The sequence below is a fragment of the Chlorocebus sabaeus genome, chromosome 10 (assembly GCF_047675955.1).
Source record: "Chlorocebus sabaeus isolate Y175 chromosome 10, mChlSab1.0.hap1, whole genome shotgun sequence".
NCBI lineage: Eukaryota > Metazoa > Chordata > Mammalia > Primates > Cercopithecidae > Chlorocebus > Chlorocebus sabaeus.
In genome coordinates, this window is record NC_132913.1 from 68,209,840 (window position 1) to 68,354,018 (window position 144,179).

General features: G+C 36.3%; 2 protein-coding genes across 4 annotated transcripts; one reads left to right on the forward strand and one right to left on the reverse strand.

Moving 5' to 3' along the window:
- Nucleotides 1-10,375: 10,375 nt before the first annotated feature.
- Nucleotides 10,376-14,897, reverse strand: LOC140712647 (uncharacterized). Its single transcript, XM_073020253.1, has 3 exons — nucleotides 14,855-14,897; nucleotides 13,104-14,334; nucleotides 10,376-12,707 (listed from the first exon to the last, which is right to left on the reverse strand). Exons 1-2 carry the CDS (start codon nucleotides 14,895-14,897, stop codon nucleotides 13,163-13,165), a joined length of 1,215 nt encoding a protein of 404 aa, XP_072876354.1. The 3' UTR covers nucleotides 10,376-12,707; nucleotides 13,104-13,162.
- On the forward strand, nucleotides 13,901-96,845 carry UBE2E3 (ubiquitin conjugating enzyme E2 E3). Of its 3 annotated transcripts, none has more exons than XM_007965530.3 (6): nucleotides 13,901-14,009; nucleotides 15,055-15,273; nucleotides 17,074-17,124; nucleotides 91,448-91,580; nucleotides 94,408-94,555; nucleotides 96,209-96,845. In XM_007965530.3, the coding sequence occupies exons 2-6, from the start codon at nucleotides 15,080-15,082 to the stop codon at nucleotides 96,304-96,306; spliced, it is 624 nt and encodes a 207-aa protein (XP_007963721.1). In that variant the 5' UTR covers nucleotides 13,901-14,009; nucleotides 15,055-15,079; the 3' UTR covers nucleotides 96,307-96,845. The 3 variants fall into 3 exon arrangements, with proteins under 3 accessions (XP_007963721.1, XP_007963723.1, XP_007963722.1); XM_007965532.3 differs by lacking the exon at nucleotides 13,901-14,009 and adding an exon at nucleotides 14,097-14,516; XM_007965531.3 differs by lacking the exon at nucleotides 13,901-14,009 and adding an exon at nucleotides 14,220-14,424.
- The last annotated feature ends 47,334 nt before the right edge of the window (nucleotides 96,846-144,179 follow it).

Consider the following 144,179-nt stretch of genomic DNA (forward strand, 5'->3'; position numbering starts at 1 on the left):
TCTATACTTCTGCCTTACTTTTCCATTTTTAAGAACTGTATTATTAAATTAAAATTTTAATTCTGAGTTATTTAACAATCATATTCAACAGTTTGATAAATATGACTAATCTTAAAAATTAGTATGTGCTTTTACTGTATTTCATAAAATTGAAAATTTGATTCTAAAATATGTCATTATTTTATAAACTTCAAGAAAAAGTGTTGTCAATTAAACAATAGCCCACTATTAAATCAAATTAAAAATTTGATTCTATGATGAATCATTATTTTATGTGCTACTGGGGAAGAAAAGTCACTGCCAGTTAAACTACGATTTTTTATTTTTACTACTTAGAATTGTTACTTTGTTTATTGAAAGAATTTTCTTAAGCTTAATTGGATTTATATGGTTATCATACATCATAGCAATATGAAGAGCTATGGCCAAGTTCATGCAGTCACAGGCAATGACAACTACATCACCAATACTGCCTGGCTGAGAGTGATTTAAGACATCATTGATTGGAAGGTATATTTTGATTTCAGAGATGTTAAAATGTGCATGTTAGAATCAATGACATTATATATATTAGGGAGACTGTTAGAGTATGTTGATTCTTGATTCTCACTCTTCAGCAGTAACTGAGATGGTCCGGGATGGGAGGTGGTTTCTGCTTTGCTGGGAAACACACTGCACATGTTTCCTGTCTGGTGCACAGGACAGGGTTCCTCAGTTAGTGAATGAGCCTGAAGGATTATGCACTCAACTCGCACAGCCATGAGTGCACACTCATGCAGAAACAGGCACTCTCCTTGCCATCTGATGCCTAAATTTAAGTATATGCAAAGACTTCCTATAACCCTAATAAATGGCAAAGGTCTACCGTGGGTAGTTATAGAAAATAGGCATATATTCCCAGGGAGAAAAAAAAGCAGGTTTTCAAAAAACCTGTTTGAATAACTAAAAATGGCTACCATTTATTCAGGGCTTACCACATGCCAGGCACTACGGTAAGGATTCTGTCAACATTTCCCCCATTTAATCTCCCACAACTAACAACCTTACACAGAAGATATCAATATAATCCTTTTACAGATGAAAAAAGTGAAACTGTAGACTAGTTAAGTGATGTGCTCCAGGAAACATGCTAGGAGGGGGCAGAGCCAGGTTTTAAGTCCTCGTTTTAGTCTAATCAGTGTACTAGACAGTCTTCTATATTCTACATTGATTATATCTAATCAAATAAATAACTGCTTCCAACTTACTGAAATTACATTAAAGTTGGGGGAATTTTTGTATCTCTACTATAACTAATTTTTCTTACTGGATAACTCTAAGATACCTCAGGAAAACATACTTTATGAAAATGAATATAATTAAGGAATAATAGCACAAAGCATAGATTTATCTTTTTTCCCTAAGTTGAGAATGGCTTAAAAATCAATTTCCCAAGGACACCTGCCACCTCCAATTACCCATTTGAAAATTATTCATTCTGCCTCATGACTACACAATAATGTGTATATTATACTTCAAAACCACTTTTTTCAAAAAGGACTAAACAAATTAAAAATAGTTCTTATATGACTACAGAGGAAATCTATAGGAAAAAATAGTTATCATAGATTAAAATACAGGGGCAAGTGATTTACTGGTGTACTTCAGATCACATTTCTATAATTTATAAATTTATTCTTTCATGCAATAGATGCAACTGAAGTTAGGATATTTTAATGAATCAGAAAAAAACAGTCTAATAATCTCTTTCTATACATCACTGGTCTATGGCAATTTGAACAATCACTAATGTTCATTCTTTAATTTAGCAAGTAGATATTATTTTCGTACATACCGATTCTTCACATCCCTACCATTAAGTTAGGTAAAGCAATGATTCTCAACCTCGACCATACGCTGGAATCACCTAGGAAAGCTTAAAAAAATATTAATGCTTGGGTCTCACCCCAGAGCTTATGATTTAATTGATCGGGAGTATGGCCTGTGCATCAGGATTTTTAAAAGCTCCTCAATCATCCCCAGATGATTCTAATGTGCAGCCAAAGTTGACAACCACTAATATGAAGAGTTAGATAATCAAAAACACATCTGTCAGTTTGAGAAAGAAGGCTGACTCAAATAGCTTAACAGTGATATTTTTGAATTAGCTACAGATTTCTTTGTATATATTATATATGTTCTTATAACACCATAGATAATGGAGACTTAGTTATGTTGCCAAATACTCTAGGCATTTCATGAACCAAAAAATATAACCAGATCCTTATCTCATTATAACTTTGCTCCTAAAATTATCTTATTTGTTTTTAGAATTATGTAACAAATCTGTTTGGATCATAGCACCATAAAATCCAATAGTACTACTGTCTTGGGGGCGTGGGTGGGAGTGTGTAGTAAAAAGGTTTAAAATTTATAACTTGCCATCTTGGGCAGTAATCCTGGCCAAGTTTCTTAAAAGACAATTTGATACACTAATAAAACTTCTGCCAAAATAATCTTTTGCAGAGCCAAAGTAACTTTAGGTATGATAAGCTGGCCCCAGTGCATGAACTTATGAATCAAACAATTGTAACAGGCTATCTGTACTTCTGATATTACTGTTTTCTTGAAAAATATACTTAGAATAAAGTAAGATTTTGTATAACAAGTGGTAGAGATGCAGCGAGGGCCCCAAATAATACTTTCTATTCACATATAACTTTATAATCTGTAAAGTTTCTTTACAATAAAATTCTTTATTTGATTTCTATGGTTATTTAAAGTCGCTTGACTCCTTGGTAATGTTCTCAAATAAATATCTTTCCAGCTCAAGAGGTATACTAATAAGGTAATTTAAAAGAAAATTCATGATTGGTTGATGAGAAGTTGTCATGATGCTGTCAAGAAAGTTAAGGTAAGTCACTATGATGTTTATATCTAGCATTATTGCAGTTTCTAACCAGCACATTTACCTCTAGTTCAGATTATACATCAATACTCCACTTTACCTAGCTCCTTTAATATTATGCCTTCTAAATAGACAATTGGCAACTACAATAGCAAATATTCTGTAAGAGGAAAATATGACCTCTTAAGAGGAAAGTGTCATCTACTGGGACTTAATGTCAGCAAATGAATATTCATTCAAATAAACATCTGTTACTTCCATAAGCCACTGCAGTAAATCAGTTTTAAGAAGCTGTACAGAGATGAATACCGTATCACCTTTCCTCACCCCAAATCAATCTCTTTAAACTGGGATCCCTGTTGTCTGGATTTTCCATTGCACATACCACACTACAACACATTGTAGCTAGGCAATATAGAACCTGTGCATGTTCTCCTGATGTCAGTCCCTGATACTGGTTTTAACTTATTTAATATTTGCAGCACTCAAGTTACATGTGTTTGTCAAGTTATGTGGTTGAGATTGCTGCAATGTTAGTCTCATTTGTAGTGTCTTTAACAAACAAGTGCTTGTTCCTGTAGCAAACTGACCATCTGTGCACACACACTTATATGTATATATGTATGTGTATACATATTATATATATATTTGCACTCTGTTCGATTAGAGTAAGTACACTCAGATTAAGTCATTAGTCCAAACACTATTTGTGCCACAGTAGACACAGATGCCTGGTGATGCTGGGAATTTTCCCCAGACAACTCCTTTAAATAACTAACAATTATGTTTATAGACTCACAGTTAAATGCACAAATACAGCTTATCAGTGATTTAGTGTTCTTTACAGAAATGCAGAGATTTCAGCATTCTATAAACTATCTCTCGGCCTACATTGGCCACACAAGAACTTCTTGTTCTCATTATAAAGTGAAAGTTCTAATCATTGTTCCTAAATCTAAATGTCGGGATTTTTAAAAAAAGTAAAATAAAATGTTAAATTTTAATAGGAAATGCTTTGTACTTAGGATTTGGCCATATCTTCTAATACTGAAGTGACAGAGTACCAAGATTTATTTTTCATAATCTCTTACTTTTTAAAAGTTTAGTCCACCTGGGGACACTATTCTTCTGTTAAGAGTCACTGACCTGCATGTTCCTCACTAATAAGAAATCATTTTTAAGTTACTTCAGTTGTTTTCTTCTAATGGAAGTGGAGAGAGAGAGTGTGATGATATAGACATTTGATTTAATAAATACTTTAAAATTTAGGTCAACATTATAATAGGCTAAATGGGATAGGAGAGGAAAAGGACAAAGAAAGAAAATGTCATAAAGAAAGAGGATGAACTAAAGAAAGTTTGGTAGAAGAAAAATTGCCCAGGAAGACCACAAATGGTTTCTGATTTTTATAGGAGCTTCTTTACACATTTCTTCCTCATCGGACAGTTACTGTCAATCCCACTATCCAAAGACTGTCCAAAAGCAACCTCCTGGGGATGCCTGAAACCACAGCACTTCCCCATTCTTCACTGGCTGTCAACATATCCAGGCTGTCCTAGATATCTCAATCCTTTCATGCCACTGTGGGGCCAACGATGCTGTTAATTTCTTCTCCTCTTTCTCATCTCTTCACTTGGAATGCCACTGTTTTCTTCAGAAATGGCAGAGCATAGCAGCCAAGAGCATATGTTTTGGGGCACAGTCCAACATTTACTAGTCATGTAATGTGACCTCGAGCATGTTGTTTTATTTCTCTGTGCCTCAGTTTCCTCATTTGTATTTATTAACATATAATAATTGGGGTTATTGGGGGTATTACCTGAGGCAATGTACATAAAAGACAGCATAAGTGAGTGAGAGAGTCCAACATCTGAAGTTTCCCAGCTGAAAGGTTGAATTCTGAATTCTATTTTTTTTAAAAAAAAGATAACCTACCACAATGTGAAAATAATTAAGCTGCTGCTATTTAACCACCATATAATTATCCTAAGATAGAACTTGTTTTCTATCTACTCAACTAGTGCCTATTTCTTCAGAGACTGCTCTGTGTGCATGCATGCATGTGCTCATGTGTGTGTTAATGGACATGTCACCTACATTCAAAAATACAGTTTTCTCTGCAGGACTAGGTATTACAAAATACAGTTTTTCATTTGTTGAATAGGTACTCAATATTTGTTGGCTGAGTCAGTATATAAATCTACCTTTCATATCCTCTGGCCTACCCTCTAATGCATTTGAAGGCAGCAAAACAATTCCAAGGGGCTACTTATTACCTAAAGAATAGGTAAAATGAAATTCAGCCATTGCTTTTTTAGGTAGGAAGTCACTGTTTTTAGACCTTGAGGCCATCCCTCTTAAACTATCCTCCTAGATTATAAATCCTTTAGAGCAGAGATGCTGTCCTATCTTGTTTGGCACATTATCCTCTACCACTGTACTTTGTCCTCTAAAAGGACTTTATTATATTTATTATTTGAATAAATAAAGTCTCAGATATGCATGTAATTATATTTCCTACGTTCAGTTTTATGGGACTTTTTGTGTGTATAGCAAGAGTAGCCACACGGTAGTCATAACTTTGTTTTTTAAGAAATTCTTCTAAGAACAAGAAAAAAATTAAGTTTAGAATTAATCTAACCAGAAAGTGGAAAACTCACGCGACAGAAACAACCTTATTAAAAATGAAAAAAGACATCAATTATTTTTTACAAAATTCTAAACAACTTGAATTGCTGTTGTATTTTTTCCCATTTAAATTGACAGCTGGTTTGGATACTCATATGTTCATATAGCCAAAATAATGGGGAAAAGGTGGCGCTGGATATAGTATCCTTTACATAAGACATTCTAATTTTTAAAAGCTAAATTGAATTTTAACAGTTAATTGACTCATGTGGATACATATGGCCTTAAATCATCACTGGCATAAGTGGTGCCTTTAAGCATTGTTAGTTTAGTTGTTGTTGTTGTTTCTGTTTTTAAAGATGCTAACAATCATGTTAGTTAATTCAGTGTGTTCAACATTATTTATTTAAACAAGAGCATAAATCATATGGATTCCAGAATTGGAAAGGACTTTCAGACTCTTCATTTTACTGATAAAGAAACTGGCATCTAGAAGGCTGAAGCATTTTAACCAGGACTTAAACTTAAGATGCTGAGTTTCTGGGTCAGTGACCACAATGTTTTGATAAAGCAGTAGAGAAAGTTGGACCAAATGTGTAACAGTTTATTTCCATCAGTTCTTTTAAATTGCTCTGCCAATGAGTCTGAGATTGATTGAGGTGATTGATTTTAATCTTAACTGCCAGACTTTAGCTTTATAGAACACATAACTTGATTTCTTCTATGCAGACATTTTATTAAACAGGTTAGAAAAACTGTGTTACCCTGCTGTACTTTTAGAAAACAGCATAAGCCTATAGCCCAGTACTCATTCTCTGACCATGATCTTATTAGAAATTGAGTGAGAAAATGTGATCATTGTTCTCCCTGACATTTATCTCAGAGATTAGAGTCATATACCAAACATCTTTAATTTATTTCACTGTATGAAACTATTGTCCTTTAATTTCTCTAAATATCTTTCAATTCCTGTATGCTCGGCCTACGCTGTCTTTAATGAAACTGGTTCCATAAATATATTAGGCAGTGTGAAAAGATAATTTTTCTTGTTGTTATTATTCCGTAACATTTCCTTCAGTTGGCTCTCTTTGACTGTGAATGAAGGTAATGTGGTCTCATTCAAGAATTATTTTACTAAATATTATATGCCAAGTTTGCCAAGATACTGTCCTAGGCACAAAAAATAGATATGGGACCTTCCCTCCTTCTAGTAGGGGGAGAAAAATATTGCAGAAATAATAACACAAAAAAAATTTACTTATAAATTGTGACAAGTCTTATCAAGAATATATAAGATGATTATGTAGAGAATGATTATAACAGGATTACTGAATTTATACTACCATATTAGAGAAGGTCTCTTTCATGTTTATAAACAAAGGTGCAAAAAGACTATTAAAGTTACAAAAACTTTCTGATGACAGTCTTTTGACAATCTCTACAGGAGCTGGTGACTTGGGAGACTGGACTCTTTGCCCTGGTAGATATGATAGCATAGCAGAATGGGCATAGAATTCCAAAGTGCTCGCTACAGTTCTGTCAAGAGCTACCTTTAAGACTTTAGGAAAGTGACTTATTGTCTCTAATCCTTAATTTCACCAGTAGAAAAAGTCTAGTACCTCAACATCCTTTTCTGGATTATTAGTACTAATACTAAGTGGTCATTCCTTTATGAATCTAAGTTGGAGATGTTTCTTACCTCTACCACACAGAATATATATTCTTTTTGAAAATTTTTTACCATTGTTTTTTTAACTCATTCACATTACTCTGGGATATATACTTCGTCTGAGTTATTTTGGGATATTATAATCCAGAGAAGTTAAAATCATATACACCTGACATTTTACTAGGCATAAAAGATTTTTGAGATCTTTATAAATTATAATGAGCCTTTAAAATGGACCTGAAAAAATCTAAAAGTCTTACTCTTGAAACAGAAACATTCTGTAAAAATATTGTTTTACTACTTTAGTTATATAGATGTTCAACTGGCACATAAGCCTGATTATCATATCAAATTAAACTACTTTATTTGTAGCCCCAAAAGAAAGCACACTGCTCCTTATTGAGCCTTTTCTAATTAGATAACCATTTATGCAATATGGAAGAGGTAGCCAGAATCACAAGCAATCAGGCTACTTATTCCAAAATGATAGTTTGCATATTTCTTCCAAATCTCTATTATACATTTTTCAACCATCATGGATACAACTTTGTTTTCTGAAGCAGAAATGATACATTTAACCTGATTTTACAGAAGATGCTATAAGGCATCTCAGAAAAATGTAAGTGATGATGTTAAGTAAAAATATAAGTTAAAAAAATGATGTATGACACTTTTGTTAGTCTTTTTAACTAAGCAGGACATGAGCTGATTTCATAGAAAAGGATTTTCCGACAAGGAGGAATTAATAAACTGTTAGTTATAATACTCACCATTTTATATTCATGTATCATATTCCATCGAGTGAATGAACTGTAATTTACCAAGCATAGTCCTTATGTTGGACAGTTTGAGTGGTTTCCATTTTTATATAGTATAAATTATACTGGGATAAACATTGTCAGGCATATAGCATTTAAAAAATATTTTGGATTATTTCCTTAGGATAGATTCCCAGAAGTAGAATTACTAGGTTAAAAGAGTATGAACATTTTTATGATTCTTGTAGCACATTGCCAAATTGCTTCCCAAAAAGGTTATATCAATTTACAATGCCATCAGCAATATAGGAAAATGCCCTTCTCATGATACTCCTCCAGGTATTTGGCATTACATAGTTTTTAGATTTGCAAATTTTGAAGGCAAGAATGTTGTACCCCATTTTAATATATATATTTCTTACATTTTTAAGGCAAAGATAAATATTTTTACATACAGTTTAATAACTTCAAATTTCTAACATGTTCTTTAACTATGTTTTGATATTTTTATAAGCCTCTTCAGAATTACATGTGATATATACTAATCATTATTCATAGTATTATACAAACCATTTTATCTAGCCTGTTGTTTCAACTTGCTACATGTATATGTACGTGGTTCCTTTAGGAAGGCATATTGAGGCTTCAATTTGTGTACCTGGTCAAATGCGTTGTTTCCTGTAATTTTTTGTGGTGCTGTTGCTTTTTAGCATAGTATATCATAACTCTGTCTCTCTGTATCATGTACTCAAATTATTCTAATTTTCTTAAGTAGTGACTTTTAAAAACGTTAACTCTTGAACTCGCTTGTAACTACGCTGATGTATGAAATAAGGCATGATTTTAAGTGATCTTTTTCCATATTGGTAACTAGTTATCTCAGTCATTTATTGCATAATACTTCTTTTTTGTATGTTTTAGGTAAAATCTCATCTGTTACATAATTAAATGATCTAATTCTTGGTTACATCTTTTTCAGTGATCTATCTGTCCTTGAGCCAGAGCTTGTTTTATTTAATGTGGAGTCTCTTCATATGGCTTTTTTCAGTATTTAAAATTGGTCTTCCCTATTTTTTATCAACTTTAAAATCCTGACAAATTCTAAAATAGTCTGCTTGAACTTTCATCATTTCTTTTAATTTATGTAAGAACTTCTTTTAAAAAACTGTTAAAACAGCATTTATTTTTGCCAAATCTACACCTCTGCATTTATTTACATCTTTTTTTCCCCTCATAAAAGTAGTACCTGCTTATTAAACTAGAAAAACACTGCATATAGTAAAAAGAATATAAAGTTGTTCATATTCATAGTCATTCTAAAATCTAGGTACTGGTCAACCTTTTGTTTTCAGACATTTTTGTTTTGCTTATTGTAAAAATACAATGCATATTAATTCAACAAATATTTATAGAGGATTTACTTTGTGCTCGTACCTTGAGAGGTATTGAGGCAGGCTCTGATTTCAGTGACTAAAATAGACAAACTTACGCCTTAAGTGTATTTTATCATAATCTGTTTTTGTATTTTAGCTTGCTTTGCACAACTGTTATTTTAATAATGGCAAATTTAATTATGTGGGTGAATCAGTATGTGTAATCGTTTGCATATTGTTGGACATTTCCAATTTTTCAATATCATTTTTCTCACTTTTAGAATGTTTCCTTAAAGTACATTTCTTGAAATGGAGAAATCTGGTCAAAGGGTATGGCAACATTTAATGCTCCTGAAAAAAACTTCCAAATTGCTTTTTGAAACATGTACCAATTTTCATTGCTACTAGAAATGGGCAAAGGGATTTTTTTTTTAAAACCAATTTTCCAGGAATTATTATAACAACTAAAAATTGTTTTTGCTATTTTGGTAGATATTTCATTTCAACTTTCCTTTCTGGATAACTAGCAAGGCTAAATTTTTGTTATAATGTTAAATATTTCTTTAAAAATTTTTCTGTAATGCCTTTTGACATACTAAGGTGCTCATGGTTTTGTTTCACGTGTACAGGCTCCTTACCATGACATAAGCCTTTCTGGGTATATACCTTCCCTTAGAGTTATCTCAAAAGAGAAATACAGAAAATAATCACTGAGTTATCTGACGTCAAACCAAGGCTTATGCACCTTTGGAACTCCAGGGCTCAGCACACAGCAGGTTTTCCCCTCAGGATGCAGTGGAAGTGCACCCAGATGTCACTGGGTGCACTTGGATTCTGGGGATCCAAAGACACTGGGACTAACAATGACAAACAAGGCTATGTAAACTAAGGCTGAGCCAAGAAATACCTTCCTAGTAAACCAATGCAGTGTTTATGGGTAGAAAGAGAAAACTGCTTAGCCAGAGGACTGAGGATACAAGTAACTGGAAAGCATCAGAAACAGCCAGTAAAACTGAAGGGACACTCAGAAAAGTTATTGACTGGAAGGAAACAAAGCACCTTAAAATCAACAAAATAAATTCATATGTATTCTACATCTTTTATGTGTGAGGGATGCTGTTGGTCATAGTGGATGAGTTGAGGGCTATACCCCAGCTTACATAATCATTCAATTAAGAAACTTCTCAGGTAACTCAGTGATAGACCCTGTGAAATTCTTAGTTACACATACTCACAATTATGTACACAGATAACAGAGACTCATTGAAAGGAAAAGCATCTCCCAAACTACGGAGGTGCAAAGGATTCTGGGGTCTGACTTATTTGCTCTTAGGCAGGCCTCTTTTTGTCACAACATTTGGTGGATAAGGGGATAAGAGATAATCATTGTAATACTGCAATTGGATTCGGCATCTTCCCTCCTACCACTGCCCTTCTCAGGGCTGTGAGAGAGAGGCTGGCAGGACCCCACACCAACAAGAGAAAAGAAAAGAGACTGAGAGGAAACAATCTTTTTTGTGGTAACTGGTGTCTGCTTGTGGAACTATTCTGAGGGACCTTATGGGAAAAGGGCCCTTTTTATTATATATTTTATGAAATAATTGCATTAGGTCAAATTTATATGCTCCCAAGAGTGCCCGTGAAACATGAACCCTAATTTCAAGGACTGACATAGCAAAAACAAGAGAGAGAGAGAAAATAATTACAAAACAGGTTGTCACGTGAGGAAGAACTAAACATTAGAAGCAATTTGTATCTTACAAGTTACGTCTGGTGGAGGTGATGTCATGTCACCTGGGAGAGGAGCCGTGAGTTGAAATCATTTGAGCAACCCCTTGAGTCAGCTGAATGAAGGCAGCCAGGCACCTCACATTGTGGGGGCAGGGCACTACTGCCCCTAACCTCATGGAACCATTCATTATCTTTATGGTGACTTTAACAATAGGTATTATTTGTTGAACACCCAAGTTCCAGGTATTTTGCCAAGAGTATTACCTATATTATCTACATTATCACTAGCCCTAGTGCTCTCTCCAGGACTAATCTAATGTTTCCTTCTTTGACGTTTACCTCATGCCCCACAACTCCAACCTGAATTAATAGTTCCATTATTAATTAATTGATGATTAAGAATGCTCTATTCTCATTCACTTCTTTAATATAGCACTTCTCATTCTGCAGGCTACGTTTCTGGCTGCCCCACTACACAATCGAGCTTGGTTAAGAGCATGACCCATGTTTCACTCCAGTTTCCCAAGCAGTTAGTAGATCCTGAATATTCTGTTGGGTGAAAGTTAAGTTAAACTCCATGACTTCAAATTCACCAAAAAATCATGGAATCATGGAATGTTTGAGTAGAAGAGGGCTTAGAACCTTTGATACAATCTCCTTTTACATAAGAGTAATTGAAATAACTTAACTTGCCCAAGGTCATATGAACTTAGTAGAATGAGGATTACAATACACTTACCTTGCTTTTCAACCCAATACTATTTCTGAAGATGTTACCAAACACAACTAAATATCTTTCTCCCCTAAGCTCCTCACCCCACTAAATCCTATCAGCAATTGGCCTTTGGGCCTTCAGGCTATTTCTGTGTTCTTAAATTTCCTAAAAGAACCCATGTTTAGCATACAGCTTTCCTTTTATATCTCCCCATTCCAAACAAAGCAAAGCTTGAACTCCAAATTGTCTGGCTTTTGCTGTAACATCACATCGTGTAAAGCTGGGGGAAAATTCTGCATTTATTTTCGCTAACAAGCTTTTCCCACAAGCACTCTTTGACCCAGCCAAATCAAAATGCTCGTCCACAGACAGACCATGCTCTTTTTTGAGGCATGAGTTATTCTATCTCTTCATTCTGAGTGGAATATCCTTACTGCTTATGAATCTAGTGAACTTTAATGAACTGTTCCTTCTGGATGAGGAGCTCTTAGCACAGAGTAGAGACCTGGCTTTAGTCACACAGCAATTGAATGAGTGTGTCCAGCACCTAGCAACATAGAGCCCTCAATAAAGTTAACTGAATGACTGTGTCTTTGGAAAATTACGTAAATGTAACTTATTCTTTAGAGTTGTTATCAAGCTTTTACCAAAAGTTTTCTATTAGGAGAAATAATAAGCAAATAGTTGGCTCACTCAGTCGTTTCGTCTTTCCCTTAACTCTGGTACATGTTTTGCCTCTGCCATTCTCACTCCCTCTGTGAACTGCACATTCTCACAGCACCCCTGCCCCTGGACACTTGTGGGAGAGGAATCCACAAATTCCTTTGAGGCTCCATCACCGGAACAAGTTCTCAGTAGCTGGAGAAGGTCTGGGCGGCAAACAGGAAGTTTTTGTATTCTGGCTACTTTGTGCCGCGGGGTAAAAACCGCACAGTCCACCTGGAGACTGCAAAAAGAATGGTAGAACAAACAAAACTGTCACTATCTCCACCTAAAGCTTTTCTGGGTGGACATTCTGACCCACCATCACTCAGGACTTCTTTCCAGAACTGGCACCTCGTGCAAGACAGAAGAGTACCGCAGAAAAGTGTCATGTATTTAGCTCTCATCGCCACCCCATAACCCCAAACTCTTCTCCTTCACTTTTAAGAATGTTGAGCGGGACATTTTAAACACTGTTTTGGATTTTTAAGGTTTCAAAGCATCCGAAGGACAGTCCCTTTTGGCAGCGACAGTTGCAAGCTGTGAGCCAAAAATAAATAGAGATTGGTCCCCTAATCAACAAATATATTCTACTCTCTTCAATGCCCAGGACCCCAACTTGTCCCTTCCTCCAGCTTACACGAGGGGCAAGTGGCAGCTCTTCTCCGCCTGCGTGCCTGGCCTCGCCAACAACACCCATTAGTCTCCCGTCTCCTGGGGCGGCGGGGGACTCCCAACCACGCGCCCAGGGCCCTTTCCCAGGTACTGGGGCCCCGGGAGCCACGACGTCCCCCACGCAGGCAGACGGGATGGAACTAGCCCTGGGGACGCGGGTAGCCCAATGGGCAGCCTCCGCCCGGAGGCGGGCCCAGGCCGGAAGCCACCCCGCGGCACAGCGGCCCCACGATACGGTGCCCGCGCCCCCGCCTTCTCTGGCACAGGCTCCGCGGCCAAGGGCGGCAGGGGCCAGCCCGCCAGGTCCCCGCCGCGCTCTTTGTCCTGGCCGCGCGCGGGCGGACGCGTGCACCCCCCGGGTGAGGGGAGGTGCGGGGAGCGCGCGCGAGAGCGCGCGGGAACAGCTCGCGCCCGCCGGGCGCCGGCGGCGCGCGCCCCTCCGCCAGGCAAGCAGCGAGCACGCGCGCCGCCGCCGCGCCCGCCCCTCCCCCCGCGTTCGCCTCGGAACTTGCTGACTGCGCGGCCGGGAGGAGCCGAGCCGGGCGGCGGCGGCGGGAGGCCACAGCGCGCGGGGGTCTCCCGCGTCCCCTCCGCCTCGCCGGGAGCTCGCGCCCTCGCCCAGCCGAGCTCCCACCCCTCTTTTTTCCGAAGGCGCTGGGCGGCGCCACCCTCCGGCCGGAGCCCGGCACTGCACAACCCCCTCCGACTTTCAATGTTCCACACTCCCCGGCCAGAGCCTCCTCGGCTTCTTTTTTTCCCTCCCCCCCCTTCCCCCCCCCACAGCTGCCTCCATTTCCTTAAGGAAGGGTTTTTTTCTCTCTCCCTCCCCCACACCGTAGCGGCGCGCGAGCGGGCCGGGCGGGCGGCCGAGGTAAGGCGGAGGGGCCGGGGGGCCGCGTGGGGGGCGGCCGGGGCGGCGGCGGCTGCGGTGGGGGAGGGGGCGGGGGCGGGCAGCTTTGTTCGCGCCGGGCGCCCGCGCCGCCGGTGTCCGCGAGCCGCGGCGGGGCCGGCCGGGCTGCTCGCATCACTTGGCGCCCGGCGCGGCGAGCGCTGCCCGCGGCCCCCGCGCGGCCCTCCCCACAAAGGGCCGCGGAGCTGCGTGGCCGCCGCCGCCGGCCGCGGCTCGCCTCCGCGGGCGCGGAAATTTGTTGCACTTCTTGGGGCTTTGTTTGTTTGTTTGTTTTTCCTCTGGGTTTCTTATTTTTTTCGTTATTTTGGACAAAATGTCGGTCCGTGATGTAAAAATTGAGCGAGGAACCTTGGTGGCATTGGGAGCTTTGCAGAAGGTGCAGTTTGAATTCTGCTTTTCCCAGGGTGGCAGCTAGGTCTTGGCCGGATGAATCTTCGCTGCTGGCGGTGGAAACAGCTAGAGGAGCTCGTTAGTTGATTTTTAAATTTCCAAGTGTTGTGTTTAAAGCCTTTACGTGCACTGAGAAGGAATCGCCACCTTAAATAAGCATATGGGCGATTAACAGGGTGTGTTTTCCTCTCGGAAAGGGAATTTGGTAGCTTTGACCAATGTCAGTGTGTAAATATTTAGACGTTATTAGTGACTTTTAAACATTTTTTCAGCGAGATCTGTTATTTACAGTGTGTCATATGTTATTAATGCTTGTTGCCTAAGTTCTTTGGCAAATCTGTTTCATGCCTTCTGAGAAAGTAGACAATTGATAGATTGTCCAAGAGATGGAAAAAAATGTGAGTGGGTTTTCTAACTTGAGTTCGGCAAATCCCTGAACGCTGGCGTTGTGTGACACATCACCTCCCCTGTAACCCTTGTTGTATGATGAAATAAGTGTGAACACTTTTGAAGCTTTTTCATTACAATACGATATTAGATGAATAGAAGAAAATGCTGTTGGTTTATTTCCTAGATTTAACATTTTCTCTCCATCCTCCCCTGTTCTCTTTAAAAGTTTTCCAAGAGATAACTTCACCAAGATGTCCAGTGATAGGCAAAGGTCCGATGATGAGAGCCCCAGCACCAGCAGTGGCAGTTCAGATGCGGACCAGCGAGACCCAGCCGCTCCAGAGCCTGAAGAACAAGAGGAAAGAAAACCTTCTGCCGCCCAGCAGAAGAAAAACACCAAACTCTCTAGCAAAACCACTGCTAAGTTATCCACTAGTGCTAAAAGGTAATGTGTAAAAGAAGGATCCAGCACACTTTGTCACGTTGTCTTCCAGGTGGTTGGACGCTTTTGTTGGTTTTACATCAATAGCAATAGTTCAGAAATATTTACTTCATTGTCAGTTTATTTGTACTTGAATGAGTTGTCATTCTTTAGGTGGTATGTAAGCAACCTTGCTAGAATTGTGCTTTTAAGCAAACTTATTCTGTACTTCGGTAACTTCAGTTAAGAGTGTCCTTGAGTAGAGATTAGACTAACATTCTGACAGATTGTTTAAGGAGTTGGCAAGGAAAATTTGGTGAACCCAAATTAGATGGTACTTTGGGGATGTTTCCTTTTATGAGTCATAATCTTCTTTAATGAAATTGACACTTCCAGAGATTAGCAGGGCCTCTCTTCATGAAACTTAATGATCAGAAATGATCATATTTGCTAGAAAATTGCAAATTCAGGCCTTTGCTATGTTTGAAAGCAGATTTAAAATCGTGCTGCAAATCTGCTTACAGTTTTACAAAACATGACTTTAAATCATGTATCACAGCTAACTTTCGTGGTTAAATTATGATTATCCCTCCCTGTGCTTGTGAGGGCAAGTCAAACTGAAAAGTAGCCCTTTAAAATTTGAGGTGTCACTGGTGATAGAAAACTTTCATTGTCCTTGGACCTCTTCACTCTGAAACTTGTGGATGTGCTTGACAAGTTAATACTCAACAGCAGGAGAAACATATTTAATTGGATGTAAGTGGAAGATCATTCGTTTCCTATTGATTTATATTTTCTGATAGAGAAGAAAAGATTCTGTCAATGAGACTCTGTCAGTGGTAGTAGTAGTGGAACATCCACAAACTCTAGTAATTAAACATAAAATGTATAATCTCTACAGCATTAGCCAATGTTGACATTTTGTTAATTTTTATTGATCACAACTAAAGGAAAAAATGTAAAAACTGATCAAATACTACATTCTGTGGTGATTCATACTCATATTTTTCTATGGATTTTCACCTTTATTGTCTCAGTAATGATGTATTAATAACTTGAGAATATTTTTGAATGGCAGCAGTCTTTGACATAATTTAAAATCCTTCTCAATTTGGTGTAGTGTTGATGTGGAACATATTAGACACATCTAAAGTTTTGAAAGCATCTTAAATTTGAATCAAATCAGAGAACTGCTTTTCTCCCCCTTAACTCAGGCCTATGTATTTTCTCTTTCTGTCAATATTTACAAAATTTAAGTGCTGTGCCTATGATCAGGGAAAACAGAAATGGGTAAATTAGAATGTCAAGTAGTCTTCGAAAGTTTTTCACCAGTAAAGATATTTGTAAATTTTAAACTTGTTTTTGACAGATAAAATATTGTCAGAACTGTTAATGTGCTCTTGCAGTAGCCTGTTAATTTTTACCTCAGTAAAAGTCACTCGAAGTCCTTGTCAAATATTCCAGTGCTTTCCCTCCTCCCTTTTTGTCTCATTTGCATATAAGCTTGAAAAGAGAATTTCTTTGGTAAAAAGTGTTTTGAAATAGATATTATATTCTTTACTGAGTACTAGTGGATGAGTATTTCTCAAATCAAGTGTAAATGACTTACTTATTTGCAGCAGCAAGTGAGAAAAAAAGCTGCAAAGTTTCTGTTAAGGGATTTGGGTTATGCCTCTGAGAACAAAGAGGAAGCAGCCATGTTAGCATTACTGAAGGCAGAGCCAGCCTTGCATTTAACTGCATGTTGGTAGAGGGCAGTGTAATTCCCTGGTTATTCTGTAGACTATCTCAAATCCTTTTTGTCTCTTCTCATTTCACTAACAGAATTCAGAAGGAGCTAGCTGAAATAACCCTTGATCCTCCTCCTAATTGCAGGTAAGAAATGAATTTTGTTGTTTTGGTTTCAAATTGTGGAAAAATATCAAGAGATTGATGTATTGTCTGGATATGTGTGCAGCAGAGGAGACAACGTTTGCTTCTTTACAGCTTTGCAAGTGCATTAAACAAAAATTGTAGAAGGTGAACTAGATAAAATTGGGAGAAAAAATACTTTTTAGCATAAGTATACTTTGTGGATTTATGAATATACTGATTTTGTGCTTCTGAGATTCTTATGAATGGTGCTGATTTTTGTTCTGATATATTTCTGTAGAGGGTGTTTATTCAGAAGTATACTGAAGAAACTTCTAAAATTTTGCTCAGCTTTAAAGTTACTGCTTGTGTACAATCTGTACTGACCTTCCCTATTTAGAAATTGCTGAATGTGGTGTTACAAAATGTAAATGCAGTAAACAAGCATATAGTTGGTTCTGTTTGATTTATTCAGTTACTAGCCTTAAGGATAAATTTTATGGGCTAAGCTAATGGTTTTAGTCCTCGTTTTCTACAGAATGCATTATTGGAATTATTTATGTTTTAAGCAAACGTCCTGATGGCTTGAGGAAATTTTTAGTAATTTTGGTAGTTGGAATATGTGTATGAAAAGCAGTAAATGAGTTGGAATCGTGGGAATTCATTTCAGTGGAACTCAGGTAGATGAATTTAAGATTATTGGTTGGTATAAGATACATTAAAAGTATCTGGTTGATTATTTTTTCTCCAATAATTTTTTTCATTTCATTTGTATAGCGCTCTATTCTTTTTTAAATGACTATATGGCTTAAAAAATTAAACACACATAGAAAACAATATTGTAGATAATTTGTGAAGAGATATGTGCCCAATAATGCGAACGGCTGCAAGAAATAAGGCAGTTTTATGGTTTGATAGGAAAATGTTTTCGTGTTTAACCTGTATTTCTGTTACAAGTTGTATTCACTTGGGATGATAGACCCTATCTCTGAAGTCTACTTGTGGTATATAATAGGGTATAATCCAATTGCTTCTTACTCTGTATGTTAACTGGATCCTCAGATAAGGTGATTTGATCCTGATTTATCCATTGAATGAACAGTTTGCTTGTATTTGTAATTTCAGTTCAAACAGGAAACATGAATGTAAACTAATTTTAAGGAGATAGTGGTATGTGAGATCTCAAAGTATTACTTAAGAGCTGTGCTGTCCAGTAACGTCACCACTTGCCACATGTGGCTGTTGACCTCTTCGGTTGTGGCTAGTCCAAAATGAGATGTGGTATAAGGGTAAAATTTATACACGTTGGATTTTGAAAACTTAGTACAACAAAAGAATGTATAATATTGCATTGACTTAAAAAATACGTTCATTGCATGTTAAAATAATATTTTGGATGTATTTGGCTATATAAAATGTTATTAAAATGAATTTCAATTTTTTACTATTTTAATATGGTTATTGGAATATTTAAAATTACATATGTGACTTGCATTATATTTCTATTGAACAGTGCTGCTTTAGAGAACAAGCAAATCAAAGTATTTTCCCTCCAGCCTTCTAAATGGTGTGTCAAATCTGTAGCCATTTAGGGAGGTCAAGTTAAATTTGCTCCCTGGAAGAATCACTTAACTTGCAGAGTGTGTTCTGATATTTCCCATTATGAAAAATGTAAAGATCTATCAATTCAGAACTCTTAAATGTTTTAAAATTGCATGTAAGGTCAAACATTTTTAAAGGTTTCTGTTGATTTTCTGCAAATGGAAGAAACTAATGTATATGCATAAATCTAGAAAGCCTAGTAGACATGTGTTGAGTGCCCTCAGAGCAATAGCCTGCTGTTGCAGTTACCAGAGAAATCTGCTTTACATGTTTAACTTGGGAATGTTTCCTCAAGGTCACTGAGGATTATTTTAGAGGGAGTAGAATCTTTCCACGAGATAAGTGGTTTCACTTGTCTTTCTCTTTATTTACCAGATTTCATTTAAGTCCTTGAAATAATGCTTCCTCATTTAGTGATTAGACTAGTGAAACATCAAAACTTTGGGTTTTCTGTGAACAATAACATGGAACACCTCATCCCTGCTTTCCCTTGTCACAACCTGTGATGACTATCACCTATTGCAAATGACATCTTTTAGTTCTCACGTTCTTTTAATAGATGAGTTTATGTATGGCTGTGGTATGTGAAAAACAGACATAAAATATGTCTTAGTAGGGAACCAGGATAAGTTGTTGCTTGTTATTGGAGGCAGTGTTTTTCCGTATGCCTCACATGTAAAATATCCAGATACTTTGTTTGTCTTCAAATTCTTTTGGGTGGAAGAAGACCTACTTTTTGTCCTTGAGTGGGAATTGGAATACTGAGTATTCGGTAAAGGTGTTTTAGAATTTTGACAAGTAAGAAGCCTGAATTTGTATTATATTTTTGCCTTCATGTCAGATCTGTGACAGACTGTGGTGTTATATTCTTTTAATTCACAAGTGCGTAAATGAGAATTTTAGCTTTACGGTGATTGTACAGTTTAAATTTATTAATTTATGCTGTAATTAAAAATGGAATCTATATTCATAAATTCTAGAATATGTGAATTCATATTGCCTGAGATCTATGAAACCTAATACATTTGGCTTTCATGTGTAGTTATTTAATCAGAATTCCATTACAGTCTTGAATACGATTTTTACAAGTTTGTCAAAGTACGTGACAGCTTTAATTCTTCCTTGGGGAAGAAATGTAAAGTATATCTGTGTACATTGAGGAAAAAGTTGAATGAAATACAAGAAAACTCAGCAAAACAAAAATTATTCAGACTGGGACGATTTCTCTAAAATCCTTTCCTATTTTTTAATTAATGAAATATTGTTTAATTAGTATATAGTTACGTCTAGTACATACACACCCAGGGTGATGTTAGTATTGTGTATGGCTTTATACATGTTTTAGTATATTTTGATAGCATTGATATTTCTTTTCCTGATAGTGTAAAAGTTTGATAATGACGTTATTTCCAGTGATTTGATGTTATTTTAGGTTTTAGGTATTTGAGGGCCATGGACCATAGTGTACTAAACATAGGGATATATTATTTATTGGTTTCAGTTTATGCTGTTTACATAGAGTATAAATAATTGATACATCAATGAGAGTCAAGGGAAATTGTGTTATGGGCATTTCCCTATTTGTATTTAGAGAGAATTATTGACTAGAATTGTTTAGTGATGTGTTATTAAGACATTTACTTTCCATCTGTTTCCCAGAGGGTGTCCTTGTCCTCTCCTAGTCACCACTTGTGCGAACAGCAAAAGTTTAGAAAGGTACTTGATTTCCAACTTAACCCTTAATTTCTTTCCATATAGGAAGAAGCATAAATATACACTCTTAAAATACTCATCATTATGTTCAGAGTGAATCTATTCTGAAGATATTTGGGGGTATTTGTATTAATAAATAGTTTATTGATGTGGGAAAGGCCGTATTGGGGGATATGTATTACAGTTTCAAGTTTATAGTGTGAATATACTGACTAGCAAAACCTGAGATGAGGTAATTTCGTTGACTTTCTTCTTTAAAACTAAAAACATAATGAAATCATAAAAGAAGCAGTTGTTTCTAAACCAGTAGTTGGTAATCTCTAGCTTCTTCATTAGTCTAATTGTCTGAGGATAATTTCTACTTTCTTCTGAGGGTTGCTACCACTTTCCATCATTTTCTAGGGTAGACTAGAACTTTGCTACTTAAAAGAGTGACCTGCAGACTGTCAGCATCTGCGTCACAGATGAGTTTGTTAGAAATGCAGACTCTTGCTTCCCCCAACCCCCAACCCAGAATTTGAATTTAACAAGATTCCTGGTGAATTGCATATGTAAGTAGATTTGAAAAGTGCTGGTATTGGAGCAAGACTGTCTGGGTTGAGATCCATGCTCTGCCACTAACTTGCTGTGTTACCTTAGATACATTTTGGAATATTTCTGTTCTTCTCAGTTGTAAAGTGGCGATTAAATTATTACCCCCCTTTATAATAGGGTTATTGTGAGGATTAAACGAATTAATATGTTTAAGTTTTGTAGCAGTGTAAATGGAGTCAGTAAAGTGGCCACAGCAAGATAAAAATGGGAGACACAGTGTAGTGGTGTGCTCTCACTGTTGCTGGCATTTTCTCCAGTGCATTGATGTCTTATATAATTTTATCTTAATTCGTCACCAGATTATTGAGTACAAGTACATAACAAGCAATTTGTTTTTTATTAGCAGTAAAAGTAGTTCCTAGAAACTTGTGTAAAAAAGAAAATAAACCTAAAAGCTTCAGGCATAGATGAACAAATACTGCATCCCTTTTAAAGGAACATACATAAGATCAATGATATTTAATTCAATAGAGAATATTATGATTGTCCAGTAAAGTATAATAAACAATTTTTAGGTAAGAGTAATGATTGTGTTTTCCCCTTTTAAAATATAAGAATTTGTGATTTTACTGTGAATGGGATTATATCAGCAGTTCTAAAATTCACATTCTGGATTGCTGTTACCTGCATTACCTAACCCCATAGCATTCTTTCCTTGTCTGTGAACTAAGGAGAAATTTTGAAAGCTTTTTTCTAATTGGCATATGAAAGCAGGTAATAATTGAAATAACGTGTGATCCCTATATTAGCTTTGTTGGTTACTTGTAGAGTACTTGGTTGTAAACTCTCTCACACATACAGATAGATTGCTTTTTCTTAATACATTTGATTGTTTTTGTTTTGGTGTTTGCTACAAGATTGTATCTGATTGGTTATCTAGTCCTTTTATTTTCAACTCTTCAAAAAAAAAGATCCTGGAAGCCCCTTTTTATAAAAATTAAATCTTAATTGGAAGCTCGACTGTAAAACAGATAAATATAGAACTACTCTGACAAAGTATTTTTCATCCCACTGTGCCATGGTCATCTACAGGTAGTTTATATTATTAGTTTTATTGTTGATAAATTCATTTTGGCATCAGTGTAGACCTCAAAAGTCATGAGGATTTTTCTGAGGACTTGGGCGTTAGTGATAATTTTAAATGATTTATGATCAAAGCAAATTGATGTTTTATTTCTCAATAAGCCAGTAGTTTTTTTCAACACAACTCTAATAAAGCACTTTTTTCGTGCTGTATTATAATACTTGTCTACCTTCTGCAAGAGCAAGTGTTCCCTGAAGGCAGAGATTGTCTTACTCATTTTTGTATCTCTTCCTTCCTTCACATGGTGCTTTGCATGTGAAGATATGTTAATAAATAAATTGAAGTCTCTCAAATTGACATAGAAATAGCAATTCCAGGCAAAACAATGACTTCAGAGAAAATTTATTAAATATCCTATACGTTCTTTACCTTTTTCATAATTATGATATTTAATATTTGATAACCTATTCAAAGTTTATCTAGCTACTGTTTTTGCTTATGAGAGGCAATTGATACTCACAGTAGGCCTAGTTATTTCCTCCATATATGGCAGTGTAGCAAAAATGCTTAGTACCCTGTGTGACTAGAAACATTTTCCAAAGGAGTGACCAAGTGAAAATAATATTCTTCCCTCTAAACTTCACATTTTTATTAAGGATCTATTAAGTTCAATGCAGATAATGTAATTAGAAGGTGAGTAAAACAGTGTGTGCTTTTAGAAAAGTTATGTGTTTACTTTGCAGCTACATGCTGCAAATCATATTCCTCTCATAACCAATTAGTACTTTATTCTTTCCTTAAATGCGTTGCTGTAACAGCAACTATGGCTATGTTTAATTTTCAGGAAAATCAACAAGTCTTGCATAGAGTGTAAGGACATTCAGATTGAGAATGAAGAACTTGACCTTTCAGTCTCTTCTTTCCTATCAATATGAGATGAAAACATAATAAAATCACTTGTAAATCTAGAGAAATAGAAAGTGATTTTTTTTTTTTTCCACATACCAATTTTGACAGGTAAGTATATTTGGGTATTTTAATTGGAATCTGGAAGCTGAAACATCTTCAAACTTTTAATCTTTTTTCTGCCTTTGGATCAGTGGTTCTCAACTGAGGCAATTTTTGTCCTGCCCTTCCCCAGCCCCCAGGCTAGGTGACAATTGGTAATGCCTGGAGATATTTTTTGCTTTTCATAACTGAGGGAGAAGGGGGCTACCACTGACATTAGTAGGTAGAAGTCAGGGATACTGCTGAATACCCTATAATACATAGGACAGACCCCCCACAATAAAGGATTTTCTGGGCCAAAATGTCTAGTGCTGAAGTTGAGAGACCCTCCTATAGATATTTGTTTCTGTACTTTGCCTCTTGAATGTTTGAATAGTTTGCTTTTGACTGTTTTCCTGTCTTATTAGTGATGCCTCCTTAATATATTCACCTACACGCTCCTCAGCTGGTTTTTCACTTCCTGCTACTTCTATGCATAGTTTACACATATCTTACATTATTTGACATTCACGTGTATTATTTTTTATGTGAAACCACAGGAATGGCTACCTTGAGTACCTGCTAAATTATGGTCTTCTGAGGCCAGAAATGCTTACAGCAGTATTTTCATTTCTTTTAGGTCTTGTACCAGTTAATTATATCCCTGCATGATCTAGCTTTAGGCTGGTTATGTCTATTCTACTAGGAGTATTAAAATAACATAATGGAGAAATAACATTGGACAGTCATCAAAATTCAGTTTGACATTGAATTACACGCAGGTTAGAAATTTGTGCTCTTCATTTGGGTTTTATTTTCATCATTACGACAATACACAAGTTACTTCAATTTTTACAAGTTCCCAATCCTTTATTTCAAACCCTTGGGGCCAGATGTGTTTCAGAATGCAGACATATTCATGTTTTAGAAAGGTAATATGATGTGTTTGTGGTACTTTATGTAATCTGTTCCACAGCATTACTGTTTCTCTGCATTACTGTTTCCACACCAAAAATGTATTAATATTCATACAGGTGGGATAAATAGAAGCTACAAATAGTTTCAAGTCAGTTCAGATTTAGGGTTGCTACCAAATTATTTTGTAACAACTTTATTAAAACTTCGTTTTTTGTTTTTTGTTTTTTCCAGAGTTTTGAGATACTAGAATTGTAGATAAGCAGTTAATGGCCCTATACAATAGTTCCCTCTTATCTGTGGGGAATACATTTCAAGACTCCTCTGTGGATGCCTGAAAGTTGACATAGTAGTCATTGTTAAGTAAAATGAGGGTTATTTGAAAATAAGCACTGCAGTAGTCTATAACTAATTCTAATAGTGGAGTCTGATAGCCAAGACCACTACTAAGTGACTAGAGCAAGCTTGTTCCACCTGCAGCTCTTGGGCCACATGGTGGCTAGGAAATCTTTGAAAGTGGTCTGACACAAATTCATAAACTTTCTTAAAACATTATGAGATTTTTTTGTGATTTTCTTTTTTTTTCTTTCTCTCTTTTTTTTTTTTTTTTTTTTTTTTTTAGCTCATCGGCTATTGTTAGTGTATTTTATGTGTGGCCCAAGAGAGTTTTTCTTTTACTGTGGCCCAGGGAAACCAAAAGATTGGACACTTCTGGACTAGAGCATATGCAGTGTGGGTAAACCGGACAAAAGTATGATTCAAGTCCAAGTGGGATGGAACAGGGCAATGTGAGATTTCATCATGCTGCTTAGAATGAGGTGCGATTTAAAACTTAAGAATTATTTCTGGAATTTTTCCATTTAATATTTTTGGATTGTGGTTGACCTAGAGTAACGGGAACTGTGGGAAGTGGAACTGCACGGATAAATAGGGACTGCTTTGCTACTTCTGTTACGTGACCATGAGTGAAATTACTTACTACTCATGATGAAAGGGTGTTTTTATTTGCTTTGCTTTCTTTTTTACCTGTTTCCTAATAGCTGATTTTGGTTTCTCAGTTGTTATTTTTGGTTTATTGGGTTTTTTGTTTTGCAACTTGTATGCTTAAGAGTTCTTTTCTCTTAAGGTGAAACTATCAGTGTCCACTTGTTTTTGAATTGTTCTTTGTATATTGGGTTGTTTTTTCACTTTGCTTTCAAATACTGTCTTTAAATCATTCCATTCATTCTAAATGCACAATATTACACAGAAAGGAAGGTAATCTTTAATACTTAAACACAAGTATCAGGTAATACTTAATACTTATGTATGTATTTTGCCTTGCATTAAGTGCAATTAGACTATAAAAGGAGACATTAAATTTTGCTGGTTGTGTTGTGATTACAAACAAAACTAGAAGGCTCAGTGGCTCAACATATAAAGATTTATTTCTCACTCATGTGAAGTCCACTGTGGGTCCAGAGACTATCTTGGGTAGCTCTTCTCTGTGTTGACTTGTATCTATGTATCTTGTAGCCCTGACATTTGGAACATGTGTCCAGGCAAGACACCTAGAGGGTCATGTGGCAACTTTCAAGTGCTTTGGTCTGGAAGTAAGGCATGAATTAGTCATCCGTGTAGAGTAACTGCAAAGTAGCTGAAAAATGTGTAGAAGTGTACAGATACTCAGTGAGAAATCAATTTCCATGCCACAAAGTAGACACACATTCTCTCTCTTTCTCTCTCTCTCTCTCTCTCTCTCTATGAATAAGTGACTTTCACTCTCACTTCAAAAGCTTAAAGAGGAAGTAATTGAGTACCAGCTTGGCACTGTGCTAGGTTCCACAGTATAGTAACCTAATAATACAATATTTTGTTTTAAATCCTAAAACAACTCTATGAAGTAAATATTATTCCGTTTAAATTTCAAAACTGAATGTGAGTGATGAGAAAATTGCCAAATGTCATGCAGTGTGTATGTATATATGACAGATCCAGGGCAAAAACCTAGTTTTTGACTTGAAATGAAAGCATTTTTGGTTTTGTACAGTGCTGTTTGAAAAATCTTGTAAAAGCAGAGTTGATACAGATCTATAAGTACATGCTTAGTGTAAGTATATCCCTTTCATTTGCTTATTTCTCAAAGGATCCAAAATACTGTTCCTGTCAGGCTTTAGAATCTGGCAAATAAAGTCCAGATGGTGAATTGGAGAAAGAAGAGGGTTTCCTTGTTTGGCTTGGAGATGCCAGGCCCTTCCTACATTTATCTTTTAAAAATTGTCATTCAGAAGCATTTTCTTTTCAGGTAGTATTCCCCAAGTGGTCAGCTGTCTTGTCTTGTTCTCTTTCTTTGTAGGTAGACTGTCAGGGATTGAATATGATCATAATGGAAAAGGTAAATCTGTTTGCAGCCATGTAGTTCTTTATGTGTGGCTTTCTTATAGGCAGAGGAGTAACTTTTAAATCTACCTTTACTTTTTTCTCTGGGGTGTTGTGAAACATTCCATGTTTATGATTTGCTTTGAAATTGGAAAAATTCTCTCTGCAGATAAGAATTTTTGTGTTTTATGAGGAAGAACTCCAATCATGTAGGATTTTAAGGGATTTTTAAAGCTGATATCTCAGTAATGTGAGCATGTATTATCTTTTAATATTGATACCAGCTCTGATTTTTTTTTGCAGAAATTTGGATTTTTTTATTAGGTTCCTCTTAATTTTGTCTTGTTTTATATATTTCATAGTTTATTTAAACTGTTTCTCCTAAACTTATGAATTTGTACTTTTAAATTTATGTAAACTTGTGATCATTAGTATGGGGATTTGCTTTTCTCTTTTCTTTTTTCTTTTTCTTTTTTTTTTTTTGAGACAGGGTCTCACTCTGTCACTCAGGCTGGAGTGCAGCATGATCTTGGCCCAGTGTAACCTCTGCCTCCCAGCCTCAAACTATCTTCCCACCTCAGCCTCCTGAGTAGCTGGGACTACAGGCGCACCCCACCATGCCCGGCTAACTTTTTTTTCTTTTTGGTGACAGAGTCTCGCTCTGTCACCCAGACTGGAGTGAAATGGCACAATGTCAGCTCACTGCAACCTCTGCCTCCCAGGTTCAAGCAGTTCTCCTGCCTCAGCCTCCCGGGTAGCTGGGACTATAGGCATGTGCCACCACACCCGACTAATTGTGTATTTTTTTAGTAGAGACAGAGTTTCACCATGTTGATCAGACTGGGATTTGCTTTTTCCAGTGAGTCTCTTTGGAAGAGTGGCTGGTCCACTTTATAAAACAGAACTAATGTTCTCAGGGTGATCTACCACATTTATATATTTCATTTTAAATTGATGACATTATTGAGTTTTATTAAGCAAATACAGCCTTGCATCTTGTCTAAATGCAGTAGTAAAGTTAAATTCTAAAGCCTTGAGATTTTTCTCTCTGTTGACATTCTATCGGTTTTATAAAGGTGTATAGAGAAATGACAAAAGCTTGTTTATTGCATCTGTTTTGGATGTGCCTGTCGGTAGGTGGTGATAAAGTAATACCAATAGTGAGGATCAGCTTAGGGTCATTCAGTTTTTAAACATCCCAGTTCCTTCTTTTTGGTCCTTGATGTGTATAATAACTGTTTTAATTTTATGGTTATTCACAACAAATGAAGCTTTGAAAGGAACTGCGGTGTAGTCTGTCTTTTTTGGAAGCTTTTGGACTAGTTATTGCCATTCCAAAGTTTTTTGCTGCTTTAATGTTCCAGAGCAAATATACTCAGTCATTCTGTTTAACTTCCAGCTTGTCTGGGGAAAAATAAAGACATCTCTAGTCCAAAATTGCTTTTGGGAGTATAGTTCCACATCTTTTGGTCTGAATGAAAGGCCTAGGGAAACATGAATTTTGTTACCTTTTTATTTTATTTTCCTTCACTTATAAATCATCATCATGATCCTCCCTTTACATCCATGCATCTCACTTTTTATAAACACTGTTTATTCCCTTTCTGAGGGTGGTTATTTGTAGTTAGTTTTGCCATTTACAGTCTTATAGGTCCTTTACAAATGGATCATTTTTTCACATTAAATTTTAGTAGGTCAAGAATCCATTTATTCAGGGTCCCGAAGAGAATCGATCTCAGAAGATTGTGGCTACATATTTTTTATGGCTTCCTATTGCTTTCTGTAGTCTTCTCAATTTAAACAGTAGCAATAACAAAATGTAGAGGGTAGCATAAGGCATTGGCTTTATGATTTATTCTTGCCTCATACTTGTTTCTTAGGGTATTGGTGTTATTTGTTAGATTTGGAATATATATGCTTGTACTAAATTTACCTGGTATCACAATGAGAAGAAACCTGGCATTTGAAGGCTTTGAACACAAACTCAGAGGCATGTCAATCTGTGGAATTCAATGGCAGTTTTAACTAGTGTGCCTTTAATTTTTATTCATTTTATATTTACACCAGTGTCCTTGTTAAATTTTAAAAGACATTTTTCTCATCTTCCCAGATGCTTACTATCCCCATTTCCATTAGAAGATGCCAAATACTCGTTTTGTTCTTTTGAAAACCCTAAAATAAGCATGTTACAATTACCACTTTTCCCTTCTGCCAAGGTTTCTTTATTTTGGAGAACTTGAAACATACACAAAAGTAAACAGGCTGGTATGATGAACCTCCATAAATATAACCTTTATCCAGTTTCAGTAGTTACCTAATCATGGCTAATCTGGCTTCATCTATGCCCCCATCCATTTCACTCTCCCATTATTACATTAAAACAAGTCTCAGACATCATTTCATCTGTATCTTAAAATATGCAAGTATTTCACTATGCACTTTCAAAAGATAAGACTCCTTTTAACTTAACCATTGTGACATCAGCATGCCTACAAATTTTCAGTAGCTCCGTAATCAGTCATTGTTTAGGTTTACAAATGGGTGTTGTCCTTCCTTCCCCACAGTTATTTGAATGAGGATACAAGTAAAGTCCAGTTGACCTTTGAACAACATGGATATGAACGAGTGCATTCATTTATACATAACTTTTTTCAATAAATGTATTGGAAAAATATTTAGAGATTTACAATTTGAAAAAACTTGCAGATGAATGGTGTAGCCTAGAAATAGTGAAAATATTAAGAAAAGGTTAAGCTTGTCATGAATCCACAAAACACATGTGGATACTAGTCTGTTTTATCATTTACTACTGTGAAGTAATACATAAATCTATTATAAAAAGTTAGAATTTATCAAAACTTACATAGACATTTACAGATCATACATGGTGCCATTTGGAGTCAAGAGAAACATAAACAAATGTAAATACTAAATCATAACTGCATAAAATTAACTATAGTACATACTGTATTACCGCAGTAATTTGGTAGCCACCTCCTGTTGCTGTTGCAGTGAGCTCTAGTGTTGCAAGTATCTGCTTAAAACTATGTGATGCTGATCATTTCTGTATAAGCAGTTCATCACTCCAGTAAATTGGGTATTGCAGTAAAAAGTGATTTCTCCTGGTTCTTGTGTGTATTTTACTGTGTTTAGTGCAATACTGTAAACCTTGAATAACACCATGGGACCCATGTGAAGTGGCGCTAGTGATGCTGGAAATGCTTCCAAGAAGCAGAGAAAAGTCATGACTTTACAAGAAAAAGTTGAATTGCTTGTCATGTACTGTAGGTTGAAATCTGCAGCTGTAGGTGTCTGCTGTTTCAGATGAGCTTACAATATTGATAAATACAGTATAGTACTGTAAATGTATTTTATCTGTTATGATTTTCCTTTGCTTATTTTACTGTAAGAGTACAGTATATAATACATGTAACATACAAAATGTTTTTGTTATTGGTAAGGCTTCAGGTCAAGAATAGGCTATTAGTAGTTAAGTTTTTGGGGCATCAGAAGTTATACTCAGGGTTTTTCTTTTTTTATTTTCTAATCTATAAGGTTCTCCTCAGTGTTTTCTTCATTTTTGCAATTTGTTTATTGAAGAAACTGGGCTGAGTTTCTCAGAGTCTGTTTTGCTTATTGGATTTCTGTGGTGTAGTTTAATATCTTCCTTCATCCTTAGTGTTTCTTGTATGTTTGGGAGTTATATCAAGAGGCTTGATCAAATTCAGGCTGAATTTCTTTTTCTTCTAAATACTACTGCTTTTTGTTTGTTTGTTTTGTTTTAACAAAACAAAACTCCTGATGTGCTTTTGTATCAAAAGGCACCTAAGATCTGGTTGTTGTTTTGTGATGTTAGCAGCCATTGGAATACAGTTCTAAACAGAAACTTATTCTCATCTCCTATTTGGTTACCTAGTCATGCAAGTTGCATACTATATGTGCTTAATGTTTTTCCCTTACCAGTTTTTTCTTCTTTTTCAAAATAATGAGTTGGTGTCCTAGTATCCTTTTCAGAATGATTGCCAACTCATAATTGTGTTTCAACCCATTGTAGTACTTCAGTTTATTGCTATCATCTTTATAGAATTTCTTAACTAAAAAAAAAATTCAGCTTAAATTGCTTTGCTCTAGGAAACCTTAGAGGGTAAAAGTCATATGGACCTATTTGGTGTGTAACAATGCAAGTGCATACATTCAACTTAGCCATTGCTCTAGGTATTATTTTGAAAACTGAATACTTATTTAAGCTGTTGTTTCAAACATGACATTCTCCTAGCCACTTCCTTGTCAGTTGTCAGAGATAATTAAGTCTTGGCATTAGGAGAACTGAGATATCTTTATTAAAACTATAGATCTGCTTTAAGTTTTGAATTAAACTGAGGGGGTAGATTAAGGTAGAAGGCAAACCTTTATCAGAATCAAATTAATTTGTCACAATAATTGAACTTAAAAATAAACTCTGTTGTTAATATACGAGAAGCAGCCTCCTTTGTCTGTTTAGTGTTTCTCGTCAGGGACATCTTAGTTATTTTTGACTGGATTGTGCTTTGACTTGGAAGACATTGAACATCCTCGGACTCTACTAACTAAATGCTACGTTCTGGCCACCAAAACCTGCCTCTTCCCCCCATTTCCAGATATCTTGGAGGGGAGGGACTATCACTTGCACTTGCAAATTACTGGTCTAGATTCCACATTGCAGTGATAGCAAATCATAATGCTGTAAGAAACTAATTTTATATAGCATTACTTTGAGTAATATATAATAATTTGTCATAGTTGTGTTTCTTACATAAAATGTATCTCGACTAAGTTTGTGTGATTTTTACTGCGTATGTAATTGTCTAATATGTGAAAAAAAAATTTCTTACTCTAGTTTTTTACTTTTTACACCTCCCCGCAATTCTGAACTCTCATAGTACATTTGAACTTTGTGCATGAGCTTAATGTGTACGTACGCACACATACACGGCTCTTATAAATATGTGACTCTGTGTATCCCTTTGATCTTTTTTTTATTAATGAATTCTTTTTTTTCATTTACAGGAAAACTTTTGTTCTTGAAAGGATTTCTGTTTACCCCATTGCTTCAAACTACACTTTTTTTTAACTCTTATTTCTAATCTCTCTTCAATTATTTAACCTCTTTCTTTTTCTAAGAGTTTTTTTAAGCTCATTTAATTGTTTCATCTTTCTCTGCTTATTATCCCATTTATCTATCTATCTGTATTAATTTTTTTTGTCCAGTTTTGTGTCTTGTATTTCTTTCATCTTTTCGTTATCTGGCTTTTCCTCTTTCATTTTATTTTAGAAAGGTCATTTGGAAATATTAGCTGTTAGTATTATTTTTTCATATGACTTATTCTGTGTCTTTTTTGTTTTATATGCCTATGTTCTCTTTAGTTTCATCTTTTCTGATGTACTTGAAATGTCCCTTCTTTCTCCCATCCTCCTTTAGTATTTAATATTTCTTCATGTATGTGATATATATTCTTTTTTCACCCTTGTGTCGTTTATCCCTTCTCATCTCCCCTAGGCTCTCATGCCACATTGTATCACAGCTGCTTTTTGGTGATGGATTTCCCTCAGAGTCCCAGTGGCTGTCTATCAAAATTACCTGCATTTAGCTCTCTTAATTGATCTTTATTTTTATCTTATCTTTATTTTTTTTCCCATTATGTAGAAAAGTCTTATGTTGTAGCAAAAGTATTGTTTCCTACTACCTGAGTAAAACTTGGGTTTTCTAGATTCTGCATCTTTGTTTACATCTCTTGTTGCCTAGAATGGCTTTCATCCTTCAAGTGGTAGTGATTTTTTAAAGTCTATTTCAAATTTTACATCTTTCCTGCACATGTCTCTTTTGGGAGACATTTGTACTACTAATATTTAATTCACTGGTACTGCCTCTTGTCATGTGCCCTTTCCTCCCAGCTGAACCGGGCGCTAGGACTGGGTATAGCTCTTATGTTTCTTTACATTTTCGTGTCAGTAAAATGCTGTAGCGCTATGAGAATAATTTTAATTAACTTAGTTGAAAGTAGTTCTAAAACTTGCCAGATTCCCAAAGGGTAGAGCGCAACAGCAACAGTGTTTGACCATATGCCTTGGTTTACATCTATTGTCTTGACAAAAATATTAATAGCATTTCCTTCCACTTTTAGAAATACCCGAGTTTGTGTGATAAATTATAGGTTCACCTTACCCTCATGCTATAAATTGGTGGTGCTCCGGTTGGACTTGGTGAATCAGGAGATTCTTATAATCAGCAATTACCCAAAGCAGAGATTCTTATTTAGTGGGCCAAGGGTGGCCTGACAATGTGCATTTTAAGAAGGCACATCTAAGGATTCAGGTAGTAATGTGAGAAGCAGTACTCTGTGTCTGGTACTGAGGCCAGTGGTCTTAGTAGGGATAAGGAGAGTGGGCTTAGTAGGGATAAGGAGAGTTGGGAAGGGGCAGGGGGAGATGATGAAATTCATTTATCCTCTATGAAGCTATGGAAGAACAATTACGATCATGTTTCCTACTTGATTTTAATGGCTAGTCATTTCTTAATCTAAGCACCCCGTGTAGTTTACCTACGTCATAATGCAAAATAACCGTTGGTAATAACGTTGGGGGGAGGAGTCTATACAAGAATATTAAGGCCCTGTGTGTAAGCGTGTCTGTAGTTACAAAGACTTACTGAGAAAGCATCAAATTGTAGTGCAAACAGCTGAAAGTAGAAGTAAATCGGAACATAGTAAGATACAACTTTGGAGGAACTGAAAGCAACAGATATGTTTTTATCCGAAAAGGAGTAAAGCAAAAAAATCTTCAACAGCAGTTCCTTCAGATAACTAACAGATGATTCATTTAAAAACATTAATTAACTAGGTTGTTTGTAAAATAACTTTTTTCAATTTATACTTTTAATGTTTATTAAATTTTCTCTATAAGATATTTTAAATGTGTAAGTGGTATAAATGTCTCATGTGTCTTATTCTAGAGCATAAGACAAGACGGGAGGCTACCTCAAACTTGTTTTGAAGCAAATGTCATAAGCATCCCCAAGCGTGACACCAGTACTGCTGAATGATAGTTATCTAATCTTACTGATGAACAAAAATATTAAAATTATAAAAGGTGAAATTTATTTATTATGATAAGAATAATACCCGTCCATGAAGGGTATTACAAGATCGTGAAGAATGGCAGTTCCCAGTACTCTGACACACCACAGTAGGCTAAAGAAGAAAAACTGAACATTTCAAGAAATACCACAATACCCAAAAAAGGATTTGGTAAATTTTGTCTCCTCAGCAGTTGTGAGCCTTTGGGTTGTTTCCACCTTTTGGGTGCTGTGAATAGTGTTGCTATGAAGGATTCACGAACACACATTTGTTCGAATACGTGTTTTTATTTCTTCACTGTATATTCCTAGGAGTGGAATTGCTGTGTCATATGATAATTTCTCTGTCTTTGTGAGGAAACATTGAACTGCTTTTCACAAAAGCTGTACTATTTTACTTTCCCAACGGCATATTAGGGTTCCAATTTGTCCACATCCTTGCCATACTTATTTTCTGTTTTTTTCTTTATAGGCACCCTCCCTGCCGCCCCGCTCCCCCCCAAAAAAAGAAAAAGCCAAAATAAAAAACAGATCTTATACATCCAGGACATCCACATGACGCAGATAAAGGGCTTTGGAGTTAGACAAATGGAAGTTCAAGTCCTGGCTTTACAATTGAGTAACTGTAAAAGCTTGAGCAAGTTATCGCCTCTGATTCTCAGAAATGTGAATAATCCTGTTTCATTGTTCTTAAGAGTTTTAGATATTATGTAACTGGTATATGTTACATATAATGATATAAAAAGCAGTTGTTATATGGACAAATAAACAGGCATGTTTATGAAAGAACATTTTGAAAAATGAAGTATTAGAACCAATTATAATACAAAGATATATTTTTGAAAGTGGTTCTGGCCCACAAATAGCACTGACCAGTGATACAGAATAAAGTACTAATACAGTTTGATAATCGTTTTGTGTTTTCAGCAGCCTTTTGCAATTTTTGTTCTTGGCATTTAACCCAATTTCTAGACATATTAGATATATACATATACATAGTTTTGAAGTTTTGTTCACTAGATGTTCAGAATAAGACTCAGTATATTATAAAACAAACACCTCTTAAAAAATCTATTAAAATTGCTTTCTAAAACACGGGGTTAAGATTATTAAGTGACAGGAATATGTGAATAGTGATTTTAAAAATTGTTAATCACAACTTTTATAATATAAGCTCTAGATGGATGAAAATCTTATATGTTGTAAAGGATTAAGCTATTGAAAAACTTTGCAAATAGGCATATATATTACTGGTTGAATCTAAAATGTTAATGCTGTACAACTCCAGGATGTACCATTCACACTGTACTCTGTATTCAGCATAACACAGCACAGAGTAAGTATAGTATAAATGGTATCCGTGGAGTTGTATAGTGTCGTGGCCAGGATTAGACCTTAAAGAAAAACTTTTTTTTTTTTTTTGAGACGGAGTCTTGCTGTGTTGCCCAAGCTGGAGTACAGTGGCTCAATCTCAGCTCACTGCAAGCTCTGCCTCCCGGGTCCATGCCGTTCTCCTGCCTCAGCCTCCTGAGTAGCTGGGACTACAGGTGCTCACCACCATGCCCAGCTAATTTTTTGTATTTTTAGTCGAGACGGAGTTTCACCGTCTTAGCCAAGATGGTCTCCATCTCCTGACCTCGTGATCCACCGACCTCGGCCTTCCAAAGTGAGAATAACTTTTTAAATTCATAAGCAAAATCATGAAGGCGTTGATTGAAACTCTGTTGTGTAAAGTAAGAATTCTTGTGCTTTGAAAAAGAACAAAATTTAAAACACATTAGTATTTCATGTGTTTAAAATATTTGCATCAGCATTACAAAGAATATATGTTATGCATCATTAACTCATATCAGTAATAAAAACATTAAGATTTACAATGATGGGATGGAGAATATGACACACTCTTAAAGAGGCAAAAATTGGAAACAACTTGGGACGATTGCATTACTTGGACTCTTTCAAAAACCTGTTGGAAGTTTTGAACCACCACTTCAGAAGAATGCTTAAGAATTTTTGGTTTTCTGGACTCCAGAGTTCCTTTCAAGCTCTAGTGTTTTATAAACATGAATTACTAAATTTAATGTAAATTAGAGTGAAGAAATGAAATGAGGTAAAAATATGTCACTTATTCAGGAAAGAGAGGTGGGAGAGAAATACACAGTAGCCTCCAGAAAGTTGAGAGCTGGGATTTCCAAAGTAGAATTTTCTAGCTTCTTAAACGGCTGGGGAAAAGAAACATACAATTATGTTTTACCTTGAGTCCCAGAAGTCCTCCACCCCCGACCCCCCCAACTGTGAATGTAGAGGGTGGGACATCAAGACATGAAGATACAACAAAAGAGACAATTTGGAAAAGGAGTCGATTGATACAGCACCAGATAAGTAGGTTTGCTTAAGCACAAGAGAAGGAATAGGCAGAAAGGTGAAGAAAAAAAAATAAAGGAGATTAGGAGCCTGAAATGACCTAAGAGGCCTGTCAAAACCGAAGATAAGGATTCTGACGTGTAAAGGCCATAGGAAATCTTTACAGGGTATTGAAATCTTTACAGGAGCTGGGATTTAGAAGGTGACAGATTAGCATATAACTTGAGATGTGGTGGTTAAAGAGACTTGGGTAACTAACAAACTGGGGAGGGCGGAGAGAAAGAAAACAGGCTGAATGCAATTCAGCTTTCATATCTGTTAATATACTGTTTTCAAGTATGGATGAGGGGATTTTAAATTTTTTTATTTTATCCTCTAAAATGGCAAGACTGTCTTTACTATTAAATACTTGTTGATGAAAAGAAATGTATTTTTACATGTCTTTGCTTTAATAATAGAAATTTGCAAAGAAGTTGTAGTTTTCCACCTGTTGCATATGGAGATTGAAGGGCTTGAATATCCCAAGCAGCAGACAGTACAGTATCATAGAAGCCTAGTTGGCATTAGCTAGAAATACATACGGCCTTCCACACCTAGCATTTGCTGGCAAATGAAATAGTAGGGATGAGGTTGACTTAATGGGTGGCCTACCGATCACATCTTGGAATGAATTTGTTTTAATGGATTTCTATTTTACTGAAAATCATATCGCTTGTTGTCTGCATGATAAAAGTACTAGTACACAATTAATATAATGCCTTTTGATCTAGTTTCATGTTTAATTTATATTATCCATTAATATGTTTATTTTTTGTTGCTCACTGCGGTAGGTAAGGCATCCCAAGAGGTTGTATGAAAATATATAGAAAGATAAAGTACATACAGAATATTTAAACTGGTGGATACCTATCAATTCACAATACTTTTTTTAAAAACAAACTTAGGAATGATTACAAATGAAGAAAATCCTCTAAATTCATAGATTTAATTGCCATGGTTTACAACAGTGCTTTCCAATGAAAATGTTATGTATACCAGATATGTAATTTTCAGTTTTCTAGTAGCCACGTTAGAAATTGAAACAAAGGAAATGAACTTTAAGTTTTTTAAACTCAAATATGAAAAATTACTAATTTTAATGTAATATAAAAATTAAGGAGATATTTTATAATTTTTTTGTACAATGTTTTTGAAATCTGGTGTTAACATATACACCACCTTTTAAGGGCTTAGAATAGCCACAGGTAGCTAGTGACTACTGTATTAGACAGCAGAGATTTACAATTGCTGCTCTGTGTTCTTCCAGTTATCATGGATTATCTTTTATTCCCTCTTACATCTTTTTATTGTGCATAGATTTCAGGAACTGGGGCACACCCCAGTTTGTAAAAAGGTGGACATCCCTTCTTGGCTAAAGGTAATTACATGTGAAAAGTCTGAAAGAAAACTCAACATCCAGTACAAAAATGCAGGCTTGTTTTTAAAGACTTTTGTTTTGAAACACATCTCTCTGCCCATGTCTTTGTTATTGGTATCTTGTGTAGTACATGTGTGCTTTTTGTTTTGAGAGAATCTCTCTATTCCTTTTGAGAATGGAGTATATGTCCTGAACATCACTTTTGTGACAGTAAGTATAATATATGTGGCTTAATTAGTATTCCCAGATGGAGTTTATTTAGTAAGGAGCTTATATTAGCCTAAATATATTTTCATTGGTGTTCTGAGATGAAATGTTATTTGTTATGAGTTTAATTTTTTTATATTAACAGCGTTAAGCAAACATGAGCTAATAATGTATTTATAACTGCTTTATCACATTATAGGCAATCTTGCCATTAGCAGTACTCATGTTTCAGATGACCTCTAATGAGCAAATATGGTATTGTCACTTGAGACATTTCTAGAAGTACTTTGTAAATAACTTTAAGTCAAATTATTTATGTCTACTTTTGAAGAACTTCCAGGAGGGATGACCCTGTCTCAAGATTTAAAAACAATCTAATTACGATTTGATATCAATTAAGATGGAGTTTCTGGATATTTGGATTGTGATTTTACTCGGTACCCGAATGTCATAAGTCAGTTTGCTGGCTTTGAACACTGAAGTTGAATATTGTAAAACTTTATAAAACAAAATTTATTTGTTTGCACATAGTACACTGTGGAACCAGACTGTATTTTCTAAGACTTCTAGCCATGGACATTTTCATTGCCATTTACTTTTTCCTTATGTGATGAATTGTTACAAGTATCACTTAATTGCAGCTATATATGCCCATTTGAATATGGTTTCAAGGCATTACTTGTTGAGTGTGGTAGGTACTATTCTAGGTAATTTACATGTATTGTTGATATTTCTGCATTCTCCCAGGAAGATGTTATCTTTTTAGAAATGAGAAGAATAAATCCTTCAGAAATTATATAACTGAAGACATACTAATAAATGATGGAAGCAGGATTCAAACTTAGGTCTGTCTGGCTAAAGATCATGCTCTTCATCACACTGCCTGCGTCAGGTGTGAATGTGCATTCGGGAAGGTCTTTGCGAGCCTGGAGTGGAGAGTTAAGAAATATCTACTACTGTGAAGTTAAATTAATCAGTACAGCATAATACTTTGCTTTTCTCTTCACTTCCCTCTGTATTGTACAGAGTTTGAAATTAATTGACTCAGAGCAACTTTCAGAAATTATAATTTTTAGAGTTGAAACCAATGGTGTAGTGTGTAGTAGTTTTAGTTGTAAAACTTGATAACATAATACTAATATTTTAAATTTCTTATTTGTACACAAAAAGTTAACTACCTTATTAGCAATAGCTTAAGAATCAATACAGCCGAGTGTGGTGTCTTGTGCCTGTAATCCTAGCACTTTGGGAGGCCGAGGCAGGCGGATCACAAGGTCAAGAGATCGAGACTATCCTGGCCAGCATGGTAAAACCCTGTCTCTACTAAAAATACAAAAATTAGCTGGACCTGGTGGCACACGCCTGTAGTCCCAGCTACTCGGGAGGCTGAGGCAGGAGAATCACTTGAACTGTGGAGGCGGAAGTTGCAGTGAGCCGAGATTGTGCCACTGCACCCCAGCCTGGCAAAAGAGCGAGACTCCGTCTCAGAAAAAAAAAAAAAAAAAAAAAAAAAATTGTGTTAAGTAACTTTGATTTGGGACTAAATATGTTTAATATCAGGAATACTTTGATTTGGGACTAAATATGTTTAATATCAGGAATACTTGTCAGTTTATGTATGTGTCCTTTGCACATGCTTACAGCATGTTTCTTTTTAAGGAAGCTAAGGCATCATAGCCTCCTATATTGTGAAAAAAGGTAATATATATATATTATGTAGTAGGTGACAACCAAGGCTGTTATTGTTTCTTGGCCTTTTGCCAAATGTGATTTTGAAGGCTAGTGTTTGTATGATAAATCTTCAGACAATGTCTTACAAAGAAAATATTTTGAAAGGATTTTAAGTAAAACCCAAAACTTACGTTTGCATATGCTTGCATACTGTCAGCATGTAAGACAAACTCAGCACTGTGTGTGTGTAAGTTACTTTTAACAATAGACTTTGAATACCTGTATCGGAACTCATTTGGTTGCAACGGCATACAACTCAAACCAAACTGGCTTAAGTAAAACATGAATTTGTTGGTTCACATAACTGATAAAGTCAGAGTAGATTTGACATTCGACATGCTGTCATCATCTAATTTACCTTTCCATTTGCTTGCTCTCCTTCCTCTTAGTTGACTCCATGTTTAGACAGACTTTGTCCTTGTGATCATAAGATAACTGGTAGTACCTCCCAGCTACGTTCTTCAGATTGAGATGCAGTGTGAAATAGCGTGAATCTTGGCCCCAGTTTTTTCATCAGAAGTCTAATGCATTTCATTAATTCCAGTTGGGTATATTATATACATATGGTTCATGCCTAGGCCACTGCTCTGTCCCCAAGATAGGAATGGCATTAATTCCATTGGAAGCATATAGACTATTAGAAAGGGTGCAGAGATGATCTGGGTTACCACAAGTAAACGAAGCTGAGTAGCAAAATTAGTATGTATCTTTTTGGAGTGATAGGCATTATCTGTTTCCCCATAGTCCTTACCTCTTTCTATTATGATGGTCACTTAACTAATTTACATTACCTGTGTGGCACCTTATTGACATTTGGGTTTGATTCCTCTGGTTTATAATTTCCTGTTATCTATTGAATAATTTGTTATGGTTATATAAGTTATATATTTTTTCTATTTAACAGACCTACATTTATAGCTGTAATCTTTTGTGTATCTATGTATTTAATATTTTTATGAATCTGAAGTTATATTTGTTTCAGTTGTGAAATGGCAAGGATGTTTATAAAGGGTCAGATTAATTAATTTTTTCAAATGACTTTACCAAACACAGGTTTATGTGTTGGTTAAAGCTGATCTGGTAGTCTTGAACTGCTTCTGGCAATTTCTTACAAGAGGCTGTAGCCCAGATTTTGGCTCATGTGTATAATTATAGCTAAGCCAAGAGCTACTGATGTAAACACCAGTTTATGGGCTGAGGGCTGGGAGGCTGTCATGGCTGGAACAGAGGAGGTCCAAGCCTAGTCCTTCTGCAGGAATAGAATTGGGAGGCATTTCCAGAGTCCCTTACTCTTGACAGCAAGGCAGAACTAGAGAGGGTAAGGAGGCAAAAGTCTGTGGGATCAGAATTCATGTCACCAGGATAAAATGAACAAAGAGTGAGAGCTAGAATTGAACACAAGTAGTACAGAAAAAATTCCCCTGTCAAGATTCCCTTTAGCTAGCATTAGATTTAAGGCCATAGAGTTTGCTTAAATAGACATACTTTCACTTGTTTTAAAGTAAAGGCACACCTCCCTGTTCAGTGTATATACATTCTGTTCATATTGTTTGTGATTTCAGATTTTGTTGCCTTCCACCTTTTGCCTTTCCAGATTCCACGAAGGATACTACTTCTGGGTCTAGGATGGCCAGATAAAATACAAGATACCTAATTAAAATTGAATTTCAAGTAAACAATAATTTTTATAAGTATGTCCCAGATGTACATGGAGCATACTTATGTGCATATTAAATATTAGGAACATGCTAAATATTTCTTGTTTAACTGAAATTCAAATTTAACTGAGTAGTTTTTGTTTTTCTTTAAACGTTTGATTTTGATACAGATTCATATGTGGTTGTAAGAAAGAATTCACAGCGATTTTTTCTGTATTTTCATTTGCTAAATTTGACAACCCTCTCTGGGTCTTTTCATCATAAAGCAACCCAACCTCCAAACATTTGTGTTTTGCAAATAGTAAATATTAGTTAGAAACCCTTTGGATCCTATGATACTTTAGAGAAGACTGATTTTTGAAAGACCAGTTTTTAAAGTAAGATACTACTAAAATTACTTAAACATTTGCAATTTCTTAGAGTAAAATTACTTTAAAAGCCATACAGAATTTATAATACCTAACAATCTAATCTTTCTAGCAAGATACTGCATTGGAAATGTTAGGAAACAAATAATTTAGCTTGAGGCATCTCTGAACAGGTAATATTTTGAACCATTCAGTCTCAGGTCTCTTTCATCCCCCAGTCCTTCAAAGTTCTTCCAACTCCTTTGACCCAAATTTAATCATATTTTTTTCCAGTAGTCTGTGGTGACTTTATTAGTGATTTCATAACTATGGGATTATAATTTGGATAGATAAGATGCTAATGCCCACCACCCCTTTGAGTAAACTTGAAGAAAGAAGTGATCCTTCAGGTTTTTAGAATTTTTGAGCCTAATTAAGATAGCTTGCTTCCTTATCCTTTTCCCTCATCTGTACAGTAGGTGGTATGGCCTGGGGAGAAAGATGACTAGCGTGTTTTCCATGCAGTAACTTAGCCCTACACTGTTGCTCCCTATTGATAATTACACCTTGTGAGTACTACTTCCATCGTTTTATAAATATGAGAGTAGACTGGACTCGGGAAAAGAAGAGGAAGTGGAAATAAATAAAACTGGGAACTAAGTATAATTGATTATTGTTTTTTCTTTCTTTATGCTTGGAAATACCTGGGCAGATAGCTATAGAACATTGTTCCCTAATGAGATGCAAATTGGAGCTGGAATTAATTGGTCCATTTGACCTTCCATTGGTTGAACTTTGGTCTCCAGCTTTACCATCCTGGAAGGGGCAGTGCGTCAGTGTATTCTTTCTGCCACTACTGTGGAGGGGGCCCAACAGTGAATGGAGGCCGGTAGAGCCAGAAGTGCTGCTGCAGGTTTCTGTCTACACTAGTGCTGGACAGGAGAACTTTCCACAATGGTAGAAGGGCTTGATATCTGCCACATGTGGGAATTGAGCACTTCAAATATGGCTAGTGTGAATTGAACCCTTATCAAGGAAGGTTTCTACAGGAGAAGTTTGTTAATCCTTATTCTGCAAGCATCCACTGAAGCTAAAGCCAAACAAATACAGTACTTTGTATTCTGAATTGTGGTTTTAATCTGGCTTTTAAAAAAGTAGGACTTGAAAAGTATTGAGATTTAATCAGTTTAAACTTTGGCCTTGGTGATAAAATAACCAGTTGCGACATGGGATCTCTGCAGTATAGATAAATATGGGTATGCCAATCACGCATATGTTATTTTGCTTATGGTGTTTTGTTTCTTCTGCACGAGATTTGATTGGAAGCTGTGCAAATAATTCTGCTAATATTTATTGACCAATTACTATGTGGCAGGCGATAGTCTAAGTCTCAAAGCAGCCTTATGAGTGTTATCCTCATTTTGAGGTGAGAAGACTGAGGTACAGAAAGAAGTTCTTCCTAGGATCACATCGTTGGTGGAAGGTGGTAGCAAGATTTGAAATCAGGCAGTCTGGCTCCAGAGTTCATGCTCTTTACTGCCACACTGCACTGGTCTTGTAAGTTGTTCTTAAAGTGGTCATAGACGCTTCGTTTGTGCATTTCTAGTTCTGGCTGAGGTCCAACTGGATATATATGGCAGTCCTGATTGGGTAAGGGGAAGTTTCCCTGTTCCACGCCATTCTCGGGGCAGCAGTAGGGGCAGCCCCAGGTTCTAGCAGAGACAGGAATTAGGCCTGGCTGTGGTGGAGTCTCTAGTGGTGAGAGGAGGATGGAGGAATTCCTTAGTGGCTTTGGGCTAAAGGGAGTGTTAGTGGGAATGCTTAAAGCAGGTCAGAGAGCACTGGGTGTGCTTAAGTCAGGTCTGTGTCGCACAAGCAAACATTAAACAGTTATTGAGAGTGATGGTTTAATTTCTTTACAGCTAAGCTTGAAATAATTTTGTAGACAGTGACCATGATTCTCCCTTGCAGTCTTTGACAACGTCAGTCTTGCAGTATGTGCTTTTTTCTTTATCACACTAGGCTATAATTTGTTTTATTTTTCATGGGAATGTAAACTTAGTTGAATGAAACATCTTTGGATCTTGAGGCATTAAATATTATGGCAGCGCTAAGGATAGTTATTCTAAAACAACATAAACAGATACCATTTGTATAAAATCATTAAAAGGTAACGGAAGTAGTTATTTCTTCTAGCCAGGTCTTCTACATTTTGTCACTTGTCCTTCTCCTTTAGAATGTTCTATCTAGTCCCAGATTTTCTTCCTTAGTAATTGTTAATGTAATGCTAGAGTGATGTTTTTCCCCAGGCCTGTAATATTTTTGATGCTAAGAGATTAGACACATTATAAAACAAATAACTGAAAATAAGTGACCTTTTATACTATTTATCTATAAAACAAACTTTGAATTATTAAATTATCTTACCATTTTTGTTTGTTTTGGTGTGTACACCAAAATAAAAAGCAGTTTTTACCCATTCTTGATTACAGTAATGTTTTACTAACCAGAAACAAAGTAAGATGAAAGTCCATCACATACTACTTCTCCTACCATAATGGTGTAATGATTGGAAAATATGTATTTGTACTAGGCTTTATTTATATTATGAATTGTGATTCTCTATATAGTTCTTTTTCATTCAAATAACCAAATGTATTTCAGTATACACCAAAATAAACACTACTTGAGGTCAGTGAACATACGATTTTCTTTATTTTAGTGTTTGTTTTTCTGACTTCTTAAGTGATAATTGTGACAGTTTCTTCTGCCTCCCATACTGTAAAGTACAAGCTAAGGCTAATTCCTTTATGAAATGTAAAATGTACTATTTTATGGATTTGTTGATGACTAGAATGTAAGGTGGTATTAATAAAGTACACTGGCACTTAGCTATATACTTTGTAAATGCTTTTTCTATTTTTAATGTATAGCCTATTTTTCTTGATAAGCTAGCTTTTCCAGTTTTTTAAATACTTTTTTTACTCTTCATTTATTCTTCTCAAACATATTTGCATTTTGATATTTTAAATGCTATTTCTGCTTTGTTTTATGCTACCCAGATATGTGGTTGCAAGTGTAAACAGATTCCGGTCACATGCAATTTTCACCTATTCTTGATTACAGTAATGTTTTACTAACCAGAAGCAAAGTAAGATGAAAGTCCACCACATACTACTTCTCCTTATATAAAGGTGTAATAATTGGAAAATATATATTTGTAGTAGGCTTTATTATTTTATATTGTTAATTGTGGCTCTCTATATTCTTTTTCATTCAGATAAATCAGTAGGCTTAATTTCAGGTGTGTCAGCTCGTTACGGGGTTAATATGTTACTATGATACTATTTCTTGTCAGTCGTATTCTGTGTTTTCAATACAGATTTTTTTTGGGAAGGATTTTTTTTTTGAGGTGGTCACTTTAGCTGGGTAAAGAGTAGTGGGTGTACAGGATGTGCTCTTATTGCAGCCGGCAACATGTCAGTCTCATACTCTGAAGAGTAGTTGTTGATATTCTTAGCTGTAGAAGAAATCAGGGAAATCAAAGGGATATTTGCATATTTCTAGATTCTGCCTATCCTCCTGAATCTGTGTTCTCTAATATAAGAAAGAAGATCTGAGTTTCACAGGTAGATATAAAAGGAAAATAGTAGCTAGCAGAATTTTTCCAAATGTCATCTTATACTTTACTTTTTCTACATTTGTATAAACAGTGTTTTCTGGTGGGACTTGAAAATAACTAAAACAGCCTGTGACTAATACAATCAATTTAGGGACAAAAATCTTTGCTAAGAAGATGTCTGATGTTATAGAATGTTGAAAATATTTGCCTCCTGTTGGTTGTTTTTGTTATATTCTCTTTTTTTTTTTACATTTTGCGTGGATGTGTTTATTGGCAACATTCAAATCTGCCTCAGACTTTTGTGTGTGCTTTGAGTATCTCTTTGCAAAAATGAACCTACTGATTTCTTTACTAGTGAGTGTCTTGAATTAAAACTTCCTGCTGAAGACTTGCCAGCTTCAACTTCACATCATACAACAGCCAGAGCTTTCACAGAATTATCTTAATATAAGCCCTTCACGTAATAAAATTAAAGAGAGACTAGGTGACTTGAGCACAAGGTATTGACTTTTTTTTTTTTTTTTTAATTAGAGCCAGAACAAAAATTCAGATTTCTAGGCTTCAGTCCTGTCTTAATCTATTTTGTGTTGTTGTAACGGAATACCTGAGACAGTAATTTATAAGGGACAAAATTATTTGACTCATTATTTTAGAGACTAGAAAATCCAATATCAGGTGCTGGCAGGACCTTCTTTCTAGGATGCTGCTTATCCCGTGGCAAAGTTCAAGAGAGATAGGGGATGGGGAGAAAATGGGGGTGATAAGGAGGTAGGGAGAGAGAGAGATACTGCACACAAGAGCAAAAGGGGGCCAAACTCAGTCTATTATAATGAACTCACTCTAGGGTAGAGCCCCCGCAACCCAATTACTTCTTAGAGGTTCTACTTCCTAACACTGTCACAGGGTCAGTCAAATCTCAGCCTGAGTTTTGGAGGGGACAAACATTCAACCCGTATAACAAGTCCAGTACTCTTCCCAGTGCACCTAAATCAAAACTAAGCCAGAAAAATTTTAAGAAAAATAATGCACTGGCTGCACAGGAATGATGGTATAGAAGTGCCATTTTAACTGTTAGTTGCTAGGTAATGGCTTTCTATTTTTTAACTTCCAGCTTAATGCCAGCCTTGTGTGAGCTGTAACAATTTAATCATTGAGGTCCTCTGGCAAGTAGTGTTACAGAAATTGTATCATACCATTATTTATTGTTTTTATTTTGGCTTTTAAAATGAATGAACCATGTGTCCTCCTTTTAACTGATTTTAGGAAGAGCAAATGATAAGGATGGACTGTAACATTTTTTTTCCAGTTATTTAATTTCACTTTATTAATAGTGATTTTTATTTGTTTTAAAATTTCCTGAGTGAGGGTTATTAGGCAAAACGGACTCCATAATGCACGTCATATTTTCCTGTCACTTTAGTGTCTCAGAATTAAACCATCATTTTATGTGGAAGCGTAGCTCGGCTTTGCTCTACCGCAAGGTAGAGGGCTCGGTTGTTAGGCAGGAAGGAAACATGTTAATTGATGTTTTCTTTTGAGAGAGGGCAATATGATGGGTCAGCAACTCCAGATTTTTGTCACTTGTGATGACATTTTTTAATAGTATGCATGTTCCGTTCTTGTGCCAACACTTATTAGATTAGTAACACTGATTAGCTTCAGTAAATCTACATGTATAACAAAATGTACATGTACTAGTATATACTGTAAATTTGCAAATATAACTCACGCAAATAGTTTGTCTTATGCAGTTGACGGGGTATTGATCAGTTACAGTTGTCATTCGAATCAGTGCTGTCTTGTTTACATTATTTTCTAGATAGTTTGCTTTGTATTTTAGGTACTTTAATAGCTCTTTAAATTAAAAAATATCAAGGGATGTGTGTGGGTAGGTGGGTGTACACACACACACACATACATGAGGTCACTCATGGATTCAGGTTTGTGAGTGTAATTGATTTTAAGTCATTTATTTGACAGCCACACATTGTCACATAAGCACACAAGAGGTTTAACATAATGCCCACAAAGTAATCTCTTTGTTATCTGTGAAGCCGGTTTGTAGTATATGACTGAGTAAAATGAGTTCAGTATATTTTGTGTAAACTAATAGTTCAAAATATGCATATATCCCATATCCCTAGTAGTTGTTATACAGATATTTAGTTGTAATTACAATCTAGGTTCTGAATTACGTTGTTAAACCATTTGGTGGCATCACACATTAAAGTTTTATTATCTAACACATGTATAGGCATGAATTTAGAGATACTAAGTATTGGTGTTTCTCATATTGAATATACATGGAGCCCCTATTATGTGTTAGACATTGCTTGGTATTTAGAATATACCAATGGACAAAGTCAGGCCTTGTCCGTTCCCATATACTCCTTCCTAACAAGGGATCAGGAAGACATGCATATTAATTTTTATTTTTTACATGGGAGTCTAATTATGTTGCCCAGGCTGGCCTTGAATTCCTGGACTCAAGCAATCCTCCCGCCTCAGCTTCCCGAGTAGATGGGACTACAGTCATGCACCACCTTGGCTGGCTACGTTAATTTTTTAAAATTGCAAATATATTAAGTGCAACAAAGGAAAAATACTGGGTGTTTATGATAGTGAACCATAGGAGTTGTGTTATACGTTGCTACTTAACAAATTACTCCACAATTTAGTGGCTTTAAATAGAAAACATTATTATCTCATACTTTCTGTAAGACGAGTTTGGGAGAGGCGTAGCTGCTAGCTGGGTGGTTCTGGTTCAGGGTCTTCCATGAAATTGCGGTTAAGGTATCAGCAGGCTGTAGCTGTCTGAAGACTTGATGAGATTGGAAGATCTATTTTCAGGTGGCTCACTCACATAAAAAGCTGTTGACAGAAGTTCTCAGTGCCTCACCGGCTGTTGGCAGTCGTCTTAGTTTCTTGACTTGTTGGCCTACCCGTAGGCTGCTTAAGTGTTCTCATAAAAGGGCAGTTAACTTCCTCTAGAGTAAGTGACCTGAGGGAGGGAGGGATGACATTTCCATGTAACCTGGACTTCTATAAATCTGATGGCTGGATTTCAAGAGCAAATATTCTGAAGCAGGGGAAGTGGGAAGAAGAGAGGGAGCTCATGTGTGTGTATGTGTGTGCAGCAGATGAAATCCTCATTACTTTTTTTTGACCTAGCCTGGAATTCATACAGCATCACTTCTGCTGCTTTTGGTGGAGGTAATCAGAAAGTTCCACCCAAATTCAAAGGGAGCAGAAATAGACCATGCTTCTTAATGGGGAATGGCCAGGTTCTGGAAGAGCATTTGGACCAATAGTATTGATGTGGTCATTTTTGGAAAATACATTTTGCTACAGAAGGGAGAGCAAGAGCAGATGCTGGGAGATCAGTAACATGCTTCTAGTAGTCTAGGAAGGATTTGATGGTAGTGGAAGTGGAGGTAGTAAGAAGTAGATAATACAAAAGATGTGCCGAAGGATGGATAGCATCTATTGACTGAAAAGATGTGGATGGTGAAGGAGATGGGTATGTCAGGGATGATCCCCATGTTTCTGACATGAGTATTAAATGAATGCAGTGCCATATTCAGAGATACGAAATCCTGGAGGGTGTGAAGATGGAAGTTTTAGTTTTTGTTTTCAGTGGTTGTGGTTGTGGTGGGTGGGGGAACATTTTAAATTCATTTCTGAGCAAAGTGAGTTTGAGTTACTTGAGGGATATTCAGTGGAAATGGAATGTTGCTAGTTGGCTACATTCATTCTGATACAACTCACAGAAGCAGCCTGGGTTGGAAATTATTTGAGAATTTTAGTTGTATAGATGGCAGTATATATGAATAAAGTTCACTTAGGTGAGTGTAGACTGAGAGGATGAAAATAGGGGAAAATAGCTTTGAGAAATGTCAACTTTTAATGATTGATTAGAGAAGGCTACACGAGCAAGCAAGGCTGAGAAGAACTGACCTGAGAGATTGGAAGAAAACAAAGAGGTTGTGTGTCATGCAAACCTGAGGTAGAAAGTGTTTCATAGGTGTGCCAGGTAAGTTGAAGACTGGATAATCTTTATTAATTTTTGTCTCTTGGAGGTGACTTCAGCAGAGTTGTTTTATTATTTTTTTAATTTTTTATTGATACAGCTGTACATATTTTTGGGGTACATGTGATGTTTGATACCTTTATATGATGTGTAATGATCAAATGGGGATAGTTGGGATATCCGTCACCTCAAACATTTATGTTGGTAACATTACAGATCTTGTCTTCTAGCTACTTTGAAATATACAGTAAGTTATTAACTATAATTTCCCACTGTATTATTGAAGTGGAAGTGAAGTCGATTTAGAATGGTGTGAAAAGTGAGTGGGAAGGAAGAGAATGGTGATGCCTGATGAGGCAGCCCTTAAGATGTTGGTCAGAGAGGCATTAGAGACTGAGGTCAATAGCTGCAAAGAAAAACAAAGTAAAAAGTTGCTTTTTTCTTAGTATTTTTTTCCCTTTTAAGATGGAAGGAGTTCAACACCTTTATATGCTTATGGTAAGGATCGGGGAGAGAGCAAAAAGGGTAAAATCCGGTACATGTGAATTGAGTATAAAATTCAAGACATGCAAAAACATATTTAAAAATCGAAACAGCATTTATGGCCCAATGTATTAAGCCTACATATAGTCACATTAGGACATTTTTAAATGAGGGCTTTGTCACGTAGCTTATATGTGTTCTTTGTGAACTAAATTGGTGACTTTTTTTTTTATTTCAATACATCTAGAACATTTTGTTAGTAACTACAGTGTTTATTGAGACAAAGTAGGGATAGATGATAGTACTTAATGATTTTTGCAATAAAGACTAACAAAAACAAAAATATTTTACTCATTAAAAAGACGAAGGGGTGAAATAAATGATAAAGTATAATCTGGAGGAAATGCAGTATTAAAAGACAATGTCAGAATTCTTGGAAAATGAACAGTTTTCATTATATGATAAAGGTAAGACTATTTTTTACTTTAAAGTTTTTATAATAACAGATAAGAATGGAATAAAAGCAAGTTAATTGGTTTTAGGAAGTCCCTAGGAAATAATTGACATTTAAAAAATAAATACCACAAATTTCATCAAAGCCAAATGATAACAGAAAATCTTAAAAGAATGCACAGAAGCCTAGACTGGAGTATAATCACTAAAACAATCACATGGTACTTGTTCCATATACTAGAGATAATACCCACAAAACTTAAGTCACTAGTTCAGTAATTTACAGCTAACTATACTGCAAGTGCCCAAACTAGAAATTGGGTACTCTTCTTACCAGCAAGTGTTGTTTCTGTTACATAATAGCATGGAGCATGTTAGAGCAATGAGAATGAGACCAGAGTAATTAGCAATGAAGATTAAAATTTGTTCAATTCAACTAGCTTTATAAAGTTATAGGAAATTTTAGAAAGATAACCACATGCTACTTCTGGCATTCATATGGCAGACCTTGAAATAAATGCTAGTGAACAATGTAGTGGGCCCGGTTTCAGATAACTGAGTTTTAACTCTAAATCTGCCACTGATTTCACTTTGTGAGCCTGGGCAGGACACTAACCTTTACCTTCTTTATACCTTTTTGGGGTTTAAATTTTTTTTTTTTTTTTTTTAATTTTTAGTAGAGACAGGATCTGTGTTGTCCAGGCTGGTCTTGATCTCCTGGGCTCAAGCGATCCTCCTTCATTGGCCTCCCAAAGTGTTGGGATTACAGGCATGAGCTACCATGCTTGGCTAATACCTTTTTGTCTCTATCAATAAAATGACAGGGTTGGAGTCAGAGCTATAAAAAAACTCAAATTTATTGGGCACCAACCCTGTGGCAGGTCATGTCATTTTCTTAATATTTCTTATTTAACATGTAACACCCTATAAGACTGCCTATGTCAGACTTATTTTACAGTTTAGCCTAGATAACTTGACAGTTACCCGGCTTGTAAGTAATGGAAGTAGAATTCCAGCTCAAGCTTATTGACCCCCAAACTGATGCTTGTTGCACAGCAACAGTGTCTCCCAAACCTTAGTTTTGTACAACTTTAACAACTATTGCCCTATCAGTGTCACGACTACTATGATTTACTACATATTTTTCTTTAAATGTGTATTTGTGTATTTTACTTAAATATATTTCAGAAGGAAACTGCTTGATAAATAAGAACAAAACTTAACAAAAAATTGGTATGAAAGTCTGAAAAGATAAGGAACTCTTTCTTTTTCCTCTGAGGGGCAGCAGGGTGGATACATATGAAAGGTAGGAAGGACCAAGGGCCCAGAGAGAGGGAATCTCTTTGAGTTAGAAACCAAAGCCTGGAAATGCCATAATTGTTCAAAGAATTGTGCTTGAAACTGGTAATTTGATCCCATCTGATTAAGAACCTTATATCACAGACAGAGTAGGGAGAGTGAGAAGCACCTGGATTTGATTTAAAAGAGAAAACTGGAGGTGGTGACAGAATTGGGCCAGGAATGGAACCTTGGTTATAGAAGGGCCTGAGACTGAGGATAGTACATTCCCTGGGAGTGAGGAGAAGGTTAAAGTCTGAAGGAAGGACATAGGGATTGGGAAGTGTGGAGGAATCACAGGGGCTGGAAGTTTACATTAAAGTGGGATACAGTGGTCAGGACTCCTGGAAATAGATGTGTGCAGATGAAGGCTGAGGTCCAGGCAGGCCCAGTGGGATGAGTTTAGAGTAGGACCAGTAAAGGGGTCTCAAAAATGAAGCCTTAGAGATGGGTGCATCTGAGGTTGGAATGGTAAGTTTTGAGTTAGGAGCATGAGAGAGGGGAAACCAAGCATGATCCCTCCTGGATTAAGCCCACACTTTTTCTTCTTAAACTGGACTGTGAATGTGACAATTCTGAGAACTTTTCTCCAAGGGAAGACAGCGTGTATGTGTACTGTCTAAAGTCACTTCATGGAAATGCAGTAATATGCATACCATCCTTTTGGGAAATGTAGCTTTTTCTAGACTGGATTCATCTGTGCCTTCCTACTGTGGACTCTTCCTTGATGCATTTTTTTTTTTTTTTTTTAAATATAGAAGTGTCACATGTTGCTTATTTAACAACAGCATAAAAGGTTTTTTGTTTGTTTTTGTTTTTGTTTTTCTTTCTAATTTGTTTAAGTAATAGATCTAGTATGCTTTAGGCTTCCCTTGTCTTTCAGCTCCGAACTAAAACAGGGGGATCTGCTGACTACAGGATGAGGGTTTAAGGTGCTTTCTTAAAGGAAGTGACTGACGAGAGCCCTGTTGCTACAGGATTTTTTGGTTAAAGGAATCCCAGCTTCACGTCACCCATCATCTTCCAGCTCAGTCTTCTGAGTGTGACTCACTTTTGTCTGTATTTCTTTTTACAGTGTCTTTACTTTTTGCTCTTTCTTTCTACCTAGAAGATCACCCTAATTTTGTTTTCGTTGTAGTTTTTACCTAGCTCTACATTATGGGACTGCTACAGTGATTGTGCTTTGGCTTCGTTTATGCCTGTGGGACTTTCATTTTCTTTGCTCTTCTTGGTACTTTACTGGCTGTCTTCTAAAATGAATAATCTTGAATGTATAATAAAAACAGTTATACTCTAATAGCAATTTATGCCAATAAAATATAAAGAACACTACTTATATTTAGAGATTCTGTCCACCTTGGAGGAATGCATTCTAGTGATATACCTGTATACATAAATACACATCCATACATATAAGCACCTATGTTTACACGTGTGGTTAATATTTTTATCTGTATATACGTATATATTTGACCTAGGAAGATAATATTTTTATCTGTGTATACATATATATTTGACCTAGGATTGTGTAGTATATCTATCTGGGTGCAGATACCTATCTACCTTTCAGTGCAGTTAATCTGTTGATCAACTTTTGTGCCCGAGGACTCGGGAGTATAGTAGTAAAACTGTGTGCCGTTTTTATTTGCTAATCTCCCTGCATTTTGTTTCAATTTCTGTTTTTTGTTTTGTTTTGTTTTGTTTTTTCATTAGTAAGCTGATTCTGAAGAGCTTGAAGGAAGTCATTTTAATTGAAGGAGTTAGGGCTTCTGCCTTACACTTTCCCAGTCCACTAGGACTCTTCAACTTTGATTTCATACAGTTGGTAACATCTTAACAAATGGCTGTAGTGTAATAATAAATATGTATAATGAGATGGAGTTTTGCTCTTGTTACCCAGACTGGAGGGCAGTGGTGTGATCTCCACTCACTGCCAACCTCTGCCTCCCAGGATCAAGCGATTCTCGTGCCTCAGTCTCGTAGCTGGGACTACAGGCATGCGCCACCACACCTGGCTGGTTTTGTATTTTTAGTAGAGATGGGGCTTCACCATGTTGACCAGGCTGGTCTCGAATTCCTCACCTCAAGGGATCCACCTGCCTCAGCCTCCCAAAATGCTGGGATTACAGGCATGAACCGCCACGCCTGGCCTAGCTCTAAAATTTATGAGAATATGGGTCCCTGAAATTCTTAGTTAATAGACATTAAATCATTGGAAGATGTTCAGCCAGTGCTCAAAATGTGCTGCCCATAAATGTCACTAGGAAGCATGTCAACTTTGCATTAATCTTTTTTCTACCTATAATATAAACTTTTAAACTTTCAAAATTCAGTGTTCAGTGTCATTTTTAACTTAGCGGTTATTTCATCTTGCTACTAGGGAAACCACAGCATATATTTTATTTTCATTTTGCATTTTGAAGGAATAATAGAAACTAGAAAACTCTTAGGAGATGGGAGCTTCATTTGTAATTATCTCAAAAATTATTTTCATTGGGGACACAATGTACCAGTGACTTTTTTTAAAAAGTCACTTACTGTTAGTTTTTTTAAACATAAAAAATATGAGCTTTATTGAGATAATTGACAAATTTAAGTATTATATATAGTTAAGGTATACAGCTTGATATTTTGGTATCTATATTTTGATACATGTATATTGTGAAATAATCACCATAATCAAGCTAGTTAACGTAGCCGTCACCTTACATACTTAATCATTTTCTTTTCTTTTTTTTTTTTTTCCTTTTTTTGTGGTGAGAACATTTAAGATCTACTTTCTCAGCAAATTTCAAGTGTGTGATACAATATTGTTAACTCTAGACACATTGTTGTACATTAGCTCTCCAGAACTTACTCAACTTGCATATCTAGAATTGTGTACCTTTTTACCAATATCTCCCCATTTCCCTGTACCTCAACCCCTGACAATTAGTGTTCTACTCTCTGCATCTATGAGTTTGACTATTTGTATTTCTGTCCGTTTTTGTGGGAAGGTTGATGTATTAGTTTCCTAGGGCTGCCATACCCAAGTACTACAAATTGGGTGACTTTGAACATCAATTTATTATCTCACAAATCTAGAGGCTAGTTCTTCAGTATAAAGGTGTGGACAGGGCCATGCTCCCTCTGAAATCTGTAGGGGGAGCATCCTTCCTTGCCTCTATTAGGTTGTGTTTTCGATGTCACTCTACCTCCATTGTCATATGACTGCCTTCTTCCTGAGTATCTCTGTCTCTCTTCTTGTCTTGTAAGGACATAAGCCGTAAGGATTAAGGGCCACCATACTGCAGTATAACCTCATCTTCACTAATTATATCTGCAGTGACTCTGTTTCCAGATATGCTCACATTTTGAGATACTGGGGGTTAGGACTTCAACATTATCTTTTAGAGGCCTACAATTCAACCTGTCACAGTTGATGAAAAGATTTTGATCTTTAATAATAAGGTAATAAAACTAGAATTATTTCCTTTATTTTTACTTCATAGTCATTTCAATAATACCACTACCACTTTTCCATCTGCTGAGCAAATGTTATCAAATACTTCTTTGTTTCTTGTGTCTAAGTTCAAATAAAAGCCATAGTATGGATTCAGAGGGAATGCCTAAACTAGTCTTCATATAGAGCTAAGGGAAAGAAGGTAAATGGTTAAAATGGGTTTCATATGTAATGCGTAAGAAAAAAAATAAAGTAGTCATAAGAAGTAGACAACTTTAAATTCACTTCGTTATTTCTAGATTTCCCTGACACGGGTAAATCTAGTGATATGGTTGTAGATGACTGGATGGATTAAATTATTTATTAAGTTTTTAGAGTTAGGAAATGGTAGGGGATAGAAAAGGGGAATTTTTATCGTTCCTGTTTTGTAATATTTTAGTTGGACATGTTTCAATATTTGTGTATGCATTTGAAACTAATGAAAGGGTTATTACACACTTTGTCAATGATATCGTACACTATTATATGTGAAAAGTAGTAATTATTTAAGGGAAAGGTGGTTTACAGAAATAGGATAATTGCTACAGCAATATACCAGTCTTTGTGGACTTTCACATGTAGTAACGTAGTTGTGACTACAAAGCATGAGATTAGTCAGGATTGTGATATTTTTGCTGACAAATAAGATACTAATCCTAATGGACTATTGTTTTCCCTTGTGAAGGCATGTATTCATTTAAGTTACATTTTTCTGTCTTTATGTGAGCTTTATAAATTGATTGTCCATATAACTTGCCCATTACGATGTTTCTCCTTTTCTCTTATTTTTTTTTTCTCTTCTCTTCTCTTTTCTTTTCTCCTTCCTTCCTTCCTTCCTCCCTCCCTCCCTCCCCCCTCCCTCCCTCTCTCTCTCTCCCTCCCTCTCTCTCTCTCTCCCTCCTTCCCTTTCTCTCTCTCTTTCTTTCTTTCTCTCTCTCCCCCTCCCTCTCCTCTCTCTCCCCTTTTCTTTCTTTTTTTTCTTTCTTTACAACTTTTCTTTTAAATGTACTCCTGTCTCCTTCCTCCCTTCCCTCCCCCTCCTCCTCCCTCCCCCTTCCCTCCCCCTCCCCTCCCCTCCTACTTTTCTTTTAAATATACTATATCTATTAGTGTTTGTGGTCATGGAACCATATAAAGTAATTTAGCAGTTTTTGACCAGTGAATTTCTTAATACTTTTGCAGACTAGCTTTCTGTTTGTTTTTATTTTACCTTTTTCAAGGATGATATGTAAGTTGGAAAATATTTCTGGGTTTTGCTTTCTTAAGTGATTTTTAAATGCATCTAAAAGTTTAGAGTAAAAGTCCCCAGAATCCTTGACCTTAGTCTTCCTTATATGTGAAACCACCAATTTTTCCCTTTTGGTCAGTTTTTTACTGTTAAGGTTAAAAACTGCTCTGCCTTACAGCTTTTGTGAAGGTAAAATAATAATGTACATAACATTTTGGAAATCGTAAAATGCAGTACAGATGTAATAAGATAGCATTAACAGTAATATTGAAACGCAAATGGAACGTTAAACTTTGATGTCCTATGATTAATACTGTTACGGCAAACATACTGTAAGTTTAGGAGTCAGACTACCATTTTTTATGAATGTTAATAGTTATTTTATAGGAAATTTAATCTTTTCATTAGACTCTTGAAAATAAGATTAGTATTAATGCTAGCTGTGTCTAATTCAGGAAGATATATCAAACAGAAAAATAAACACAGTTGATTCTCATTATTCTCAGTGGTGTTATGTTCCATAAAGTTGTCAAACACTGAATTAGTGAATACTGAACCATTACTCCTGGGGGAAGTAAAGGATTATCTTTTATGATCTTCTAGTTAGAGCATTTTTGTTGAAAATTAATACATAACCATTTTATGTTTCTGTTGAAAAACATCTTTTAAATGTATATTGTTGATTCATTAACATTTAACTCATGGCCAACAGCAACTATAAGCTTAAAGGAAGCTTATCTAACATGTATTTTCTCAGTAAAGCATGTCACAGCCTTCTTGCACTTAGAAACACTAGATAACACTTCAGCATTATGTTGGGCACCACTTCAAACAATGAAATTACTAACAAAAAGCGCAATAATGCAAAAAGCATGGTACCAAGTAGGCTCCAAAAAACACACACACACACAGGTTTACAAAATGAGAGCTGGAACAGAAGGCAGAGTGCTGCCTTGTTCAACCTCAGCTGGACTAAAATTTTTCTCCACTCTGCGTATTGTCTGCAAATGACTACAAAAGCTTCTAGTATTGATTTTTGGTTTGCAAATACCAGATGTCCTTCAACTTACAATGGGGCTATGTCCTGATAAGCCCTACTGGAAGTCAAAAATACATTTAATGCTGGTAATAAACCAGATAGTCCCAGACCAACAGTGGTTTCACTGAATGTTTTTTATGATGGTGGGAAAGCAATATACATTTAGTAGAAATCACATGCATTCAGTAGAAACCATAACCCCATCATGAGTAAGTTGTGAGGAGTTCCTTGACTTGCAGTGGGGCTATACCCCAATAAACCCATCGTAACATCTAAAAAACATTAAGTAGAAATATCGGGAACCATCTCTGTATTTTAGGGAGTAGATGAATTCACAGACACAAAATCCCCAAATAAAGAGAATTGACTGTATGCTGAATAGTGAGAAAATGAATTGGATTAAGTTCATATTTCAGTCGTTAAAATTTGATTTAGTTACTTTTATCTTGAATTTCTTAATCTTTCATAGTAAATACAACATCCTTTTGTCTTCTAATTTCTCAATATATATTGCCACAAAAACTCTGTTGTCAATGATATTTGTGCAAATACTTAATACTTTCAACTTTCATTTGATGATAAGGAGTCTGCTACTTAAAGGAATCATGAATTGCTTTGTGGCACAAGAAGACGGAGGAATTTGGCCAGTGTGAGGCATCCCTTACCTTCTTTAACACAGCTGCCTGATAAAACAGTAGCCGTGCTGTTTAAGTAACTCTGCTCTGACAACCTTGAAATATTTCTGGGCATAAAAATTGGGGGCATCCAACATAGCAAAGGGGTTGAGAGTGTGGACTCTATCCTGGTACCATCACTTACTGGATGTATGGCTTTAGGTTCATTACTTAAATTCTTTGTGTGTTGATTTCTTTTAAATGATGATGATAAAATGTCTGCCTCATAATATTGGTGTGAGCGTTAAATGAATTGATACATGGAAAGTGGATCAACCAGTGCCCACCACATAAGTTGCTGCTCGATAAATGTTAGCTGTAATCATTACTACTATTATTATTATCCTTAATTTAAGTGGACTATTTCTCCCCACTCCTTACTGTCACAAGTGATAAAGCAATGGGAATACCTGTGTTTTATATTTCTTGCATTTGTAACCTCTACCAGCACTCATGTTTGTTATTAATACGGTTAGTCATTTTTTTCCTATTGATACTGTCATTGTAGGTCAGGTAAACATGTATGTTCAGTCCTTCATTATGAATGAGCCAAAAGTTCATTTTAAGACTTTAGCTTTGAGTCCCCAAAGGATTTGTTAAAAAGTTCATTAATATCTTCATTTGTCATGTTCCAAGATTAGCCTCTTGACTGACTCTTCTCAGAAAATGATTGACACTTCATGTAAGATTAACTCTTAAAGTGAGCTATGAATTATGTTAAAGCCAGACAGATTACAAAAAAGTAAGACTTCATCCTAGCATTCTACCATCCTATTATCCACTCACCTTTTGCAAAAAATATAATCTAGAAACATTTTCAAAAAGGAAGGAAAATTAAATCAAGTATTTTGGAAATTGAGTTCAAGTCATCATGGAGTAAACAAGCAACAACCAGATTAGGTATTGCTCCAATAAATTAAAATTGTAACAGAACTATACATTAGACTTTGAATGTTTTTTAAATTTATTTTCAAACCTGACTTTTAATATATATGATTATAAAGATGTAATGGTGATGTGCTGTGTAGATATGAATCAGCGTTACAGTAATCTATTTTTCTCTAACATTTTATCATGAAAATGTGTAAACATACAATAAAACTGAAAATTTTAGTGACTACCTGTATGCTCATCATCTAGATGCTATCCTTGAGTAATCTATTTTTATAAAGGTATTGATGTAACCACTTTATAAATGAAAAACTACACTATGAAAACCAAATTTGTGATCTCTAGCATCACAGAAATGAAATAAGGATTTTTTTTTTTAACTTAGGTAGTATTGCTTGAACTGTTGTAATTCAGATGTAGCAATTTCAAAGGTAGAATTTTCTGGTGTATTGTCATATTGCTTCACATCAGCTCTATTGATAAAAGTAGAATAGTTATAAAGGATCTCTGACAGGACAGACAATTTAAAAAGTTGTTAATAAAGGTTTTTAGAATTCACTGTAAGCCTTTCATGTGGCTTTGGTTACTCATATGGAGATACGTTCTGGAACGAAAGTTGGAAGTATTCTCAAGAAGAAAAAATACCAAATAATTTCTAGGGGCACGAGTGGTTTGAAGTACAATTTAGGATTAGCGTGGGTCTTGGCATTTGTCCAGAAACCAGACTACTTTGCACAATTATGCTTGAATTCCTAATCATATCCACTAGCCTACTGTCTTAAATAGACCACAGAAATCTTGCTCGTAACATGTAAGACAGTGAAGTGTCTTGCTTTCTAGAAATGCTTTTATTTTTATTACCACTATGCAAATAAATGTAATTTTCACAGTGTCATAACCTTGATTTTGTCTTTGAAGATATTACCATTTTTTTTCCCTGACAGTTCATGTTAAAATGCATTTAGCTTTGTTAGGTAAGAGAATTTTGATACTTCTTTTCATATTTATTGTGTAAACAGGTATATTTGCCTGGGATATATGCTATTTAAGGGTATTCTTTTAGAAGAGTTGTCTAAGTTGTTAATAGTTGTTAAAATACCACGTTAATTTTTTTCTACATTTAAATGACCATTGTCCTGTGTTACTGGACTTGTCTCAGAAATGAGGGAAATATAAGACCATTATTAATTTTGTATTTGAATCATATCATTGGCTGTTAATCTTCTACAGTCACATCTACATATATTATCTGTGAAGAAACATTTTAATGACCATTTGTTAGTCTTCAAAGAGAAAAAAGAGAAATCTGAGTTAATACCAAGTCTTCTATAAGAACAATTCTACTGTCAATGTACAGCTCTTTCTTTTTTGTTTTTAAAACTCTCTAAGATAGTTCTATTTTATATGGAAGCAATTTTCTGAAGAGCAGGCGGTGGATTTATGGAAATTTGCACATAAACATGTAATCACATTTTGTTTAAAAAGTGTAAAAATACTTTCTTAATGTCATTCAAAAAATATGTTAAATTTTGAATAATACCAAGAAGCAATTTGATCTCATTGACAGGGTCAGCAGAGCAGTTAATACAATGACTAGATCTGGGGAAGCTTTTGCTGTAGAATCTACTGTGATGGGATAATGAATACTTAAATAGTTTTAATTAAAACAGCAGGAAAAGCTGAAACAACACTGAAACCCTTTGGAAGATTGAGTTAAATTTTGAAAAGAGTGATTAAAGCTAATACTTTAGATATTCTCATAGAAACAGAAATACAGATTGGTATAGCAACTATAGATTACATATTCTATAGATTGTCATGGCATTTTCTTGTAATCTGATTTTTTTTTTCAATTTCAGAAGATAATGAATGAAGTCTAGGTAACTCTTTCAGTTCCATTCCCTTAAAAAATAACTGCAGTCTCTCATAGACCATTTTGATTCCTGCTGGTTTCTCTATCTTGTTTGTCTGAAGGTAGAGCAGAGACACCTCTGTGTATTGTATTTTCTGTCAGCTAGTTCTTAGATCTTTCAACTGTTTTTTTAATTTAAATCCTTGATACATGCTTTCCAAAGGCTGAGGAAACAAAGTGAGAGAGGAACGAAAACCATATATAATGGGGATTAGCTGGAGAATAAAGTTTCACTAATGCCATTAGTTTAAATATTTGACTCTGGCCCTTTCGTGTATGAGATTTGTTCCACCATTACTTCAGGTAGATTTCATTACCTCAACTGGACTGCCTAAATACAACTTTTGTGTCAGTCAATATGGTTATACTTATACTTAATTTTACACATGCCAATGGCAATATTAGATCTACTGAACATATATCATCAGTAAACTTGTATTAATGATTGATATTCATGTCCAGCTTTGATTATTGATCATATAATATTTTGTGTAATTTCTGTGGTTATTATAAAGATTGATAACCAGTTACTCAGGCAATTTGCATTTAAAATTTTGTTATGTAGATTTTACTATTCAGCTAGAAATGTCTCTTCATGAAGGTAATTATTAGTAAAAAATTAGTAAAAAATATTTGTGCAGAGAATTGCACAAAGTATCTTAACTTTATTCTAACTTACCCTACTATTAGGAATGTTCTTAATAATCTTTATTAAAAATTTACTCAGTTTCTTAGATTATCTGTACCTGTGTTAAAATGTGGTGTACAGCCGTTTAAATAGAGAGTCTCTGTTTTATAACTTACGTGAATTTCGGATTTGTAACATGTATATGTGTGTATATTTATGTGTGTGCGTATGTGCATAAATTAAATTTTTGACTAAAAGATGGACTGCAACAAGTGTGGGAAAGTGTTACAGTTACAATATTCTACTTTTTGCTTTTCTGTATAAGAGACTTGGTAGCTTCATAATGGTCATCCAAACGTCTTGTTTTAAATGAGAGACATAGTTAACCATAATTAAAAATGCTAAATAAATTTGAAATAGGAACTATTTGACCCGTTAAATAAAAGATCCCAGAAATTTAATTCTTAGCTGTAAAGTTATTTAATTCTTGAGATTTAACTTAATATAATAATTTATTTATGGGTAGTTTTTTTCATTGTGGAGACTAGAAATTTTCTGTTTTTCTTTTTTTTTTTAATTTGAAGGTCCTTAATAAAACAGTATGTAATTGTGAGAAGCAAGAGTGCTGCAACATGTTGTATCTTTTAAAGATCTTTGAGAGTAACAGAAAAGCCCAAATTCTCTCCTAGTGTCATTTTTAAAATCAAGTATTGAAACTGAATATAGTCCAGCTAAGCTTTATTTGCTGTCACTCTAACATTGCCGTAACTCTACTTTCTTAGTCATTTGATTGTACAGAAAAAGTATATCCTTATCATCAATCATGTACTGCATAATGTGTAGAAAAGAATACATGTAACGTTTTTTGAAGCATAACAGTAATACAATACTGATGATTTCTCACCTAGCTTGAAAACTAGATGGTTTCATTGAATCGCTGTATGTTGTTTGTCCCTATTCAGTCACTCTTTTTCCCTTCACCCAGATGTGATCATCATTTTAAGATTTTTCATTCATTTCCTTACTTCTTATAAAAATAATGGTTTCTGAATATATTACTAAACAGTATATATTTAATTTTGAACATTATACATGACATAATGTAATTACATATTGATATAATTATACTTTTTTCTCTTAAGTGTTTCAAGATTTATTTGAGTCTTGGCATGTAGCTATAGTTAAATTTCATTGCTGTATACGATTTTATGATGTGGATATACTTGGATTCATTGTAGGGTGTATTGGATGTTCCATGTTTATTTTGTTTTTTGTCATTATGAACAATTGTACTGTGAAGATTACTGAACATGTGTTCTAGTATACGTGAGTAAATTCTTTCATTGTATATCTAAGAGTGGAATAGGTGAGTCTCACAGAGTATGTGCATATTCAACCATGCAAGATAATGCCAAATTGGTGATACACTGGTGGACATTTCTACCAGCAAAGTGCAGTAGTTCTCTTTGCGCTACAGGTTTATCAACTCTGACAATCTTCAGACTTCTTGATTGTTCCTAATCTATGAGTATACAAATAGTATTTCATCATGGTTTTAATTTGCATTTTCCTAATAGTGAGGTTGAACTTTTTTTTTTAATGTTTGTCTTCATTCCCATTTCTGTGAACTGCCTGTTTTTGTTATTTGTCCCCCCGCCCCCAATTTTGTTTTATTAGGAGTTCTTATGTATTGTGGATACAGATGCCTTTTGTTTATATGTTGCAAAAATCTTCTCTCTGTTAATGACTTGGCTCTTCTGTGGTATATTAGTGAAAACTGAATTTAAATGGTAGTTAAATTTATCAGTCTCTTATATGATTAGCACTTTTTGTATCACGGTGAAGAAATTATTCTTTGTCCCAAGGTCTCGAGGATAATATCTTTATTTTTTTTTTTCAAAGGCTTACCCTTCGTGTTTCAAATTTATTTGGAATTGATTCTTTGAAAAGGGTAAGGTGGTAGTCCAGTCTCATTTTTCTCCATATGGATAACTATTTGTTTTAGTAACTTTATCGAATGGTCCAGTGGCTAGAGTGCCATCTGTCATTTCATGATTCTTTTTGCCTGGTTCTGTGTTGGGCTCTTTTGTTCTATTCATCAAGTTGTCTATCTCTGCACAAATAATATATGATATAGTTTTAATTACTATAATTCTAAAGAGTCTTGATATCCAGTAGGACAAGTTTCTGTATTTTCATTAGGAGCTGCCTGACTCATTCATATAAAATGAGAATCAGCTTATCAAATTCCTTGGAAAAGTATTCTTGTGGTTTTAATTAGAATTTTATTGAATTTGAGAAATTAGAAGTGGAATTCTTAAAAATGATGAATGTCCTTTTCTATGAACATACCATATCACCCTCATTTATTTAGGATTTCTTTAATTCTGATTTTGCTTTGTAATTTTCTGTATACAACTATTGTACATCTTTTGCTAGATTTATTTCTAGGTATTTAATATTTTTGATGCTATTGCAGATTTTATCTAAAAACAAATTTTTAAATTAATTTTTGTCGTATATAGCAACCTTGTATAAATGCTTTTTAATTCTAATAATTTGCTTATACATTCTTTGATTTTTATATGTAGACAGTCTATCTTCTTTTTTTTTTTTTTTTTTCTTGCTTTACTACTTTACTGTACTGTCCAGGACAACCAAGTCATAATTGGGCTTTCTTTCTTGTTTCATATTTTAAATGGAGCGGTATAAACTTGTCATCTTTAATATTGATGTTTGGTGAGGGTGTTTGAAGAGGTACTCTTTATCAATTAATTCAGTCACTTTTTTTTTTTTTTTTGAGACAGAGTCTTGCTCTGTTGCCAGGTTGGAGTGCGGTGGCGCAATCTCGGCTCGCTGCAACCTCCACCTCCAGGGTTCAAGTCATTCCCCTGCCTCAGACTCCCGAGTAGCCAGGACTACAGGCGCCCACCACTATGCCCGGCTCATTTTTGTATTTTTAGTAGAGACCGGGTTTCATCATGTTGGCCAGGATGGTATTGGTCCCTTGACCTCATGATCCACCTGCCTCGGCCTCTCAAAGTGCTGGAATTACAGGCATGAGCCACCGCACTCAGCTCCTCTATTTTTCCATGAAAGCACTTTGGTTCTCTTTGGTGGTGGTGGTGGCCTTATGTAAAGTCTTCATTGGGCATTAAATTGTAACGAATACTTTATCTACTAAAGTAATAATCATATGGTTTTGCTTTAATCTGTTAATATGATGAATTGAATGTGTATATTTTTCTACTGTCAGACTAACTTTGCATTTCCAATTTGGTAATATATATTATCCTTTTTCAATATGAACACTCTTGGATGTGATTTGTTACTAAGAGTCTTACATGTATATTCATGATTTGAGATTGGCTTCTTTTTTTCTTACACCTAATTAGCCTGTTTTTAATACTGGTCTCAGAGAAAAAAATATATGTATTTTTTTATTTTTTATTTTTCTTTCTCAGAAGAGTTTTAAGAATGGAATGGTCTCACTTGAAATTTCATAGAAGTCTCCTGTAAAACTATTTGTACCTGGTGGTTTTGTATTTGGGATAAGATGAGGGGGAAAGGTGGAAATTAACTACCAGTCCATCTCTATATTGTATAACCAATATTCACGTAGTCTGTTCCTTTTAGTAGGTTAAATTTTTCCAGGAATTAGAGCATTTGTTTTTTTCATGTCTGTTGTTTCTGTCTTCTCTCAGTCTTGTCACAAGGTTTGTATGTTTTATTAGTCTTGACCCAAAAATTGTAAAAGAACTTTCAGTCTTTATTGACACTATTTTGTATTTGTGTTGTGTTTCGCTAGTTTATACTGTTACCTTTGTTACCTTTTCTATTTACTTGAGCTAATTTTGCTGTTCTTTTTGTAGTTTTTTAGATTGGATTCTTAATTTTTAGCTTTTCTTCTGTAATACAAGCAATAAAGCTGTACATTTACCTCTAAGTACGGATTTGGGGCCCCTCATCCTAAGTTTTTAAAAAATGTGTTGAGAATTGCTTTTGGACCTAATGTATTGTTAGATTTTATACATATGTCCAGTATGCTTGAGAAAAATACCTCTTCTCTGATTGTTACATATAGGCTTCTCTATGTTTCCATTAAATCATGTTCATTTATTGTGTGGTTCAGATATTCTGTATCTTCATTTTTTCCCTCTGGTTATCAAAAACAAAACAAGATATGTAGAAATGTATTTGCTGTATTCCTTTTTATTTATATATTGCTGTATAATCTTTGCTGTATTACTATACCTTGAGGCTATTTTATTATGCAGAGCAAGCTTACAATGTTTCAGTAGGTTTTATTTTTACCGCTTTTGTTTTTTTGTCATTTTAAAATACCACATTACTCTGTGTGTTTTTATTTATTTAGTCTGACAGTCTTTAAAGAGTTTGGTTCATTTGTATTCATTATGATAGGGGTGTGTTACTACCATTTACTTATTACTACTTTCTGTTTTTCTCTTTCTGCACCCCTCCTCCTTGCTTTGCCTTTTTGAAGACTTTTTGCTTATCAGTTTTGGTATTTGTTTTGTTTTGCTCATAATTCCTTTCCTTCTTTACACCCATTCTTGGAGGATATACACTATTTCTGTATCCTTAGTGGTTCTGCACCTTTACTGTGCTTACTTAAAAAGAAGTCGTAAGTTAATAATCTTAACTCAGTCTCCTATAAGACAATGATTGTGAAATAGTTTAATTTTAATCAACTCCTTTCCTGATTTAAATGTTTCCAGACTAGTGACTTTTAAAATGCCAGTTGCTTCTGTTTAACTCAAAAGTTCGCCCGGCTCACAAATGCCGTTTGGAAATGCTATGTAGCTTGTTCTTACAATCTAACAGTATTCTGCAATGGAAAAGCAGCTTCAGGGAGGTGCTCCGTTAGCAAAATCTAGAAACCAAAACCTGGATAATCACTCTGCTGAGGTTTTTATTCTCTGAAGAAGCAAAAGTTGCTAGTCTCCCTTTGAACAAATTTTATGCCTAGCTTTCCTTGGGTTTAGAGGCAAAATTAACTTTTTTTGTTGAAGTAGTATGTTACGAAAGCTAAAGTGAACATCATTATTTCAAAGGAAAAGTAAAATAAAATATGGTCTTATTCACCTGGTAGCAATTGCATAAAATAACATGTATTCAACATTAGTTTTTAATCGGTGATATTTTTTCCTCTGGAGAGTCAGCTTCTGCTGTCTGATAAAAATGTATATTATCTTTTTATATACATGGGTTACAAAATTATTTGACTAACTTACTCAAATGGCCCCTATTTAAAGGAACCTCTGTAGTAGATAGTGTGGATAAGATAATGAAGTTTCAAAGAAACATTTGAGTTGTTTACTAGTTTTGAATATCTTTATATCTTAGGACTTTCTCATTTGTCAGTGTCTCATTTGACCCATTTCCTTATTCCTAACTCTAGATTTTTTAAACTTGATATTTCTTTTCTTCTAAGTAAGAAAAATTTACAATCTCTTTGAAAAAATAAATGTTACCACTGTAATTTGGACATGCAAAGAAAAAAAAGCTGAAAAAATGTAATTTTTAAATATGCCTCCTTATTCCCAGCTGATTCAGAACCACTGAAATTTATGGGCAAGTGCTTTAATTTAGGATTATCAAACACTATCTGAAATCTCCTGGGGAACTAGCATATCACAATACCATTTTATTCCCAGCTTAACGTTTAGTGTATACATTGAATTTTATTTCATTTCTATTTATTTTCATTTCTATTTATATTAAAGTTTCTGAAGAACAGAAGTTTCCAAGAACAAATGTGGGTTTTAACAGGTGAAATGATTTGAGTAATAGAAAAAATTAGAATTTGAAAAATTTGAAGAATATAAAAAGTTAACATATTTGAAGAATATGAAATAGCAACATCAGGGAGAATTAGTTTGATACTTTTAATTTAGGGACTATTAGAGAAAGGGGAAGGACAACTAATATTTTAGGTGATCCTATTTAGATAAATGACAAAATCCACCTTGGAAAAGCTACATTATATATATAATATACAAGTAATTTGTAAACTGTTGGGATCACTTAGGTGCTTTATGGTTAGTATTCATATTTTAAAATTAATGTACATTATAGCAAAATAACTTTTGTTTTAGCATTTGTATGTGTTCTATATAAGGGATAACAACATTTTGAACTGTAAAAAGTGAAATATACAAAATAAAACCTACCTCTGTTATACTATGATTTGCGTGATGTAGGGCTTTAGATGTATATTCCTTTTTCTGAACTATTCTTTTGATGGTTGCAGTAGTTCTGTCAGCTACTGATTTTTCCTTTTGAACTTAAACACAGATTTTTCGTTGTCATGGAAATAATTACCATTTTCTTTATTTTTATTTTAAAATGTATTTATAAAAAATATAAATTACTTTTTAAATAGTAATAATTATTGCTGATACCACTCTTACTAATGATATATATTACTCTTAGTAGATGTATTATATATTACTCTTAGTAATATTATTTATATGTTAATAAACATGTAAAAAACATGTAATGCTAAGCTTATTAGTAATAGTATATAGTAATATATCAGTAATAAAATATAGCAAGCTTGTTTAACCCATGGCCTGCGGGCCACATGCGTCCCAGGACGGCTTTGTAGCCCAACACCAATTCAGAAACTTTGTTGAAACATTATAAGATTTTTTGCAATTTTTTTTTTTTGCAATTTTTTTAAAGTTCATCAGGTGTCGTTAATGTTAGTGTATTTTATATGAGGCCCAAGACAATTCTTCTTTTAGTGTGGACACTCCTGATATATAGTCGTACTTGATTGTTCCCAAGGGTTTTTACCACAGGGACAGAGGAAGGTCACATAATAGGTAATAGAAGCTGATGATAAGTTTTACTCATAATTTCATGGCCAGCTATCTTAGAATTTAAGATTTATTTTGTTTGGTGTTGAACTCTATAGGTATAAAGTAAGCCTCCAATGTGGTAAGTGATGTCAGTACAGTACATTCTTCAAACAGTAGAGTCAATCCTGATTTCTTGAGTGGTATGTTTGAAATATCAAATTCCTTATTGAAATGGACAGAATGAAGGACTTGGCTCACAACAGGCAACATCTTGTACATTCTAATTTTTGCAAAGAAAGAACGAAGTTAGAGGACTCATACTACTTGATTCTGACATACTAGGTAAACATACAGTAATCAGAATAGTGTGGTATTGGCATAGGATGGGCATATGTATCATTGAAACAGAATAAGGAGCCCAGAAGTAGATCCACACATAAATGGTCAGTTGATTTTCAGTAGAAATGCCAAGGTAATTCAGTAGGGAAAGGATTTTGACAGAAAGTGTTAGAATAACTGAGTGTCTGTACACAAAATACAGCAGGTCCTTGAATAATGTTTCATTCAACATTATGTTGTAGTTATAACACTCATGAGGAAAAAACTGATTCCTGGCAGGGGCCATTGTGTGGAGTTCGCATCTTCTCCCGTGTCTGCGTGGGCTATCTCTGTGTATTCTGGTTCCCTCCCACATTTCAGAGATGTGCATGTTAAGGGAATTGGTGTGTCTAAATTGTCCCCACCTGAGTGAGTGAGTGAGTGAGTGGATGTGGGGGGTATGTGAAAGTGTGTCCTGTGATGCAGGGGCATCCTGTCTAGGGATGGTTCACACCATCTGCCCTGGGCTGCTGGAACTCTTCAGCCACCGTCTACCCTGAACTGCAATAAGGGGGTAAACAATACTCTTATTTCTTTTTTATTAAGCTTTCTTAACTGGATGTATAGCTATACATTTATTTCAGTGCTTGATATTAGAAATATTTTGGTCTTTAGTAAATTTTGGTGATGTTGTTGTGACCAGAAATATGACATAGGAACTTGAATCTTGTTTATGTCAATTAGCCTGTGGTTAAATTGGTTTCAGTATATGTCATTTCACATAAAGTTGCAGTTTCCAAAAACCTGTCAACAATTTTAAGTGAAGACTTACTGTATTGAACCTTGATTGTTACCTCACATCATCCATATGTTATGCATTGTATAATGACATTTCGATCAACAACAGACCACATACATGATGGTGGTTCCAGAAGATTATGATAGAGCTGAAAAATTCCTGTCACCTAATTGAGCTTGTAGTCATCGTAGCATTGTCAAACAGTGCATGCTGGTGGAAACAAACTTGTGCTGCTGGTCATATAAAGGTATAGCACATACAATTACGTATAGTACATACTTGATAAAACGACTATGTTCCTGGTTTATGTATTTACTGTACTTTTTATTGTTATTTTAGAGTATACTCCTTCTACTTATTTTTTTAAGTTAACTGTGAAACAGCCTCAGGCAGTTCTTTCAGGAGGTATTGCAGGAGAAGGCGTTGTTATCCTAGGAGGCGACAGCTCTCTGTATATGTTATTGTTGATGAGGACCCTACAGTGGAACAACGTGTGGCAGTGGAAGACAGTAGTGATATATATGCTCCTGATCCTGTGTGAGCCTAGGCTAATGTGTGTGTTTGTGTCTTAGTTTTTACAAAAAAGTTTTAAAAATTAAACAAAATAAATTCTAAAAATAAAAAAGCTTAAATGTGGTACATGTCCTTTGTAGGGACATGGATGAAGCTGAAAACCATCATTCTGAGCAAACTATCACAAGGACAGAAAGCCAAACACCGCATATTCTCACTCATAGGTGGGAATTGAACAATGAGAACACTTGGACACAGGAAGGGGAACATGACATACCGGGGCCTGTCGTGGGGTGGGGGAGGGGGGAGGGATTGCATTAGGAGATATACCTAATGTAAATGACTAGTTGATGGGTGCAGCACACCAACATGGCACATGTATACATATGTAACAAACCTGCACGTTGTGCACATGTACCCTAGAACTTAAAGTATAATAAAAAAGAAAAAAAAAGCTTATAGACAAATACAAAGGAAAATATTTTTGTATAGCTATACAATGTGTTTGTGTTTTAAGTTCAGTGTTATTACAAAAGAGTCAGAAAGTTAAAAAATTTAATTTAAAGTTGACATAGTAAAAAAGTTACAGCCAGGCTCACACCTGTAATGCCAGCACTTTCAGGAGGTCGAGGGGGGGAGGATCACTTGAGGCCAAAGTTTGAGGCTAGCCTGGGTAATATAGCAAGACTCCATCTTTACCAAAAATTTAAAAATTAGCCAGGCATGGTGGCATATGCCTGTGGTCCCAGGTGCTTGGGAGGCTGAGTTGGAAGGGCCACTTGAGCCCAGGAGTTCAAGATTACAGTGAACTATGATTATACCACTGCACTCTGGCCTGAGTGACAAAGTCAGATCTTGTCTCTAAACAAAAAATAAAAGTTATAGTAAGCTAAAGTTAATTTATTGTAGTGGAAGAAAAGTATTTTTGCATAAATTTAGTATAGTCTTAAGTGTTTATAAAGCCTGCAGTAGTGCACAGATATATCCTGTGCCTTCACTACTCACCCCTGACTCACCCAGAGCAACTTCCAGTCCTGAAAGCTCCATCGTGGTAACTGCCCAATACAAGTGTACCACTTTTTTAATATAATTTTTACTGTACCTTTCCTGTGTTTAGATACACAAATAACATTGTTTTACAGTTGCCTACAGTATTCTGTAGAATAATATGCTGTGTGAGTTTGTAGCCTGGGATCAATAGGCTATACTATATAACCTAAGTGTGTAGTAGGCTATACCATCTAGGTTTGTGTAAATACACTATGGTGTTTGAAAAATGACAAAATCCCCAAAAGACACATTTCTGAGATCATATTCTTGTTGTTAAACATTAAGTGACACATGACTGCACAAAAATTAATTCAAAATGGGTCATTGACCTAAATGTAGGAGCTAAAGCTGTAACTTCTAGAATATAACAAGAGCAAACTTTTATGCCCTTGGATTAAGTAAAAATTTCTTAGGACAAAAGCAAGAAATAAAATAATTGACAAATGGAACTTAAAGTAAAAGACACTGTTGAGAAAATGAAAAGGCAAGTCACGGAAAGGGAGAAAATAATTTCAAAACCTCTGTCTGATAGAAGACTTGTATCCAGAACATGCAAGTCTTAACATATAAGTCTTATATCTTAATAGACAAACCAATTTAAAATAGACAAAAGATTTGAATAGACATGTTACTGTTGAAGCTGTATGAATAACAGTGGTGCTTATACATAGAAAAATGCTAATTAAAACTATGATGAGATACAACTACATACTGACTAGAAGGGTTAAAATAATGTTTAAAAAACAGTTTTAGGAAGGATATGTAGCAGTTGAAACTCTCGTACATTACCATTGAGAAGGCAAAATGGTACTGCCACTTTGGATAACAGTTTTGCGGTTTCTTATTATAAACATACACTTATTACATGTGACTCAGTGATACTGGTTGAATTATGTCCTGCAAAATGGTATGTTTAAGTCCTAACCTCCAGCACTCAGAATGTGACCTTTTTTTTTTTTTTTTTTTTTGGAAATAGAGTCATTGCAGGGTAAATAAAGATGGGGTCATACTAGAGTAGGGAGTTCTTGAATCCAGAAGGATTTGTGTTCTTAAGAGAGACACAGAGGAGAGATGGCCTTGTGAAGACAGAGACTTACAGAGAATGCCACATAATGACAGAGGAAGAGATTGTTTTCATACAGCTGCAAATCAAGGACTGCCAAGGATTCCCGGCAATGGCAGAAGCTAAGAAAAAAATATGGAACGTTCTTTTCTAACGACTCTCCTAGATGATTCAGGAGAGCATGGCTCTACTGACACCTTGATTTCATACTTTTAGCCTCTAGAATTGTGAGGAAATAAATTTCTATTGTTTTAAACCATCTAGTTTGTGATATTTTGATTTGACAGCTTTGGGAAACCAGTAACCAGTAGTACCACTTCTAGACATTTACTCAAGAGCAACGAAGACATGTTCACACAAAGATGTACTTGAATGTTTATATAGTTGTGAAAAACTGCAAACAACCCGGTGTCTATCTGAGCAATTGGTTGCTATATCCATATAATAGAATGAACTATTGATAGACATAAACACACACCATGTATAAGTCTAAAAGCATTATGCTGTATAAAAGAATCCAGTAATAAAAGTCTATGCCCTGTATGTTTCTCCAATAACAGCATTCTAACAAAGGCCAAACTATACTAACAGAAAGCAGATCAGTGGTTACAAGGGGTAGGGAATAGGGACAGAGGACATTGACTTCAAAGGAACATGAGGAAACATTTTTGGAGTGGTGGAAATGTTCTATATCATGGTTACAGTGATGTTACCGGACTGTATACGTTTGTCATACCAGTGTTTATTTCAAAATGGTGAATTTTATTGTAAATATACTTCAACAAAGCTGATTAAAAGCTTTTGAAAAATACAATAAATGGTTACATTGAAAATGTAATGAATATACTTTTAAATCAAAAAGTGGGTGCAGATGAGCATTCTGGCTCCTAGAGCAGCTGGGAGGGCAACTTATAACTAGAATGCCTGTGGTCGCCCAGGTGTCAAATATAAAAACATTGTCTTAAGAGTGTACAGGGACTGGTGTGGTGGCTCACGCCTGTAATCCCAGCACTTTGGGAGGCCGAGGTGGGAGGATTGCTTGAACTTAGGAGTTTGAGGCGGCCAGCCACCAGTCTGGGCAACCTGATGAGACTCCCATCTCTACAAATAAAAATAAAAATAAAATAAAATAAAATAAATAAGTGTACAAATGCTAATTTTGGCTATGATAAAATTTCTAGTAGTGTCAATTCCAGAGTAAAAAAAAAATTCATCTCAATAACTTAGTAATGACAAAGACACTGATGTCTAGGAATTGAATAAAATTTTCATAAAATGTGATTATAGAGAAGACAGGGACTAGTGTGGTGGCTCACGCCTATAATCTCAGCACTTGGGATTTCGAGGTGGGCAGATTGCTTGAACTCAGGAGTTTGAGACCATCCTGAGCAACATGGCATCTCTACAAAAAAAAAAAAGTGTACAAATGCTAAGTTTGGTCCTGATAAAATTTCTAATAGTGTCAATTGCAAAGTCAAAAAATTCATCTTAATAACTTAGTAATGACAAAGACACTGATGTCTAGGAGTTGAATAAAATTTTCATAAAATGTCATCCCGTGGTATCCTTGGGGGATTGGTTCTGGGGCTCCCACAGATACCAAAATCCTCAAAATACTCAAGTCCCTTGTATAAAATGGCATACTGTTTGCATATAACCTATATATATCTTCTGGTATACTTTCAATAATCTTTAGATTACTTATAATACCAAATACAATATAAATTCTATATAAATAGTTGTTAAACTGTATTGGCTTTTTATTTGTATTATTTCTTATTAGTTTTTTTCTGCATATTTTCTGTTTGTGGTTGGTTGAATTTGTGTATGTAGAACCCATAGGTACAGAGGGCTGACTGTATAATTTACTATATGGGGTGATTTTTAATATCTGTAGCTAAACTAATAAGTATTTGAAGTGGCCATTTGACTGTTTCCTTGACATTTCTAAAAATTTATATACTTAAATTGGGGAGGAAAATATGTTTGTGTTCTTCTTAGTGGGTAAATGGAAGATAGCTTTTTAGTCATATATTCATAGAGCTTTCTGATTTACCCATTTAAGCAATTTTGATACATCCTTCTTTGTCCTTCCACGGGACATTAACCTGTTTCTAGTTCTGCACATGTTACACTGTATTGCATTTAGCCTTTTCGTAACAATAAATTCAATTAGATGGCATTTATTCCTTTTATCCCTACTACAGTGCCTGGCTTATGATGTACATGAAATAAATATTAGGCTGGGCGCGGTGGCTCAAGCCTGTAATCCCAGCACTTTGGGAGGCCGAGACGGGCGGATCATGAGGTCAGGAGATCGAGACCATCCTGGCTAACACGGTGAAACCCCGTCTCTACTAAAAAATACAAAAAACTAGCCGGGCATGGTGGCGGCGCCTGTAGTCCCAGCTACTCGGGAGGCTGAGGCAGGAGAATGGCATAAACCCGGGAGGCGGAGCTTGCAGTGAGCTGAGATCCGGCCACTGCACTCCAGCCTGGGCGACAGAGCCAGACTCCGTCTCAAAAAAAAAAAAAAAATTAGTGGATAGGAAAATTTTTTTATAAAGAATAATTTTTGTGCCACAGTGCAGTTTTCCCTGGTTGACAGTCAGCAAGCATTTATTGAGCAACTGTTATGTGGAAAGCGTTATGCTGGCTGCTTTGGGATATATAAAAGAACTATAACATCTAAACATGTAATGTTAGAATGAAATGTAATTTCTATTTACTGTAAGGTATACTACAAAGTATAGGATTTCAGATGGATCATAGGTGAAGTACATATACTGTAAGGTGTATGTATTTTACTATACGTATATACTATAAGGTATATGTATAAATACAAATACTGTAAGGTATACTACAAATTATAGAGATTTCAGATGGATCATAGGTAAAAAATACTGGAAAAACAGTTTAGTCTGATGACAAAATCACTTTTTAGTAGCTGTGGTATTCAAAATAATCATAGTTTAAAATGTCAATTAACAGTTTCTGGAATTTGTATAAAATCGTTCTCCTTACTGTCATATTGTTAGATCCAGAGAGTTAGACTGTGCAGTAAATGAGCTAGTTTTTACCTTAGAAGAGCAGAAGACTTGAAGTTTCATAAGTAGACTCTTAGAGCTCCCTTCTGATGCTTCAACACAATTCTTTTTCTCTAAAGAAATGCTTCAGGGCCGAGTGCAGTGGCTCACGCCTGTAATCCCAACACTTTGGGCGGCCAAGGCGGGCGGATCACGAGGTCAGGAGATCAAAACCATCCTGGCCAACATGATGAAACCCTGTCTACCAAAAATACAAAAATTAGCCGGGCGTGGCAGCACGTGCTTGCAGTCCCAGCTACTCGAGGGGCTGAGGCAGGAGAATTGCTTGAACCCGGGAGGCGGAGGCTGCAGTGAGCCAAGATCATGCCACTGAGCAACAGAGACTGTCTCAAAAAAAAAAAGATGCATTTTTTTTTTAATCTTCGTATAGAGTGTCGAGTAGCGCTTGACCCAAAGCCCTTTACCTCTCCTTGTAGGGGCATCTAACAGTAATAGAAGCTTAGAACGTAACGTACTACTTTTTATATAGATGATCAGTATAGATCTATTTTAATTGTTAAAATGGGTGTCAGGGTTTTCTGTGAGCAGTGTGCAACGTAAGGATTTTTTTTTTTTGAGATGGAATCTCTCTTTGTCACGCAGGCTAGAGTATAGTGGCACAACCTCGGCTCACTGCAACCTCCACTTCCCAGGTTCAAGCAATTCTCCTGCCTCAGCCTCCTCAGTAGCTGGGATTACAGACACGCACCAGGATGCCCGGCTAATTTTTGTATTTTTAGTAGAGATGGGGTTTCACCATGTTGACCAGGCTGGTCTCAAACTCCTGACCTCATGATCCACCCGCCTCAGCCTCCCAAAGTTCTGGGATCACAGGCATGATGTGGCACACTGCTCACAGAAACTGTGGTAATAAGCTTTTGTCAAATAGGAATTATGTTTTTGGCCAGTACTTTCACTAGGTGAATTGAATGACAGCCAAACCACTGTCAGGAGGCAGCGTGGTCTGGAAGAGCAGTGGAGTGAGAGTCAAAACACCTCATCCTTGCCATCAGGTTTGAAGAGTCATCTCAGCAGAGCCTAGTACTGTTGACTATAAACATTATGGTGATACCTATCACCATAGACTGGAAAGCAAGTGGAAATGAGGATATAATTGTGGAGCCTTCTGCATTTGTCAAAACTAAGAAATTAATATTGGCAAATTAATATTAACTGAACTCCTGGCTTTATACCAGTTTTTTTCGCTAATGTCCTTTTTGTTTCAGGATATCACATTGCATTTAATTGTCACATCTTTTAAGTCTACCTTATGCCCATCAGTCATTCTAAGCTTTCCAGATGTTTGAAAATTAATGTTTGCCTGTCTTAGGAATCAGAGAATATGTGCTGAGTGTTGCTCAGTCTTTCCTTGTTAATTCAAGGGTATTGTGAAACATCAGTTAATATTCTGTGCCTTCAGGGGCTATTTACATGTTTGATGTTTTCTGATTTAACTTGAAGCGTCTGTGCTCTTCTGGTTAGCCCTCCGTCAATGTGACCTAGTCAAAAAGCCAAACAGCAATCTGTACTAGAGTTCAAAAAGAGGGAGAAGTCCCTTTTGGAATTAGGGAAGGCCTTCTATTTATTAATTGAATTCAGATAAAGAATATTGAAAGAGTCAGTAGTCATCAGGGAGGTAGGAAAGAATAGCATGAGCAAAGTCCTGAGAAGTTTTCTAAGGATGCCTGTGAAAGAGTGCCAAACTGGAAGTCATGGAACAGGTTAGAATTCAGGTTCTGCCACGTATTAGCTCTGGAGCCTTGAGCAAGCACCTGACCTCAGTTTCCTCATTTGTAAAACCAGGGACCCATAGTAAATGATATCTAAAGACCTGTCAATTCTAAACATCCATAATTGAGTCCCAGGTCAAATGTGCTAAGTATCTGGGTTGGAAGTAGTGATAAAGAAAATTACATAATAGTAGGAGCTGTCCACTTCACTATAACTCCAAAGGCAGGTGCCATCACATACGGATGGAGAAAAATTGAGTAATTTGGACGTCACACATCTGGTAAATGCAACCAGATTTTAGATCTTGTGTGATTTCCAAGCCTTTTCAATACAATTTACTGCTTCCTCTCTATTGTAATAAGAAAGATTATTCAGAAGAACCTTCAGGATGTCTGGTGAGCAAGGAAGCTTAAAAGTCAAGTTTTATGCCTGTACAACTGGAAAAATAAATGAAAGTGCCATTTAAAAAAATTGTTTTTAACAGAAGTATAACAGGTTGAGCATCTCTGATCTGAAATCTGAAATGCTCCAAGACCTGAAACTTTCTGAGTTCCAACATGATGCCACAAGTTAACCTGAACACATTTTTTCATTGTATCCATGGTATGTTCTGCTTTTTACTAAATACTTATATGTGAATAAATGTAAGAAAATGAATGCTTACCTGTAGCATATAAATTCAAGAGTCAGGAATGGTGGTGATGCCAGTCAACCAGATTGTCCACATGTGTGGAGAGTCATCTCAGCAGACCCTAGTACTGTTGACTATAAACATTATGGTGATATCTATCCTAATTTAGACTGGAAAGCAAGTGGAAATGAGGATATAAAAGGAAATACATGTAGACATATTGTGTACACATATACAAATTGTTTACACAATACGATTACTGCTGTGTATATATAGTTTTGTGATCTACTCTTCCCTCTTAATCTATCATGAACATTTCTCCATGTCATTTAACAGTCTTCAAAATCTTGAATTTTTTTTCAGTGCCTACATCATGATTGATTGAAAACTGTGATTTAACCATTATGATTTAGTTGGACATTTAAGCTATTTTGAGTTTCCCTATTGTTATTTTTCATTGAGCCTCCTTACACTTTTATTCACATCTCTGTTTTTTGTCCTAGGATAGCTTCTTGGATGTGGGATTACTTGATCAAATGACTCTTGATACATGTGGCTAGAATTTTTAAAAAGCTGTATTTCTCCTCCAATCTAGTGGTATTTGAGCATGACTATCCCTCCACATTTTTCCCAAGTACTACAATTTCTGGTCTTTGGTAGGGCCAGGTTTTATGTTAAAGATAATTTTGATTTTGTTGAGTTTGAGGTGATGGTTGGTCGGAAAAGTATAATGTTCAATAAGTACTTAAAAAGTGAATATTGCAAAATACACAGTGCTGCTACTAAAGATTTAGAAACTGATTATATGTAGTTTATATAAAACGGGATGAAATCTCTAAACGATACATATGTATAGTTTGTATTATCTGTGGCACTGTGTATAGCAAGAAGGATGCCAAAGACAACAACTTCAGGGCAAACCCCGATCATAAGGGATAGAAGTGGAAAAAAAGAATGTTTAGTGGTAATGGAGAATACTAGAAGTGACAGAATGCAGGTTTACTTTAAGAGGAGATTGTGTTTTCTGTAAGGCTTTATCTAAGGAAGATTCAGTTTTAACTTACTGTGTAGAAACTGCTTTTTGTAATTTCAAGATTTGTGACATAATTCCACTATTATACCGATATAATTTTTTATGTCGCTAGATTAGTGTATAGATCTTCTTAATGTACCTTTTGCTATTTTGTATGCTTATAGATAACGTAATTCCTAAAGTCCCTGTGAATGGTTCTTATGTTAACCACTATATTCAAAAGTCTTAATTGCTCACTAGTTTCTGATTTAGCTTACTGTACTCTCCAGTAACTGTTCAGTTCTAGGAGTATTTTATGGCATAGTAGTCATATAATGTCAGTGGTGCACTGGTTAATGTTCTAGAATTAATAATAATAATACATTTTATTTTCATACTATGTAGAATTTCTAAAATTCTATGTAGAATTTTCTAATGTAGAATTTTAGAATTTAAAGTCAGAGAACTTACTAAATGTTTACATAGGATACTAAAGTAAGATTTTACCTTTCTCTAATAGCATACCTTCTGTTTATGCTTTTAAGTCTGCTGCTTTATAAGCAGAAAGAGAGGGAGGGAAATGGCAAGAAAGCCTACAGCAGCAAGAGCTGAGAATCTTAAACTGTCATAATCTACTTTTTAAAGACAAATGTATAGGCAAAATTACTTGTGCTGTGTATGAGAAAGAAGATTATAGAGACATTTTCTCATTTGATCAATTTTAAAAAGCTGTTACATTATGCTGATTATCATTACAGCTTTTTGAGGTGGCGATGGGGAAGTTTTCCAAGGAGACTGGCATGCCCCTGGCTGAGCCCAACTATTACCTTAATAAATTCACCACAATCTAAAGATGTTAATGAGTTTTGGCAGAAGTTATAATAGCTTCTTACATCTTTCTGCACAATAGGAGTAACAGTTACAGAGCCCAGGCAATTATGTCATATCTGAGGATTGGAATACTTTGTTTCCATTCTGTTTTTTCTCATTCTTTCTGCATATCTGCTCTCCTAGTCTCCAGTTGTTTTGAGTCATGGCTGAGCATTTTATCACCTGAGGAGTTTTTAAGCCTCTGTAAGCTCAGACCAAGCCCCAGACTAATACATCAGAATCTCTTAGGGGTAGGAGCTGGTATTGGGTAAGTTTTTAAGCTCCACGGGTGATCACATTTGGCAGCCAAGGTTGGGATCCATGGTTTTAGATATAGTAACCATATCAGTTAACTTAGTACCTCTTAAGAAGGTTGCTTATTAGAATAACCTGGGAGATTTTCTCCACACTGTTTCCTCCCGCCCACTTCCCTTATTACTTTAGTGAGCCAGTGTTAACTGATGGGAATATAGACATATCCTTGGATATTTTGGGACAGAAGAAAAAAAGACCATCAATTTTTTAAGTACGATTTTTCGTACACTCTTTGGAATATAGTCTGCTTATTTAAGTGACTTTGTATTTATCCAGCATTATTTTGTGTGAATAATTTTGTGTTGTTCAGTATTTGCATAATCACTGTGAGGGCAAGGACCTAGTATGTTCTGTTCATCACTGTATTTTCAGTACCCATTAGTGCCTGGTACATGGTAGGTAATCAGTAGATGTTAGAAGAGTGAATCAGTAACACTGAGTACCTCACATATGTGCCAACTATGTTATGAAGCTTTGTAATTACATTGTCCACCAAGGAAAAAGATCTTCCATAAAGGCAAAGATAAGCAGGAAATACATTTATTGAATTTTGAGTCTTTTGCAGGTCAGGGATTCTGTGTAGGCATTAAGATTTTGAACAAAAATGTAGCACAAAACACAAATACTTCCTGGAGGAAGATACATTTCCATACCTGCCCTCGTATATCAAACTGCAAAACATACAGAAAAAAACTAATGGACAAACAGGTGCTTTTGGAGTCTGTGCTTAGTTTAAACCTCATGATAAACTGGACTAAAGCTTGACACATTTATCAACTGTTAGTTGTATTTTACCTGATCATAGCCTGTCTTAAAGTTAAAGGCAGAAAATGAAAACAAGATGATCTGTCACATATGGTTAAGTTGTAATTCAGATTTACAATATATTGGTAAAATGGCTTCAATTTTGGATAAGCCCTTAAACTGTACAGTGTGCAAAGAATGGGGGAGGGAAGATACCCAAGAAGGGTAAGTAATCTTAGCCAAGATTTCTAAATGCTCTTATTAATCTGATTTTTCAGAATTGGAAAATCTCTGTTGTCAGAGATTGCCAGTTTGGGGTTTGATAAGAAAGCATATTATAGAAATTACTCTGCCTACCTAAAATCCTTTCTGGTTTAGACTTTCTTCTGTAGTGCTTTTACAACACTCTTAGTGCTTCAGTCATAACCCCAGTTTTGACTTACTGGGCCCCTGTCCCTCTTATTTTTCAAATTAAAACTTAACACAGAAAACTATTCAGAATGGAAAGAGTATACCGTGAAAATTGGGTTTCCTTTTCATTCCAGAGCACCACATCCTTCTTAGAGGTAACCACTGTTAGTATTTCCTTCTGTATTTTTACAGAAAGAATTAGTTCATAATGCCAGCATACACATACAGATAGTTTTTGCAGTTTATTGGTATGATCCCCACATGACTAGATGACGTCTTCTTTAGTTTCTAACACACTTTTCAAACCCAGCTTCTTTCCATATTTCTTCATGTAATTAATCTCTCCTCTGCTTTGTTTCCATTTGCTTTTTTGTCCCTCTTTTATACACCTGTCACAGGTCTGACATGTGTTATTGGGACTTAGGTGTGGTGGTCTCATCTCAGGCATCATCTCGCCTTCTTACTCTGTACTCTTTACCTAGTCTGGTGCATCCCACCTGCAGGAGATTAAGGACCTGTGTATCAAAGTCTCACAAATTTATATCTATAGGACCAGTCCCCTTTATCTTATTTGTCTGTCTCTTTGACATATTTATCTTTTGGATATCTCATAAACTTCTTAGTCCCAGTGTGTCCAAAACCAACTTTTTTTCAACGTCCATATCTTAGTTAATGGCACATACATTATCTCAGTCATACAGTCTGAAAACCATAAGCTATTCTTGATACCCCCCTTTTCCTCACTTACCCTATTTCAAAACGTAAGTCTAGTTGATTTTTTTTTTTTTTTTTTTTTTTTTTTTCCCTCTTAAGTAACTCTCAAGTCTCTCCTCTTTGTCTCTGGTACCACCTTAGTCTAGCCTGTCATCATCTTTCACCCAGATTACTGCACTGGTCCAACCGCAACCCCTCCAGGCCTCTTCCAAGCCATTTTCCACTGAGCAACCTGAGGCGGCTTTGCAAAATGTCCGTATTAGTTTAACACCCCCCCTTTGTTGCTTAAAATCTTTTGATAGCTGTCTGTTGCTTTTAATATAAAGACAAGTATCTTTCATGTAGCGTTACAAGGTCCTGCCTAGATGTTGGTTACAGCTTCCCTCGTCAGGTCCTGTTTCATTGTACTTCCCATGTTCCCTTCACTTCTGCCACATTGTCCTTCCAGACCCTGCTACTTGTTCCTAATAGCCTCAGGGCATTTGCATATGCTATGAATTCCTCTTTCCCAGCCCTTTCCTTTCACTTCTCCTGATTAGCCCCCACTGGGGTATTTGAAGTCATCTAAGTATTGCTTCCTCTGACTCTTCCCTTACCTCTCTAACATTTCCCTGGCATTCAACAAAGAATACCTTGCCTTTGTAGCATTTTCTGTTTTATGTTTTTTTTGTGTGTGTGAGTTTATTTGATTAAGATCTATATCCTCAGCTAGGCTGAAATCTCCATTGTGTATTTAGTTCCTTGTACACATTCCTAGCCCCAAATCGTAGACACTCAGTAACTCCTCGATGAATGAATGAATTTGTTTCCTTTATTGAATCTATCAAGTACTATATTTTGTATATTGTTAAAGCTTAAATGCTTTTTTTTATTTCAAAGCAAATTCATAGGTTCACAAGGTACAGTATGGATTAATAAGCAATACCATTTCCTGGTTGGTTGTAATAGAGATTACATAAGAATTCACACATTTACCAAAAAGAGGTCATTCTTGGGAAGAGGAGTAGGAAGATAAAATCATTGAAACTGCTAGCACATACCTAGGTCTGCCCTTTTAGTTAGTAGAATTATTTTTCTATATTATTTCTCTCCCCTCACCCTAATTGTCTGTATTATAGCTTTCCCTAATTGTGAACTCCTAAATGCTTTCAAACTAAATAAATATAATTCTTTCTAAAACACTCAGGAATAATAACTGTTCACTTATAAACAGCTTTTGAAGTTTGGAAAGCAATATAGAGGTATGACTTTCCTTTAGAAAAACATTACAAAAGCCACCTATATTCTCTGTCTAGTTCACACATGCCCATTTAGCATTTGATGTACTTCATATAATTAAATTTGTTCTGCATCCTAAGGATATTCCTAAGCCCCAACCACCTTGATAAGGTTGTTAAAATGAACAACTCATTGCTAAGATTACCTTTTCTCCCTCTCTTGGGCAGTGAAGATAGAACTCAGCTGAGAGAGGGAATAGAGGCGATTAGGAGAAGAAAGAGTGGTGGGTTGAGATTTCTGGAGATTTCAGCTGAGGGAGTAGAGAAGCTTCACAGGATAAATGTATCTTTATGTCATCATTAGCAGAGAAGTCAAGGATCTTCTGGACAGAGCAGCCTTTTGAGTGTAGGTGTTTTAGCTAAGTCGGATATTATACACCACAATCTCTGTGAATATAAAAAGCAAGGGATTTAAGTGTGAAATTGTGACCACAGTATTAGTGAAAGACAATATACTTATAGATGTTGATGTTTAATTTCACCATACCCACAGTTTATTCTGGCATCCCAGTGCTTGGTCCATAGTAGTTATTTACAATGTTGTTTAACTGACTGGACTTGGATGTGTGTGTGTGTGTTTAATTTTTCACCTTGTGTATGGTTTTACTTTTAGAAATATTTTCACCTATGTTTATATAAGTGTACAGTACTTTGCAATGAAAAATACCTGTACCAGAATTCTTCTCTTACAAAGCGTTTCTTCTGATTATACACAATAGATTTGACTGCATTTGGATGATGAATGTCATAATAGGCCTTAAGACAGACAAAGCGCAAGCTTTATAGTAGCAGTTTTGAAGAAAGACTATATGGTAATTACTAAATCAGTAAGGCATTATTGCATTATCTGTGCAGATAGAAGCCTTTAGGCGATGCCATAAATATTTTTTTTTACTTCTGCCAGAAATAGTTATTAATTCTTTAATGAAGATGGTTTTGCAGACTGAATTTATGTGTATGTATATAGCACGCACACCCAGCCATTTTATTTTTGTGTTCAATCTAATTCCTTTAAAGAAAAGACTATGAAAATACTACTATTCTGTAGACCATGTGATAAGGTTGTTAGGGCTGGACAGAAAGAAAAAATACGTTTATTTGCCATACGCTCAATATATGAAACGAAGACTAGGTTTCAAAAATCATACTTGCAAGCATCACAGTAATTTACAAAAGGGCCAAGAAGTTACACAAGCATTTGTAGTAATTTATGTAAAAGATGTGAAGCTGATAAGGGATGGTTCAAAAACTTATGAATCAGAATGTGCTTAATACAAATTTTAGGAAAAGAATCCACTTCTTTGCAAGGCAGTACTCTGATCACTATTTTCTGAACAGTTATTGAAGGTGTTTCAGGCAAGGGTTACATGCTAGTGTAGATTTTTAATGCAAATGACCATATTTGTTTTGAAGGTGATACCTTGTGGGTTTTCTTCTACTCTTTCAAAACTTGAATTTTAGATCATTTTGTTTTTCCTCCCATCCCCACATTCTAAGCGCTAAACATAAAAAGGTTCTAAAACTCATCTTGTCACCTGCTGTTTTGTTCAACAGGATTCTCTTCAGAAATATAATCCTAAAGTTTGAGAGGAACTCTTGGACACTTAAAACAGATATGGAACAAAGGATTAATAATCCAAATTATATGAAGCATTTAAAAGTCTATAGAGTAGAAGCCATTACAGAATCACCTTTAGTACATGATAAGATACCTTTATTTCTGAATCTGTTTACCTTTTATTTTTGGCAGGCGCTGGGTAATTAAAAATATTTGTGTGGTTTTATTGCTTTAAAATTTGTGATGAAGACATTTTAGAAGAGAATCTTAGCTCTGCATATATGACCCTAGGCAAGTCACTTAACCTTTCTGGCTCGTTTTCTCATCTATGAAATTGTGGTAAAAAATACTTGAACAGGATTACTAGTATCGAGTTAGATGTGATACAAAGCACTTGGCATAGCGTGGGCACTCCATAAAATGTTATTTCTTTCTTGAGTTATGTTGATAGTAAAATAGAGCTCTGGTGTGCTTTGAAACTTCTTTTTTTGTTTCAACGTACAGTAGTAGGTAAGACTTGAGTAATAATCCAATAATCCTTTCATATATTCTAGCTTGAACATATTTTTTAAAGGAAGTAAAACTATATATAGTTGAAGTTTCTTCATACTTTCTTCCCAGTCTCATTCTTTTTCCTTCCTGCCCAGAGGCAATAACTGTTCTGTATTTTTGGTCCTTGATTTCTATGTACGTTTTCATACTTTCACTGTGTGTGTATGTATGCATTCATAAACAATATGTGAGATTTTTTAAATTTTTAATGTGAATAAATGGTATTCAATTACGTGTTTAATGCTACAACTTAACTTTTTTCACTGAGCATTGTTTTTGAGATCTATCTCGCTGAAAAATGTAGGTCATTCATTTTAATTGCTGTGTAATTATCTGTTTCCTTATTGGTAGACATAATGGTTTTATGCAGTTTTTTCATTATTTTAAACAATGCTAGGTTGGATATCTTCGTATTAATAATCTTCTTAGAACTTAGGTCTGCTTATTGAGTCACACCTTAATCCCTGAAATGTGTTTTACTGACCTACAAATGTTTGTAATGAACTTACTTATAAATGAACTTATTTATAATCTTAATTACGTAACTCATTCCAGTCTTTTCTAAAGATTGGTCTAGTTTAAGGGCTCCTCTTTCTAATCTCCCCTACTCCCATTACTCATACTGAGATGCTAACTTGATAACCTCATTGTGGGAAAAGTCATATCAACATTAGGAACAGTTATTGCTTATTTTGGTGATATTAATAGTGATTGATTTTAATTTTCAATATTACGCATTTTAAGTATACCAGTTCTAAAGTATACTTTTGCAGTAGAATATGTGTGCAAATTCTTATGACTATTAAAATACTTAGTTCAACCTAATGGAGTAACCTTTTGTATGTAATTTCTTTTTAAATATGTATTTATAGTGAGTGCGTGAGCTAGTTTTATAATTACTATTCTCTATGTTTTCTAGACTGCTTCTTTTTTATGCAGTATGGCATCATACCTAAAATTTTGTATCTCTGTTTTTAAGTCAAAAATACATTTTCCAAATAAAATTATTTTGTATAGAGCCTGCAGACACTAGATACGTTTCTGAATCACTGAAGTATTTCCATATAGTTTGGCACAATATAAAAGTTATGTGATTTAACTTAATTATGACTGAATCATGGTGCTGAAATGCCTCCTTTCATTAGCCATATTATTAATCTGAGTGAATCTTATCTAGTTGTTAAGGTTGAGAAAAGAAAGGTGGCTGACACAGCCACATCCTATAAGAAAATGTAATGCTTAAATTACAGTCATTAAGGTGGAACTAATTCTCCCATTTAGTTAGGATGTTGGTAATGTCAAGAATTAATTAAAATACTTCACGGGGGTGTCCAGGGGAAATAATACAGTCATAGGTTCTTGAAGTTTCTGTTTCCGGTTAGGCCAGTAAAGCCCTGTCCTCATCCTCTTATTCTTTTATCACTAGAGACAGAAACTAAAAACCATGGCTTGGCCGGGCGCGGTGGCTGAAGCCTGTAATCCCAGCACTTTGGGAGGCCGAGACAGGCAGATCTCGAGGTCAGGAGATCGAGACCATTCTGGCTAACACGGTGAAACCCTGTCTCTACTAAAAAATACAAAAAACTAGCCGGGCAAGGCGGCAGGCGCCTGTACTCCCAGCTACTCGGGAGGCTGAGGCAGGAGAATGGCGTAAACCCGGGAGGCGGAGCTTGCAGTGAGCTGAGATCACGCCATTGCACTCCAGCCTGGGTGACAGAGTGAGACTCCATCTCAAAAAAACAAAACAAAAAAAAAGAAACAAAAAAAAAACTATAGGCTTTAGGCTGCTAAAAGCATAAAACAAAACAACAATAACAACAAAATAAGGCAGGTTGGACAAGTTTGCTAGAGTCTGTGTGGCATTTAAATATCTTTGTTAACTTGTTTAAGGTATATGCTTATTGCTTTTCAGAAATTTTGAATTTTAAAAATATCTGGAAATGGTTGAGTGCTGAAAGTTAACAGTGCAGTTATCATTGAGAACACCTGACTTTCACACATTAATTTACCACCACCAACATTGGCTAGTCCTTTTTATTGTCTAGTAATAGCCACAGAAATACTCCTTTCCTGCTTACCTCCCAGTTTGTAGTTTCTAATCATATCAAGACCTAGTTCTTAATCACTTTTGCTAAAAGGTGTGCCCACTCTTAAGGCCAGGGGTAGATTCCTTGTTTTATTTTCTTTGTTCTGTTTCTTCTGCCTCTGCTTTCCAGGAGAGTTTCCATTTTCCTTATCTGCTGTGAAATGCTTGCTGGTCACTTTTCTACCTTGGTTTTCTTTTATCGTTACCTCCCTTTTATCTGGCCTATTGGTGGGCTTTCCATGTGCCTCTCTGTGCACAGGACACCTCGCCGTCGCTTTTACAGTGCTGTTCCTTCTTAGTCATTTCAGCACCCTTTAAGTCTCCAGGAATAATCTTTTTCTTTTTCTCTCATTCTTTCGTGATCAGAATTTCCTTATTTTTACATCTTTTCTCCTTGGTTTATAAACGTATGTTTGAAAGAGTAGGAAAAGATCAGAGGCCAGAGTGAATACCTGCCAACTACATGAACTTTGAAAGCCAGAGTGATCAATTTAAAGGCACTCTGGGTTATGTATTTTTAAAATGTCTAACTATATATCAATACTTTTCAGTATTTTTCACTGCAGATACACAGTACCTTATTTAATGTTATGGAAGAAATAGTTTAAATAAATTTTGTGGACCAGGATTTAAACCACCTTAGTTCTGTAGTCAAAATGTGTTTCAAGTTCCAAAATACCTGATTTCAAAACAAATTTTTGGAAATACTCATTTATAAAAGTTAGCAAATCTTTTTATAAACCAGTACTTAGAGAAACACAGACTTCTTATTTTAATATATAAATATTTGCTTGTTCTAAACTTTATTTGTATTTTTAAAATTAATAGCTTTTTCTGGGCAGTTTTAGGTTCATAGCAAAATTGAGTGAAAACCCCTTGTCTCTGCCCCTGCACAGACACACAATCACCCCTGCTATTATTGTCCTATACTACAATGGTATAGTTGTTACATTCCAATCAATAAACCTACATTGACACATCATTATCATGCAGAGTCCCTAGTTTTCATCGCGGTTCACTCTTGATGTTGTACATTTTATGGATTGTTATACATACATAATGAGATATCCACCATGTCATACCATACTGAATCGTTTCACTACTTTAAAGATCCTCCGTGCTGTGCCTCTTCATCCCTTACACCCCACTAACCCCTGGTAACCACTGATATTTTTACTGTTTCTGTAGTTTTGCCTCCAGAATGTCATATAGATGGAGTCATACAGTATGTAGCCTTTTCATATTGGGTTCTCTTTCTTAGTAATACGCATTTAAGTTTCATCTATGTCTTTTCATGGCTTGATAGCTCATTTCTTTTTAGCACTGAATAATATTTTGTTGTCTGGAGGTACCACAGTTTATATATCCATTCACCTACTGAAGTACATCTTGATCACCTTCAAGATTCGGCAGTTACGAATCAAACTGCTATTCACATCTGCGTGCAGGATTTTGAGTGGACATAAGTTTTCAGTCATTTGAGTAAATACCCAGGAGTGTGATTGCTGGATCTTATGGTCAGATATGTTTATGTTTATAAGGAAATTGCCAAACTGTCTCTTCCAAAGTGGACATCCAGATGTGTAAAAATGAATCTAAATATTTTGCATTTCCTGTACCATTTTGTATTCTCCACTAGCAACGGATGAGAGTTCCTGTTACTCCACATTTTCGTCAGCATTTGTTGTTAGTGTTTTGGATTTTGGCCATTCTGATAGTTGTGTAGTGGTATGTTTTTCTTGTTTTAACTTGAAATTCCCTAATGACATTAGGTTGAACAGTTTTTCATATGCTTACTTGCCATCTGTTTATCTTTGGTGTGAGGTATCTGTTCAGGTATTTTGCCCGTTTTATAATCAGGTTGTTCATTTTCTTGAGTTTTAATGGTTCATTGTATATTTTTGATAATAGTTCTTTTGCAAATAATTTCTCCAAGACTGTTGCCTGTCGTCTTCTCTTGACATAGTCTTGCAGAGTAAAAACAGTCTAGGCTGCAGTTACAGATGTGGAAGTTAAGAGCATATTGGTGCTATTAAATAAATAGCAGTTTTAATAAATAGCATAAGAGCCATAAAACTGCATAAGATAACCAAAACAGTACAGGTAGGTAGAAAAGAGAAGAGGTGTAAGGTCTTAGCTTTGGAGGACTGGCAATATTTGAAGTTTAAGGAGATAAGGAATAGGAATAGAGAGTGAGAAGGAGGGGCCAGGAAATGTAGGAAAACTAACAAAGTATGTTATTCTGGGAATTAAAGAGAAAGTGTATCAAGGATGATGTGACTGGCTGTGTCAAATGTTGCTGGACCAATCGAATAATATGAAGACTGAGATATGATCATTGGGTGTAGTGATGAGGTCACTGGTGACCTTGGATAAGAGCTGTTTCAGTGGAGCAATGGGAGGAAATGCCTGTTTGGAATGAGTTCAAGTGACAACAGAGGAGAGAAACTGAAGATAGCAGGTGTAGATAAGATTTCCAAGGAGTTTTGCTGTAAAGGAAAGATGATTGAGATGGAAGCTGGAAGGGATAGAGAAATAGAGATTTAAAATAATAATAATAAAGTTGGGAGAAATGGCATTGTTGGATTCTTGTTGGCATCGCTCACCAGAGAAGGAAAAATGGATGATTCAAGACAGTGAAAGAGGCAGAGAGAGTGTCAATCAGCTGTTAGCCTCTAATATGGTGTGTTTAAATTACAGTGGACTCAGCCCTGCAGCTACTCATGTCCCTTCCTGACGCCTTCCCATCTTGCCCCATGTTTTGTCTAACAGATGGTACATCTATGAGAATGAAAAGAGACCCCTAACTCCAGACAGGTAGCCAAAACTACTTGGATTTTAGGACTGGATTTTAGCCCTCACTTGCCCTAAGCTAGGTATCTTTGGGTACAGCAAAGTAATCACACTACCGTAGATTCTCTGCTTAGTCTACTCCGAGACAATAGGAAAAGTTATTTACTATCCTGCTGTAGTAGTTAAATGTATACTTTGTCCTATAGTTAAATGTACACTTTGTCCTATGGCAAACAGCATGATAAATGGGAAGGAGAGCACATTTAAGAACTAAGAATTTGGTGTGGGAATCCAAGCTCTTCTACCAACTGGCAGTAAAATATATTTGAGGAGAGTTTAAGGCATATGAGTCGTCTTACCAACAAGTAATTATGAGTTTAGATTTTATTTGAACTATCTCTCCTTTGTATTTTATAAAGTAATGATGTTAAACACAATGCACCAAAATGTAACTGAGACTTAGTAGCACCTAGGACTCAGATCTTGGTTTTTCTGACAGCATGCCCATTGAAAGGAACCCTGGCTCTTTGGAAAAATGGCTGATTCCAAGGATGGGATTCCTTATGCCAAAGGAAGGAAATGCTTTAAAAAAAAAAAAAAAAAGCTAACGTGTTGCAAGGATATAGGAGTCATTTTGAAAGAGTTCTCCATTGGCCAAGCCTGCGATAATTTGGGCATCAAAATAATTAAAGGCAGTAATGACTTACAAAGCATTGGGAAAAAATGAGACCATACCAATAATACTTACTTCTGTACATACGTACAGGCAGTAGAAAGGGCTCAAGGGGTAACTGTTAAGTGTAGAGAAAGTTCTAGAATTGGAAAATCATGATTTTATTACTATAACAGAATACCTGAGACTGAGTAGGTTATAAGGAAAAGAGGTTTATTTGGTTCACCTGATGGGCGTCTGCATCTGGTGAGGGCCTCAGGCTGCTTCAGCTTGCAGTGGAAAGGCAAGCATCAAATGCAAAGAGATCACAAAGCAAGAGAGGAAGGAAGAAAGAGAAACCAAGGAAAGCCACTCTTTTTAACAGTGAGTTCTCTTGGGAACTAATTCATTTTTGCTAGAGTGAGGACTCACCCCTGAGGGAGGGCATTAATTTATTCATGAGGGATCTACCCCTCTGACCCAGACACTTCCAACATTGCCACATTTGGGGGTCAGATTTCAACATGAGTTTTAGCAGGGACAAATCAAACCATAGCAATCACAAATGGATGCTTAATATTGGGAAGAAATTTTGATGAGAAGCAGGATATTTGCCTGGTCTTAAAGTGTCTCTCCAAAGATTGCTTATTGGTTGCAGGGAAAAAATAGTAACTAAACAGTAGGAAAATTGGATAGCACTATGTCTGGATGATGAAACTTAACATCACCAATGAGGTACAGGTAGATGTTGTGTGCCTCCAAATGTGATACCATGAGAAGGACACATCACATACTATTTGAACCATAAATGCATTACATGAGTCAAATCATGAGGAAACATGGAAAGCTCAAAATGATGAGCATTTTTAAAAAAAGAAGACTAGATTCTGCAAAAAATGTTAATGTTACAAAAGTTAAAGAAAGGCGGAAAGGACCCATATTAAAGGAGAATAAAGACACAGGAAATACATGGTTCCAAGACTGAGTCCTGCATCCGGAGAAAAAGTAATTTTTTAAAAGGATATTACAGAATCAGTTGACAACATTATAATACAAATTGCAGTTTAAAGAATTGTATTAATGTATTTACTGAAATTGTAACTGTATTGTGATTTATAGGAGATTATTTTTAGGAAATGCACGCTGAAGTGTTTAGGGGGAAAAGGCCATAAAGTGTGCAACTTTCAAATGACTGAGAAAAAAGCGTATCTGTATGCATGCTTGCAGGTTTAGAGGGGTGTGTGTTAACGGGGAGAGAGAGGAGCAAATGGGGCAGAGCAGAATGCTGATGGAAACTGGGTAAAGTTATACCGATTTTCTTTGTACTTTTCTTGCATTTCCTCTGTAAGTTTGTAATATTTCCAAATAAGTTCTTACACACATGCACATGCAAACACATTGGGGCTTATTTCTTTTATACTTATTTCACTTCTTATTGCTCTAGATTGCTAATTTACCTGTAACACTTCCCTGGTTTTAGGATATTAACATGAATTGCTAATATATGTACATACTGATTTTTAATTTCTTTTAAATAGTGCTGGGCCTAAAGGAGATAACATTTATGAATGGAGATCAACTATACTTGGTCCACCGGGTTCTGTATATGAAGGTGGTGTGTTTTTTCTGGATATCACATTTTCATCAGATTATCCATTTAAGCCACCAAAGGTAAGAAGCTAGAAGTGCATTCTTTAATATTTAATCCTCCTTCTCTAAATTTAATTGGTTATTATAAAACTTAAATGTGTATTGATGCAATTATTTTTATTTCATTGCTTTTCATGGATTGATATGGAAAATTTCATGTAATCAAGAATTTTAAAACTGGAAGTAATTGACTCCTTTCACAAATAATTTGTAATAAGCAGAAAGAGTTTAATTCTTAATTGTAAATAAAACTATACCTTGCACCTCAGTAAAGCAGATAAATTTTATGCTTATGAGGGAAAATATCCTATGAACCTTCATTAATACCTTAATAATACCTTAACTATTAAAGTATTAATGAAGATATTTATTAGGATAAAAAGTAAAACAGCTTCCAGAAATAAGTGTTTAATAATGTGAATTTTGTGCTGAATACCTTATCTTTATAGATAAGCAAAAACTTCATAGCCAAGAAGAGGGAAATGAATAATATTTAGTAAACTCATTTTGTACCTTCTGTGGGTATGATGTAGTAATGGAAACAGAATGCCTCAATTTTGTTGGCTCTGAGTTCATTTGAAGTATGAATTAGATGGATAACAGAGAACGGGGTGAGTTGTGCCTTGTAATGACCGTCATCTTTGCAAAGCTTAAACATAACAGTTACTTGAATGGCTCCCTCCCCTAACTTCTGTTTCTACAATGGTCAAGTCAGCAGGTAAAAACCACTGGAATTAAGTATGAGCATTATTATGCTTTTGTTACAGAGATGTCTGACATACTAGAGGAAAGTATATTTTCAAGTCCATAGCCCTTAACTACGGTGAAATGTTTTTCTTTCCAACATGGTAACTTTTGTTCTCTATACTTTATAAAGTTTATGTTGCAATTTATACCATTTAAAATTTATGTAGCCTGTGTGTATGTGCACATAAACAGATTTATTTTGTGAATAAAAGAGGGTTATTTCTCAGTAATGAATCATCTAACAAGGTAGCAAGAGTTCCATCTAGTGGTATTTACCCCAAACCACAGACACCGTTTACTCTCAGTTACAGCTGTTAGTGTTTAAAGTGCTTTAACCGTGTGGTCCCATCAGAATGTGAGATCTTGAAATTATTTTTGCATATGGGGAAGATTAATTGAAGAAAAAGACTCAAGTTTTTCTGACACCTTTTAATGGAAAATGGAAATTGACTAATATAAGAATTTCACAGTATATAGTACCGTATATGATTTGCCAATAATTTTGCTTAATATAATGATTATAAATTTAGCATGTTAGTTTTTTGCTGAAATTGCAATATATTAAATTTCTAATTCTTTAGTGTTAGTTCCCTCTGTTGCTAAGATATACAGTATTAACCATTATTAAGATCTGTAGTTGGACAAGTGAAAAATGATTTCTGGTATGATCTTGGTATTTGGAACAATTATTTCTCTACAATGCTAAATCTTTTTGAAGTTTGGAAAAAATGTTGAGCTTCTTGAAGGATAATAAATATTTAATAGAAATCCGTTCATGAATTCTACTCTGTTCAGTGGTTATAACTGAAAATATATTTGTAAATCACATGTGTATTGAGTAGTAATGTCAATGATCTGAACATAAATTAGTTCTATATTCTAGAACAGCATTAATGGAAATACAGTAAAATCTACCTGTATAATTTTAAATGTCGTAATAGCCACATAAAACGTAAAAACCAGAATTTTAATACTATATTAGTTAACCCAACATATTCAGAATATTGTCATTTCAACATGTAATCAGTGTAAGAGTATTGTTAATGAAATCTTACACATTTTCTTTTTGGTACTAACTCTTTGAAATCTGGTATTTATTTTACAACACTTTTAGTTTGTTTCAGTTCACTTTGCCACAATTTAAGAGCTGTATGTGCACATGTAGCTAGTATATGCTGTATTGGTCAGAGCAGTTCTGGAAGGGCATTCTTTCTTCCTCCCCCACTAAACTAGTGTGGTGCTCCCCCACCCCCTCCCCATCATGCATTCTTTTCAGAAGGACACTTTTGAGAGCATTTAATATTTTTTTCCCAGATTCCACTTTTGTGCCCACAGTACACTGCTAGTTTCAAATGATCAGAAATTGTTTTCTTTTCTCAGCAACTCCAATTATGAATTAACTATCCAATTAGTGTTTGTGATTGTTTTGAGACTTGGCAGTGTTTGTTCTTAATGATTTATCTTCTTCTCTCACACATTTCAGGGATATATTAGTTTCCTTATCCAGTAGCTAAAAACCTTGTTTATTTTATTTTAATATTTTAGTCTAACAAGACAGTGAACCAGCTGTAGAAATAAAAGGCTAAGAAACAGAAAGGTGGTAGTGTAAATGATTTTACCAACCTTCTTCTAAATCCTCCAGTATTTTCTAACGTTTGGTAGGAAATTAGCTGAATTGATACTGATCTTTTCTACTAAGAAACTGATGTAACTTTTATGTTTTAAAAAAAATCTTCATCAGTTCCTCTTACCTTTGGCACCAAAACATTTCTCTTCCTCACTTTGTCTTTCTGTATGTGTGTGTGCACACACAGTTGTGTATGATGCAAACACACGTACCCACACACATAGATGGAATTACTATATCAGTTATTTAAGTATAACTGATCAATTCTTTACTTTAGTTCTTTCTATACAGCGTAAAAATAAAGATTTCAACTGAGTCAAAGCCATTTAATTCTGTTATTAAACCTGATCTAAGGTTAGCTTCAGTCAGATAATTTAGTATCTTCTATGATATATTACCCTTCATCTTTTTCTAGTGTTTTAGTTGGTAATATAGCATTCATTTTCCTTCTGTTTTTAATGTGACTGTGCTTAGGTTACTTTCCGCACCAGAATTTATCACTGCAACATCAACAGTCAGGGAGTCATCTGTCTGGACATCCTTAAAGACAACTGGAGTCCCGCTTTGACTATTTCAAAAGTTTTGCTGTCTATTTGTTCCCTTTTGACAGACTGCAACCCTGGTAAGCAAATCTTTATTAACACAAAAACCAGTGCTTTTTTTTTTTTTTTAGTTAGCTTTAAATGTAGATTGAGAGGTAAATGTTATTGATAGAAAGATCTCCGTAAAATAGTTTGTAAGGAAATTACCACTGCCATTTGAAGTAGACTAGGCCAGAAGTTTCTCAATACCTTCATTTAATTTGTTAATGGCATACCACTCTATAATTATTTTGTCACCATCATTAATGGAATCTTTACTTTTAAAACTGTTTAGGTGCACAGACTACTTCTACCAAGAGTAAACCAATGTCTCTGAAACCAGTGCCTCCTTTTCCTGCTCCTTCCATTCTGCGATATGCTTTTAAGCAACTACTTTAATAATAGAGGGCTTCTTGTTCTCCCTTCCTTTTTGAATTAATTAGTTATATTAGGTGTAGTAGTAATGAATATTAAAATGATAGCCAATGAGAGTTGAACTAGATTATGATTATATAAACTCAGAGATAAAATCATTTGTGTATAGTTCATAACTTTAAAAAATGCCTGCCACATGTGAACTTCAGAAACTTGAGTAGCTGACTTGATAAAATGATGTTTAGACCTGAAATTTCACACATTTTGTTTTGCTATGTGACTTTTTTTTTAAGTTGACTTACTTTTTCTAAATATTTTATAAGTCACTGAAAACTGTTACTGTTGTTACCTTGTGCTTGGCAGAGATACATATGCAATAGATAGAGACAGATGGATATTCATTGTGGTATCATTTATTAGAGTATTGGAAACAACCTCAATGCCCATTAATTGATGTAACTTTTTAAAAGAATGTGACAACTCTATATGAACTCATAGGGAAATATCTTCAAGATGTATTAAGTATAAAAGGCACTGGAAAAAATACATATATACAACATAATATTCTAAATGCTTGTCAATGCATGTAAGAACTCTGGAAAGTAATGTTGTAAATGGGTAACAGTTGTTTGCCAGGGAAAGAAACTTCTGAGTAGTTGGAGTCAGGAAGGAAGAGAGTTTATTTTACTGGCTATGGTTTGGTACAATTCAAATATTGTACCATAGGTACATATTTTTTTCTTTTTAAACATCAAAATAAAAATTTACATCAGGTTGACTCTCTAGTTCAGAATTCTACTTAAAACAAAATGGCAAGTAAGGTTTCAAGTGGAAATATAGATAGTGATTAGAGTCATATCAGGCACAGAATGAAGGAAGCATTGTATTTGAAATAGCATGGTATCGTAAGACTGGGGTTTTACTTAAAAATTGCCATTTTTGAACTATTCATAAGCAGAAATATAACTTCCTAGTATACTTCCATTGTTGAATGAAAGGCCAAAATTATAAAATAGGTTTTGTATATTAAAGACTTGTATCTTTCATAAAAGTCAAATCTATTTTTGTATATAGCTCAAAATTTGTTGTTGTTGTTGTTGTTGTTGTTGTTGTTGTTGTTTTGCTGAAGGGGGCTTTCCTAACTTGAATATTAAAATACACATATGATCATGTTACTTTAAATTTTTTCTTTTGAAAATCTAGCTATTATATATGAAGATACTGCAGAAAAGTAAGCATTTCATTTTAATAGAATATTAGAACTATACCTTGAAGAAGATACCACAAAATAGCTTTTAATGTTCTTTCCACTTTTCCAGCGGATCCTCTGGTTGGAAGCATAGCCACTCAGTATTTGACCAACAGAGCAGAACACGACAGGATAGCCAGACAGTGGACCAAGAGATACGCAACATAATTCACATAATTTGTATGCAGTGTGAAGAAGCAGAAGGCATCTTCTCACTGTGCTGCAAATCTTTATAGCCTTTACAATACGGACTTCTGTGTATATGTTATACTGATTCTACTCTGCTTTTATCCTTTGGAGCCTGGGAGACTCCCCAAAAAGGTAAATGCTATCAAGAGTAGAACTTTGTAGCTGTAGATTAGTTATGTTTAAAACGCCTACTTGCAAGTCTTGCTTCTTTGGGATATCAAAATGTATTTTGTGATGTACTAAGGATACTGGTCCTGAAGTCTACCAAATATTATAGTGCATTTTAGCCTAATTCATTATCTGTATGAAGTTATAAAAGTAGCTGTAGATGACTAGGAATTATGTCATTTGTATTAAACCCAGATCTATTTCTGAGTATGTGGTTCATGCTGTTGTGAAAAATGTTTTACCTTTTACCTTTGTCAGTTTGTAATGAGAGGATTTCCTTTTACCCTTTGTAGCTCAGAGAGCACCTGATGTATCATCTCAAACACAATAAACATGCTCCTGAAGGCATAGTTTCCTGTCGTAATATTTTAAGTCAGTCTTGTTAGAAGGTGTGTCTGAGATGATTGTTGATGAAATAAAAATGCGTCTATGAAGATTACTAAAGACTAGCACAAATAAACCAATTCTTAAATTGAAAACATTTAAAGTCCTATTAAATGTGTAGAGATTTTTTCCTTTGTTATTGAAAGAATGACCGTAAATAATCAAAAGTGGATTTTAACCCATTAGTCTCAAACACATAAAGCTGTATTTTGGTAATATGATGCTTAAGTCAAAATGCGTCTGGTAATATCTTATGGAACGTGTTGCTTCCAGATTGGTGATTTTTGTTCAGCATTGGGCAGTATTGTTAGATAGTAACTTTGATGTGGTAGCTAGTCTATGGTGTACTTTTTACTTCTAATCCTGGTCTTGAATTTTCGTGGTGTGTATTACCATTCTTACTATGGCAGGTGGCCAGCAAATACAGCCAGAGGCACAGTTGAACACAGAAATCTTTGTCTGCCTTGAAGGTAGACTAGAACTGTGTTAGTGTACAATGTGATATTTCTCAATTGGTAAAATACCAAATTGTAAGGTTTTTAGAAGGTTAAATTTTCTTCTTCCTAGTTGTAATTGTGAAGTGTTAGATTTCTTGAAAGTTAGAATTACTTTGCAATATTTATATTTGCTAGACAGAGTATCATTGTGTGTGGTTTGTTTTGTTTTGTTTCCCTATGACTAAGGTAATCATCTCTGGTCATGTAGCCTAGGTTGTGGTTTATGGGGCAGGTGTCTTCTCCAGTCTTCAATATGGAAATGAAGTATCATCTTAAAAAGGTATAGAGTGAAAATATTAACATAAAAAATGCTTCAAGATAAAGTAAAACGTGTAGTTGTGTGTGTCACTAGAGTAGCAGACTCCTATTTGTCAGTAGAAGTCTTATAGCAGAGTAAAATTAAAATTACACGTACATACCTGTTTTTCACTTGAACTCCCTACCCCCCAACTTTATTACAGAGGAACACCATACCAAGGGACTATTTTGAAGAATTCAGACTTTACCTCTGTGAAAACCTAACTAATAGTTTATAATGGAGTCCAAGTCAATGTGATGAAAGTGGAGACCGGTTTTTAAGTTGTAAGGGTTTTTATCAACCATGGGTGAGCTGTAGAAAGTAGTTTTTCCTCCACTGCCCAAATTGTATATTCTACGTCCTAGAGTAATAAAACTTGTCTGTTGGTGCTAGAAAAACTTAAATCATACTGATTGTTAGGATGTTTGGGGATGCTATGGTTAGACTTCTTTTAGTTACTGTAAGCCTAGTTACCACTGCCAACCTATTTTGCTTACTTGTTGGCTGTGTCCATACTGGTTTGGGATAAAGTGGAGGGAATTGGTTACTTAAAATATTTGCAGCTCTTCCACAAACTACCACTGTGGCCTTAAATAAGACACTTTAACTCTTTGAGTTTTAGTTTGTTTATATATGAGACAGAAGAGTCGATTAGATAATTTCCCTCTTCTCTATTCACCCTCAAACTCAGTAAATTTAATCTTGTAAATTTTGTTGTGCTTGTCCTGCTTTTTCTTTTAGGGAACAGGCTACTCTCTGAAGTGGACTAGTAGTATCTTGGTGTTCTAATGAATAGATCAATCTGTGACATGAGAGCCACTGCATGCCAGGGCACTGTTCAGTCACTGATGTGCCTTATCTCATTTGAGACACCTAAAGAGCTTTAGGAGAACAGACACTGATGATCCTTAGTTGACAGTTGACAGTGTACATAGACAAGTTTAAATAACTTGCTCTATATTACACAGCCAATACGATACTTCCTCTCCCCCTGCACCTTCATGCTTTCCCACTAGGCAAAGAGTTTTTGTTTATAACGTCACAACTTTATATTGAACATGTGCGCACACACATATATGTATGTACACATACACAAGTTATAACTGTTCCCTATAAAAGTAGATATTCATAGATTATAGCTTCTGGAAATTATACAGTATTTCATTTTAGCAAATCTTTGTTTCAATATTTTATTTTAGTCTCAAATGGAACCTTATAAAATATAACTGCTGTTTGCAGTGAATATGAGTTAGGTAGGTTTGTATTCTCCCTTAGATATTTGTCATAGAAATACTTTCAACATCACTGATATTCCTTTATCAATTTGGAAAATGAGATAAACAATGTTATTTCAAATTTATTTAACCATATATTACATAACCACATCAGAAAATTTGTGTTGATAAATAAAGCAAGCATTTAATGGAATACCTTTTTCAAAACAGAAATTTTAGTTATGTAGACATTGCCTTTTTTAAAAATGAGTAAATTTTAATCACAGGAATGAAATTCATGTGATGCTTAAAATTTGACCTATGTGTATGCCACCCTTTGTAATAAGAAATTTTAAGGTGATGTTTTCTGATACGTAAAGAACTTGGAGTATGCCCCACTAACTTGTCTAAGTGTTCTTACAACAATATAAGAATGTGACTGTATGGTAAGATTTCAGTCCATTTCAGTCCTATGACTTTTTTCTACGTTATAGTGATATGTGCGCACCACGTTAACACATTTTTGTTAACATTTTGTTAACATTGAGGTCTTTGGACGGAATTATGGCATGATGTGAAACGTCAGTTATTTTTCTCAAGTGTTTATATATTGTCTTAAGAGAGTGAGATAATGGTTCTACATAAGCATTATCTACTTATATTACAGTTAGTGGTCTTTATTTTAGGTAAATAACATATACGAATACATTCATTTGTTTCATATTTAAATACTAAATTTTCTCAAGTAATAGCCAAGTAAAAGTTATAGTTACATTCTAGTAGATACTCATTATTTGAAATGAAACAAAATTTTTCTAACTGGTTTGTCAACTTTTTCTTGTAAAGTTCTTCAGTGATTTAAATGTGTATCTGCAATGTGTAATGGGATGTTTCTACAGAGTAAAATGATAGTCCTTTCAAAATGGCTATAAAATGAATGACTGGGAGTGGCATTTATAACTGCATTGCTGACAGCAATAGGTAATGTGAAAGCCTTTGTCTTTGTCAAACAGAATCAATCTTGTTAAATTAGAAATGAGGAGTGATCCTGTAAGATGTATGCCTATCATATCTAAGGCATACACACACTAGCCTCACTTTCTTCTTTTTCTCCCTGACTGTCTTATGAGTTCTCCTAAACTCATAAGCATTTCTCTTAAGGGAATATCCTTGGAACTCCAGCAGTATCTCTCTTACTTCAGTTTACGCCTTGCCGGGCTCTCAACTTCTGTGGTTCTGGTTATTCGTGTTAACAGGAAGCCCAAGGTGATTTTTAAATGGCAACATCCAATATGTCAATAAGACCATATATTGAAAAGCTAAGTTTTGAAAAGAAAAAAATAAGCAATAGATTACCCAGATTCAGGCACAAGTACAGTATAAATAGTCTTTAATCGTCCTCATTGTTAATTTATACATGAGAAAGAGTGATTAAACCATGATTAGGCAGCAGAGCTTTGGTACCTAGTCCTGGATATATTTTGAAGTAAACAGAACAATGCATAGCAAAAGGAATTTTTGACAAATGTAGGTATTATCATTGACATATATTTATGGAAATTTAAGTTCACATTAAATCTTCGTATCTATAGGTTACCTTGTTGAAATCTGGTGAAGCTAAAGCCAATTACACAAGTCCTCCAAACACAAGTCACTAAAAGCATTTTTTTCCTCCAAATCCTCCAATCTCTAAATCCCTAAAGTTTATCTCAAGTCCAGCTCCTTTGATGGAAACCTTTCTGTTACACTGCTGTCATGTACCTGTCGGTCTGTTTCTCTGAGATGCCTTCTCCACAAACATCAGAAATAATAAAAGGGAGTCAAGCATATGCATATTTCCAAGTGCCAACAACAAGCTAGGTGCCTTCCTCAACAATGTGTGCCCTAAAGCCAAGAATTTTTCCTTTTTCTTTTTTCTCTTTGGAAGGGATTGGGGGAGATGAAAGGTGGTTATGCTATATAACTCCTTAGTTGATCTTCACTCTGAGTTTATTTGCTCTACAAATTTTATGTGTTTGCTAATTACAAGGTTCTTTCTGTCACTGTGGTACATACAGAGATGAATACATTTTCACATCCTTAAACAGTTTATCATTTCCCTGTCCAGATAGACTTTTCCCTCTTATTAGCAGAGAACACGTCTTTGCGAATGTTGCCATTTTTATTGAATGAGAAACTGAACAGATGTTCCTGATGATTTAGCAGTGAAAATATTAGTATAATATTGTTTTACTCTATATATATTAAATATGCTTAATACTATTTGATGCTTTTAAAATAATTATTCTTTCTTAAACTACACTTAGTAACCCATGTTTCTAGCATGTGTTTTGGCATTTTATGCAATTTTATTCCATATCCATATTTCTGGATAGTGAGCTTTTGGAGGATAATATCTATGCCCCGTGTCTCCTTATTTCAGTTTCTAGCCCAATATTTAACATGATATATGTTTGTTGAGTGAATGATAATATCATGGGTGTAAGTCTTCTCCATAAAGTTATCCAGAGACCATGTGAAGCATATCTGTCATGTCTCCTTTAATTCTCCATGTTGATTCAGTGTTTTGTATGTGGTTGGTGCCACATATATTTAAATTGTTAAATTGAAACTGTTAAATTGAAATATGGGAAATAGCAATGGGTTATTCATATAACGTACTTAATGACAATGTGTTTAAAATAGAGACAGACTTAATCTTGTAATTTTAAACTTCCTTAAATTCACCAGAATACTTTCTGTCCTACAAAGTTTACATAATTTCTTATTATCATTACTGTCTTCTTAATTGATATTTCTCCTATCCTTTTTTATTGGTAAAAAGAAAACAACTAAATACATGTATCTGCTTGCAGTATTTTAGGGAAATCTAATAGAAGAAATGAAAACGGATGGCCTTTGAGAAAATCTTTTAAGATAAATATTTTAGGGAAAGGGAACTAGTATACCATTTGGTAATGTGGAACGGAGTATTCTGGAGTGTTGGAGGTCATTTATTGAAATATTATTCAAGTCTTTTTGTTTTCTGTATGCCGTGTGTGTTTTTCACTTCAGTGAGTAAAGGGAAATGGAGGACGATGAAGAGTTACAGGGTCATTTTTTTCTGTATTGCCCCATGTTCTTTCTTTGCCAGTAGGTTGAATTGAAAGTTACCTGGGTAAGAAGCGCCCTAGTTTCAGAAGTATAATTTCAGCAACTTCTATTTTATCTCACACCATGAATATTTCTTGTTAGCTTAGCAAACTCAGGTGTGTTGGCTGCTCCCACCTCAGTCCAAGAGAGGGAAAAGGGTAAATCTGTGGAGGAATGAGTTGGCGAGAGGTGTGTGGTACTGAGAAGTCCTGACAATTAGGGGCCCAGGTGTGTAAGGAAAGTCAGGGATTCTCTAGTGATTGAGATTGGGGTAGTTAAGTCTTCATATGAGCATTTCAAGTTTTCATCTACAAAGTGATGAAGAAGAGTCATAATTTATGAGATAAAGGGTAGGAGGGGATAACACTATAGGGCTTTCACTGGCACCCCTTACCTGACTTCCTTTATCATGGTTTGAAGAGCACTTTTTAGCCCTCTGCTACACTCTTGCTGTAATCACACAACTCTCAAATGGTGAAGGTCATTTTAAATATGCATGAGAGACCATGTTTTTTCTTCCATAGTTCCTTTTTTTTTTTTTTAAGGACACATATAATGTTTTACTTGTGTATGTATATCATCTCAATTATGAGCCCCTAGAAATAAGGGATCCAATTTATTTCACTCAGTAAGTTATTAGTTGTGTCCACTGAATATTGGTTTGGATGCTTAGGATTAACAGTGAATAAAACAAAAATTCCTGCCCTTATGGAGTTTACTTTCAATTGCTAGGAGACAGACCAAAAAAATGTTAAAGTATATATATATGTGTGTGTGTGTGTATATGCATACACACACGCACACATTCTCACACAGACACACACATATATGTATGTTAGATGGTAAGTGTTATGGAGAAAAGCAAGGGAAATAGTGCGTGCAGCGAGGGAGAAAGAAAGGGGAGGTTGAATTACAGTTACAACAAGGGTAGTTGGGGAAGACCTCACCTAAAAGATGAGTCAAGAGCTGAAGATGGGGCTGGGCGCGGTGGCTCACGCCTGTATTCCCAGCACTTTGGGAGACCGAGGCGGGCAGATCACGAGGTCAGGAGATCCAGACCATCCTGGCTAACATGGTGAAACCCCATCTCTACTAAAAATACAAAAAATTAGCCGGGCGAGGTGGCGGGCGCCTGTAGTCCAAGCTACTCAGGAGGCTGAGGCAGGAGAATGGCGTGAACCCAGGAGGCAGAGCTTGCAGTGACCCGAGATCGCGCCACTGCACTCCAGCCTGGGCGACAAAGTGAGATTCCATCTCAAAAAAAAAAAAGAGCTAAAGATGGTGAGGAATAAGCCACATAGGGAAAGAGTCTTACAGGCAGAGGGAATACCAACTGAAGAAATCTTGTGGCAAGAGCATGCCCAATGTGTTCAAAAAGTAGCAAGTGCTTAGGAGGGCTGGAGCAGGGGAGCATCTAGGAGAGAAATAGGACACTAGGTCAAGAAGACGACAGGTGGGCAGATCACATAGGGTCTTGTATTTCATTTTAAGGAGTTTGGCTAGTATTTTGGAAGCTGTTTTTAGCCAAAGAGCAACAGGACATGATTTATTAGAATCTCTGATCAGTCAGGGAAAAAACTTGCTGTGGGGCTAAGGAATTGGGAGCAGGGGGACCAGTTAGGAGACTAATGCAGTAATCCAGGTGAGAGATACCAGTGACTTCAACCTGGCTAGTGGTAGTGTAAGTAGTAAGAAAAGGTCAGATTCTGGTTAAAAATAGAGCTAAGAAGAATTGCTGATAGATTGAATATGTAGTGTGAAAAAGGAGTTACAGTGTAGGGCCTGAGCAAACTAGTAGGCTATAGTCGTTAACCAAGGTGAAAAACTCGAGGGTGAAGCAGGATAGGGAGAAAGATTATGAGCTTAGTTTTTAACGGGTTAAGTTTGAAATGCCTATTAAACATCCAAATGGAAGTGCAAGACTGGATATACAAATTTGGAATTCAAGAGTTCTGGGCCAGGGATGTATGTTTGTGACACATGAGTGTGTAGCTGGTATTTATAGCTGTGAGACCTGTGATCACTCATTCAAGGGAATGAGTGCTGCTAGAGAAGTAAGAAGCCTAGGCACTCCCAGCATTAGGAGGCTGGGGAGAGATGAGTCAGCAAAGGAATCCAGGAAGGAACACTCAAGAAGTGAAAGGAAAATCAGGAGAGTGTGAGAACCTGAAAAGGAAGTGAGAAGTTTCAAGGAGGTGGGAAGACTACTGATAAGCCAAATGACATAAGGACCCTAGCCATTAGTCATAGACACTGGTGACTTTTATATGCAATTTTGTTGGAGCAATTAAATCAAAGCTTGATTGAAGAAAGTAACAAGGAATAGAGAACTTGGAGACTCCTGACAATTTTGCAGTGAAATAGAGAAGTGGGGAGTAGTTGTAATTTCTTTAAGATGGGAGAAATTACAACATGTTTGTATATTGATAGGAAAGATTAGAGAGGAGGAAGTGGATGGTGTAGCGGAGGAGGAGCAGTGTCCTTGAAAAAGTTACCTGCTACCTCATTTATTCGGGGTGTTTTCAAAGCTCTGTGCACACTACCCTGGAAATCTGTCTTTCTCCCTGACTAGAGTAGAAGCTCTTTGTGAAGTGCGGCATCCAGCACTTACAGCAGCATTGTCGTTCACCAAATTCTTGAGTTCCCCTAAATAAGCAAGAGGGGATAGGATCTAGCACAAGCAAGGTGTTTGGCCCTTGTTGTGAGTTTGCGGAGGACACGGGCATAGGTGAGACTGGAGGGTAGATGTGGTTAATAGGAAGTCCTTTGGTAGCTTTTCCTCCTCCATGAAACAAGAGATGTTATTGACTGAAAGTGAGAATGGGGAGACCACAGTTCATTTATCTGTGTGACCCATTAATGTCCAGCAGAGTAACTAGTCGTTTCTGGTCAAGTGTAAAAATGAATGATTGAGTTGTCTATCTGGATTAACCTTTCGTTTATTTCATAGTTAGCATGTTAACGAACATGCAGTTAAAACGTCCATATTAGCTCGAATGACCCCTCTTTTTCATCAGGCATAGTTTAGCAGTTGTTTGAATCTTTAGCATCTTAATTTTTGTTTCATTCAAATGATTTTCCTGAAATCATTGAAGAATCTACATTGACACCAATTTTAACTAGAGAAATTCGATTATTTGCTGAAAGTTAATACTGCTTTAAATGCTGGACACAAAAAATAGTTATGCTGTGTTTCCCAAGGAGGTCATCATAGTCTAGTCAGGAAGAGGGATGTCCAGGGTGAGTTACACAGAGCTTTGGAAAAGCCTCAGTGGATAATGTGGCAGATGATGTCTCTTGAGTTTGCTAGAGGAAAAATGACTCTAGAAAACTGAGTATTCTTTACCCCAGTTCTATTTTATGGATATGGTGGTTAGAGAAGGACATAGTGACCAATTTCTGTGATCCTCCCTTCCACCATTGGTCCCGTGGCAAGACTCAGTTACAAGCTTTCTGTCCCTTTGGACTGTACCTCACTCAGGAAGTAGGGAATTTGAAGATAGGTTTCATTTCCAAAAAATCCATAGGGCAGTCACAACTTGTGACCAAGGCTCATAGCTTTTATTCTGCTTACCTTTCCCTGCTATTGTCCTGACTTCTTGCCTCCCAAGATTGATATGTAAGAAGTGGGGCCTTTTTTTGCTTATTTTCTCTGAAAAACTAGTCAGCAAAGAGGTTGGAATTTTAATTGGCTCAACTACTTAACTTAGAAAGCCAAGAGTTAAGAGTTAATAAATACTTAGAAGTGAAACTTTTCTTTTTTTTTTCTTCCTGATTGGGTCTTTCTGAACAATACTTCTGCTGTGATTATTGCACCTTTAAGCCCAACTATAGTTTTTATCTGAAAAAAAAAATAGGATATGACTCAACTTTCATAAGCTGATTATAATAATATTCTTTAGAACAGGGGTGTCTAATCTTTTGGCATCCCTGGGCCACATTGGAAGAATAATTGTCTTGGGCCACTCATTAAGTACACTAACACTGTAACGGTAGCTGATGAGCTAAGTAAATGGCCCATGCGTAAATCTGATAATGTTGTAAGAAAGTTTACGAATTTGTGTTGGGCTGCATTTAAAGCCATCATGGGCTGCAGGTAGGACAAGCTTGCTTTAGAATATTTCACATTTAGACTGGTAGTTGCTTTCTTTTTTTCTTATTTCTGAAGGAAATCATGTCTTGATTCTGTTCTCTTCCTTCCACTCCTGCTGTCTCATTCAGGCCCTTGGTTATTCCTTATCTAAAGGAACCTTTTAAAAGTTACCCTCTTGTTCATCCAAACAACACCAACCCATTCTTCACACCACTATTACATTAATCTTCCCAGAGTAAACTCTTTACCAGGACAGTCCCTGCTCCAACTTGAGCGGCTGCCCGTTGTTTACTGAATAAACTCCACACTCCACAGAAGCCTTTCTGTCATTGTATCAGTGTACTCCCTGGATGAAGCAGCATCTATTTCAGTAGCAGCTTCGGATGCACTCATTTCCTAATGAAATATCAGAGTCACTCTTAACAGTGGCAGCAGTTCCATGTATCACTGAAAAATATTTCCTCAGAGAAAGCGATGGTGACTCATTGAGAACATTTCCTTAATTCACTGACTCTTCTTCAAGGTTTTCTGCTCATAGGACTACAACTCTTTGACGCTCTGACGTTTTTATAATTTTACTACTAGCAGTTGAAAGTATTGATGCATGTAACCTTGTTGCTAGCCATGTTAAGTTTCAATCAAGCATCAGAAAATGGATTGCTCAAGATACTTGGCTAGGCACACCAGTATTTTAAATGTGAATGGATATACTTGGTGCTTCAAGACAGATGGTGCATTGCTTCTGTGCCTAAGAGCATTTGGCAGTGCTGAAATTGAGCCTTCTGTTCAGTTCAAAATAATTCACTGATGAGTGGACAACTTTATTCTTTTTTGAGGGTTTTTTGTTGTTGTTGTTGTTTTGCTGAATTTGAGTATTGGAAGTGTTTTAGCTTACGTGCTAGCTATATGTAGCACCTTCAAAAAAATGACACTACAGGTGTAAGCAAGTACATGATTGGGATAAATACTGTATATCAGTTTGACATATGGTGCCACATGTTTTTATTTTTATTATAGTGATATGTTTCCAGTAAGATTTACAAGTGCATTTGACCCTTGAACAACACGGGTTTGAACTGCACAGGTCCACTTAATATGCAGATTTTTTTTTTCAATAAATGTATCAGAAAACTTTTGGAAATTTATAACAATTTGAAAAAACTTGCAAACTATTTAAAAATAGTTACATCATGAATGCATAAAATATATGTAGATATTAGTCTATTTATGTGTTACCCTACTTTGTTATCAGTAAAACTCCTGGTCCACTGTAGGCTACTACTTTTGAGAAATCAAAAGTTATATGTGGGATTTTCCACTGTGTGGGGTCACCCCCCTGTGTTGTTCTTCAAGGGTCACCTGTTTGGCCACATTTAAACATGGGCCCAAACTTTCCAGATTTAAAGTTAACAGGCTAATGTTAGTTAAGCTCAGAGGGAAGGCTTTTCAATGAAGTGAGTTTAAGAGACCAGAGAATGTTAAATCTCATGTTGATCACTTTTCCTGTTTCATGTTGTTAATACTTCTCCTCAGGCACCTTGCTAAAACAGCATTTTCTTATTTAAGGCCTGACTGGAATATTGCCATGAATAGTATCTCCGAAGTCTGTACTTAGAGAATAGCATCTCTGAAATCCTATGTATTGTTAACTAAAATTAGAAATCATTTGTATTTCTTTTGACTTGCAGCTTGTTAGAGGCTTCTTAGTCATTAGCTAGAAATGTATTTTTTCTCTTCGTGTAATTTCAGAGAAGGATTTATGTAACCATGTGGTTGTCACTGGGGAGGCACTGAGTGTTAAGTATCATAGGATGCCAGAAGCCCACAAGAAGATAAGAACACTCCGGTGAGGACCTCTGAAGAGAAACAGCAAAAGCATCCCCATCCTGCACTGTGTTGTGGGTTATTATTGTCATGGAGGTGAATGAAGGTTGATTTAGGAGAGCGTATTATAATGTGGAGGAAACATCCAGCCCATTTATGGTTTGGGAAAAAGGTTTACTCCTTTGAGCTTGGTTGGGTTAAAACATTGTATTGCCTGCTCTCATAATGCTGGAAGGATAAAGAGATCAATAAAGTTTCCTCAGATTCTGTAAGTCAGACTTGTCTCTATTTTCCTAACATTTCCAGGGAAGTCAATATCACAAAAAGTGGTTGATTCTGGTGGTGGGAATATTGATATTGATTCTATAACATTACTGTAAATGCTTTTTCCAAGATTAAATATATTGTGCACAAGTACTCTGACCACATCTCTGGATTCATTTTATGTAACCCGCCCATGGACTGATCTTTGAATAACCACCTCTTCTTAGAATCTGCAACTTTGGACATGTCTGGAAGACTCATTTCCTGTCTAGGACATGGCAGCATGTCCTGGGAAAATGGAACTAGAAGATCTATTTAGGAGGATACACAAACACGCATGCCCCCTTCCCCCCAAACAATTTGTGAATTCTCTCAGAATCACTGGAATCTGCTGCTTATGCACTGTAGGGACAGCAGCCTTAGTTCCAAAGCTGGGATCCTGCTGGGAAATCTTTAAAATCACCACCTGTAGAACATATCCAATAAAATCTATATTACACATATACAAAAACTAATTACCAAGGGTTGTGTTCTAACACATTTTGACACTTTCTCTTGAAAGAAATGAATGTGGAGATCACAACTTTTAAATGTTAGTTATATCTTTGGAGTAATTATGGGTCATTGATTTATCGCAATAGTTTCTTAGGGAGTAAAACACTTCAATAATAATTGATATCTTAAATCTGACTTCTGGGTCTTTAGAATACTGAATTCCAGAGCCAGAATAGTTTAATTAATGCAACCACCAGCCTATAATAGAGTAAGCTTTCAAATGCCTTATTCGCTGTCTTGCTCTGTAGCAAGGAATTCTTGTTTACTTCTCTGGGCCTGAGTTTTCTCAACTATGTAATTGAACCAAAAACAATGAACAACACTGCAGAAATGTAGTGAAAGGAAAATTTACGTAGTGGTAGAACAATGGGCAGTGTAAAGTGTCTGAAAGACTTTTTTAAAGCAGTAAAAAAAAAATTTTTAATTGTATGGGTAATTGTACATTGGAGTGCAGCATGAAGCTTCACTGTTAGAACGTTGTTTTTGCTTGTGCTAATAGGTTGTGTCGCATCTTTTTTTGTTGTTTTTTTGTTTGTTTGTTTTTGTCTCTGGGCTCTGAAGATTGAAGTTTGTTAATTGCTGAGAAGGAAATAAGTGAGTATATTTCTTTTTACAAATTTAACAACACCATCAATGGACACATATTTATTAAAGGAAATTTGGTTATAATTAAGTAACATGGCTGCCTTAAGATTATTTTAGTGCCAGGTGTGGTGGCCCATGCCTGTAATCCCAACACTTTGGGACTAAGCAGGAGGATCGCTTGAGGCCAGGAGTTCAAGACCAACCTGGGGAACATAGCAAGACCTTTATCTCTGCAAAAAAAATTGAAAAATTAGCCAAGCATAGTGAGCACACCTATAGTCAAGCTACTTGGGAGGCTGAGGCAGGAAGATTGCTTGAGCCCAGGAGTTCGAGCCTGCAGTGAGCCGTGATCATACCACTGTATCCAGCCTAGATGACAGAGCAAGACCCTATTTCAAAAAGAATATATATATATATATATATGATTTTCTACTTGAGAGCTGGTCTAACCATTTCTGGATGATGATTCTTATTTCCAGACATCATTGAAAGAGCAAATTAAATAATTTAGAAGCATTCTGGGTGTGGCAGGAGCAACGTCATACACATTCTTGTCAAGAGAAAAATCACATATTTCCTAGTTCTTGAGGATATCTTTTAGTTCCATGTTTCCTCCAGGCCAACAGTAAGATGTTTTCACTTTTCTTTTCCTTTTTTTTTTTTTTTTTTTTTTCCAGAAGAGGTGTGGTGGAAAGGTCTTCCAGAAGCAGAGGCTAAGCACACAGCAGTTTAAATATAAATTATTTATTCCAGCTTCCAGAATTCCTCCTCTTCAGCTTTGCCTGTTGACTGGAATAATGAAGCAATTAAACAGTGGTGTAAAGAAGTTTCATCCAGTGGTTGAAGTTCAATAGAAAACAAGGAAATAGGCTGATGTATATCAAATATACCATCTGCACTCTGAGTCCTTCCCAGGTTCACTAAAGGGGGAGGAGGAAACACAGTTTTAGATTTAATTTGTACTGTACAGATATGATTGTGATAATTTTCCAATGAATAATTGTTAATCTGACCTAATATAAATAACTATATGTTAAATAAAATATGCAGATGTTAAATTGACTTCCTCCTGGGGCCACTTAGCATTTATTTCTTGTTACCTGTGGAAGGACAGAAAGGTAACACAAAAGCCATGCTTTTACTGATGGTGCTAAGCATTGGGAAAGCCAGGGTAATAGAAACATTTTGTTTTATGTTTTTATTCCAAAGTAAATACAGTATATTAAATGAGCAGGTTTAGATAAATGCTTAGTGACATGCCAAATAGCTTACACATATATTTGCTTAAAGGAGCTTTCCTTCTGGAATTAATAAAATTCTAACCACAAGGAGATGCAGAAGTTAATTCAAGGGATGTAGTGGAAATCCTGGAAGGCTTGCTTCCCACATGCCCTTTCCTCATTTCTCCCCCGCTCCCCTTCCTTCCTTTCTTCCCTCCACCCTTGCCTGCATTCACTATAAAAAGTAAAGAGGAAGTGAGCACATAATTACATCTTGCTCCTTTAAATTCTGAATTAGTGAGATATTTTTTGGGATCTCTCAAGCCACAACATGAAACAGTTTTTCACCACTCCCACCTCTTAATATTCCATGTTTTTATTTTATGTTTTGTGAATTGGCCAGTGTTTCTAATTGAACAAGCAAAACTTAAGTATACAAGAAATATACATTTCTTTAATCTTTTAAAGATCTTTTTCTTGATGCCTTGCATAAAAAACAAAAGGTGCTTTTTCTTTCTGCCCCATCAGAACTGTGGTTATTTTTGGGTTTGTGATATCCTTTAGCACACCATAAATCTCCACTAGATGTCAGTGTGTCACTAAATGAAAACAGATTCGCATGCTCTCCAGACAAATCTTGAAACATATTGGAAAGGTAAACTCATTTATAATTTTTAACCAGAATGATACAGAGATGTTTTAGTAGGACAAGTTAGTAATAAGTGGTATTTATTCTAATGAATTTTAATAACAAATGAAATCTTCTGTTTAAAAAATCCAGTATCTTTCATCTGAGGATTTTGAAATGCTTATGAATATTCTTGCTTTTTTGCCATCATATCTACAAAGAATTGGAATGCCAGTAAGATCTTCCTTTTACAGTAGACTTAACCTGAATTGCATGGAGCCAAAATGATAGGCCCAAGATCAATCACAGTCGATGTACGGTGGAACCAGGCTCGTACTTCTTTAATTGCAGACTCGATTCTACCTAAATAATGCTACCCCTCCTTTGGTGTTTGTAGTGTACTTAGATGCGGATGTCCTTTGAAGAAGTCTGTCATTTGTATTAATGCCTTCCTTATTCAACAAGAGAGGAATAAGAACAATGAGATATTTGGTTAAGTTACTATGGGGATGTTTATACCAGAAAATGTAAAAAGCAAAGTGTATACAGGAAAAAGTACTAAAATTACTTGTGGAAAAGACATTTGATAACTTTAAACTGTTTTATGCAGATTTGAGAATCTGCATTCATAATTTTAAGATTTTATAATGATTGCATAAAGATAATGCTAAGCAAGAAGATAACAATATTTTACATGTATTCTTAGGGACAGTGCGCTCGAACTAAGGAAAGCCTCCTATTGGTTCATTTACTCAAGTGGAGAAGGAAGGAAGGGAAGTTGTAATTTGGTCTGATAGTTGAAACTCTTAGGTCTATGAGGATTATGGTGTAAGTTTTACACTGTATACTTTCCTTAAAGAGAAGTCTGCATAAACCCTTTATATTACCCCGTAAGTAGTGATTTCCTCTAAATTGTATGAATACATGCTTACAACTATGTAAAAAGTATGTTGTGAATAAAGATTAAGAATGCATTGAAAAAAGGTTAGAGAATAACCTTTCTAAAAAGGTTAGAAAATAAAGATTAAGATAATACCTAGAAAAAAAGGAACTATGGGTAAATTTAATTTCCTCTTTATGTGGCAATATTGTTTTTATCATAAATACAATGGGAAAAAATTGTTTCTCCTTTATTGTCCATATTGTAATAACTTGCCACAATCTCAACTTTAGAAGGGCTTACTCATATCATTGAGGTACATTGTAAACAATTGTAATTCAAGAAGCTAGGCTTCATGCTTAGTTTGTTTACCAGTGTTTCAGTTAAATTATAAAAATCAAAGTAGAAGTACCTAGTCAGATTTTCAAACGTTAAATTTTAGGTAAAGATCAATGATTGTCCAAATCCCAGCTAGCTCTTTGCTGTAGTATTTAGTGCATAGTTAGTGTTCAGTAAATTTTGATGAAGAAATGCTTAATAAATGTAGCCATCCTCAGCTTGTATTTTCATTTTAAATGGTTTAATTTTTTAAACAGTTACTAGCAAAATGCAAGGTAATACCAAAATTACAATTGCTGTTTATTTTGCGTGCTTGGACCTATATTTAGATGCAGAACTTGTGTTATAACAAATCATGCATGCATCAGATTGAGGTATAAAATGGTAGCATTTCATATATATAAAAAAACTTCTATTATATGTCTTATTCAAGTAATAACAGTATAGTCACCATTGAATTATGCATGAAAACTTCATGAACAGTAACACAACTGATCAGTAATTATCAGAATTGCCTAAAATTGTGTATTATAATTGGCTAAAAAACTTTAAAAACCATGCCACCATCTCCATCCTATAATCATAATATTTGGAAACCGGGATCTCCAGATTTGGGCATAGGGTGGTTGGAGGAGGCAGGAGTATTTGATTCCAGGACTTTTCAGGGTGCTGTAAAGTGCCAGTGTGTATAGGACTTTCAAAATCACCCCAACCCCTAGGTGTATATTTAATTTTTGGTCTCTTGAAACCACTGCAGTGTTACTGGCTAGACCGACCACCTAGAATACTGGGCTCATACTGGTCTGGGGTTAACAGATAGTTGAAGAAAATCTAGGTGACCGGCCAGTGGAGGTGAATTATTTGTGCAATCATTTCTTGTTTATAAAAGAAAGAAGTCAACCTATTCATGCCTGATTTGTAGAATACAAAAAACTTCTAGCCCCCCAAAACCTTGAGTTACTCCACCAGTTTCTCACTGTGCCTAGAATCTCACATTAGAGAGTCATTCAAGGAAAAATGACACACACAAAAATCCAGTTTAAAAATGGGCAGGTGATCTCACAAGATATTTTTCCAAAAAGAAGACAAATAGCCAATAACTATATGAAAAACTGCCCCAAATCACTAATCTTCAGGGAAATGCAAATCAAAACCATAATGAGATATTTTCTTACCCTGGTTATAATGGCTGTTTTCAGACCAACGAAAAACAATGGATGCTGGCGAGGATTTAGAGGAAGGGAAACATTCCCACACTGTTGATGGGAATGTAAAGTAGTACAGCCATTCTGGAAAACAGTCCAGAGGTTCCTCAGAAATACTAAAAATAGAACTACCATAAGATCCAGCAATCTTACTTTTGGGTATTTATCCGAAGGAAAATAAATCAGTATATCAAAGAGATATCTGCACTCCCATGTTGCAGCAGTAGCCAAGATAATGGAATCTTATCCTAAGTGTCCATCAGTAGGTGAATGGATAAAATGTACATACACAACGCAGTACTATTTAGCCATAAGAAATACACATTTTCACTCATGTAATCTAAAAAACATGATCTCATAAAGGTAGGAGAGGGTAGAATAGTGGTTACTAGAGGCTGGGAAGCGCAGACAAGAAGGGATGGTAGGGAGAGGTTGCTTAACAGACATAAAATATTACAGCTAGATAAGAGAATCAGTTCTAATGTAGTGTTTCATAGCATTCTTGAGTGACTATAGTTAACAATATTTATTGTATATTTTCAAATAGCTGGAAAAGAGGACTTTGGATACTCCCAACACAATGATAAATGATTGAGGTGATGGATATGCTAATTAATTTACTCTGATCATTATACTTTGTATACATGTATCAAAATATCACTGTACCCCATAAATATGTACAATTATTGTATCAATTTAAGCAAAGCCTCATGAGATAAGGCCTTTTTATAGAAGCAATGTATATATATATAGAGAGAGAGAGAGAGTCATCTCCAAAAATCTTTTCTTTTAATGCCAATGTTGTAGGAATTCAAAGCACATTGAATTTTACCAGTAACTATACACTGAAACTTATTAGCTCATAGAAATCACTTCCTGTCCCTGCGCCTGCCTGAAACACATTGTTGGGTAAATGAGGATTTTGGTATGGGAGAAGAGAGAGAGGCCCAGAGCACTCTAGCTACTGCTGCAGAGGAGAGGACTCGAGGGAACACTCCCTCAGAAAACAGGTGATCAGCGCCCTTTCAGTTTCCAAATTGTACTTGAAATCCCATAGGGACCTTCCTAAAATGTAGACCAACTCTGTAGGGCTAGGGCAGAAAAGTCTGTGTTTCTCAAAAGTTCCCAGGTGCTGTCTATGTTGCTGTTATGGGGGAACAATCTGATTGTCCATGGCAAGTCTTGTAACCTGGCACCCAGAAGTCCTTTAAACCAGAAGTTCTAGCGCTTAAGTGAGACTAAGAATCACCTGGACACCTTGTTAAAACAGAGATCCCTGAGGCCCATCTCAGAGATACTAATTCAGCAGGTGAGGGTCACAAATCTGTATTTTTAACTGCTGATGCTAGGGCCAGACTTCAAGTAGCAATGCTTTAGACAAGACATTCCCAAGCCATATGTGCAATCCTGACAGAGCACCTGATATTCCAATATATCCTTGAGTTCTAAGTTATAGGTGTTTTGTGACATGCTGCAAAGGTGAGCCCAACATTTTCATTTTTGCCAAAATAATAATCATCCAAATCTTTTCATTCAAGCTCTCAAGATGTCTTCCGTGTCTTTGTAAGCTCAGACACTAACAGGAAGATCAAGATTTACTGCTGATGGCTTATATACTGTGATCGGGAGGATAAAGAAAAGAAATTCAGTGGGCACTAGAACTGAAAACATTTAGATCATCATTTCCTGGCTGTGGTGTGTTGCATTGTTTGAAATCCACAAAGGACATTTAGCCAGACTTGGCAATGATACTGTTCTAAATGTTGCAGACTTTTCTTGGCAAAATCTTTCCAAAATTGATAGAAATATATTAAGAACTTGGAAATGTATTGAAAAAATATCCATAGGCAACTGGGGAAAATTTCTTAAAGTTATTATCTCCTTAGCACAATGTTTATTCCATTCTTAAAGGATAAAGATGGAGCTAAATATAGAAGTATTTTAACTTCACATAAATTGACCTGAGAGAAAATTTCAATTATTATTGCAATAGCTTAAAATACAAAACTGTTACTTGATTTTTGTTCCCAACCAGCAGTTCCCTTTTTATTTTATTTTATTTTTTTCTTTTTCTTTTTTTTTAAATTTTTTTGAGACAGTCTGGCTCTTGCCCAGGCTAGCGTGCAGTGGCACAATCTCGGCTCACTGCAAACTCCGCCTCCCCGGTTCAAGCAATTCTTCTGCCTCAGCCCCCCGAGAAGCAGGGATTACAGGTGCCAGCTACACTTTTTTTTTTTGTATTTTTTTCTTTCTTTTTTAAATGTATTTATTATACTTTAAGTTCTAGGGTACATGTGCACAACATGCAGGTTTGTTACATATGTATACATGTGCCATGTTGGTTTGCTGCACCCATTAACTTGTCATTTTCATTAGGTATATCTCCTAACGCTATCCCTCCCCCCTCCCCCCTCCCCCCTCCCCACAATAGGCCCCATTGTGTGATGTTCCCCTTCCTGTGTCCAAGTGATCTCATTGTTCAATTCCCACCTACGAGTGAGAACATGCAGTGTTTGGTTTTCTGTTCTTGAGATAGTTTGCTGAGAATGATGGTTTCCAGCTGCATCCATGTCCCTACAAAGGACACAAACTCATCCTTTTTTATGGCTGCATAGTATTCCGTGGTGTATATGTGCCACATTTTCTTAATCCAGTCTGTCACTGATGGACATTTGGGTTGATTCCAAGTCTTTGCTATTGTGAATAGTGCCGCAATAAACATACGTGTGCATGTGTCTTTATAGCAGCATGATTTATAATCCTTTGGGTATATACCTAGTAATAGGATGGCTGGGTCAAATGGTATTTCTAGTTCTAGATCCTTGAGGAATCGCCACACTGTTTTCCATAATGGTTGAACTAGTTGACAGTCCCACCAACAGTGTAAAAGTGTTCTCCACATCCTCTCCAGCACCTGTTGTTTCCTGACTTTTTAATGATTGCCATTCTAACTGGTGTGAGATGGTAGGTATCTCATTGTGGTTTTGATTTGCATTTCTCTGATGGCGAGTGATGATGAGCATTTTTTCATGTGTTTGTTGGCTGTAAAAATGTCTTCTTTTGAGAAGTATCTGTTCATATCCTTTGCCCACTTTTTGATTTTGTTTTTTTTCTTGTAAATTTGTTTGAGTTCTTTGTAGGTTCTGGATATTAGCCCTTTGTCAGATGAGTAGATTGCAAACATTTTCTCCCATTCTGTAGGTTGCCTGTTCACTCTGATGGTAGTTTCTTTTGCTGTGCAGAAGCTCTTTAGTTTAATTAGATCCCATTTGTCAATTCTGGCTTTTGTTGCTGTTGCTTTTGGTGTTTTAGACATGAAGTCCTTGCCCATGCCTATGTCCTGAATGGTATTACTTAGGTTTTCTTCTAGGGTTTTTATGGTTTTAGGTCTAACATTTAAGTCTCTAATCCATCTTGAATTAATTTTCGTATAAGGATAAGGAAGGGATCCAGTTTCAGCTTTCTACTTATGGCTAGCCAATTTTCCCAGCACCATTTATTAAATAGGGAATCCTTTCCCCGTTTCTTGTTTTTACCAGGTTTGTCAAAGATCAGATGGCCGTAGATATGTGGTATTATTTCTAAGAGCTCTGTTCTGTTCCATTGGTCTATATCTCTGTTTTGGTACCAGTACCATGCTGTTTTGGTTACTGTAGGCTTGTAGTATAGTTTGAAGTCAGGTAGTGTGATGCCTCCAGCTTTGTTCTTTTGACTTAGGATTGTCTTGGCAATGTGGCCTCTTTTTTGGTGCCATACGAACTTAAAACAATTTTTTCCAATTCTGTGAAGAAAGTCATTGGTAGTTTAATGGGGATGGCATTGAATCTATAAATTACCTTGTGCAGTATGGCCATTTTCATGATATTGATTCTTTCTATCCATGAGCATGGTATGTTCTTCCATTTGTTCGTGTCCTCTTTTATTTCACTGAGCAGTGGTTTGTAGTTCTCCTTGAAGAGGTCCTTCAGATCCCTTGTAAGTTTGATTCCTAGGTATGTTATTCTCTTTGAAGCAATTGTGAATGGGAGTTCATTCATGATTTGGCTGGCTGTCTGTTATTGGGGTATAAGAATGCTTGTGATTTTTGCACATTGATTTTGTATCCTGAGACTTTGCTGAAGTTGCTTATCAGCTTAAGGAGAACTTGCGCTGAGACGATGGGGTTTTCTAAATATACAATCATGTCATCTGCAAACAGGGACAATTTGACTTCTTCTTTTCCTAATTGAATACCCTTTCTTTCTTTCTCTTGCCTGATTGCCCTAGCCAGAACTTCCAACACTATGTTGAATAGGAGTGGTGAGAGAGGGCATCCCTGTCTTGTGCCAGTTTTCAAAGGGAATTTTTCCAGTTTTTGCCCATTCAGTATGATATTGGCTGTGGGTTTGTCATAAATAGCTCTTATTTTTTTGAGATATGTTCCATTAATACCAAATTTATTGAGAGTTTTTAGCATGAAGGGCTGTTGAATTTTGTCAAAGGCCTTTTCTGCATCTATTGAGATAATCATGTGGTTTTTGTCTTTGGTTCTGTTTATATGCTGGATTACGTTTATTGATTTGCATATGTTGAACCAGCCTTGTATCCCAGGGATGAAGCCCACTTGATCGTGGTGGATAAGCTTTTTGATGTGCTGCTGGATTTGGTTTGTCCATATTTTATTGAGGATTTTTGCATCGATGTTTATCAGGGATATTGGTCTATAATTATCTTTTTTTTTTGTTGTGTCTCTGTCAGGCTTTGGTATCAGGATGATGTTGGGCTCATAAAATGAGTTAGGGAGGATTCCCTCTTTTTCTGTTGATTGGAATAGTTTCAGAAGGAATGGTACCTGCTCCTCCTTATACCTCTGGTAGAATTCAGCTGTGAATCCGTCTGGTCCTGGACTTTTTGTGGTTGGTAGGCTATTGATTATTGCCTCAATTTCAGAGCCTACTATTGGTCTATTCAGGGATTCAACTTCTTCCTGGTTTAGTCTTGGAAGAGTGTATGTGTCCAGGAAATTATCCATTTCTTCTAGGTTTTTTACTTTATTTGCATAGAGGTGTTTATAGTATTCTCTGATGGTAGTTTGTATTTCTGTGGGGTCAGTGGTGATATCCCCTTTATCATTTTTTATTACGTATATTTGATTCTTCTCTCTTTTCTTCTTTAGTAGTCTTGCTAGTGGTCTATCAATTTTGTTGGTCTTTTTAAAAAACCAGCTCCTGTATTCATTGATTTTTTGAAGGATTTTTTTTTTCTCTATCACCTTCAGTTCTGCTCTGATCTTAGTTATTTCTTGCCTTCTGCTAGCTTTTGAATGTGTTTGCTCTTGCTTCTCTAGTTCTTTTAATTATGATGTTAGGGTGTCCATTTCAGATCTCTCCTACTTTCTCTTGTGGACATTTTGTGCTATATATTTCCCTCTACACACTGCTTTAAATGTGTCCCAGAGATTCTGGTATGTTGTATCTTTGTTCTCATTGGTTTCAAAGAACATCTTTATTTCTGCCTCCATTTAGTTATTTATGCAGTAGTCATTCAGGAGCAGGTTGTTCAGTTTCCATGTAGTTGAGTGGTTTTGATTGAATTTCTTAGTCCTGAGTTCTAGTTTGATTGCACTGTGGTCTGAGACACAGTTTGTCATAATTTCTGTTCTTTTACATTTGCTGAGGAGTGCTTTACTTCCAACTATGTGGTCAATTTTGGAATAAGTGTGAGGTGGTGCTGAGAAGAATGTATATTCTGTTGATTTGGGGTGGAGAGTTCTGTAGATGTCTATTAGGTCCGCTTGGTGCAGAGATGAGTTCAATTCCTGGATATCGTTGTTAACTTTCTGTCTCATTGATCTGTCTAATGTTGACAGTGGGGTGTTAAAGTCTTCCATTATTATTGTATGGGAGTCTCAGTCTCTTTGTAAGACTCTAAGGACTTGCTTTATGAATCTGGGTGCTCCTGTATTGGGTGCATATATATTTAGGATAGTTAACTCTTCTTGTTGAATTGATCCCTTTACCATTATGTAATGGCCTTCTTTGTCTCTTTGGATCTTTGTTGGTTTAAAGTCTGTTTTATCAGAGACTAGGATTGCAACACCTGCCTTTTTCTGTTTTCCATTTGCTTGGTAGATCTTCCTCCATCCCTTTATTTTGAGCCTATGTGTGTCTCAGCATGTGAGATGTGTCTCCTGAATACAGCACACTGATGGGTCTTGACTCTTTATCCAGTTTGCCAGTCTGTGTCTTTTAATTGGGCCATTTAGACCATTTACATTTAAGGTTAGTATTGTTATGTGTGAACTCGATCCTGTCATTATGATATCAGCTGGTTATTTTGCTCGTTAGTTGATGCAGTTTCTTCCTAGCATCAATGGTCTTTACATTTTCGCATGCTTTTGCAATGGCTGGTACTGGTTGTTCCTTTCCATGTTTAGTGCTTCCTTTAGGAGCTCTTGTAGGACAGGACTGGTGGAGACAAAATCTCTAAGCATTTGCTTGTCTGTAAAGGATTTTATTTCTCCTTCACTTATGAAACTTAGTTTAGCTGTATATGAAATTCTGGGTTGAAAATTCTTTTCTTTAAGAATGTTGAATATTGGCCCCCACACTCTTCTGGCTTGTAGAGTTTCTACAAAGAGATCTGCTGTTGGTCTGATGGCCTTCCCTTTGTGGGTAACTAGACCTTTGACTCTGGCTGCCCTTAACATTTTTTCCTTCATTTCGACTTTGGTGAATCTGACAATTATGTGTCTTGGATTTGCTCTTCTGGAGGAATATCTTTGTGGTGTTCTCTATATTTCCTGAATTTGAATGTTGGCCTGCCTTGCTAGGTGGGGATGTTCTCCTGGATAATATCCTGCAGAGTGTTTTCCAACTTGGTTCCATTCTCCCCGTCACTTTCTTGCACACCAATCAGATGTAGATTTGGTCTTTTCACATAATCCCATATTTCTTGGAGGCTTTGTTCATTTCTTTTTACTCTTTTTTCTCTAAACTTCTCTTCTCGCTTCATTTCATTCATTTGATCTTCACTCACTGATAGTCTTTCTTCCTGTTGATCGAGTTGGTTACTTAAGCTTGTGCATTTGTCACGTAGTTCTCGTGTCATGGTTTTCATCTCTATCAGTTTGTTTATGGACTTCTCTGCATTGGTTATTCTAGTTATCCATTCTTCCATTCTTTTTCAAGGTTTTTAGTTTCTTTGTGCTGGGTACATAGTTCCTCTTTAGCCCTGAGAAGTTTGATTGTCTGAAGCCTTCTTCTCTCAGCTTGTCAAAGTCATTCTCCGTCCAGCTTTGTTCCGTTGCTGGCAATGAGTTGCATTCCTTTGGAGGGGAAGATGCACTCTGATTTTTTGAATTTCCAGCTTTTCTGCACTGCTTTTTCCCCATCTTTGCAGTTTTATCTGCCTTTGGTCTTTGATGATGGTGACGTACTGATGGGGTTTTGGTGTGGGTGTCCTTTCTGTTTGTCAGTTTTCCTTCTAATAGTCAGGACCCTCAGCTACAGGTCTGCTGGAGTTTGCTTGAGGTCCATGCCAGACGCTGTTTGCCTGGGTATCAGCAGCAGAGGCTGCAGAAGATAGAATATTACTGAACAGCAAGTGTTGCTGTCTGATTCTTGCTCTGGAAGCTTTGTCTCGGAGGTGTACCCAGCCATGTGAGGTGTGAGGTGTCAGTATGCATCTAGTGGGGGATATCTCCCCGTTAGACTACTTAGGGGTCAGGGACCCACTTGAGCAGACAGTCTGTCCGTTCTCAGATCTCAACCTCCATGCTGGGAGAACCACTGCTCTCTTCAAAGCTGTCAGACAGGGACATTGACATCTGCATAGGTTTCTGCTGCTTTTTGTTTATCTATACCCTGTCCCCAAAGGTGGAGTCTACAGAGGCAGGCAGGCCTCCTTGAGTTGCAGTGGGCTCCACCCAGTTTGAGCTTCCCTGCAGCTTTGTTGACCTACTTAAGCCTCAGCAACGGCAGGCGCCCCTCCCCCAGGCTCACTGCCACCTTGCAGTTAGATCTCAGACTGCTGTGCTAGCAATGAGAGAGGCTCCGTGGGCGTGGGACCCTCTGGGCCAGGCATGGGATATAATCTCCTGGTGTGCCGTTTGCTAAGACCCTTGGTAAAGTGCAGTATTAGGGTGGGAGTTACCCGATTTTCCAGGTGTTGTGTGTCTCAGTTTTCCTTGGCTAGGAAAAGGAATTCCCTTCCCCGTTGCACTTCCCAGGTGAGAAGATGCCTCGCCCTGCTTCAGCTCTCGCTGGTTGGGCTGCACCCACTGACCAGCACCAAGTGTCTGACATGCCCCAGTGAGATGAACCCGGTACCTCAATTGAAAATGCAGAAATCACCCGTCTTTTGTGTGGCTCACACTGGGAGCTGGAGGCTGGAGCTGTTTCTATTTGGCCATCTTGGGTGTCCCCCTCCCCTTTTTATTTTAATCAGTTTTATTTTCTTCAGTGTCTTTGAATGTATTATTATGAGAACATATGCTTATAGTTCCTTGACATTTTTATAGCAGTATTTGATAATCTCTTTAAGTATTATCAAATTTTAACTTTTCTCAAAGATTAAAGCATGTTCAATGTGAAAATTATATTTTTTTTCATTTTTAAAATCAGTTTTACTTCTTTCATTAATATACAGTTATTCTATTTGAGCTGTAGTGTTCTGCAATTTGTAAAATTTCTCTCAGTGGTCATGCATTTAACAATATTAGCTTTCCCCAATGGAGATTTGTGAGAGAACTAATAAAGTATTCCATGCCACAACTGGTCACTACAATTGTTTCATAACATAACAACATATACTATTTGAAAACTACAATAATAAGATTTACCAAATATTGCTTGTTAGAGGCTGGTCTAAATAGCAATGCTATTCTGAACAAATCTACCCAAAGCATATTTTTTTTCGTTCCCTAATGTAAAAATCTCTAGGTTATCTACTATATTGGATGGATTTCTTGGATAACTTTCAATGTTGATAGTTTAGTTACACACTATTGTAACACAATAAAAGATTTTAAAATGAGAAAGCTCCTCAACTTCATCAACCCACCTAGTTCACAGCTGTTTAACCTTGGGAACATTGCTTAACCAATGTCCTTTGTTATATATTATAACCAGGCTTTTTTCTTAATAGAAATGACTTCAGTTGGTCATTAGGGTACTTCCTCATTTGTGTGACTATCTAATTGTCTTCCCTGCCTGGGCTTCTGAAGCACATGAGCTCAAGGACTGAAGCTTCTTACTCTTCATTGCATCTCCAGGGTCCTGCATATTGTCTAACTTTGTAGTAGCTCAATAAATACTTAGTAGTTATTTGGTATTAAAGACTTATCTATACTCATATGTAACAGATATTATTTCCTTAGACTATCAGTCTTGGGAGCCAGTCAGAATGTGTATTAGTAGTTATTTTGTGCCTCAGTCCCCAAAATTTCTTCCTCTAGTTCAAATAAAGGAGGACTGATTGCTTGGAAACTTCCCAACTGCCATATTCCTTCTGTTAAAATGTGGTTGCTTTGACATTCTCTGATTAACCTCCAGAGTAGCCCTGAGAACCCACAGGCCATGGCTGCTGCAGCAGGTGGAGCTCCCACCTCCCCTGGACATGGGGTGCCTCACTTCACATGAAGCTGCCTTCACCAAGGAGAAGGGAGCTGTCAGATGCTTGCAGAGTCAACCTTCTCCTCCATGTCCATACTTTTCTGCTTCCACTGCCTGTAAACCCCGCAGCCCCTCCATAGCTAGGGACTGCTGAAATATTGTATTTATCTCATCCTATGCTACAAATAGGCTCCTTGGAGACAGGGTTGTCATTTTTCTATATTCATTGTCTAACTTGATGACATACATTTTTATGTCTATAACAAATTATGCTAACAAAGCATATTTGAGAGAGATTTTCTTACTTCTGTGTCCAGGGACTTGGGGCTTTCAGGTCTATTTCTTCTGGTAAACTAAAATTCTTCAGAGTCTATCACCTAAAGGTTTACTTAAGCACACTGTTTCCACCACTTCTGAAGTCATTTTGTGGGTTGTTTCTGACTGTTCTCAACTCAACCCAGCCTAAGAATTTTCTTTCCCTCTCCCTCTGTGTCCTCCCTCCTTCCCTTCTGGATCCTCTGCCTGGCCAACCAGGTGTCTCCCACACCCTGGCATAATTTCCTGTGGGAGAGAGGAAGAGGACTTTCGACTACAAAAGTGTGAACTCGTATCTTAAAATGTGACATCAAGAAATATACAGAGGCAATGTTTTGCATCAAATTGTTTCTACATTTAGTATTGTTGATATTTCTTTGAGGTTATAGATATAAAATACACGAAGACTTTTACAAGTTTAAAATTAAAAGATATGTAAACCAGGTCTTGGATTCACATTATCTTGGGACATCTGTACAGTTTGAATTTCTTTCTTCATTAATAGGAAAACTTTGTTTTAGACCTCAAGAACACTGGCCATCCCTGTCATTTTCATCTAATCATTTAATTCCTTTATCCTTATTTTTTTTTACAGTATAATCCACTTAATTGTATTAATTAAATCTTTAATTTTATCCTCTGTAGAGAGGATGAATGATTTAGTAGTTGCCTTCAAGCTTTTCACAAGATTTTTGGTAGTTGTTTGTTTGTTTGTTTCTAGTTTATGAGAAGCAAACAGAATTTGCTGAGAGGAAACTGTTGATAACAAGACTGGGCATGTAGCATGGCAGAGCATTGGGCTCTTGGACCCACACCAGCTGTTTAACCTTGGGAACATTGCTTAACTCTCTGGTCTAAATTTTTCATCTGTAAGATGCAAAGTCAATAGTACTATTTTGTAGAGTTGCTGTAAGGATTGAATGAGATAATGATTGTAAAAAAAACAAACGAAGTATCAAACAGCTCCTTCAAGTCTTCGTTTTCAGAAAAGGAACCCTATTTCCTAGACAATCTGACCAATCCAGTTCTTTCTCTTGCTTTAATCTCCTGATTAACTGAAATGATTCCACTTTGTCATAGCTAGCTTATTTATTTATTTATTATTTAACAAATAAGCTAGCTTATTTAGTGGAAGCAGAAGTGGCATAAATATTTCCAACCATATAAACTTTTTTTAAAAACCTACAAAAAATGGGAGAGCAGTCAAGTAAATTGTCATATGCCTCATTGTCATGAAGTTGCAGAAGGAACATGCCTCTACTTGAATCCTAAAATGCACTCTTGTCATAACCTCATCAAACTGCTTTGTATTCGGCAAATGTTTCAATAAATCTGTTAATCTCCGGGAAGTCCTAAATGTGTTTATCCCTTCTGAGGGCAGATTTCCTGGGCCATACACAATGAACCTGTCCCAGGGCCTCAAGCAGGCTGGTTTTCTTTTCCTACTAGCTCTAAGTTTGCGCCTGCTGGTTTTATAACTGTGCTGTCAATAATTGACATCACTCCTTTTTGGATGATTATATTTTGTATAACTGTACTCTTTAATATCTATTTAGCTTCAACATGTACAACAGATACATTAATTTCTGAAAATCATTTAATAAATGTTTACTGGTTTTCTAATGTGTAGTCTCTGTTGTTTAGCTTTCAGAAATGATTTGGAAGAACCAAGATAAAAAGGTAGGATAGTTACACTTTAAGATAACTCTTTTGAGATATTATTCATTCTTACATACATCATTCTTTTTTCTACTTTTAGAGAAATTTTTTTCTCTGAAAATCTCTTGATTCCTTTTTTCCGAGCATCCACATTTCTGATTACCATAGCTATTTTTTTGTATCTTGATTCCCTTAATTAAAACAAATTCATACAAAACTCCTTTCATTCAAGTTGAAACAAGTGGCTTATAGCTCACAGTGTCTGTAAAAGGAGTGATTTGTTTATCTTACCCGAGGAGTAAGCTGGCAGTGGGCTTTTATTTTTTATTTTTTCCTTTTGCACAGGTGGCCTTAGGAGCAGCATAACAGGGAAGGGGTAAGTATTGATTATATACATTAAAGACGGTGACTCTTTAGGACTCTACTGGGAGCTCTTATTAAAAGGTTGCTCTGTAACTCCTACAGCAGTGATCCAGATGAAGGAACACAACCACAGGGAATAACCAAGGTGCACCAGGGCATAGTCTCGACTGTGGCACTGTGTCATTCAGCTTGCTTGTTACCCTGGGGAAGACTCTGCTGCACTGAATAATCAAAGGCTTTGTGACACTCAGAGCATGAAACATCGCTGCCTTCCCCGTAGAGGAATAGAGGATGGACATTCTAGTTAAAGGACACATCACGGTTAGAGGCATGATAGAGCAGATAGCAGTCAGTCAGCGTTTTAGGAGCAAAGTTGATATACTTGGTAACTAATTGGATAAGAAGTATGAAGAAGGAGGTGGATTTTTAAAAATGACCCTAAGTCTTTTAGTTCAGGTAACTTGCTATATCAATCAAGAAAGGAATTATCACTAAAGAAAACAGTAAGAGCAGGAAAAGGAGAGAACTCACTATTACTGTACCTGGTCATTGCCATGTGTGATTTCATGATTCTCTGAAAATTCCAGTGAGGGAGACATAATAAGACTAAGTGATTTGTCCAAGTTTACAAAGCTAAAGAGATCAGGATTCAAGTTCAAGACCTTTTAACTGCAAAGCCAGTGGCCTTTTGTTACAACATCATGGTGAAGAGAAACATAAGCCACACTATCTTGGTAAGGATGCTACTAGAATTGTGCCCCAATTCTATAACACAAACCTGTCAAATGAATAGAACTATGCCAAAAAAAGAAAGTAATAGTTTTTGTAAAGACTCGATGTCTGCAACAACCTGCCTAGTCATACTTTCTCGATTTGCTTCAAATGCTAAACATTTAATTAAAGAGAAACTTGCTTGGGCACACAACTGAATCACTGAAAATACAGTGCTGCAGTGTTTTGCTGTTTTAATAGTTATAAAATTGGCCACAGACCTTGAAACTAAATAGCAAACATTCCTGTACTGAACCATCTGCCGTTTGTAAGCTGTTCTTATATTGAACCTTCGTTCCTGGAATTTTTTTTTTTTTTTTTGAGACGGAGTCTCGCTCTGTCACCCAGGCTGGAGTGCAGTGGCCGGATCTCAGCTCACTGCAAGCTCCGCCTCCCAGGTTCACGCCATTCTCCTGCCTCAGCCTCCCGAGTAGCTGGGACCACAGGCGCCTGCCACCTCACCCGGCTAGTTTTTTGTATTTTTAGTAGAGACGGGGTTTCACCATGTTAGCCAGGATGGTCTCGATCTCCTGACCTCGTGATCCGCCCGTCTCGGCCTCCCAAAGTGCTGGGATTATAGGCTTGAGCCACCGCGCCCGGCCCGTTCCTGGAAATTTTTGCATTTGAAATCCTTCCTCGCTGGCTGTGGTGGCTCACACCTGTAATCGCAGCACTTTGGGAGGCCAAGGTGGGCGGATCATGAGGTCAGGGGATCGAGACCATTCTGGCTAACACAATGAAACCCCATCTCCACTAAAAATACAAAAAAATTAGCTGGGCGTAGTGGCACGCACCTGTAGTCCCAGATACTCAGAAGGCTGAGGCAGGAGAATCACTTAAACCCAGGAGGCGGAGTTACAGTTAGCTGAGATAGTGCCACTGCACTCCAGCCTGGGCAACAGAATGAGACTCCATCTCAAAAACAAACAAAAAACAAAGAAAAAAAAAAAAAAAAAAACAGAAAAAGAAAAAAATCCTTCCTACACCAGTTCAACATGTTGCTTCAGACATGATAAACTGCCATAGAATACAGATTGGTTCAGGTCGTAAACAGTACTGGGGGCGACTCATACTTCCATTTCCTATCCTAGACAACGTAGAGTCTATGTTGTACAAGAGCCAAAGCAGTGTTTCTTAAAGTGTGGTCCAAGAACACATCATTTTAGTGATAGTTAATATCCAGGCACCTGGGCTCTGCTCCAAATCTCTAAAAGAAATTATTGCAAAGTGGCCCAGGAATGTGCATTTTACTAAAGGTCCAATATAATTTTTATGCATACAAATGGTTGAAACAACTGGTCAAGATGTGGATTGTGGCCATATAGTGCTTTTCAACAGTAGAGGTATTTTTCCCAGAGTTATAGACAAGAACAGGTCCATAGAAATAGTTTCTCTACAGCCATCTGTTCATTTTTCTTCTCCACATCCTGAGATGGGGCACACAAAAAAAGAAAGTCATCATTTTTATTTGGTAACAACCACTGCTTTTTATTTGGTAACAACCACTATAGCATACCTGCTATAGGCACAGCCTCCTAAAAGGATGCCTCTTGCTGGTTAAACATTTATGTGCTTTGTGTGAGAGGGCATTTCATATGCCATAAAGCACTGGTGTTCCATTTTCATAGCTTTATTCTTTTTTTTTTAATTTCTGTAGTTGTAATTTTCAGTGATTTTTCATGGAGTTAGCCAAAAAAATATGTTTCTCCTAAGTAGTGCATTATAGTAGTGCTGTTTAGTGCTACCCAAATACAATGCTTAATTAATGAAATGAAGCAAAAATTTGTCCCATACAGAGCACAGCATGCCATGGTCACTCTGATTTCTTAAGTGATATGAAACAAAAAGTAACCACAAAAAAGTACACAAAGTGTTTGTGGAGACAGCTTTATGGCTCCAAAATTCCATTTTTACATTTATAGAAAGATCAACAAAATAATTTGATTCATTCCATGTGTGTAAAGGGATTCGATGTTGATTGAAAACCCTCAGTCAAAAATACGTTGTGCCTAGGAAACTATGCTTAGTGCTAATCGGGAGTTTCTGTAAAGAGATAATTCACTGAGCATTTGATAAATAAGCACAATGGGTGTGCTCTACACACTAGTAGAGCCTGAGTCCTATGTGCCCTAAATTAAATGTTTTGTAGCCCGGGCTTATGATGAAGATCCATTTTCAAGCATTAGCCAAAGCATTGTGTCACAAAATTATTAAAAACTCAAAGAAATGAGAATTAACCAGATTTTATTATTTGATATAATTCTGCTTAAAACATAGCTGAAAAGTGGAAAAGCTCAGGCAGCTTCCTTGTCATTTTTCTCTATAACATTAAGCAATGAAACTCAATGATGTTTTCAGTTACTTTTACTAAATTTACAAGCGCCTTCCCTAACATATATACATATGAAAAGATAGGAATAAGAAATCAAATTTTATTTTTATATATATATATATATATATATCCTAAAGACATTAGGGTAGCGAGGAGATAGCTCTAAGCTGGAATAATCAAGAAAGCTTCCTGGAAGAAGGGGTCATTGAGCTGAATCTTTATAGGAATCGGGGAACAGAAGATGGAAGAAGACAGTGGTGGTAATGTGGGTGATATGAAAAAGTGCATTTGGTAAATTATGTGCTTAAATATAGTTTTAGGAAAATATGTGTGTTGAGAAGGAGTAAGAAATCAGATTGGATTCCTGGGCAAGATGGCAGAATAGGAACAGCTCCGGTCTGTAGCTCCCAGCGAGACCAACGCAGAAGGTGGGTGATTTCTGCATTTCCAACTGAAGTACCTGCTTCCTGTCATTGGGACTGGTTAGACAGTGGGTGTAGCCCACAGACGGCAAGCAGAAGCAGGGTGGGGCGTCACCTCACCCAGGAAGCACAAGGTGTTGGGAACTCCCTCCTCTAGCCAAGGGAAGCCATGAGGGACTGTGCCATGAGGAACGGTGCATTCTGGCCCAGACACTATGCTTTTCTCATGTCTTCACAACCCACAGACCAGGAGATTCCCTCAGGTACCTATATCACCAGGGCCCTGGGTTTCAAGCACAAAACTGGGGGACTGTTTGGGCAGACACAAAGCTAGCTGCATGATTTTTTTTTTTCATATCCAAGTGGCGCCTGGAATGCCAGCAAGAGAGAACTGTTCACTCCCTTGGAAAGGGGGCTGAAGCCAGGGAGCCAAGTGGTCGTGCTCAGTGGATCCCACCCCCACGGAGGCCAACAAGGTAAGATCCACTGTCTTGAAATTCTCACTGGCAGCACAGCAGTCTGAAGTAGACCTGGGACATTCAAGCTTGGTGGAGGGAAGGACATCTGCCATTAATGAGGCTCGAATAGGTGGTTTTCCCCTCACAATGTAAACAACGTCCCCTGGAAGTTTGGACTTGGTGGAGCCCACTGCAGTGCCACAAAGCTGCTGTAGCCAGGCTGCCTCTCTAGATTTCTCCTCTCTGGGCAGGTCATCTCTGAAAGAAAGGCAGAAGCCCCAGTCAGGGTCTTAATAGAAAAAACTCCCATCTCCCTGGGACAGAGCACCTGGGGGAAGGGGGGCTGTGGGCACAGCTTCCGGATACTTAAACATTTTTGCCTGCCAACTCTGAAGGGAGCAGCAGATCTCCCAGCACAGTGCTCGAGCTGTGATAAGGGACAGACTGCCTCCTCAGGTGGGTCCCTGATCACTGTGCCTCCTGACTGGGAGACACCTCCCAGCAGAGATCAACAGACACCTTATACAGGAGAACTCTGGCTGGCATCCGGTGGGTGCCCCTCTGGGACATAGCTTCCAGAGGAAGGAGCGGGCAGTAATCTTTGCTGTTCTGCAGCCTCTGCTGCTGATACCCAGGCAAATAGGGTCTGGAGTGGACCCCCAGCAAACTCCAGCAGACCTGCAGAAGAGGGGCCTGACTGTTAGAAGGAAAACTAACAAACAGAAAGCAATATCAACTTCAACAAAAAGGATAACAACACAAAACTTCATCTGAAGGTCACCAACAGCAAAGACTGAAGGTAAAAAATCCCAGAAGATGAGGGAAAACCAGTGCAAAAAGGCTGAAAATTCCAAAAACCAGAATGCCTCTTCTCTTCCAAAGGATCACAACTCCTCACAAGCAAGGGAACAAAACTGTATGGAGAATGGGTTTGATTAACTGACAGAAGTAGGCTTCAGAAGATGGGTAATAGCAAACTCCTCCAAGCTAAAGGAGCATGTTCTAACCCAACACAAGGAAGTTAAGAACCTTGATAAAAGGTTAGAGGAATTGCTAACTAGAATAACCAGTTTAGAGAAGAACACAAATGACCCAATGTAGCTGAAAAACACAGCACAAGAACTTTGCGAAACATACACAAATATCAATAGCCAAATCAAACAAGCAGAAAAAAGGATATCAGAGATTGATGACCAACTTAATGAAATAAAGTGTGAAGACAAGATTAGAGAAAAAAGAATGAAAAGGAAGGAACCAAGCCTCCAAGATATATGTGACTATGTGAAAAGACCAAACCTACGGTTGATTGGTGTACTTGAAAGTGATAGGGAGAATGGAACCAAGGTGGAAAACACCCTTCAGGATATTATCCAGGAAAACTTCTTCAACCTAGCAAGACACACCAACATTCAGATTCAGGAAATACAGAGAATACGACAAAGATACTCTTTGAGAAGAGCATCTCCAAGACACATCATCGTCAGATCACCAAGGTTGAAATGAAGGAAAAAAATGTTAATGGCAGCCAGAGAGAAAGGTCTAGTTACCCACAAAGGGAAGACCATCAGACTAACAGCAGATCTCTCTGCAGAAACCCTACAATCCAGAAGAGAGTGGGGGCAATATTCAACATTCTTAAAGAAAAGAAGTTTCAACCCAGAATTTCATATCCAGCCAAACTAAGCTTCACAAGTGAAGGAGAAATAAAATCCTTTACAGACAAGCAACTGCTGAGGGATTTTGTCACCACCAGGCCTGCCTTACAAGAGCTCCTGAAGGAAGCACTAAACATGGAAAGGAAAAACTGGTACCAGCCATTGCAAAAACAAACCAAAATGGAAAGATCATTGATACCATGAAGAAACTGAATCAACTAATGAGCAAAATAACCAGCTAGCATTATAATGACAGGATCAAATTCACACATAACAATATTAACCTTAAATGTAATTGGCTTAAAAGTCCTAATTAAAAGGCACAGACTGGCAAATTGGATAAAGAGTCAAGACCCATCAGTGTGTTGTATTCAGGAGGCCCATGTCACATACAAAGGCACTCACAGTCTAAAAATAAAGGGATGGAGGAAGATTTACCAAGCAAATGGAAAACAAACAAAAAAAAAGCAATCCTAGTTTGTGATGAAACAGACTTCTAACCAACAAAGATTTTAAAAGACAAAGAAGGGTATTCCACAATGGTAAAGGGATCAATGCAACAAAAATAGCTAACTATCCTAAATATATATGCACCCAATACAGGAGCACCCAGATTCATAAAGCAAGTTCTCAGAGACCTATAGACTTAGACTCCCACATAATAATAGTGGGAGACTTCAACACCCCACTGTCAATATTAGACAGATCGATGAGACTGAAAATTAACAAGGATATTCAGAACTTGAACTCATCTCTTGACCAAGTGCACCTAATAGACGTCTACAGAACTGTCCACCCCAAATCCACAGAATATACATTCTTCTCAGCACCACATCACCTTTATTCTAAAATTGACCACATAATTGGAAGTAAAACACTCCTCAGCAAATAAAAAAAATGGAAATTATAACAGTCTCTCAGACAGTGCAATCAAATTAGAACTTAGGGTTAAGAAACTCACTCAAAACCACACAACTATGTGGGAACTAAAAAACCTTCTCCTGAATGACTATTGGGTAAATAACGAAACTAAGGCAAAGATAAATAAATTCTTTCAAATCAATGAGAAAAAAGACACAATGTACAAGAATCTCTGGGACACAGCAAAAGCAGGGTTTAGAGGGAAATTTATAGTACTAAATTCCCACAAGAGAAAGCAGGAAAGATCTAAAATGGACACCCTAATATCACAATTAAAAGAACTAGAGAAGCAAGAGCAAACACGTTCTAAAGCTGGCAGAAGCCAAGAAATAACTAAGATTAGAGAAGAACTGAAGGCAACAGAGACACGAAAAATCCTTCAAAAAATCCATGAATTCAGGAGCTGACTTTTTGAAAAGATTAACAAATTAGATAGACCACTCACTAGACTAATAAATAAGCAAAGAGAGAAGAATCAAATAGACACAATAAAAAAATGATAAAGGAGTTATCACCACTTATCCCACAGAAATACAAACCACCATCAGAGAATACTATAAACACCTCTATGCAAATAAACTACAAAATCTAGAAGAAATGGATAAATTCCTGGACACATGTACCCTTCCAAGACTAAACCAGAAGAAGTCAAATCCCTGAATAGACCAATAACAAGTTCTGAAATTGAGGCAGTAATTAATAGCCTGTCAACTAAAAAAAGCCCAGGAAGAAACGGATTCACAGCCGAATTCTACCAGAGGTACAAAGAGAAGCTGGTACCATTCCTTCTGAAACGATTCCAACCAATAGAAAAAGAGGGTCTCCTCCCTAACTTATTTTATAAGGCAAGCATCATCCTGATACCAAAACCTGGCAGAGACACAACAAAAAAAGAGAATTTCAGGCCAATATCTCTGATGAACATTGATGTGAAAATCCTCAATAAAACAATGGCAAACCGAATCCAGCAGCACATTAAAAAGCTTATCCACCACGATCAAGTCAGCTTCATCCCTGGGATGCCAGGCTGGTGATAAATGTAATCCATCACATAAACAGAACCAAGGACAAAAAAAAAAAAACAAAAACACATGATTGTCTCAATAGATGAAGAAAAGGCCTTCGACAAAATTCAACAGCCCTTCATACTAAAAACTCTCAGTAAATTAGGTATTGATGGAACATATCTCAAAATAATGAGCTACTTATCACAAATCCACAGCCAATATCTTACTGAATTGGCAAAAGCTGGAAGCATTGCCTTTGAAAACCAGCACAAGACAAGGATGCCTTCTCTCACCACTCCTGTTCAGCATAGTATGGGGAGTTCTGGGCAGGGCAATCAGGCAAGAGAAGGAAATAAAGGGTATTCTAATAGGAAAGGAGGAAGTCAAATTATCTCTGTTTGCAGATGACATGATTGTGTATTTAGAAAACCCCATCGTCTCAGCACCAAAACTCCTTAAGCTGATAAGCAACTTTAGCAAACTCTCGGGATACAAAATCAATGTGCAAAAATCATAATAATTCCTACACACCTATAATAGACAAACAGAGAATCAAATCATGAGTGAACTCCCATTAACAGTTGCTACAAAGAGAATAAAATACCTAGGAATCCAACTTACAAGGGATGTGAAGGACCTCTTCCAGGAGAACTACAAACCACTGCCCAAGGAAATAAGAGAGGACATAAACAAATGGAAAAACATTTCATGCTCATAGTTAGGAAGAATCAATATCATGAACATGGCCATACTGCCAAAAGGAATTTATAAATTCAATGCTATTCCCATCAAGCTACCACTGACTTTTCTTCACAGAATTGGAAAAAACTACTTTAAAGTTCATATGGAACCAAAAAAGAGCCCGTATAGCCAAGACAATTCTAAGCAAAAAGAACAAAGCTGGAAGCATCACTCTACCTGACTTCAAATTATACTACAAGGCTACAGTAACCAAAACAGCACGGTGCTGGTACCAATACAGATATATAGACCAATGGAACAGAACAGAGGCCTCAGGAATAACACCACACATCTACAACCATCTGTTTTTTGACAAACCTGACAAAAGCAATGGGGAAAATATTCCCTATTTAATAAATGGTGCTGGGAAAACTGGCTAGCCATATGCAGAAAACTGAAACTGGACCCCTTCCTTACACCTTAAACAAAAACTAACTCAAGATGGACTAAAGATTTAAATGTAAGACCTAAAACCATAAAAACCCTAGAAGAAAACCTAGGCAATACCATTCAGGACATAGGCATGGGCAAAGACTTCATGAGTAAAACCCCAAAAGCAATGGCAACAAAAACCAAAATTGACAAATGGGATCTTATTAAATTAAAGAGCTTCTACACAGCAACAGAAACTATCATCAGAGTGAACAGGCAACCTATAGAATGGGAGAAAATTTTTGCAATGTGAAAAATGGCTAGTATCCAGAATCTACAAGGAACTTAAACAAATTTACAAGAAAAAAAAAAACCATCAAAAAGTGGACAAAGGATATGAACAGACACTTCTCAAAGGAAGACATTTATGCGGCCAACAAACATGAAAAAAAAGCTCATGATCACTGGTCATTTGAGAAATGCAAATCAAAACCAGAATGAGATACCATCTCATGCCAGTTAGAATGGCGATCATTACAAAGTCAGCAAACAATAGATGCTGGAGAGGATGTGGAGAAACAGGAACGCTTTTACACTGTCGGTGGGAGTGTAAATTAGTTCAACCATTGTGGAAGACAGTGTGGCAATTCCTCAAGGATCTGGAACCAGAAATACCATTTAACCCAGCAATCCCATTACTGGGTATATACCCAAAGGATTGTAAAGCATTCTACTATAAAGACACATGCACATGTATGTTTGTTGCAGCACTGTTTTCAATAGCAAAGACTTGGAAACGAAACAAATGCCCATCAATGTTAGACTGGATAAAGTAAATGTGGCACATATACACCATGGAATACTATGCAGCCATAAAAAGAATGAGTTTACGCCCTTTGCAGGGACATGGTTGAAGCTGGAAACCATCATTCTCAGCAAACTAACACAGGAAAAGAAAACCAAACACTGCATGTTCTCACTCATAAGTGGGAGCTGAACAATGAAAACATGTGGGCACAGGGAGGGGAACATCACACACTGGGGCCTGTTGCGTGATAGTGGGCCAGGGCAGGGAGAGCATTAGCAGAAATACCTAATGTAGATGATGGGTTGATGGTTGCAGCAAACCACCATGGCACGTGTATATTTATATAACAAACCTGCATGTTCTGCACATGTATCCCAGAACTTAAAGTATAATAATGGAAAAAAAAAAAAAAAAAAGAAATCAGATTGAAAAAGCGAATTCATTGAAAACTGGTAGGTTCCTTGTGACTTTATGGGACAACACCTTCTGTTCTGGGGTCTTTAAAATATATGCCCCTGAGCATAAAGGTACCTATGCACAAATGAGAGCCCATCTTAGCATCTTAGCAGTGACATCTAACAAAACTCCAATGTATGAGGCATTGCATTTGTTAGCTACTCTACCATCTGAGGGTTCACTGATGATTCACGTCCCTCCTTCCAGGCTTTTTTCCTACCTTGCTGGCTTCTCTCCTTCCCTCCTTTTCTCTGACCATTACTCATTTTTGCTTCTTTTTTTTTTTTTTTTTTTTTTTTGAGAGGGAGTCTGGCACTGTCGCCCAGGCTGGAGTGCAGTGGCCGGATCTCGGCTCACTGTAAGCTCCGCCTCCCGGGTTTACGCCATTCTCCTGCCTCAGCCTCCGGAGTAGCTGGGACTACAGGCGCCCGCCACTTCACCCGGCTAGTGTTTTTTTTGTATTTTTTAGTAGAGACGGGGTTTCACCAGGTTAGCCAGATGGTCTCGATCTCCTGACCTCGTGATCCGCCCGTCTCGGCCTCCCAAAGCGCTGGGATTACAGGGTTGAGCCACCGCGCCCGGCCCATTTTTGCTTCTTTTATCCAGAGGGAGAAAAAGCAAACAAACACACAAGAAATTCCTCCTTTCATCTGACAGCTTCCCCTTTCTCTGATGTCTTGTTTACTGCTGACATCCAGGCTCTGCTCCAAGTTGGGAAGGAGTAACCAATCAAGTTATTTTCAAATAAAGACAGTTTTTTTCCTAACAGAAATTCTGCTGCTGGCTATTAAAATCTTAATAAAAATTTAACCTCATTGCACATACAATGACAAGTGACAAATGTAACAAGTAAGTATAATCCCCTTTTGTTCCTGAGGTCTCTGCCTCACTAACTTGAACACTCCATCTACATTTTCTTTCAAAATGACAGTGTATTATTTTCGGGTGGTCAGTGTTCTTTCTCTGCCCTTTTCCGTCTTCTCTCTCCTTTTCCCCCCACCTCTCCTCTGCGACGATGAGAGGGATATTAAGCTCTCCCTGTCAGGAAGTCACTTAGGACTTGGTGTCCTTTAAACTGCTCCTTGGAAGCAACTAATATTCATTACTTTTTCACGACTTCTTGCCCTCCTTAATGTGGGTTTTACATTCATATACATCCTCTTCTTTAATTACCTCCATAACCATATGAGAGAGGTACAATTATCCCTTTTTTTTTTTTTTTTTTTTTTTTTGAGATGTAGTCTCGATCTGTCACCCAAGCTGGAATGAAATGGTGTGATCTTGGCTCACTGCAACATCTGCCTCCCTGGTTCAAGCCACTCTCCTGCCTCAGCTTCCTTAGTAGCTGGGATTACAGGCACGCACCACCATGCCCAACTAATTTTTGTATTTTTAGTAGAGATGGGGTTTCGTCATGTTGGTCACGTTGGTCTCGAACTGCCTGCCTCGGTCTCCCAAACTGTTGGGATTACAGGCGTGAGCCACCGCACCCGCCCCCAATTTTTAGAAATATGGTAACACAAGATTACGGAAATAACTGGTTCAAGACAACACAGCAAACTCAAGACAGAGTAGGGCTTTGAAACCAACTCTGTCCTCAGGGGTTTGAAAGCAAGTTTGTCTGACTTGAAATATTTCTATTATTTCAGCTTCTCATTTTTTTTTTAAATCTTTGGCTCGACTGAAAGAATTACAGTTGCACTAGTGTAACATAGCTACCAGTATGTCATCTCTCAAATTACTATTAAAATTCAAATATTTCCACAAATGTGCTTCATATTATGAGCCTTACTATGCAAATTTTCTGTACTCCAATCACGGAAAATATCTAACTAGTAGATCGTTCCATTCTTGAAAGACTTTAGAGAATATCCCAGATTTCTTGTTTCAGACTCATTCCTCCCAGCCTTCAAGTCCCTTCTCCGTATGTCCTTAAACACTACTGTATTAGAGTTCTCCAGTGAAACAGAACCAATAGGGTGTGTGTGTGTGTGTGTGTGTGTGTGTGTGTGTGTGTGTATACATTAAGAGAGATTTATTTTAAGATATTGACTTACATGATATGGCTGGCAAGTCTAAAATCTGCAGAGTCTACTGGCAGACTGGAGACTCAGAGAAGAGTTACTATCTGAGTTCTAAGACAGCCTAGAGGCAGAATTCCCTCTTCACTGGGGAACTGCTTTCTCTTGAGGCCTTCAACTGACTGGATGAGGTTTATCTATGTTAGGTAGGGCAATCTTCTTTACTCAAAGTCTACTGATTTAAATGTTAATTCTATCCAAAAAATACCCTTACTGAAACATCTAGAATACTGTTTGAACCAAATTTCTGGGTATCGTGACCTAGCCAAGGTGACAGACAGAATTAACCATCATAACTACTTACCCCTAAGCTGCTGTTTTTCTTTTCCTTTCTTTTTTTTTTTTTTTTTTTTTGTTTTTTTTGAGACGGAGTCTCGCTCTGTCTCCCAGGCTGGAGTGCGGTGGCCGGATCTCAGCTCACTGCAAGCTCCGCCTCCCGGGTTCACGCCATTCTCCTGCCTCAGCCTCCCGAGTAGCTGGGACTACAGGCGCCCGCCACCTCGCCCAGCTAGTTTTTTGTATTTTTTTAGTAGAGACGGGGTTTCACCGTGTTAGCCAGGATGGTCTCGATCTCCTGACCTCGTGATCTGCCCATCTCGGCCTCCCAAAGTGCTGGGATTACAGGCTTGGGGCACCGCGCCCGGCCAGCTGCTGTTTTTCTTAGATGTATATTTTTGTGTGCAGAGAAAAATCTTGGGAAGAATATACACTGGAATGTTTACAATTAAAGAGAATGTGTCACCTTAGACTTCGGAGAAGAGGGAGAAAGTTAATTTTGGGTAAGTACCATTTTGTATTGCTCATATTTTTTGAGTGCATTGTTATTTTCAAATTAATTTTAACCAAAATAACACATCATATAGTCAAAGTAAAATAGTACTACAAAGCTTGTGAGGAAGTTCACAGGCCTCTTTTCTACCCCTCCCCATGCTGTGATTCACATTCCCCACAGGCATTCACTTTCAACTCTTTTAGCTAATTTTTCTGGTTTTAAACTCTATGTTTTGAATAACACATTTGTACTGCTATTTCTTGCCTTTCCCATTTCAGACATTATCTATTGACATGACATTCTACCATGGATAATGGATATTTATACTAACCCCTTACCCAGTCCCATACGCTCTTCTAATTTCTCTCACTGCATTTTTCTCAAATCATGTCACATTTGAGTCAAATATATATTGAATGTTACATTAATATGCCAGCATAAATATAGCAATGTAGTACACTATATTGCTTCGATAGCAAAGCAATATAGTGTAGTATAACTGCATCTTCTTTCTTATACAACTTTCTCCTCCTGAAAATCACCTAATTTTATTTTGCTTACTTGCCTTGCTATGTTCTTATTGATAACTTATTTCTAAACATTTATTAGCTCTCTAAACATCCTCTTAATATAAAAGTTGGACACATAGCTAATCAGTTTCTTCTTGAAACAATGATAATGGACACACAACATAGTAAAACCTATGGGATACAGCAAAAGCAATAATAAGAAGGAATTTTATAGCTATGCGTGTCTTTATAAAAAAAAAAAAAAAGAAGCAGCAGCTTCAGCTGAACAATCTAATCATGCATCTTAAAGAACTAGAAAAGCAAGAGCAAACCAAGCCCAAAATTAGTAGAAAAAGAATAAAGATCAGAGCAGAAATAAATGAAACTCAATTGAAAAAAAAAATAAAAAAGATCAATGACACCAAAAGTTGGATTTTCAAAAAGTTAAAAAAAAAAAAAAGGCAAACTTTTAACCAGACTAAGAAAAAAAAGAGAAGATCCAAATAAATAAAATCAGAAATGAAAAAGGAGACATTACAACTGATACTGCAGAAAATCAAAGGATCATTAGTGGCTACTATGAGCAACTATATGCTGATAAATTGGAAAATCTAGAAGAAATTGATAAATTCCTTGAAACATACAATCTACCAATACTGAACTGGGAAGAAATCCAAAACTTGAACAGACCAACAAGAAGTAATGAGATTGAAGCTGTGATAAAAAAAATAAAAAGTCTCCCACTAAAGAAAAGCCCAGGAACTGATGGCTTCCCAGCTAAATTCTACCAAACACTTAGAGAAGAATTAATACCAATCCTACTCAAACTATTCCGAGACTGGGTGCTGTGGCTTATACCGGTAATCCCATCACTTTGGAAGGCTGAGGCAGGTGGATCACCTGAGGTCAGGAATTCGAGATGAGCCTGGCCAACATGGTAAAATCCTGTATCTATTAAAAATCACACACAAAAAAAGTAGCTGGGTGTGGTGGCACACACCTGTAATCCCAGCTACTCAGGAGGCTGAGGCATGAGAATCACTTGAACCTGGGAGGTGGAGGTTACAGTGAGCTGAGATTGTGCCACTGTACTCCAGCCTGAGGTAACAGAGTGAGGCTCTGTTAAAAAAAAAAAGAAAAGAAAAGAAAAGAAAAAAAGAAAAAGAAAGAAAAAATAAAAGAAGAAAAGAAAAGAAACTATTTTGAAAAATAGAGGAGAAGGGAATACTTTCAAATTCATTCTATGAGGCCAGTATTATCCGGATTCCAAAACCAGAAAAAGACTGTCAAAAAAGAAAACTACTACAGGCCAATATCTCTGACGAATGTTGATGCAAAAATCCTCAACAAAATACTAGCAAACCAAATTTAACAATACATTAGAAAGATCATTATCATGACCAAGTGGGATTTATCGCTGGGATGCCAGGATGGTTCAACTATGCAAATCAGTCAGTGTGATACATCATATTAACAGAATGAAGGATGAAAACCATATGATTATCTCAATTGATGCTGAAAAAGCCTTTGAGAAAATTCAATATTCCTTCATGGTAAAAACCTTTAAAAAACTAGGTGTAGAAAGAACATACTTCATAACATGATAAAAACCATATGTGACAGGCCTACAGCCTGTATCATGCTGAATGGGAAAAAAAAATTGAGAGCCTTTTACTCTAATGACAAGGATATTCACTGTCACCACTGTTATTCAACATACTACTGGAAGTTCTAGCTAGAGCAATCAGACAAGAGAAAGCTATAAAGTGCATCCAAATTGAAAATGAAGAAGTCAATTTATCCTTGTTTGCTGATGATATGACATATTTGGAAAAATCTAAAGATTCCACAGGAAAACTATTAGAACTGTTAAATAAATTCAGTAAATTTGTAAGATACAAAAGCAACATACAAAGATCAATAGCATTTCTAAATGCCAACAGGGAACAATGTGAAAAAGAAATTTAAAAAAAAATACAATAGCCACATATAAAATTAAATACCTAGGAATTAACTTAAACAAAGAAGTGAAAGATATCTATAACACAAACTACAAAACATTGATGAAAGAAACAGAAAAGGACACAAAATTGGAAAACGATTTAATGCTCCTGGACTGGAAGAATCAGTATTGCTAAAATGTCTGTACTACCCAAAGAAATCTACATATTCAGTGCAATCCCTATCAAAATACCAATAACATTTTCTATTTCTATTTCTACAGAAATAGAAAAAGCAATCCTAAAATTGATAGGGAACCACAAAAGACCCGGAATAGCCAAAACTATCCTAAGCAAAAGGGACAAAACTGGAGGAATCCCATTACCTGACTTCAAATGATCTACAGAGCTATAGTAATCAAAAAAGCCTGGTTCAGGTATAGAAACAGACACATAAAGAAATAGAACAGAATAGCAGCCCAGAAAGAAATCCACATATCCACAGTGAACTCATTTTCGACAAAGGTGCCAAGAACACACACTGGGGAAAAGACAGTCTCATCAATAAATGGTGCTGGTTAAATTGAATATCCACATGCAGAAGAATGAAACTAGACCCTTGTCTGTCACCATATACAAGAATCAAATCAAAATGGATTAAAGACTTTAAGACCTCAAACTATGAAATTACTACAAGAAAACCCTGGGAAAACTCTCTAGGACATTTGTCTGGGCACATCTTTCTTGAATAATAACACATAAGCATAGGCAACCAAAGCAAAAATGGACAAATGGGGTCACATCAAGTTAAAAAGCTACTGCACAGCAAAGGATACAGTCAAACAAAGTGAAAAGACAACCGACAGAATGGGAGGAAATATTTGCAAACCACTCATCTTACAAGGGATTAATAATCAGAATATATAAGGAGCTCAAACAACTCTAGGAAAGAGTCTAATAATCCAATAAAAAATGGGCAAGGGATGCCCTCTCTCACCACTCCTAATCAACATAGTGTTGGAAGTTCTGGCTAGGGCAATCAGGCAAGAGAAAGAAATAAAGGGTATTCAGTTAGGAAAAGAAGAAGTCAAATTGTCCCTGTTTGCAGATGACATGATTGTATATTTAGAAAACCCCATCATCTCAGCCCAAAATCTCCTTAAGCTGATAAGCAACTTCAGCAAAGTCTCAGGATACAAAATTAATGTGCAAAAATCACAAGTATTATTATGACAAACAGAGAGCCAAATAGTAACAGACAAACAGAGAGCCAAATCATGAATGAACTTCCATTCACAATTGCTTCAAAGAGAATAAAATACCTAGGAATCCAATTTGCAAGGGATGTAAAGAACCTCTTCAAGGAGAACTACAAACTATTGCTCAACAAAATAAAAGAGGACACAAACAAATGGAAGAACATTCCATGCTTATGGATAGGAAGAATCAATATCGTGAAAATGGCCATACTACCCAAGGTAATTTATAGATTCAATGCCATCCCCATCAAGCTACCAATGAGTTTCTTCACAGAATTGGAAAAAAAACTGCTTTAAAGTTCATATGGAACCAAAAAAGAGCCCGCATTGCCAAGACAATCCTAAGTCAAAAGAACAAAGCTGGAGGCATCATGCTACCTGACTTCAAACTATACTACAAGGCTATAGTAACCAAAACAGCATGGTACTGGTACCAAAACAGAGATATAGACCAATGGAACAGAACAGAGTCCTCAGAAATAATACCACACATCTACAGCCATCTGATCTTTGACAAACTTGACAAAAACAAGAAATGGGGAAAGGATTCCCTATTTAATAAATGGTGCTGGGAAAATTGGCTAGCCATATGTAGAAAGCTGAAACTGGATCCTTTCCTTACTCCTTATACGAAAATTAATTCAAGATGGATTAGAGACTTAAATGTTAGACCTAAAACCATAAAAACCCTAGAAGAAAACCTAGGTAATACCATTCAGGACATAGGCATGGGCAAGGACTTCATGTCTAAAACACCAAAAGCAACAGCAACAAAAGCCAAAATTGACAAATGGGATCTAATTAAACTAAAGAGCTTCTGCACAGCAAAAGAAACTACCATCAGAGTGAACAGGCAACCTACAGAATGGGAGAAAATGTTTGCAATCTACTCATCTGACAAAGGGCTAATATCCAGAACCTACAAAGAACACAAACAAATTTACAAGAAAAAAACAAACAACCCCATCCAAAAGTGGGCAAAGGATATGAACAGACATTTCTCCAAAGAAGACATGCATACAGCCAACACACACATGAAAAAATGCTCATCATCACTGGCCATCAGAGAAATGCAAATCAAAACCACAATGAGATACCATCTCACACCAGTTAGAATGGCAATCATTAAAAAGTCAGTAAGCAACAAGTGCTGGAGAGGATGTGGAGAAATAGGAACATTTTTATACTGTTGGTGGGATTGTAAACTAGTTCAACCATTATGGAAAACAGTATGACAATTCTTCAAGAATCTAGAACTAGAAGTACCATATGACCCAGCCATCCCATTACTGGGTATATACCCATAGGATTATAAATCATGCTGCTATAATGACACATGCACACATATGTTTATTGCGGCACTATTCACAATAGCAAAGACTTGGAATCAACCCAAATGTCCATCAGTGACAGACTGGATTAAGAAAATGTGGCACATATACACCATGGAATACTATGCAGCCATAAAAAAGGATGAGTTTGTGTCCTTTGTAGGGACATGGATGCAGCTGGAAACCATCATTCTCAGCAAACTATTGCAAGAACAGAAAACCAAACACCGCATGTTCTCACTCATAGGTGGGAACTGAACAATGAGATCACTTGGACTTGGGAAAGGAATAGTCCCCACACACTGGGGACTATTATGGGGAGCGGGGAGGAGGGAGGGATTACACTGGGAGTTATACCTGATGTAAATGACGAGTTGATGGGAACTGACGAGTTGATGGGTGCAGCACACCAACATGGCACAAGTATACATATGTAGCAAACCTGCACGTTATGTACATGTACCCTAGAACTTAAAGTATAATAATAAAAATAAATAAATAAATAAATAAATAAGAAAAAGAAATAAAAATGGGCAAAAGATTTGAGCAGGCCTTTCTCAATAGAAGACACACAAATGGCAAACAGGCATAAGAAAAGGTGCTCAGTATCACTGACCATCAGAGAAATCCAAATCGAAACTACATCATCTCAGCCATCTCAGTCCAGTTAAAATAGCTTATATCCAAGAGAAAAGTGATAAAAAATGCTGATGACACTGTGGAGTAGTGGGAATCCTTGTACACTGTTGGTGGGAATGTAAATTAGTACAACCACTATGGAGAACAGTTTTGAGGTTCCTC

Coding starts and splice junctions, on each gene's coding strand:
- LOC140712647 (XM_073020253.1), bottom strand. CDS start 14,897: ATGTGTCACACAACGCCAGCGTTCAGGGATTTGCCGAACTCAA. Junction 14,335..14,854: donor CAGGGATTTGCCGAACTCAA/GTTAGAAAACCC, acceptor GAAAAAAATAAG/AAACCCAGAGGAAAAACAAA.
- UBE2E3 (XM_007965530.3), top strand. CDS start 15,080: ATGTCCAGTGATAGGCAAAGGTCCGATGATGAGAGCCCCAGCACCAGC. Junction 91,581..94,407: donor ATCCATTTAAGCCACCAAAG/GTAAGAAGCTAG, acceptor GACTGTGCTTAG/GTTACTTTCCGCACCAGAAT. Junction 94,556..96,208: donor TTTGACAGACTGCAACCCTG/GTAAGCAAATCT, acceptor CCACTTTTCCAG/CGGATCCTCTGGTTGGAAGC.